This window comes from Scyliorhinus torazame, chromosome 10, assembly GCF_047496885.1.
Source record: "Scyliorhinus torazame isolate Kashiwa2021f chromosome 10, sScyTor2.1, whole genome shotgun sequence".
Taxonomy (NCBI): Eukaryota; Metazoa; Chordata; class Chondrichthyes; order Carcharhiniformes; family Scyliorhinidae; genus Scyliorhinus; species Scyliorhinus torazame.
The window spans coordinates 180,395,151-180,539,329 of record NC_092716.1 but is presented as its reverse complement, the minus strand read 5'-3'; the positions used below and the strand labels follow the sequence as shown (position 1 = coordinate 180,539,329).

Sequence of the window (144,179 nt, the reverse complement as noted above, 5' to 3'; positions counted from 1 at the left end):
GAGCCAGGGACAGTGGACGTGTCCCTGAGCTCCCACATCGCACACGAGGAGCATGACATGGGTCTGAGATCTCCTGCCATGTCTTAAACCTTCGGTTAACTTGTGTGTGTCTTTCATCACAATAAATTCACCGTTTGAAGAGTTTGGATCACCTCTAAATGTTTCTGCCATTGTAGTGAGCACCTGCTCAGAATCGTCATAGCTTATTTTGTCATTCTGTTAAATGGATGGTTACTTGTTATTTCCATTTCAAAGCTTTAAAGTGCTGACAAATAAAATGTTTATGTTTAAAATGAACGAATAACATTGTTGGGTGCAGTGTAACATTGCAGAATAAAGTGGTTGGAAATGAACATTTGCAAAACGTTGCCCAATTGTAAGAATGATGAATCTGCATGTCAGATTTTATTTAGGATTTTTACGCCCAAGGTATCATTTGACAGTTTTAGTTGCCTTATAAAAAAGTAACTGAGCTAAAAACAAAATCCATCCATAACTTTCAGCATAGAACCAAGAGCAGGGCTCGGTCCTGGAAGTGTTTGGCAGGACAGACAGGCAGCAGCTGTAGTTGTCCCTGTTATGGGTATTCCTAACATGTAAAGATAACTTGAAGGTCTCACAGACGAGAAGCCATCCATAACTTAGCCATCAGTAGAAGCTAAGTGGAGCATTGGTTAAACATTACCTAAGTCTTAGTTTATCTTAAAAGTAAGACTCTATTTATTGCACCATTAATAACTAATTTTGAGAGTACAAGTGCATAATAAAGAAGAATATGATAACTAACATAATCATCACAAACAAAAAATTAATTTGGTGTCAGAATTACAATAACTCAGCAGCAGTGAGGCCCAATCTAACATCAGTTCAGAATTACAATATCACAACCTCAGTTCAGCTCAACTTACAATAGGATAACAGGAATGTGGAACTTGAAGAGTGCAACACCTGCTTGGCAAACAGTGAAGAAACAAGTAGCCTTCACAACATTTTTGTTTAAACTATTATCATGGACAATGATATATCTCCTACACTATTGATCTGTAAAATTCGCAAATGCATCTTTGCCTCTTGAATTGTTCGATGTAAGTCGACTCAATTAACAAAACTCAACCACAGCCCAGTCATTGGCAAAAAACCTATTAGAAAATTGGTTAAGCAGTATTTTACTCATAGTTGTGATTTAGATTTCAAAAACCGAACAGAATACCATTGATGATTCTTGTACAAACTGTCAGTAACCTCATTGAATGCAATCGATTTTGGGTAGTCTTTTTATCAGAGAAGCTATTAAAAAGCAGCACTCTTTTAAAGCAGCAAATTCAATGTTGCACTATGAGCCGCACTGTGGACTAGTAAACTATTACTGATGATCAATACTTTAACAATGTGCATATTAGATTTCCAATTATTCAGACGCTTTCCAGGGTGAAACATCGTCAATTGTATTATTTGATCAGGTCTTCATTTGATTTCTGAGCTTGTCCTTCCACCTAAATACCACAGAATTATCCACTTTTTTAGACTTCCCTCTGTCAATGACTTTCCCACCTAAGTAAGATCTGCCTTATAACCCTTAGAATACAGTATTCACACTAACTTGGTCACTCCTCAAATGGTCACAATGCTGGTTCCCAGTTAATCTCAGTTATTATCATTGTGAAAATAACTATCTCTGACATTGTGATGGGTTTGGAAACTGTTGTCTTTCCATCGGGAATGAGTAAGGTGTGTGTTTTTTTTTATAAATACTTTATTGAAAATTTTTGGTCAACCAACACAGTACATTGTGCATCCTTTACACAATATTATAACAACACAAATAGCAATGACCTATTTTATAAACAAAAAATGAATAAATAATAAATAACAAAAGTGAAAACTAACCCTAATTGGCAACTGCCTTATCACAAGTAACACTCTCCAAAAATATAATTTAACAGACCAATATATAATTATCTGTAGCAACGACCTATACATATTATACAGTATATATTAACAACCCTGAGAGTCCTTCTGGTTCCTCCTCCCCCCCCCCCTCCCCCCCCCCCCTCCCCAGATCCTGGGCTGCTGCTGCTGCCTTCTTTTTTCCATTCCATCTATCTTTCTGCGAGGTATTCGACGAACGGTTGCCACCGCCTGGTGAACCCTTGAGCCGACCCCCTTAGGACGAACTTAATCCGCTTTAGCTTTTTAAACCCCGCCATGTCATTTATCCAGGTCTCCACCCCCGGGGGCTTGGCTTCTTTCCACATTAGCAATATCCTGCGCCGGGCTACTAGGGACGCAAAGGCCAAAACATCGGCCTCGCTCGCCTCCTGCACTCCCGGCTCTTGTGCAACCCCAAATATAGCCAACCCCCAGATTGGTTCGACCTGGACCCCCACTACTTTTGAAAGCACCTTTGTCACCCCCATCCAAAACCCCTGTAGTGCCGGGCATGACCAAAACATATGGGTATGATTCGCTGGGCTTCTCGAGCACCTCGCACACCTATCCTCCACCCCAAAAAATTTACTGAGCCGTGCTCCAGTCATATGCGCCCTGTGTAATAACTTAAACTGAATCAGGCTTAGCCTGGCACACGAGGACGACGAGTTTACCCTGCTTAGGGCATCTGCCCACAGCCCCTCCTCGATCTCCTCCCCCAGCTCTTCTTCCCATTTCCCTTTTAGTTCATCTACCATAGTCTCCCCTTCGTCCCTCATTTCCCTATATATATCTGACACCTTACCATCCCCCACCCATGTCTTTGAGATCACTCTGTCCTGCACCTCTTGTGTCGGGAGCTGCGGGAATTCCCTTACCTGTTGCCTCGCAAAAGCCCTCAGTTGCATATACCTGAACGCATTCCCTTGGGGCAACCCATATTTCTCGGTCAGCGCTCCCAGACTCGCGAACTTCCCATCCACAAACAGATCTTTCAGTTGCGTTATTCCTGCTCTTTGCCACATTCCATATCCCCCATCCATCCCCCCCGGGGCAAACCTATGGTTGTTTCTTATCGGGGACCCCCCCCCCAAGGCTCCAGTCTTTCCCCTATGCCATCTCCACTGTCCCCAAATCTTCAGTGTAGCCACCACCACCGGGCTTGTGGTGTAGTTCCTCGGTGAGAACGGCAATGGGGCTGTCACCATAGCCTGTAGGCTAGTCCCCCTACAGGACGCCCTCTCTAATCTCTTCCACGCCGCTCCCTCCTCCTCTCCCATCCACTTACTCACCATTGAAATATTAGCGGCCCAATAATACTCACTTAGGCTCGGTAGTGCCAGCCCCCCCCTATCCCTGCTACGCTGTAAGAATCCCTTCCTCACTCTCGGGGTCTTCCCGGCCCACACAAAACCCATGATGCTCTTTTCAATCCTTTTAAAAAAAGCCTTCGTGATCACCACCGGGAGGCACTGAAACACAAAGAGGAATCTCGGGAGGACCACCATCTTAACCGCCTGCACCCTCCCTGCCAGTGACAGGGATACCATATCCCATCTCTTGAAATCCTCCACCATTTGTTCCACCAACCGCGTTAAATTTAACCTATGCAATGTGCCCCAATTCTTAGCTATCTGGATCCCCAGGTAACGAAAGTCCCTTGTTACCTTCCTCAACGGTAGGTCCTCTATTTCTCTACTCTGCTCCCCTGGATGCACCACAAACAACTCACTTTTCCCCATGTTCAATTTATACCCTGAAAAATCCCCAAACTCCCCAAGTATCCGCATTATTTCTGGCATCCCCTCCGCCGGGTCCGCCACGTATAGTAGCAAATCGTCTGCATACAAAGATACCCGGTGCTCTTCTCCTCCCCTAAGTACTCCCCTCCACTTCTTGGAACCCCTCAACGCTATCGCCAGGGGCTCAATCGCCAGTGCAAACAATAATGGGGACAGAGGGCATCCCTGCCTTGTCCCTCTATGGAGCCGAAAATATGCAGATCCCCGTCCATTCGTGACCACGCTCGCCATTGGGGCCCTATACAACAGCTGCACCCATCTAACATACCCCTCTCCAAAACCAAATCTCCTCAACACCTCCCACAAATAATCCCACTCCACTCTATCAAATGCTTTCTCGGCATCCATTGCCACTACTATCTCCGTTTCCCCCTCTGGTGGGGCCATCATCATTACCCCTAACAGCCTCCGTATATTCGTGTTCAGCTGTCTCCCCTTCACAAACCCAGTTTGGTCCTCGTGGACCACCCCCGGGACACATTCCTCTATTCTCATTGCCATTACCTTGGCCAGGATCTTGGCATCTACATTTAGGAGGGAAATAGGTCTATAGGACCCGCGGGTCCTTTTCCTTCTTTAAGAGAAGCGATATCGTTGCTTCAGACATAGTCGGGGGCAGTTGTCCCCTTTCCTTTGCCTCATTAAAGGTCCTCGCCAATACCGGGGCGAGCAAGTCCACATATTTTCTATAGAATTCGACTGGGAATCCATCCGGTCCCGGGGCCTTTCCCTGCCTGCATGCTCCTAATTCCTTTCACCACTTCTTCTACCTCGATCTGTGCTCCCAGTCCCACCCTTTCCTGCTCTTCCACCTTGGGAAATTCCAGCCGATCCAAGAAGCCCATCATTCTCTCCCTCCCATCCGGGGGTTGAGCTTCATATAATTTTTTATAAAATGTCTTGAACACTCCATTCACTCTCTCCGCTCCCCGCTCCATCTCTCCTTCCTCATCCCTCACTCCCCCTATTTCCCTCGCTGCTCCCCTTTTCCTCAATTGGTGTGCCAGCAACCTGCTCGCCTTCTCCCCATATTCGTACTGTACACCCTGTGCCTTCCTCCATTGTGCCTCTGCAGTGCCCGTAGTCAGCAAGTCAAATTCTACATGTAGCCTTTGCCTTTCCCTGTACAGTCCCTCCTCCGGTACTTCCGCATATTGTCTGTCCACCCTCAAAAGTTCTTGCAGCAACCGCTCCCGTTCCTTACTCTCCTGCTTCCCTTTATGTGCCCTTATTGATATCAGCTCCCCTCTAACCACCGCCTTCAACGCCTCCCAGACCACTCCCACCTGGACCTCCCCATTATCATTGAGTTCCAAATACTTTTCAATGCACCCCCTCACCCTTAGACACACCCCCTCATCTGCCATTAGTCCCATGTCCATTCTCCAGGGTGGGCGCCCTCCTGTTTCCTCCCCTATCTCCAAGTCTACCCAGTGTGGAGCGTGATCCGAAATGGCTATAGCCGTATACTCCGTTCCCCTCACCTTCGGGATCAATGCCCTTCCCAGCACAAAAAAGTCTATTCGCGAGTAGACTTTATGGACATAGGAGAAAAACGAGAACTCCTTACTCCTAGGTCTGCTAAATCTCCACGGGTCTACACCTCCCATCTGCTCCATAAAATCTTTAAGTACCTTGGCTGCTGCCGGCCTCCTTCCAGTCCTGGACTTCGACCTATCCAGCCCTGGTTCCAACACCGTATTAAAATCTCCCCCCATTATCAGCTTTCCCATCTCTAGGTCCGGAATGCGTCCTAGCATCCGCCTCATAAAATTGGCATCATCCCAGTTCGGGGCATATACGTTTACCAAAACCACCGTCTCCCCCTGTAGTTTGCCACTCACTATCACGTATCTGCCTCCGTTATCCGCCACTATAGTCTTTGCCTCGAACATTACCCGCTTCCCCACTAATATAGCCACCCCCCTGTTTTTTGCATCTTGCCCCGAATGGAACACCTGCCCCACCCATCCTTTGCGTAGCCTAACCTGGTCTATCAGTTTCAGGTGCGTTTCCTGTAACATAACCACATCTGCCTTAAGTTTCTTAAGGTGTGCGAGTACCCGTGTCCTCTTTATCGGCCCGTTCAGCCCTCTCACGTTCCACGTGATCAGCCGGGTTGGGGGGCTTCCTACCCCCCCCCCTTGTCGATTAGCCATCACCTTTTTCCAGCTCCTCACCCGGTTCCCACGCAGCTGTATCTCCCCCAGGCGGTGCCCCCCCGCCCATCCCCTCCCATATCAGCTCCCCCCTCTCCCCAGCAGCAGCAACCCAGTAATTCCCCCCTCCCACCCCCCCCCCCCGCTAGATCCCCCGCTAGCGTAATTACTCCCCCCATGTTGCTCCCAGAAGTCAGCAAACTCTGGCCGACCTAGGCTTCCCCCCGTGACCTCGGCTCGCACCGTGCGACGCCCCCTCCTTCCTGCTTCTCTATTCCCGCCATGATTATCATAGCGCGGGAACCAAGCCCGCGCTTCTCCCTTGGCCCCGCCCCCAATGGCCAACGCCCCATCTCCTCCACCTCCCCTCCTCCCCCATCACCACCTGTGGGAGAGAGAAAAGTTACCACATCGCAGGATTAGTACATAAAACTCCTCTTTCCCCCCTTTTTAACCCCCCTCTTTGCCCCCCACATTCGCCCCACCACTTTGTTCAAACGTTCTTTTTAATAACCCGCTCATTCCAGTTTTTCTTCCACAATAAAAGTCCACGCTTCATCCGCCGTCTCAAAGTAGTGGTGCCTCCCTCGATATGTGACCCACATTCTTGCCGGTTGCAGCATTCCAAATTGTATCTTCTTTTTATGAAGCACCGCCTTGGCCCGATTAAAGCTCGCCCTCCTTCTCGCCACCTCCGCACTCCAGTCTTGATAAACGCGGATCACCGCGTTCTCCCATTTACTGCTCCGAGTTTTCTTTGCCCATCTAAGGACCATTTCTCTATCCTTAAAACGGAGGAATCTCACCACTATGGCTCTGGGAATTTCTCCTGCTCTCGGCCCTCGCGCCATCACTCGGTATGCTCCCTCCACCTCCAACGGACCCGCCAGGGCCTCCGCTCCCATTAACGAGTGCAGCATCGTGCTCACATATGCCCCGACGTCCGCTCCCTCCACACCTTCAGGAAGACCAAGAATCCTCAGGTTGTTCCTCCTTGCGTTGTTCTCCAGTGCCTCCAACCTTTCCACACATCGTTTCTGATGTGCTTCATGCGTCTCCGTCTTCACCACCAGGCCCTGTATGTCGTCCTCATTCTCGGCTGCCTTTGCCTTCACGACCCGAAGCTCCCGCTCCTGGGTTTTTTGTTCCTCCTTTAGCCCTTCAATCGCCTGTAATATCGGGGCCAACAGCTCTTTCTTCATTTCCTTTTTGAGCTCTTCCACACAGCATTTCAAGAACTCTTGTTGTTCAGGGCCCCATGTTAAACTGCCACCTTCCGACGCCATCTTGGTTTTTGCTTGCCTTCCTTGCCGCTGTTCTAAAGGATCCACTGCAATCCGGCCACTTTCTCCTCCTTTTTTCATCCGTGTCCAGGGGGGATTCCCTTCTGGTTTACCGCACAGTGTTTTTAGCCGTCAAAATTGCCGTTGGGGCTCCTATCAAGAGCCCAAAAGTCCGTTTCACCGGGAGCTGCCGAATCGTGCGACTCAGCTGGTCATCGCCGCACCCGGAAGTCGTAAGGTGTGTGTTAAAGTGTACACATCACCTGCTGAGATAGTTCTATTAAGAGATTATTTGATAAATCACCTAAGCCTCTTGCACTTGTTACAAACTGGAATAACACAAGGAATCTCCTCTTATTAGGAACAGAAATTTCTCTTGAACATTCACAACCAAGTTCATGAGAAACACGTTAATAAACTTTCTCTCTCAAATTTTCCAACATTCCTCCTGTAATAAATATGTTACTAGGCTTCTGGTGAAAGGTGTTTGTTCCTGCACTACTTTGTATTGCTTGCTGTAAATCTGTCGCCCTCTGTGCCAACATTGTAAATAATGAATATTTCCTTCATACTTACTTCTGGCTATGTTGTCACCAAGGGTCACTTTATGTAATGGGCATATATCACTTATATAGTTTACAGCTTTGAAAAATGGGAACCTATACTTGTTCCTGCCTCATCACTTTGAGTTTCTTTCTCCTTTTAACTGGCGTTCTGGATTTATTTTTCCTCTCAGATTCGGTGGGTGTAATTTAACCACCGCATTGCATCCGGTGCGGATGCACCAGTTAAATAGCAGGAAAGGCCAAAATCGAGATTCGCGCTAGGCACGAATCAGTTTACTATCTAACCGGCCCGCTCCCGATGTCGAGTTCCGGATCACACCCAAATATGGTGAGCATATCATTAACCCCCCTTGCATTAATTTCCATCTCATTAGAGAGATTGAAGTCAAATGTAATGGCCTCCTGGGAATAAACCGGTTCCCCAGCGAGAAATCACGCTGGCGTCGTTTCGTACTCCTTAAAAATGTGAAGTTGGCTCAAAGGCTGCTGAGGGGAACTGAGGAGGTGGGTAGCCATTTCCATTTTCTGGCATAAAGCTCAAGGACACTGGAGCTGCTGCCCCAGTGCTTGGGGGTGGGGGGTCGTTGGGGTGGGTGAATCCCTCAGGGGGTTGGGCTTGGGCGAGTGGTAGAAACGTTCCAGATCAGGGGTCGCTCCTGGGCCGGGGAGGGGGGGCGAGGGGGGGGGCTTCTCGTCTGTGAAATCGTCAAGTCATCTTTACATGTTAGGAATACCCATAACAGGGACAACTACCACTGCTGCATGTCTGTCCTGCCAAACACTTCAAGGACCGAGCCCTGCTCTTGGTTCTATGCTGAACGTCACTGTAACTCCCTTTGACTGTGAGAAGCCTCTAGCTTCACAGTTGAAGGCTATTGCTAATGAGGAATTGGCCTTGATTGTTGTGAGAGCACTTCACAGCTCTCAAGTGGATTCTTGTGGGTACATGTGCCATGTCTCAGACGATGATTATTGCATCGTATTTCAATCAAAACTTTGATGCCTGAACAGTTGCTTGAACTCTAGAAGCGTCAACACCACAGAAGCAGCGGTCAACAATCAAACACTCAAGAGTTGGGCATTTGAGCACAGTCACTCTAATGTTCCCAGCGGGGGTTTGGGGTCCAGGGGCTTCTGCTGTGACCAGGTGTGAGTGTGCAGAGCGAGGTTTTCCAGTACTACTGGCTCGGTGGATGACACTCTGAGAGAAGGTGAGACACAAAAGGGTGGGAAGGCTTGGGGGATTTGAGGGTCCAGCTATGGAAGCCTAACTTATTGTCGGTCTCTCTCCTTCCCCAATTCCTTACACATATACAGAAAATAGCTGGTTATGTTGGTCCCGCACAGGCTGCCCTCGTGGTGCTCGTGGCAGCACAGGTGGTCAGCCCAGACAGCCCGTAGGAGATGGTAGCAGTGTCACGCAGGCTGGAGGGGCATCCCATGTACAAGGGGCCACCGCACACCCTGAAGACCCGGTTTCCCATCAAGCCGAGGAGGAACCCTGAGGGGGACATCATCAATGGCCCAAGGTGTACAGGCATTGTTGGTCATTTGAGGAGATGATGGACAGCATGTGCCGCAGGAGACTGCATCTCAACAAAGAGACAATGTGGCACCCCATGGAGGAGGTCGTGGTCCTCTCCCGGTGGTCGTGAAGGTCACCGCATCCCTGAACATCTATGCAACTGGCTCAGGGACTTATGTGGCATTTCCAAAGCTACAGCCCACAAATCCATCTGTGTGGTCATGGGTGCCCTGTATGCCTGGATATCAGACTATAGTAACTTTCAGCTGGACCAGGCCTCCGTGATACCAGGGCTGCAAGTCTCCACCATCGCCGGGATGTTGCAGGTCCAGAGGGCAATAGGTGGCATGCTGTGTTTCCATGTGTGCATCAGGGCATCTGGGACTGCCCTTCATTAACAGGAAGGGGTTCCACCTCTCTGAATGTTCAACTCGTGTATGACCACCACCTCCGGATCATGCACATATGTGTACAATTCTCAGATAGCGTACATGACAACCACATCCTGGGACTCGGTGATCCCCGGCATCTTCAAGGACAACCTCACGATGACGGCTTGGTTCTTAGGGGATAACGGGTACCCTCTGAGGTTCTGGCTGATGATGCCAGTGCGGAGGCCAGAGACTGAGGCGGAGTACCTGATATAATGAGGTCCATGTTGCCATCCGTGCTATCATTGGGCTGTGCTTCAGACTGCTCAAAATGCAGTTCAGATGCCTGGAACATAAGAACATAAGAACTAGGAGCAGGAGTAGGCCATCTGGCCCCTCGAGCCTGCTCCACCATTCAATGAGATCATGGCTGATCTTTTGTGGACTCAGCTCCACTTTCCGGCCCAAACACCATAACCCTTAATCCCTTTATTCTTCAAAAAGCTATCTATCTTTATCTTAAAAACGTTTAATGAAGGAGCCTCAACTGCTTCACTGGGCAAGGAATTACATAGATTCACAACCCTTTGGGTGAAGAAGTTCCTCCTAAACTCAGTCCTAAATCTACTTCCCCTTATTTTGAGGCTATGCCCCCTAGTTCTGCTTTCACCCGCCAGTTGGAACAACCTGCCCGCATCTATCCTATCGATTCCCTTCATAATTTTATATGTTTCTATAAGATCCCCCCTCATCCTTCTAAATTCCAACGAGTACGGTCCCAGTCTGCTCAACCTCTCCTCGTAATCCAACCCCTTCAGCTCTGGGATTAACCTAGTGAATCTCCTCTGCACATCCTCCAGTGCCAGTACGTCCTTTCTCAAGTAAGGAGACCAAAACTGAACACAATACTCCAGGTGTGGCCTCACTAACAGCTTATACAATTGCAGCATAACCTCCCTAGTCTTAAACTCCATCCCTCTAGCAATGAAGGACAAAATTCCATTTGCCTTCTTAATCACCTGTTGCACCTGTAAACCAACTTTTTGCGACTCATGGACTAGCACACCCAGGTCTCTCTGTACAGCAGCATGTTTTAATATTTTATCATTTAAATAATAATCCCTTTTGCTGTTATTCCTACCAAAATGGATAGCCTCACATTTGTAAACACGCTGATGGTGCATTGCAGTACACCCTCCAGAAGGCCTCCCACTTTGTGGTGGTCTTCTGTGCCCTCCACAACCAGGTACAGCAGCGGGGTGACATGCTGGGGGAGGAGGAGGAGGAGATGGACCAAAAGGGCACAGGGAGGAGCTGCAGAAGGTGCTGGAGGATGGGGAACAGGAGGTGGCAAGGGTCCGGCATGCCTGAGAGACCAGGGAGACCTTTAGCCTTGCCCAATTCTCATAGGAGGAGGCTTTGTCCGTCAGCTCACCTCCTTGCCTTCAGTCCTCCCCAATCCCCCACCCCTCCAGTCCCCCCCAATCCTCCCCTTCCCCCCTACTACTCTGTTCCACCCTCCAAGAGTCTGTTCAACATCACCCCAGCGCGCTTACATCCATCCTCTGAACGGGGTCCGCATCGGGGACGTTTGATCTTGGACCACTGTGCTCGGGGGTAGGGGGTGTGGGTGTGGTGGGAAACAGGGGGTGAGCATGCAGAAAGTCCCATTGTGAAGTTTGACGTGACAGGGGCTTCACATGTATCAGGTGCAATATGTTTTAATAGTGAATACTTAACATTTCTATTCCCCCTAGGTACAGATAATCCCCCCCCCTCCCCCCCCCCCCCCACCCCCCCCCCCCCGCTCCTTCCATGCTCAATCAGTGCCCCTCTCTCTTCCTGATCTTTTCTCGTCTACTGCTACGTCTAGCTGTGTCCACACATGCACATCAGAGGTGCTGCTTTCCGGGCCCTGTGACCTTTGATAGCCTTGGAGGACATCCTCTGGAGGGTCTGGAGCCGGAGTGCCCCGGCCAACTTACCAGTGTCACTGGCTCGCCTTGCCACACTGTTCTGGCCGCTCCCCTTGATATGCGCCAGTGTCAGGAGGGAGGTGATTCAGATGAACTGGAGACCGCCATCGTCTCCTTAGTGGCAAGCCCTGTGTTGGCCTCCAGCGCTTCCTCTTCCCTGATGGTTCCCGTAGGGTCCTTGGGTTCTCCATGGGATGGAGGGGCAGCTGGAGTGAGCTCCACAGGCCTCTGAGTCATCTGGCTCTGCCAGTCCTGGCTGCTCCCCATTGTCTTCACCATGATATTGACGCCGTCAGCGATGCTCCTCAGTGACTGAGCCATGCTCTGCAGTGCCTTGGCAATGTTCACCTGCATCTGGGCCATGTCGCTCATCAACTGGAACATGATGTCGAGACCCTCCGACATGGTCGTCACTGACTGAGCCATGCCTAGGGCACCGCTACTCCAGGCTTTCAACTGCAGCCGCCACCCCAGCAGTGTTGGCCTTGGTGCCACGCATTGTCAGCATAATTTCCTGCGGCCATATCCTTTGGGATTCCTCCAATGAGCTATGCACTCGCTCCAATGTCACTGGTACACCCTCCTGAATCTCACGGCTAAGTCCTATCATGTGCCTCAGCTCTGGGATCAATTTGTCCAGAGGCTCTGCATCTGACTGGGAATCAGCTGAGTCTGGAATCCAGCAGACATCCGACTGCTGATTCCCTTGGATGTTCCTGCCTCCAGCTGATATGCATCAGCAACTGTGTGGTGCTGACCAGATTGTGCCCCAAAAGTCTGTCCATTCATGTTTCCCCCTGAGGTGTGTGTCTCTGTACTGGTGGAAGGTGGGAGTGATAGCTGGGACGCCTCGATGATGGCCTCCTCGGAACTTTCCTCTGAGGTGGTCTTTTGGATGGCGGGGGTGGGGCAACAACTCCAGGTGACCTGGCCCCATCAGATGGAGATCCTGCAAGACAATGGGCATGTGGTCAGTGAGAGGAAAGATCATTTTGTCTGACATATTCAACTCACTTGTGACAGGCATCTGGGTGAAGGGGCAGTGGATCTTCACCTCTGCGGCACAGGCCACCTCGCTGTCGGTGACTGCTCTCTCCTCGGGCAACCCCGCAATCACCAGGGCCTGTTTCTCATCAAGGATGAGGGCTCGAATCCCTGGTACTCCCCCCCCCCCCTCACCACCACCGTGGCCCTGTCCCAATTATTATGGGCTATCTTCTCTGTCGGGACAAAGAGAGAGCATTGTGAGCCGCATGTTTGATGGTCGAGGGGTCCATAGCAGGTGGCATATGTGGGCACCACACCACACAGGGGTTGTGCTGGTGGGTGCCAGTGGGCCTGAAGAGCCAGCACAAAGATAAGTGGCAGATGGAATACAATGTGGAAAAGTGTGAGGTCGGAAGAATAGGGGCATAGATTATTTTCTAAATGGGAAAAGGCTTTGGAAATCAGGAGCACAACATGACTTAGGAGTCCTAGAACAGGGTCCTCTTAAGGTTAACATGCAGGTTTAATTGGCAGTTAGGAAAGCAAATACAATGTTAGCAACCATGTCCTCAGGGCTAGAATACAAGAGCAGGGATGTACTGTTGAGACTGTATAAGGCTCTGGTCTGACCCCATCTGGAATATTGTGAGCAGTTTTGGATCCCGTATCTAAGGAAGGATGTGCTGGCCTTGGAGAGCATCCAGAGGAGGTTCACAAGAATGATCCATGGAATGAAGAACTTCCTTTATGAGCAGCGGTTGAGGACTCTGGGTCTGTACTCGTTGGATGAGGGGGGATCTCATTGAAACTTACAGAATACTGCGAAGCCTGGATAGAGTGGATGTGGAGAGAATGTTTCCACTAGTAGAAGAAACTAGAACCCGAGGGCGCAGCTTCAGACTGAAGGGACGATCCTTTAAAACAGAGATGAGGAGGAATTTCTTCAGCCAGATGATGGTGAATCTGTGGAACTCTTTGTCGCAAGGAGGATATGCAAACCAAGTCACTGAGTGTCTTTAAGACAGAGATAGATAGGTTATTGATTAATAAGGGGATCAAGGGTTATGAAGAGAAGGCTGGGGATGAGAAACATATCAGCGATGATTGAATGGTAGAGTTGACGTGATGGGCCGAATGGCCTAATTCTGCTCCTATGTCTTATGGTCCTCCTACCCCCTCTCATCCACTGCGTCGCGAAGCATGGCCAGGTTGGCATCCCCAAACGAGGAGCAGGTTTGTGCGCTGCCATACTTGTATGCTGACTGGGAGTGTGTGGTGAGGGAGCGTTTAAAAGCAGCTCCCCCTTATTCACAGTAAGGCGTGAGTCTGGCGAATTAGACGACGAGACAACCAGTAACGGCGAGAAGCTTGTGAGGGCTTTGCAGGCCATGATCTTGCCAACATGGGTGTCAACACTTCCGGTTGCGGCTATGCGGAGCTAAGTCGCACATTCGGCAGCTCCCGCTAAAAACGGACTTTTGGGCTCTTTTCAGGGCCCCCAACGGCACTTTTTCGAAGTTTCCCGGTGTGGGAAGGGGATTGCAATAGTTCCCCGACAGTGTATGGCTTGGACCAGGAGCGGGGCGACTAAAAAGGTGGTGGTGAACCCAAAGAAGGTGTGAGGGAAGAAGAGCAAAATGGCAGCGGGCGGGGACCAGGCAGCGTGGATGCAGTGGGCGCAGGAGCAGCAGGAGGTTATCCAGCGCTGCTTCAGGGAGATTAAAGCGGAACTGCTGGAGCTGATGAAGGCTTCTATAGACAAGCTGCTGGAGACTCAGACGGCCCAGGGGGTGGCGATCCGCGAGGTCCGACAAAAGGTCTCCGACAACGAGGACAAAATCTTAGGCCTTGCGGTAAAGGTGGAGGCGCACGAGGCGCTCCACAAGAAATGGCAGGAACGGTTCGAGGAGATGGAGAATCGGTCGAGGCGGAGGAATTTGCGGATTCTGGGCCTCCCGGAGGGGCTGGAGGGGCCGGACGTGGGGGCCTATGTGGTCACCATGTTGAACCCGCTGATGGGAGCGGGGTCCTTCCAGGGGCCCCTGGAGCAGGAAGGGGCCCATAGAGTGCCGGCGAGGAGGCCCAAGGCTAACGAGCCGCCGCGGGCGGTGCTGGTGCGGTTTCATCGGTTTGCTGATCGGGAGTGCGTGCTCAGGTGGGCCAAGAAAGAGAGGAGCAGCAGGTGGGAGAACGCGGAGGTTTGGATATACCAGGACTGGAGTGCGGAGGTGGCGAAGAAGAGGGCCGGATACAATCGGGCGAAGGCGGTGCTGCACAGGAAGGGGATGAAGTTTGGCATGCTGCAGCCGGCACGACTGTGGGTCACCTACAAGGACCGGCACCATTATTTCGAGTCTCCGGAGGAGGCGTGGGCCTTTGTTCAGGCCGAGAAACTGGACACAAACTTGAGGGTCAGGATGGGTGGTTGGGGATTGTTGTTGGGGTGTTACACTTTGAGGGGGGTTCTTTCCCCTTATTTCTGTTTGGTTCGATGAGGGTGGTTAGGGTGGGTTGGGCACTGTTTTGGTTGGGTCTGTCGGGAGGGCTCTTGGAGGGGGGTAAGTAAATGGAGTAGAGGTGGATGGCCGGTAGGGGGGATGGGGCCCCGCGGGGGAGGGGGAGGCCCGAGTCGGGGGTGAGGGGACTGGGCCTGGAAAAGGAACGGCAACAGGGGTGGCGGGGCCGGGCAGGTGGAAAGCGCGGGCTTTTTCCCGTGCTGAAGGCTGGAGGGGACGGGGCTGGCGCGGGGAAGCGAGCGTTGTTTCCCGCGCTTGGGATGGAAGGGGGAGGCGGAGAGGTTGTGGATGGGTAATGGAGGAGGAGGATATGTCCCACAATGGGAGGAGTCGAAGGAGAGGCGGGAGTAGCCGGGGTCAGCAGGAGTCAGCTGACTTGTGGGAGTGCAATGGGGGGAGTAAAGCAGCTAGGAGGGATCCAAGCTGGGAGAGAGTGGGGGGTGGGGGGGTGGAACCAGGTTGCTGCTGCTGTGGTCAAGGGGGAGCTGGAGCGAGTAGAGGGGGTTGGGACGGGGGTCTGCCGCCATGGGGAACGGGCCGGGTGTGGGGTGTGGGCACATGGCTGGCCAAGGAGGGGTTATGGCTAGTCGGCGGGGGAGGGGGGCGGGTGGCCCCCAGATCCGGCTGATAACCTGGAATGTAAGGGGACTGAACAGGCCGATCAACCGGGCCCGGGTGTTCGCGCACCTGAAGGGGCTGAAGGCGGATGTGGTCATGCTCCAGGAGACACACCTGAAGGTGGCAGACCAGGTGAGACTGAGGAAGGGGTGGGTAGGTCAGGTGTTTCACTCAGGGTTGGATGCCAAAAATCAGGGGGTGGTGCTCTTGGTGGGAAAGAGGGCGTCGTTCGAGGCGTCGAGCATTGTGACAGACAATGGCGGCAGGTACGTAATGGTAAGTGGTAAGCTGCAAGGGGAGAAGGTGGTGCTGGTCAATGTGTACGCCCCGAACTGGGACGATACGGGTTTTATGTGGCGCATGTTGGGTCAGATCCCGGACTTGGAAGTGGGGGGCCTGATAATGGGGGGAGACTTTAACACGGTGTTGGATCCGGCACTGGATCGCTCCAGGTCGAGGACGGGTAGGAAGCCGGCGGCGGCTAAGGTGCTGAGGGGATTTATGGACCAGATGGGAGGGGTGGACCCTTGGAGATTTGCAAGGCCAGGGGCTAGGGAATTTTCATTCTTCTCACATGTCCATAAGGCTTATTCTCGAATCGACCTTTTCATTTTGAGTAGGGCGCTGATAGCGAGAGTAGAGGATACCGAGTACTCGGCGATAGCCATTTCGGATCACGCCCCACATTGGGTAGACCTAGAGCTGGGGGAGGAGAGGGACCAGCGCCCGTTGTGGCGTTTGGAGGTGGGGCTGTTGGCGGACGAGGAGGTGAGTGAGCGGGTCCAAGAAAGCATAGAGAGATACCTGGAGATAACGGGGTGGTCCGAGTGGGGATGGTATGGGAGGCGCTGAAAGTGGTAGTTAGGGGAGAGCTGGTTTCCATTAGGGCCCACAAGGAGAGGAGAGAGCAGAGGGAGAGGGAGAGGCTGGTGGGGGAGATGGTGAGGGTAGACAGGAGGTATGCGGAGGTGCCGGAGGAGGGACTGCTGAGGAAGAGGCGTAGCCTCCAGGCCGAATTCGACCTGTTGACCACCAGGAAGGTGGAGGTGCAGTGGAGGAAGGCCCAGGGGGCAGTCTACGAGTATGGGGAAAAGGCAAGCCGGATGCTGGCGCATCAGCTTCGGAAGCGGGACACAGCTAGGGAGACCGGGGGAGTTAAGGACAGGGAGGGAGGGAGTGTGGTACGGAGCAGGGTTGACATCAATGAGGACTTCAGGGACTTTTACGAGGAATTGTACCGATCCGATCCCCCATGGGAGGAGGGAGGGATGGGCCGCTTTCTGGACCAAGTGAGGTTTCCGAAGGTGGAGAAGGGACTGGTAGCGGGATTGGGGTCCCCGATTGGGCTGGAGGTGCTGGTCAAAGTGATAGGGAGCATGTAGGCGGGGAAGGCACCGGGGCCGGACAGTTTCCTGGTTGAATTCTACAAGAAATATATGGACCTGTTGGGCCCGTTGCTAGTTAGGACCTTCAATGAGGCAAGGGAGGGCGGGCTTTGCCCTCGACGAGGTCCCGGGCACTGATCTCCTTGATCCTGAAGCGGGACAAGGATACCCTGCAGTGTGGGTCTTACAGGCCGATTTCGCTGTTAAATGTAGATGCCAAGGTGCTGGCGAAGGTCTTAGCCACGAGAATTGAGGATTGTGTGCCACAGGTGATCCACGAAGACCAGACGGGATTCGTGAAGGGGAGGCAGTTGAACGCGAATGAGCGGAGGCTCCTGAACGTGAGGGAGGGAGAGGCGGAGATAGTGGTGGTGATGGACGCTGAGAAGGCCTTCGATAGGGTAGAGTGGGGGTACTTGTGGGAGGTGCTGAAGAGGTTTGGGTTTGGGGAGGGGTTTGTTAGGTGGGTTAGGTTGTTGTACAAGGTCCCGATAGCGAGTGTGGCCACGAGCAAGAGGAGGTCTGAGTACTTTTGGTTGCATCGAGGGACGAGGCAGGGGTGTCCCCTGTCCCCCCTGCTCTTCACACTGGCGATTGAACCCCTGGCTATGGCATTGAGGGAGTCGAGGAACTGGAGGGGGTTGGTGCGGGGCGGGGAGGAGCATAGGGTGTTGCTCTATGCGGACGACTTGCTGCTGTATGTGGCGGACCCAGTGGGGGGAATGCCGGAGGTAATGAGGATCCTCAGGGAGTTTGGAGATTTCTCAGGGTACAAGCTCAACATGGGGAAGAGCGAGTTGTTTGTGGTTCACCCAGGGGACCAGGAGAGGGGGATTGGTGAGCTCCCGCTAAAAAGGGCGGAGAGGAGCTTCAGGTACTTGGGGGTCCAGGTGGCCAGGAGCTGGGGAGCCCTGCATCGACTTAATTTCACAAGGCTAGTGGAGCAAATGGAGGAGGAGTTCAAGAGGTGGGACACGCTGCCGCTGTCCCTGGCGGGTAGGGTACAGTCAGTCAAGATGACAGTGCTCCCAAGGTTTTTGTTCCTGTTCCAGTGCCTCCCCATTTTTATCCCGAGGGCCTTCTTTGGGTGGGTCAACAGGAGCATAACGGGGTTTGTGTGGGCGCGAGGGACTCCGAGGGTGAGAAGGGTGTTCCTGGAGCGGAGTAGGGATGGGGGGGGCTGGCGCTGCCCAACTTCTGTGGGTACTACTGGGCCGCCAATGCGGCAATGGTGCGCAAGTGGGTGATGGGGGGGAGGGGGCTGCATGGAAGAGGCTGGAGACGGCGTCTTGTGAGGGTACAAGTCTGGAGGCACTGGCAACGGCGCCGCTGCCGCTCCCTCCAAGGAGGTATACCACAAGCACAGTGGTGGTGGCTACCCTCAAAATCTGGGGGCAGTGGAGGCGGCACAGGGGGGAAGTTGGGGCCTCGGTGTGGACCCCAATACGGGGGAACCACCAGTTTGTCCCTGGGAGAATAGATGGAGGGTTTTCGGGGTGGCACAGGGCAGGGATAAGAAGGTTGGGGACCTGTTTGTGGACGGGAAGTTTGCGACCCTGGGTGAGCTGGAGAAGTATGGGCTCCCCACGGGGAACACCTTCAGATATTTACAGGTGAGGGCGTTTGCCATGCGGCAAGTGGTGGAATTCCCACGGCTGCTGCCACGCACAGTACAGGATAGGGTGCTCTCGGGGGGGTGGGTTGGAGTGGGGAAGATCTTGGAAACTTACCAGGTGATGCAGGAGGAGGAGGAGGCCTCGGTGTTGGAGTTGAAAGGTAAGTGGGAGGAGGAGTTGGGAGAGGAGATCGAAGAGGGGACGTGGGCAGATGCCCTAGGGAGAGTGAACTCTTCTCTTCGTGTGCAAGGCTCAGCCTCATACAGTTTAAGGTGCTGCACAGGGCACACATGACCGGGACAAGGATGAGCCGGTTCTTTGGGGGTGAGGACAGGTGTGTTAGGTGCTCAGGGAGCCCAGCAAATCACACCCATATGTTCTGCCCAGCCCAGCGCTGGAGGAATTTTGGAAGGGCGTAGCAAGGACAGTGTCGAGGGTGGTAGGATCCAGGATCAAACCGGGCTGGGAGCTCGCAATATTTGGGTTGCAGGGAAGCCGGAGGCAGGAGGCGAAAGAGGCCGGTATTCTGGCCTTTGCGTCCCTGGTAGCCTGGCGAAGGATTCTCCTTCAGTGGAGGGATGCGAGGCCCCCAAGCGTGGAATCCTGGATCAACGATATGGCGGGGTTTATTAAATTGGAGAGGGTGAAGTTCGCCTTGAGGGGATCGGTAAAGGGGTTCTTTAGGCGGTGACAACCGTTCTTGGACTTCCTGGCAGAATGGTAGACAATGGTCAGCAGCAGCAGCAACCCGGGCGGCCGGGCGGGGGGGGGGGGGGGGGGGGGGGGCGTCAATTTTATTTTTGTTTATTTTACCCTGGGGGATCTGAGGGGGTGTATATATTTGCTATGTTTGCTTTGTGTTAAACTCGGGGTGTTAATTTATTATTTATGTATGGGGGGGGGAGGGGGGCATGGGGGTTGTTTTAATTTGTTCTGTATTTAATTTTATTGGGTTTCTTTTCCATTCTGCTGTTGATATTTTGGGAGAACCCTAATAAAAATTATTTTAAAAAAAAAACATGGGTGTCAAGAAACACGCCGCCAATCGCTCCCAAAATGACACTTAGAAATATTTCCGTTAAATTGCACCCTCTATCTTTTTACTTAATCTTCGCCTTTGATCAAATTTCCTCCCAGATTACCTACTTTGTTTGTATTTTTGTTCTAACTTTGGCCTTTGTCTATTCACATTCTGTCTTCCTATTTTAGCTTGATTTCCCTTTTACTGATCCTGTTACCTTATGTCAATCTGCTTTACAATTTGCTAATTACTCTTTAAGATATCGTTTCTGTTCCTTCTAGCTAACCCGTTTTAAAGATGTAATAATAAGAATCTTTATTAGTGTCACAGGTAGGATTACATTAACAATGCAATGAAGTTATTGTGAAAATCCCCTAGTCGTCACACTCTGGCACCTGTTCGGGTACACTGAGGGAGAATTCGAGAATATCCAATTCACCTAACAGCACGTCTTTCGGGGCTTGTGGGAGAAAACCGAATCACACGGAGGAAAGCCACATAGACACGGGGAATTTGAAGAGTGACGGGGGAACTGATGCCAGGAGAGAGGTGATAACGTACCCCTGCAGCACATTGGATTGGATTGGATTGGATTTGTTTATTGTCACGTGTACTGAGGTACAGTGAAAAGTATTTTTCTGCGAGAAGCTCAACAGATCATTAAGTACATGGGAAGAAAAGGGAATAAAAGAAAATACATAATAGGTCAACACAACATATACAATGTAACTACAAAAGCACTGGCATCGGATGAAGCATACAGGGCGTAGTGTTAATGAAATCAGTCCATAAGAGGGCCATTTAGGAGTCTGGTGACAGTGGGGAAGAAGCTGTTTTTGAGTCTGTTCGTGTGTGTTCTCAGACTTCTGTATCTCCTGCCCGATGGAAGAAGTTGGAAGAGTGAGTAAGCCGGGTGGGAGGGATCTTTGATTATACTGATCGCTTTCCCCAGGCAGCGGAGGTGTAGATGGAGTCAATGGATGGGAGGCAGGTTTGTGTGATGGACTGGGCGGTGGTTACGACTCTCTGAAGTTTCTTGCGGTCCTGGGCCGAGCAGTTGCCATACCAGGATGTGATGCAGCCTGATAGAATGCTTTCTATGGTGCATCTGTAAAAGTTGGTAAGAGTCAATGTGGACATGCCGAATTTCCTTAGTTTCCTGTGCTTTCTTGGTGGTATATTGACCTAGATTTTACAGATTAGTGACAAACAGTGCACATCCTGAGTTCCCACCTGAATTCCCAATTGACACAAAACTTTTTGTTGTGAGTGCAAATTCATAAAATCTACCGATTGTATCATCTCTTGTTACCGGTAGCACAGTGGTTAGCACCGTTGCTTCACAATGCCAGGGACCCAGGTTCAATTCCTGGCTTGGGTCACTGTCTGTGCGGAGTCTGCGTGGGTTCCCCCGTGTGAATGCCGCAGATTCCCAGGGTGCATTTTTGTATCACTTACCTTTCCAGGCTGCTCTCCAGTTGTCCCCCGCTCCTCTCCACTCCCAGTGTGTTGGCATCACAAGACCACAAGCAGGATCAGCAATACCACCTGGGAGACAGTGGAGTGGCAGTGGCTGTCAGTGCAGGATGCGTGATCAGGAGGACCGCCTTCCAATGTAAGAAGACGACCAACGACCTCCAGTATCTCTGGCAGCAGCGCACCCCTCCCTGATGAACTCAATGCATTCTATGCTCGGTTCGAGCAGGTAACCAACAATCCGCTGGCGAGTGCCCCAGCAGCCCATAATTCACCCATACCCACCATCACAGCTTCCAAAGTCAGATTGGCCTTCCCGAAAGTGAACCCTCGGAAGGCGACGGGCCCAGACGGGATCCCTGGTCGTGGACTCAGAGCCTGCGCGGACCAGCTGGCAGAGGTATTCACGGACATCTTTAACCTGTCCCTACTCCACTCCGAGGTCCCCACCTGCTTCAAGAAGACCACCATCATACCGGTACCAAAGAAGAACTAGGCAACGTGCCTCAATGACTACCGACCAGTGGCCCTGACTTCAGTCGTAATGAAGTGGTTCGAGAGGTTGATCATGAAGCGCATCACCTCCATACTCCCAGAACGCCTTGATCCACTGCAATTCGCATACCGCTGCAACCGGTCCACATCAGACACCATTTCCCTGGCCCTACACTCATCCCTAGAGCATCTCGAAAACAAGGACTCCTACATTAGACTCCTCTTTATTGACTACAGCTCCGCCTTCAACACCATAATCCCAGCCAAGCTCATATCAAAGCTCCAAAACCTAGGACTTGGCTCCCCACTCTGCAACTGGATCCTCGATTTTCTGACCAACAGACCACAATCAGTAAGAATGAACAACAACACCTCCTCCACAATAGTCCTCAACACCGGCGCCCCACAAGGCTGCGTACTTAGCCCCCTACTCTACTCCCTGTACACACACGACTGCGTGGCAAAACTTGGTTCCAACTCCATCTACAAGTTTGCTGACGATACGACCATAGTGGGCCGGATCTCGAATAACGATGAGTCCGAATACAGGAGGGAGATAGAGAACCTAGTGGAGTGGTGTAGCGACAACAATCTCTCCCTCAATGCCAGCAAAACTAAAGAGCTGGTAATTGACTTCAGGAAGCAAATTACTGTAACACCCCTGGCATCCTTTCAATTGTTCATTTCAGAATTTTTTGACAGCCTCTTGATGTGCATTTGTGAATTGTTAATGACCTATATTCCACGACCCATTAACCTATTCTTTCACATGTGTCTGCCAGAATTGAGGAAACATGCAGCAACTTAAAGTTCAGGAAGTAAGACAATAATTAAAGAATAATTACATCAAGATTCCCAGCAGTGGCCTATGAGGCATGTGATAATAATATCAACATTTATATTACAATACTTTCTCAGCACAATCCATGACTTTGTAAATTTTAAAGTTGTAATCAAGGTCGCTCTTACCATGAAGCTTTCTCTCCATGACAGGTACAATTTAATGGGACAAAAACAGTCACATTTTGGGTATGTTCAAGGCCATAAGACCATAAGACATAGGAGTGGAAGTAAGGACATTTGGCCCATCGAGTCCACTCCACCATTCAATCACGGCTGATTTCTACTCCATTTACCCGCTCTCTCTCCATAGCCCTTAATTCCTCGAGAAATCAAGAATTTATCAACTTCTGTCTTAAAGACACTCAACGTCCCGGCCTCCACCGCCCTTTGTGGCAATGAATTCCACAGACCCACCACTCTCTGGCTGAAGAAATTTCTCCTCATCTCTGTTCTAAAGTGACTCCCTTTTATTCTAAGGCTGTGCCCCCGGGTCCTAGTCTCCCCCGCTAATGGAAACAACTTCCCTACGTCCACCCTATCTAAGCCATTCATTATCTTGTAAGTTTCTATTAGATCTCCCCTCAACCTCCTAAACTCCAATGAATATAATCCCAGGATCCTCAGACGTTCATCGTATGTTAGGCCTACCATTCCTGGGATCATCCGTGTGAATCTCTGCTGGACCCGCTCCAGTGCCAGTATGTCCTTCCTGAGGTGTGGGGCCAAAAATAGCTCACAGTATTCTAAATGGGGCCTAACTAATGCTTTATAAAGCTTCAGAAGTACATCCCTGCTTTTATATTCCAAGCCTCTTGAGATAAATGACAACATTGCATTTGCTTTCTTAATTACGGACTCAACCTGCAAGTTTACCTTTAGAGAATCCTGGACTAGGACTCCCAAGTCCCTTTGCACTTCAGCATTATGAATTTTGTCATCGTTTAGAAAATAGTCCATGCCTCTATTCTTTTTTCCAAAGTGCAAGACCTCGCACTTGCCCACGTTGAATTTCATCAGCCATTTCTTGGACCACTCTCCTAAACTGTCTAAATCTTTCTGCAGCCTCCCCACCTCCTCCATAGTACCTGCCCCTCCACCTATCTTTGTATCATCGGCAAACTTAGCCAGAATGCCCCCAGTCCCGTCATCTAGATCGTTAATATATAAAGAGAACAGCTATGGCCCCAACACTGAACCCTGCGGGACACCACTCGTCACCGGTTGCCATTCCGAAAAAGAACCTTTTATCCCAACTCTCTGCCTTCTGCCTGACAGCCAATCGTCAATCCATGTTAGTACCTTGCCTCGAATACCATGGGCTCTTATTTTACTCAGCAGTCTCCCGTGAGGCACCTTATCAAAGGCCTTTTGGAAGTCAAGATAGATAACATCCATTGGCTCTCCTTGGTCTAACCTATTTGTTATCTCTTCAAAGAACTCTAACAGGTTTGTCAGGCATGACCTCCCCTTACTAAATCCACGCTGACTTGTCCTAATCCGACCCTGCACTTCCAAGAATTTAGAAATCTCATCCTTAACAATGGATTCTAGAATCTTGCCAACAACCGAGGTTAGGCTAATTGGCCTATAATTTTCCATCTTTTTCCTTGTTCCCTTCTTGAACAGGGGGGTTACAACAGCGATTTTCCAATCCTCTGGGACTTTCCCTGACTCCAGTGACTTTTGAAAGATCATAACTAATGCCTCCACTATTTCTTCAGCTAGCTCCTTTAGAACTCTAGGATGTAGCCCATCTGGGCCCGGAGATTTATCAATTTTTAGACCTCTTAGTTTCTCTAGCACTTTCTCCTTTGTGATGGCTACCATATTCAACTCTGCCCCTGACTCTCTGGAATTGTTGGGATATTACTCATGTCTTCTACTGTGAAGACTGACGCAAAGTACTTATTTAGTTCCTCAGCTATTTCCTGGTCTCCCATCACTAGATTACCAGCGTCATTTTGGAGCGGCCCAATGTCTACTTTCGCCTCCCATTTGTTTTTAATGTATTTAAAGAAACTTTTACTATAATTCCTAATGTTACTGGCTAGCCTACCTTTATAATTGATCCTCTCTTTCTTTATTTCTCTCTTTGTTATCCGCTGTTTGTTTTTGTCGCCTTCCCAATCTTCTGACTTCCCACTACTCTTTGCCACATTATAGGCTTTCTCTTTTGCTTTGATGCATTCCCTAACTTCCTTTGGCAGCCATGGCTGCCTAAACCCCCCTCTGATAACCTTTCTTTTCTTTGGGATGAACCTCTGTACTGTGTCCTCAATTACTCCCAGAAACTCCTGCCATTGCTGTTCTACTGTCTTTGCCACTAAGCTCTGCTCCCAGTCGATTTTCGTCAGTTCCTCCCTCCCTCATGCCCCTGTAGTTACCTTTATTTAACTGAAACACGTTTACATCTGATTCTACCTTCTTTCTTTCAAATTGGAGATTGAATTCTACCATATTATGATCACTGCCTCCTAAGTGTTCCCTTACTTTAAGATCTTTAATCAAGTCTGGCTCATTACATAACACTAAGTCCAGAATGGCCTGTTCCCTCGTGGGCTCCATCACAAGCTGTTCCAAAAAGCCCTCCTGTAAACATTCAATGAATTCCCTTTCCTTGGGTCCACTGGCAGCATTATTTACCCAGTCCACCTGCATATTGAAGTCCCCCATGATCACTGTGACCTTGCCTTTCTGACATGCACTTTCTATTTCGTGGTGCATTTTGTGCCCCCGGTCCTGACCACTGTTAGGAGGCCTGTACATAACTCCCATTATGTTTTGTTTGCCTTTGTGGTTCCTCAACTCTACCCACACAGACTCCACATGATCTGACCCTATGTCGTTTAGTGCTATTGATTTAATTTCATTCCTAATTAACAAGGCTACCCCGCCCCCTCTGCCCACCTCTCTGTCTTTTCGATAGGTTGTGAATCCCTGGATGTTTAAATGCCAATCCTGAACACCCTGCAACCGCGTCTCTGTGATGCCTATCACATCATACCTGCCAGTCACAATCTGGGCCACAAGCTCATCTACCTTGTTCCGTACACTGCGCGCATTTAAATATAGCACCTTTAATTCTCTATTGACCGTCCCTTTTTGTTTTCTTAGTGTGGTGGACCTTGGTTTACTGAGCCTTTCCATACACTGTGTCATATTTTGTGGGATGGGGACTATCGTAACCTCTCCTGAGTTTTGTCTTTTCGTGCTTTTTTGTATTCCTAAGCAGCTACGCTTCCCACTGATTACTTCACCTCTTGGTTCCCTGACTTTCCCTTCCCCCCCAATCTCTAGTTTAAAGTCCTATTGACCACCCTATTTACTCTTTTCGCCAGAACACTGGTCCCAGCTCGGTTCAGGTGGAGACCATCCCAACGGTATAGGTCCCCCCTGTCCCAAAACTGATGCCAGTGTCCCATGAAAAGGAACCCCTCTTTACCACACCACTCTTTCAGCCACGTGTTAACTTCCCTTATTCTTGCCTCCCTATGCCAATTTGCACGTGGCCCGGGCAGTAATCCGGAGATTATGACCCTTGAGGACCTGTTTTTTAATTTGAATCCTAGCTCTTTATAATCTCTAAACAGGTCCTCTTTTCTAGACTTGCCTATGTTGTTGGTACCAACATGGACCACAACAACTGGATCCTCCCCCTCCCTCTCCAGTATCTTTTCAAGCCGGTCAGAGATGTCCCGCACCCTAGCACCGGGCAGGCAACATACCATGCGGGACTCTTTATCCTGCTCACAAAGGATACTATCTCTCCCCCTGATAATAGAATCCCCCACAACTACAACTTGCCTATTTACTCCCTCCCCTTGAATGGCCTGCTGAACCATGGTGCCTTGGTCAGCTGACTCATCCTTCCTGCAGCCCTGTTCGCCATCCACACAGGGAGCAAGTGCCTCATACCTGTTGGAAGGGTCAAGGGCTGAGGCTCCTGAGTTCCTGACTGCTGGTTCCCTTTACCTGCCTGACTTGCAGTCACACCCTGCTGTCCCTGGCCACTGGCAGGATTTAAACTACTTACTCTGACAGGTGTGACTGCCTCCTGAAACACAGTGTCCAGGTAAGTCTCCGCCTCCCGGATGTGCCTCAGTGTTTGAAGCTCAGACTCCAGCTCATCAAATCTGAGCCGGAGCTCTTCGAGCAGCCAACACTTACTGCAGATGTGGTCGCTGCAGCTCGCAATGGGGTCTGCCAGCTCTCACATCAAGCAGCTCAAGCACATCACCTGATCAGCCATCACTCATTAATTAATTAGTTTAATTTAAGTTTACGAGTTTAGCGGTGTTTTTTTTAAATTTGGGGCAGATTTGCTATCAACCAATCAGATCACAGCTTCCCTCTGACGTCACTTTTGGGGAAAAAAACAAACAAACTGGAAAACGAAGTTACCGTTAGGTTTTTATACTCACAGAGACTGCGCCTCCTCCTCTGAACGGCTCCTGAAATTAGGCCCAAAGAAAGAGAGAGAACAAAACAGTCGGGAAAAAGCACCTTGTCCCACTCTTCACCGAATTACCTCACCGCACCAGATTACCAAATTTTCACTCTGTCTGTGTCTCACTCACTCAGGCTGTGTCTCCTTGACCTGCGCAATGCTTACTAAGTGCGCTTTCTGTCTGTCTTTTATACAGACTTTAGGATGACTCACACTAAAACTTCAAAGAGAAGAAGACAATGTGTACCGTTGTGCCCCTTAACAGGCCTCAGGTGACTGCCAGATAACTGCCTCTCAGCAATTAGGGTGGGGGCAGCTTCAGCCAATCAGACACTAATCTACACTGCACTTTTAACTGAAAAACAGCACAATTAGATTAACCACTTACCTTTCCTGGTTACCTCACTGCACCAAATTACCAAATTCTCACTCTGCCTGTGTCTCACTCGCTCAGGCTGTGTCTCCCTGACCAGCGCAATGCAGCGGGGTGTTTCTCAGCGCCTGCAGCGTCAAGAAACATGGCGCTATTTAACAGGACTTTTCTGCTTTTTTGGCCTCAATGAGGAACGTCCCACTGAGGTCAGACTTCCATCTTTTCCTCAACTCGCCAGTGCAGGAAGAGGTCTCGTGGATAGGGCGCTATTTTTAAATGCCGTCCCGATCTTTCGATCCCCCCTGAGCCATCGCACCCGGTCTCTGGATCCCCCCACAGTACACAACTTGCACTTTAGGGGTGATGCACGATCAATGACCACTAAAGCGAGGTTGTAGTCCAATTGAAGGCTTTAATAAGCTAGATGTTTCCCCCAGCATCTCAGGTACAGAAAGAAGGCTGCTGGGGCGCCACGGGCTCTTATACCCCGCCTTGCAGGGCGTAGCTACCATACAACTTGACCAATAGGAAACATACAATATCTACCAATGGTGTTCCAGCATTACCAGTTACCATAATACCTCTACACAAGGGGTTCCTCGAGCCCCGCATCACCCCACCTCTTAAAGGTAAGACACCCCTGGACTTGACCCCTGGCACCGGCACCTTGACAGCTGGGCACCTTGGAACTGCCATTCTGACACCTCCTCTGCCAGCCTGAGAGTGCCACCCCGGTACCCTGGCAGTGTCACCCTGGCAGGGTGCCAGTAGAAGTATCAAGGTAGGACAGCATGTGGCACAGTGGTTAGCATTGCTGCCTACGGCACTGAGGATCCAGATTCGAATCACGGTCCTGGGTCACTGTCCATGTGGAATTTGCACATTCTCTCCATGTCTGCGTGGGTTTCGCCCCCACAACCCAAAGATGTGCAGGGTAGGTGGATTGGCCACGCTAAATTGACCCTTTGGAAAGAAAAATGGGAAAAAACATCATTGGGTACTCTTTATAAAAATAAGAAGTGCCGAGGTGCCAGGCCAGCAGTGCCAGTGGAGTGCCAGGGTACCACCCTGCCCAGAGTCAAACCAGCCGGGGGTCTCTAATGGCCTGAGAGACTCCCAGATGTCATTACATCTGGCCCATTTTTGTGTGGACCAGTGCTAGACAGTGCTCTGGCAAAGTCACTCAGGTGAGGCTGTTGGACCGGGATTCTCCCTTCTGGGGACTAAGACCCCACGCCAGCGGGAAAACTGGCGCCAATCACTCCGGTGTCAACAGCCCCCGAAAGTGGGGAATTCTCCGCATTTTTGAGGGCTACGTGGACGCCGGAGGGGTTGGCGCCACTCCAGCCAGCGGCAAAGGAATGGTGCGAGTTCGCGCATGCGCCGAAGGGCAGGCGTGATCTTGCGCATGCGCGGAACGGATGACGAGGTTCCGCGCAAACGCAGAGCACCGGCGTATTTTGCCGCATGTGCGAGTGGTACTCTTCTCCGCACCAGCCATGGCAGAGCCCTACAGGTGCCCCCACGGAACAAGCCCGTCCACAAATCAGTGGGTGGGCCCCGATCGCGAACTAGACCACCATGGGGGCCCCACCCGGGGTCGGATTCTCCCGCGCCCCCCCCCCCCCTGAAGGCCGCCCCCCCCCCCCCCAACTTACATGCCAGGTCCCGCCGGTACGTGAGTTGAGTAATTCACACTGGCGGGACTGGCCAAAAATGGGCGGCCGCTCGGCCCATCGGGGCCCGGAGGATTGCAGGAGGAGCCGCTGTCAACAGCCCCTGACCGGCGTGGCGGGAATCCCGCCCCCGCCCGAAAAACAGCGCCGGAGAATACAGCAGCCGGCGGCGGATCGGGGTTCGCGCCGACCCCCGGGGATTCTACGACCCGGCGGGGTGTCGGAGAATCCAGCCCATGGTTTCTGGGCATCGGGAGATCGCAAGGCATTTTGAGCGTCGCAAATCTTGCAAAAAGGCCTCTCGCGAAATTCAACGGCCTGATCGCTTCCCCAAGATAGGCACGACGAGGCTGTTAAATGGCACCCAAAGAGCCTCCAAGAAGCAGCACCTTGAATGCGGTGGTCTACATTATTTCCCTTTCTCTCTCCGCTTTTCTGATTTGCACTTTGAATTTCTGATTTTCTCTCTTTTTTGTTCACCGTCTTTTGCCGTTCCAGGTTCACTCTCCTGTTTTTCCTTTGGTTTCCTTCTTTTTTTCCCAGAGTCATGTGGCACGATTCTCGGTTTCTGAGAATAAGAATTGATACCAACGCAGGATTCGTGGACGTTCACGACAGCAAAACTGGCGCTGAACCTGGGTCGTTTAAGCAGCTGTTAAGGGGCTAGCACTGGCGTCACGTGGAACACAATCAATTCCAATGAAAAATGGTGCGGGATTCGTCGGGTCCATGATTGACACTCGGGAGGCTGACAAGCTGCAGACGCACATACACACTGCACTCCTCACACACACCATCCCAGCCAACAAGATGGCACTGGTTGTGCTGGAACGGGCCCATACAGCTGATGTGCCAACTGGGGCAGAGGGCCTGTTGCCCTATGTTCACAGTGGCTGTTAGCAACGTGCGCAGCTGCATGGCTGCCTTGCCGGCTGCGGCAATGGTGTTCCGTGCCCATCCACCCCGACCCATCAGCCCACCCCCTGGTCAACCCCCCGCTACTCTCCCCAGCCCTGGCAGAAGCCCCCCCAGCCAACGGCACAACTGTCAGCAAACTATGGCTGTGTTGGACACTTTCTGTACCCTCACTCTCTCCCTCAGCATCCAAGACGCCGATTTCACGAATTTTAAAAGTACAAGTGAACAGCGCCATTGGGAACTTGGCCACCGGAGGCGGAGCATCGCGGAGGCCCCAGAGAATACCGGGTCAGGCTCACTAATAACATGCGAACGGTGTTTACTATATGTGCGTTCTGGACCTTACTGTCACCACTGTCGAGGGGACAGACAATTGCGATTTGGCGTCAAATCACCGCCAGTCGCGATTTTGGCATCAGAACCTATTCTCCATCCAATCACGATTTCAGCATCAGCCAACGGAGAATTTCTCTCCTTTGCTTATTCTCTCTATCCTTTATGTGGTTTTGTCCCCCACTCCCTCCTCGATTTGTACTTTTGAGTTTCTCTGTCCCATCGTTCTTTTTCTTCGCCTCGCCAATTCTAATAATAATAATAATCTTTATTGTCACAAGTTTCTTACATTAACACTGCAATGAAGTTACTGCGAAAAGCCCCTAGTCGCCACACTCCGGCCTGTTCGGGTACACTGAGGGAGAATGCAGAATGTCCAAATTACCTAACAGCATGTCTTTTGGGACTTGTGGGAGGAAACTGGAGCACCCGGAGGAAACCCACGCAGACACAGGGGGTTGGATTCTCCGCCCCGCCACGTTTCTGTCTCACCACGCCGGCGGGATGCTCCGTTACGCCGGCTGGTCAATGGGATTTCCCATTGTGGGGCAGCCCCACGCCATCAGGAAACCCCCGGGCTGTCAGCAAAACGGAGAATCCCGCCGGCGGAGAATCTAGCTCATGGAGTGCATGCAGACTCCGCATAGACAGTGACCCAAGCCAGGAATCGAACAGGGACCATGGCACTGTGAAGCAACAGTGCTAACCACTGTACTACCGTGCCGCCGGGAGTTACCTGTCCTCTTCTTCTGTTTGAATTCTATAGAATTTTAGAGGGTAGCTAGTTCTGGCACAGAGGTCTCCAGCACTATATTCAGAATGTTATCATCATAAGCTCCACTCAGAGAAGAAGCTGTCACTTACTTCCTTCCATGCTCTTAGGCACCTCTTAATGTTGAGTGGATTACCAGGACAGTATTAATTATGATAGTGGTCCTCAAGAAAAGATGAGTCAAACCATCAACTCATCACTTTTAGCTCAAGATGTTGGGAAAAACTTCAGCCATGTCTCTTGCATTGACATGCTGGCTTCACCATAGTTGCAAAAAGGACTGTTCCTTGAGCCTCTCATTCCTATTAATATCCTAGTTGCTCATTGTCATGTTGGGTGTGAAGCATTCGAGAAATTTGTTCTGATCCCTAGGCCATGGGATTGCAAAGAATGCTACTTTTGGGTGCTTAGCTCACAGGTAACCCTGAATTGCAGTTACCCCGAGTTACTGTCACATCCTAAGTTATGTCTGTCATTGTGGGGAATTCAGTGGTGGCATGCAGAGAGCAGTCGCACACGAGGTGTCTCCCGCCAGACTACCTTAATTGTGGCCCTATTCGCCTGGTTTTCGGGGGTGATTTGGGGAGGAACTTTGTTAGTTTGATGGTGTAAGAGTCTCACGTAAAAGGAATGCCCAGTAAGTATAAAACCAGGCAGCAGAAAAGTAAAGAATCGTCGTTGGACTCAGGAGCTTCGAAAACAACATCTGCTGAGAAAATTGCGGTGGCTCCTGCTGTGTCTTTGGCCACTCCACTAACTGCTGAGGTGCTTACAGGCATATTGGCAGTGGAACTTAAGAAATTGCGGCAGGCTGTCTCTGAAAACTCCAACAGAGCAATCGAAGGGGGCCTGGCAAAAACAGATTTGACAGGAAAGGTGCAAGGCTCGGTGCTAAAGGATGTGGATGCAGCCCTTTAAAGGCAGAGTGATCAGATCCCTCTCTGGAAGTGGAGATGGCACGGATGGCTGGTGTCAACAAGGTGTTAAGGGCCAAGGTCAACGATCTGGTGAATCGCTCCAGAAGGTAGAATTTGAGAATTGTTTGGCTGCCAGAGAGTCTGGAAGGTCCGAACCCAACAAAATGTTTGCCGCAGCTGTTTGTGAAGATGGTGGGGGAGGGTGGAATGGCTTCGCCTCCCGAATTGGATCGAGCCCACAGGTCACTCAGGCAGAAGCCCCGTTCTGGTGAACCACCGCGGGCAATCATCGTGTCTTTTCACAGTTACCAAGAAAAGAATCTTGCGGAAGGACCATCGGGACTATAAATGGGAGGGCCACGTCGAATGAGGAACGGTTGAGCTCTCCGAGTCTGTACTCGTTGGAGTTTAGAAGGATGAGGGGGGATCTTATTGAAACTTACAGGATACTGCGTGGCCTGGATAGAGTGGATGTGGAGAGGATGTTTTCACTTGTCGGAAAAACTAAAAGCAGAGGACACAATCTCAGACTAAAGGGACGATCCTTTATAACAGAGATAAGGAGGAATTTCTTCAGCCAGAGGGTGGTGAATCTGTGGAACACTTTGCCACAGAAGGTTGTGGAGGCCAAATCACTGAGTGTCTTTAAGACAGGGATAGATAGGTTTTTGATTAATAAGGGGATAAGGGGTTATGGGGAAAAGGCAGAAGAATCGGATGAGAAAAACATCAGCCATGATTGAATGGCGGAGCAGACTCGATGGGCCAAGTGGCCTAACTCTGCTCCGATGTCTTTTGGTTTAATTATTAAGCTCTGCTAGGATGTGGGAGCGTAACTGGCTAAGAGGCGTGCAACATTCAACAAGGCCAAGGCCGTGGTGTGCAGGAACAACATTCAATTTGCTGTGGTGTACCCGGCGCGTCTCCAAATAACTTAAGAATTGAAAGATTACTATTTTGAAACAGAAGCAGAAGATTGAACTGGGGTCGAGCTAACGATGAACTGTGTTTGTTGTGAGATGTCTGTTTGGGGGTGGACAGATGATATTTAGGATATGTTGGGGTGCCAGCTGGGATTTGGAGTTTGCACTTGTATTTTAAGTACGGGGTTAAGGATCTGGATTTCATTTGGGTGTGGATGGAGGCGAGCAATTGTAGAGGTACTAGTTTGAGGGCCTTGGTTACAGCTTTGCTTCTGTTTCCCCCGCAAAGTTTATGTGAAGCCCGATGGCCACTCTGAGGATATGGAGACAGTTCAGGCAAAATTTTAAGTTGGGTGCCATGTCAATGTTAGCCCCAATCTGCAGAAATCATCGCTTTGGCCTGGCGGTCTTGGATTCGTCATTTGGGTTATGGGGGAGGGAGGGGTTGGAGCGGTTTGGGGACCTGTTTATAGAGAGGAAGTTCACCGGTATTGAAGATTGGTTGGGTAAATTCCAGCTTTCAAAGCCTAATCTATTTAGGTTTTTTCAGGTGCGAGACTTTTTGTGGACCAATCAGAAAATACTTAAGGGATACTTTCAATTATTCCTGCTGGGCGGTGTCTATAGTCAGTTGGTAGGAAAACACAGGTAGTTAATTTCTTACCAAGTCATCCAGTGGGAATACAATCAACGTCTTGGTTGCCATAAGAATTGAGGTGGTTCATCTGGACAAATGCGATCATGGTCAGACTTGGCTGCAACAGATTAGTGAGGTCAAAGATCAGTTAGGTTCCTGCCACATATTGGTTACCTCACCACCTGACCCAGGCCCAGGTTGGCAGTGATGTCCTTCAGGAACCATCCAACAAGTCAATAGTGGTACAACTGAGCCATTCTCAGTGAGAAACACTGAAGTCACTCAGTCAGAATACAGCCTGTCCTCCTGCTTTTCTCATGCTGCTTATTATGAAAAAGTTACTGACTTACCTGTTAATTTTGGACAATAACTGATAATCTCATTTGACTTAAGTATTAGGTCCATCTGATTCTTCCCTCACATAAAATTTTCTAATAACTGTTTACAACTGGCCACTGGCCACATCAGAAGCCATTAAAAGTCATCCCTGTAGTGTAGGATTGGAGATACGTATAGGCCAGATGAGCGAGGGATGGCACCAAAAGTCAATGGACATGCTGCTGAAATGTGACATTGACAGTAAAGATGTGAGTTTTATCCAGTGCCCATATTGGGAGCAATTAGTGAGCATCGGGCTGGAAGATGAACAATCAGACACATTTCAAGTGAAGAGAGAACTACGACAAAGCTGTGTGCTGTCACCAAAATTATTCAATCTGTACACAGAGCAAATATTCAGAGAATTAGTTGTATTTCCAGGGTCAAAATTAAGGCAAAAGCAAAACTAACTTGTGGTGCATTGATGACATGACACTATTTGCAGAATCAGAAGAGGGCATATAACATATCATAGATCAAGTAAAACTAGAAGTTTAGAATATGGAATGTATATGAACATCAAAAGAAATGGTAGTTAGAAAGAATACATTGTAAGAAACTGGTGTGAAGATTGAAGTGGATGGTGTCACATTGAAACAAGTAGCTAAGTTTGTTTATTTAAGACAAATCATAACAAAAGATGGCAGCATGGTAGCACAGTGGTTAGCACTGTTGCTTCACAGCTCCAGGGTCTCAGGTTCGATTCCCGGCTTGGGTCACTGTCTCTGCGGAGTCTGCACGTTCTCCCCGTGTCCGCGTGGGTTTCCTCCGGGTGCTCCGGTTTCCTTCCACAGTCCAAAATGTGTAAGTTAGGTGGATTGGCCATGCTAAATTGCCCTTAGTGTCCAAAAAGGTTAGGTGGGGTTGCTGGGTTACGGGGGTGGAGGTGTGGGCTTAAATAGGGTGCTCTTTCCAAGGGCCTGTGCAGACTCGATGGGCCAAATGGCCTCCTTTTGCACTGTAAATTCTATGATTCTATGGCAGTTGTGGTGTCACAATTTGAAGAAAGGTAGATGCAAGCAATTTTGTGAAGATGAAGGATATGTTAACAAGCTTGTACCAAGGGAAATCTCATAAAATGTTACATTCTATCCACTTTCCTGTGTGTCTCAGAAACCTTGACAATAAATAAAGATCTATGGAAGAAAATAGAGGCTTTTGAAATGTGGATGCACATACGTGTGCTACTATAAGACCAATGAAGAGGTGCTTGAAATTGGAAGAATGAAAAGAATTCTAAAAAGTGACATCCAATAAAGAAAATGCCAGCATTCCACCCATTTGATCAGGGCCGAATAGTTACAGGGATCTCTTTGAGATGGCAAAGTGGAGCACAGCAGAAAGAGACGTCAACGTATGCATAGTTGGGTAATGGATATCAGAGTGGTTGCAAACGAGCTACAGAGGATGTGAGGATGGTGCAAGACAGACAAGTGTGGCATACCATTCCAGCAAATCTCCTGGTGGGAATAGCTACAGGCAGTAACAGCTGGAGATTCAGAATTATTTTTTCTGGTGGTAGCCCACAAATTACACGATTATACCAAATCTTTGAGATAATGTGTGTCACATTGTTGGATTTTTTGGGGGGCCACTAACCAATGGTAAATTTCTAAAATAACGCACATTTGCAAAAGATACTCATCATTGATGAGTTTGTCTCGTACCTCTGGAAACACAGGAGCAGGCTGAAAACTACAACTCCCATGGCACAGGCACACAACATTTGTCAATGGATGCAGAATCATTTCAGCTCCCTTAGCCCAGGATAAATGTTCAGCCCCAGGGCTAAAGCGGAACTCTCGCCCAGGATGAAATACAACCCCATGTAGGGAACATCTAATTTAAATGGCTAACTTTTTATCGGATGTTTTCAGTATTTTGCCGGATTCATTTTGTGGTAGTTTCTGATCCGGCACTACAAGCACCGGAAAACACCGCACTAAACTTGCCCACAACAGGACTCTTTACTCTCATTAAATCACAGCCATTATAGCTGGTCTAATTCAAATATGACTCTGCTAACTTAGTTATTGTCATTTTTCGGCTTATATCCAATGAAATGACAATGTCACTGTTGTGCTAACTGTTTATTTTTTCACATGTAGGTCTTAAGCAGAGGAATCCCCCAGCTGTTGCTCCTACTTAGTTACCTGAGCTCCATTTCTACCTCGGCCGACACACCTGACGAAGTACCAGGTAAATGTTTCTGCAATCCATGCATTTAGTGTACAGCAAACAATATTTACCAACTGACGCGCGATCAATTACAATCAAAGATGAAGTAGTAACATAACTGAAGGCTTTCATCGACTAGAACTGTTCCCCAGCAGCTTCGGTACAGAAATGAGGGCTGCTGGGACGGCACCGGTTCTTATACCTCGCCTGTCAGGGTGGAGCTACGTACCAACAGCCAATGGTAAACTCCGAGGTTTAACCAATGGTCTTCAGCCTCTCGGGTACTGTAATACTGTAATACCTGATAATACCACATTCACCCCCTGTTAAAAAAGAGTCCGGCGGGGGTGGTGGCCAGTGGTTACAATTTCATCTAACATGGTATGATCAGATATGATTTCAGAGTTGTCGAGAACATTTACAAGCGTGGATGATATCTACATTCAGTGTTCGTTTACAGTTGCAGTTACAGTGAAGCAATCAGTCGGTCGGGTGGCCTGGTCGTCCTCCTGGATCGTCTGGGCTTCGGTGGTGATTCTGGTGGGGGTCCGACTTGTGCGCCTGCACGTGCTTCCGAAGCAGGATGGGTCCGGGTGTTGCTAGCCAGGTTGGGAGCGAGGTCCCGGAGGAGGACTTCCTGGGGAAGACAAGGAGACGTTCATGAGGTGTCTGGTTGGTAGTTGTACAGAGCAGAGACCGGATGGCGTGTAGGGCCTCCGGGAGGACTTCTTGCCAGCAGGTGACTGGGAGATTCCTGGATCGTAGGGCCAGTAGAGCGGTCTTCCAAACCGTTCCGTTCTCCCTCTCTACCTGCCCATTTCCCCAGGGGTTGTAACTGGTCGTCCTGCTTGAGGCAAATCCCCTGTTGAGCAGGAATTGACGCAGTTCATCGCTCATAAAGGAGGACCCCCTATCACTGTGTACGTACGCGGGGAAACCGAACAGTGTAAAGATACCCTGGAGGACCTTGATGACGGGGGTTGTGGTCATGTCGGGGCAGGGGATAGCGAATGGTAACCGGGAGTACTCGTCAATCACGTTCAGGAAATACGTGTTGCGGTCGGCGGAGGGGAGAAGACCTTTGAAGTCCATGCTGAGGCGTTTAAAGGGACGGGAAGCCTTTATCAGTGCGCCCTCTCTGGCCGGTAGAAGTGCGGTTTGCACTCCGCGCAGATTTGGCAGTCCCTGGTGACTGTCCTGACCTCCTCGATGGAGTAGGGCAGGTTGCGGATCTTAATGAAGTGGAAAAAACGAGTGACTCCCGGGTGGCAGAGGTCCTCGTGGAGGGCTCAGAGGCGGTCCACTTGTGCAGTGGCACATGTGCCGCGGGACAGGGCATCAGGAGGCTCATTTAGCTTTCCAGGACGGTACAAGATCTCGTAGTTGTAGGTGGAGAGTTCTATCCTCCACCTCAAGATCTTGTTTTTTATCTTGCCCCGCTGTGCATTATCGAACATGAAGGCCACCGACCGTTGGTCAGTGAGGAGAGTGAATCTCCTGCCGGCCAGGTAATGCCTTCAATGTCGCACAGCTTCTACTATGGTTTGTGCCTCTTTTTCAACCGAGGAATGGCGAATTTCGGAAGCATGGTGGGTACGGGAGAAGAAGGCCGCGGGTCTGCCCGCTTGGTTGAGGGTAGCGGCCAGAGCTACGTCGGACGCATCGCTCTCGATCTTGACGGGGAGGGACTCGTCGATGGCGTGCACCGTGGCCTTTGCAATGTCTGCCTTGATGCGGCTGAAGGCCTGGCGAGCCTCCGTCGACAGGGGGAAGGTTGTGGACTGGATTACGGGTCGGGCTTTGTCTGCGTAGTTAGGGACCCACTGGGCGTAATAACTGAAAAACCCAAGGCAGCGCTTCAGGGCCTTGGAGCAGTGAGGGATGGGGAATTCCATAAGGGGGCGCATGCGTTCAGGGTCGGGCCTATAACTCCATTTCGCACCACGTAGCCGAGGTTGGCTAGGCGGTCGGTGCTAAATACGCATTTATCCTTATTATACGTTAAGTTAAGGATTTTCACATTCTGGAAACATTTTCGGAGGTTGGTGTCGTGGTCCTGCTGGTCATGGCCGCAGATGGTGACGTTATCAAGATACGGGAATGTTGCGCATAAGCCGTACCGGTCAACCATTCGGTCCATCTCTCGCTGGAAGACCGAGACCCCATTAGTGACACCAAAGGGAACCCTTAATAATTGATAGAGCCGCCCATCTGCTTCGAAGGCAGTGTATTTGCGGTCACTAGTACGGAGGGGTACCTGATGGTAGGCAGACTTGAGATCCACCGTGGAGAAGACCTTGTATTGCGCGATCCTGTTTACCAGGTCGGATATGCGGGGTAGAGTGTATGCGTCCAGCTGTGTAAACCTGTTGATGGTCTGACTGTAGCCAATGACCATCCTATGCTTCTCCCCGGTCTTTACCACCACTACTTGAGCTCTCCAGGGACTGTTGCTAGCTTCGATGACCCCTTCCCTCAGTAGCCTTTGGACCTCTGACCTGATGAAGGTCCGATCTTGGGCACTGTACCGTCTGCTCCTGGTGGCGACGGGTTTGCAATCCGGGGTGAGGTTCGCAAACAGGGAAGGCGGGTCGACCTTATGGGTCGCGAGGCCGCAGGCAGTAAGGGCCGCCGAATTTAAATGTCAGGCTTTGCAAGTTACATTGGAAGTCCAACCCCAGGAGTGTAGCCGCGCAGAGGTGCAGCAGAACATAAAGGCGGAACTTGTTGAAATTCCTGCCTTGGACAGTGAGGTTTGCTCGGCAGAACCCCTTTATCTCCACCGAGTGTGACCCGGAGGCCAGGAAGATTCTTTGGTTTACAGGGTGGGTAACAAGTGAACAGCGCCTTACCGTGTCGGGGTGTATAAAGCTTTCCGTGCTCCCAGAGTCGATCAGGCAAGACGTCTCATGGCCGTTGATGAAGACCGTCGTCGTTGCTGTTGCGAGTGTCCGAGGTCGATTTTGGTCCAGAGTCACCGAGGCCAGATGAAGCAATTGCAGGTTTTGATTGGGCAGCGTGTAGTCGGCCGTGCTGGGGGCCTGGGGCCCCATCCAAGATGGCGTCTCCCATGGGTCGCCCATGGTGGTCGGGGATGGACAAAATGGCGGCGGGGATGGACAAAATGGCGGCCAGCACTCACCGCCACCCCCCTATCCTCGGGCCACCTGCGACCCACAGGCGCGGCCATCTTGCCCCTCGGATACCACGCTGGACGAAGGGAAGGTTGCCGCGGTGGTCCGGAGTCGCTGGAGACCGCGGCCACGGATCGTGCCTGGCAGACCCCCACAAAATGACCCTTCTTGCCGCACCCTTTGCAGGTGGAGGTGCGGGCCGGGCAGCGCTGGTGGGGATGCTTCGCCTGCCCGCAGATGAAACAGTGGGGCCCGACGGAGTTAGCGGGCCGTCTTACAGCGCAGGCCTGCGGGGATACGGGGGAGGTCTGTGGGGCTGCCGCTGCGGGATGCCACGCAGCCCAGGGGGCAGCCCAATGGTCTTCAGCCTCTCGGGTACTGTAATACTGTAATACCTGATAATACCACACCAACCCACCGAGTTTTCACACAAGGAGTGCCTCGGAGATAGAGGGCAGCATTTACCAGCTGTTCATGCCAGCAGGAAATTCTAGTCCCACGCCGGGGCACGGGCTTCCGGGCGACATGAGGTACAGTCAATGGTAAATCGCGTTGACAGTGGTAGGACCAGTGGTTCCCACTGGCTGGCCGCCTTCGCCGTCGGAAAACATGCGGCGGGGCGGTTGGTAAATCCCGCCCAGAGTTCTAACATCAGCAATTTGATGCACGGGAATTCAATGGCGCGGGCGGGGGGGGTCAGTCTAAGAGGGGAATTGTCGGACTGGGTCGCAGCAGGCGGAGGTGTGAGGGGGGAAGTGGAAGGGAGTGGGAAGTCGGATAGGGAGTCGGGAGAGGGGGTCAGGTTGGGGGTGGGGTGGTTGTTCCCCTGGGATTGTGATTGTGTGTGGTGTCTGGTGCAAGGCTGGGTCTTGGTGCTTAAATAGTTACTCTGGAGTTAGAAGTTTATTTTTCCTTCTAACTCTTTCAGAGTAACTATTAGAGTAAAGCTTAAAGAACCATCGAAAGTTAGCAAATTAATTGCTTCTGTCCAATGGTTCCCAGCCCAGCACAATCGTCCAGAGGAATTTAGTTCTTCTGGGTAATTGCCAGGTAAACCCTTACTTGGGAACCTCCGAGAGGGATTCCCCAGCGCATCATAGGGGTACCTCCTAAATGTGGCACTGGGGACCCGGAAGTTATGGGCCAATCAATCTATAGGAGACTCACGACCTGTCCAATAATAACATTTTCCTCGATTTTAGAGCAGGATTTGCTCTGCTTCAATTTGGATGTGTGCAGATTTGGAAGGGTTCAATGATCACAGCTGGTCGGTGATGGAAACTAGTGTGCTAGTGAAATGTAATGTAAAGGGAGCAATTAAACTAGTGAATCTAACTAGGCTGAAGTAGAATTGATATTAAAGGAAAGCAGGAACAAGTCTGCAGCCCAGTGAAAGGGCAACTTAGCAGCTGGCTCCCTGTCTGTTGGAACTGACATTACACAAGGCGCTCACAGAATAACTCTTACAGCACCATTTCCATAGGTCATAAGGCCGCACATTTCACAAAGACATTCAGACAGTCTTAGGCTGCGGCTGGTTGTTATTATCAGCGGACAAGCCAGTCCAATGTTACAAAAAGCTACAGGTCTCCTTGCAGTAGATGGACCACGCTTATCTGAGTCCTGGTTAATTCATTGACGTAATGAAGACATTTCCCCACAGTCACTATCATGTGGGTGTTCCAGGACGTGCAATTTTGCTTGCCACCACTTTGTTGGGCGTGCCATCCGTTATTACTGAGGCATGGCTTCTTTCTTAAGTATTCTTAGAACATTGCATCATTAATCTATCAAAACCTCTTGTAATCATAGAATCCCTCCAATGCAGATGGAGGCCATTCGGCCCATTGAGTCTGTACCGGCCCTTGAACAGAGCATACTACTGTAGCCCACGCCTCCAACCTATCCCGTAACCCAGTAACCCCAGCTAACCTTTTGCACACGAAGGGCCAATTTAGCATGGCCAATACACCTAACCTGCACACCTTTGCATGTGAAAGGAAATCGGAGCACCCGGAGGAAATCCATGCAACCACGAGAGAAAGTGCAAACTCCACACAGTCACCCGGGTCCCTGGAGCTGTGAGGCAGCAATGCTCACCACTGTGCCACCATGCCGCCCAAATGTTCAACACTTTTTAAAAAGTCTTTTCTTAACATTGTGTGCTCTAAGGAGAACAGATCCAGCTTCTCTCGTTCTTCTATACAGAATTGAAGTCTGTCAATCCTGGCGCCATTCTTGTAAATCTTCCCTGCTCCTTCTCCAAGGCCTTAACATCCTTCCTAAAGTGTGGTGCCAGAATTAAACACCATCCTCCAACTGGGGCCTAACCAGTGCTTGATAACATTTTAGCAGAACATTCTTGATTTTGTACTGCGTGCCTCTTTTGTAAAGCCTCAGATGCCACGTGTTTTTAAACAGCTTCATCAACTTCTCCTGGCATCTTTGAAGACTTATTGGCAGGCATCTATGTCTCTGCACCCCCTATAAAATTACAAATAGTTTTTTAGCTTCTCCTTATTTTTCCTTCCAAGATACACCACTTCTTTTCGTCTGCCTTAATTTTTATCTACCTATCATGTGTCTGCCTACTTCACCAGTCTGTCTAATTTCTCCTGAAATTTGCTACTATCCTCCTCATTGTTTACTACACTTCCCAGCTTTGTGGCATTGGAAAACTTTGAAAAAAGGTCACGAATGCTGTAGTCCAGGTCATTAACATTATATTAAGAGCAGGGGTCCTAATACTGACCCCTAGGGGACGCCAGAGTATATTTCCATCCAGTTGAAAAAACAACTACCTCTACCCTCTGCTTTTTGACTGTTCATTTTGTATCCACATTACCATTGTCTCTATCCCTTGAGCTCCAATTTTACAAACAAGGGCTGGATTCTCCCAAAATGGGGCTATGTCCCCACGCCAACGTAAAAACGCAGGCATTGCACTCCCGAGTTTCCTGAAAAAAAACCCCGATTCACTTACCTCCAGGAAGGTAGCAGGGACCCGGAGTGCTTCACGCAACTTTGGCTGTGGATACAGGCCCCGCACTTCCAGTTCTGAGTCTGCACATGTGAATGGCGGCGGCCTCCGGCAGCCTCGCCGAGCGCCATGGCGGAGTCGGACCGTGGACCCACACAAAGAAACTAGGCTCCCCGATCGGCCGCACGCCCGAGGATCCGTCCAGCCCAATCTCTCCCGGCAGCCCATAAGGCCGCGGCCGCGGCCGCCCCCCCCCCCCCCCCCCACCCCCCCCCGCGCCACCACCAGGGCAGCCACAGACTGAGCCCGCAGCTGCCATGCGAGAGTCCCGACCGGCCGTACCATGTTAGTTCCACGCCGTCGGGAGCGGAGTATCGCTGTGGGGGGAACCTCTGGCAATGGCCCCATAGCCGCGCGGATATTCGGGGCCCGGATAATCACCGGAGCGGCGGAGGGCCTGATTTTGGGGCGGAGCTGCAGAGAATCCAGCCCCAAGTCTTTTATGTGACACTTTTGTCAAACACCTTTTGAACGTTCATGTACTACCTCTCTGTTATTTCATCAATGGTCAAAATCAAATTTATCAGACGTTACTTATGTTTAACGAATTAAAATTCCATGTTTTTCCAAGTGACAATTATTTTGTTTCCTAAATCAGGGGCGGGATTCTCTGACCCCACGCCGGGTCGGAGAATCGCCGGGAGCTGGCGTGAATCCCGCCCCCGAAGTCTCCGTCACCAGAGATTCGGCGGGGGCGGGAATCGCACCGCGCGGTCGGCGGGGACCGGAATCGCACCGCGCCGGTCGGCGGGCCCACCCCGCCGATTCTCCGGCCCACGATGGGCCGAAGTCCCGCTGCTGGAATGCCTGTCCCACCAGCGTGGATTAAACCACCATTTGAACGGCGGGACAAGGCGGCGCGGGCACGCTCCGGGGTCCTGGGGGGGGCGTGGGGCGATCTGGCCCGGGGGGGTGCCCCCACGGTGGCCTGGCCCGCGATTGGGGCCCACCGATTTCCAGCCATTTAAATTGAAACACTTCCTCTTTAGCTCTTTTTTTCCGAGAAAAATTCTTTCCATACTTAACAACAATAACAATAACAATCTTTATTATTGTCACAAGTATGCTTACATTAACACCGCAATGAATGTACTGTGAAAAGCCCCCATTACACAGAGGGAGAATTCAGAATGTCCAAATTACCAAACAGCACATCTTTCGGGACTTGTGGGAGGGAACCGGAGCACCCGGAGAAAACCTACGCAACACAGGGAGGACGTGCAGATTTCGCACAGACAGTGACCCAAGCCCGGAATCGGACCTGGGACCCGGGCACTGAGAATCAACAGTGCTAACCACTGTGCTACTGTGCCACCCTGCAATTGTTCCAGCAATCTGTACAACAATGCTCGAGTATGAAAACAAAGCTGAATCCATTCCGTCTTCATCAGAGATAGGAGTGAGATCCAAGGGTCAGTGAACAGTTTGGGATAGTTGGTGACTTCTTTTGATTCAGAAAGCAGAACCTTTAATTACACACTTAGCTATTCAGCTACTTCAGTGCAGATACTGTGGTTTTCCGGGTTTTAAACCTCCGCTACTGCTGGCTTTGCCAGCTGAACCATCGGAAACACGAGACTCCAAACAATTTCAATTCAGTATCTTTGACATGGGAACAAAGGGCAAGTTTTCTGGTCGGCGGGCGAGGAGCCATTGGACAGAAGCAATGTAAAACAGAGGGGAAGGGCAGCATGGTGGTACAGTGGTTAGCACTGCTGCCTCACAGCGTCAGGGTCCTAGGTTCAGTTCTGGGCTTGGTTGACTGGAGTCTCCCCCGTGTCTGCGCGAGTTTATTCCAGGTGCTCCGGCTTTCTCCACATGCATGTGTCTTCACTGTGCATTGGCCATACTAAAATTGCCCCTTAGTGTCTGAAGATGCGCAGGTTAGGTGGGGTTATGGGGATTGGGCGGGGAAGTGGGCCTAGGTACGGTGCTCTTTCAGAAAACCGGTGCAGACTCAATGGGCTGAATGGCCTCCTTCTGCACTGTAGGGATTCTATGATTCATCTATGATTAGATCAGATTTTCATTAAAGATCCCATTTCAAGATGAAGATGAACTAAAATGTCTCAGGGAAACTTAACAGAATTGGAACATTTGGAACTAAATAGATATTATTCCTATTTAACCTACGACCTCCATTATATTTCTACTTTTAAATCCATTGCTTCAATCTGTAAACCATGTGATTTTTCTTTGGATCTTACAGGATGTCTATCTCAGCAAGTGAATGAGTTTATGAATGAGACATTGAGGGAAGCATTTGATCTTGTCAGTTGTTCCTTCAGATCTGCAGCGAGGTAAGATTCAAACATGTTAAGAAAAGAACAAAGCGGGGTCTGTTAAATGTGGAAAACAAGTTACATGCTAAGGCCCATTGTACATAACTCTTTTAAGGTGAAAAGACTCGGCAACAAGTTGAAATAAGCCTGGATGCGCTGAGTAGATGACACTGAATTTTAAATTAATTGTAGAAGAATGTGTCGGAATGTTGAGTTCAGCACAGTAAAGATACATGCAGTGGGAACAATGTAATGAACAGAATATTGTGAGCTTATCAAGAACCAGACAGGAACTATACCATAGAACGATAGCTGGGCCAGCAAATTGGCAATTTCATTCAGAAATATCTCAGAAGTAGTTGGTGTAAGAAAAGAAATGTCATCATGCAAGACTTGAGGTTAAGGCATGTTATTAACACAGTACAGAAGAAGCCTTACCCTGCATTTAAATGTTGACTGACTCAGGAATAATTTTGTCTCCGTGACAGAGAACACAGAACATCTAAGGCCACAGAACATCACGCCATAATCTAACTGATACTTTAACACAATCTTGCATTTATGTAGCACCTTTAAATTAGTAAAAAATATCCCATGAAACTTAGTGCTCAGTCCTTCACAGGGAGAGCACTGTATTGTTAAAGGCGTCACTCTCTGAACTAGACACTTAGCTGAGGCTATCTACCTGTTCATTTCAAGTAGTTATCCTGGTTAATACACTTCGCTCTGCCTTCAACAGATTAACTGGTCTTTCATTTCATGGTCATTGTGGGATCTTGCCGACCTCTGTCTACATAAACATGAAGGACTGCACTTCAATGTTAATTACCATTGTTTTGTTACCTGTGTGGTAGGTAACATGTGCTACTCAATCGTTGGCTAATGATGAGGTATCCTGAATCTTGATGAAGAAGATACGAACTCGTCCAGTAGTAACAAAAGGTTTATAGAGTAACTACAACAATAATTGCATGAGTTCTTTACTTTAACTTTGATACGAGTGATAAGGTTAACAAGATCTAACTACGGTAACTATACGTAACTCCACAAGCCATCTGAGCTAGCCTGCTATTGCCCTGGTCACAGTGCACCCAAGAGAGATAGAGAGACTCAATGTGGTTGCCTTTTATACCCCTGCTGGTCCGGCCCTTTAGAGATCATGTGGTGCTACTGATTACACATTAACCCCTTGTGTACATGCACATATAGAGATCACTACAACCATGTGAAGTGATTTGGGATACATCAGAGATGTGACATTGTACTATATGAGAGCAAGTCATTTTCCTATCTAGCCGGTGTTGTACCTGGTCTGAAAGTACTTGATGGCAGAGTGTGGTGGTAGGAAGTTTGCTATCTCATCCTGTTGCTGAACTGGAAGTGTTCAATGGAATCTGATGTTGTTCAGTAGAATCTGATGTAACCTGTGTGCTTGCTGTTAGCAAGAGTTTCCTGGTTTACTCAATTCTGAATAGTGAAATACGAACATAAGAGAAAAGGTTAATGTCAACCACCTGCAACGAAGTACAACGACTCTAGGCAGGAAATGTTTCACTGCTACCACCTGATACCATTAAATATTAGGAAATTATTTTATCATTACTATTGTTAGATCAAGCAGGATCATTTGCCTGATGATCTAGGATGCAATGTAATTAATTGGGAATAAAGTTCCATTGCGAGTGTGTTTAGCCTCATGTTTCCCAATGCTTGCAGTGTCGAGAAACACAATACCAAGGCAGCACATAGCCCTATTTTCTGCACTGAGGGACTCTGCCTGAGTACCATCCTTCCCAAACGGCATGCATCTGGGGGCCTCTAAACCCCTGGGAGATGCCCATGTCTGGTCCACAGTTGTGAAGACCAGTATTGAACAGCGCTCACCCGAAGTGTCCGAGGGAGGCAGAGGGGATAGATCCCAACCCCTTGGGTACCTTGGGAAACTGCATATTAGAGCAAGACTAGCTGCCTCACTCTAATATGCAGATTTGCTAAAAGGTGATCCTGCCCACAATGGGCAGGATTCACATCGCATACATCGCGTTAGATCTGATGAGGCATTGCGAGCCGGGTAGATCCTGGGAGCGGGGTCTCTCGGCTTCTATCGGACACTTCGCACCATGGAACGTTGCTTGTTGGGCGCAGCGTGGCCATTCAATCGTGTCCATAATCTTAGATCACACAATCACGCCTTTAATATAATAAAGAAATCAAGACCAAATGGTCCTCGAAGAATTTTCCAGATAGATTTACCTGTTTTTTAAATTCTTTCGCAGGATGTGGGCTTTGCTGGTGAGGCCAGAATTTGTTACCCATCCCTAATTGCCCTTGTGAAATTGATGATGAACTGACTTCTTGAACCTTTGCAATCCATGAGGTGTAGGTATACCCACAGTGCTGTTAGGGAGGGAGTTGCAGGATTTAGGACGAGAGGCAGTGAAGGAATAGCAATATATTTTTAAGTCAGGATGGTGTGTGGTTTGGAGGGGAACTTGCATTCCTATGTGTCTGCTGCCCTTCTTGGTGGCAGAGGTTGTGAGTTTGGAAGGTGCTGTCGTGGGAGGCTTGGTGAGTTAGTGATATGCATCTTGTGGATGGTACACACTGCTGCCATTGTGCATTTGTGGTGGAGGGAGGGAATGTTTAAGATAATGGATAGGGTGCCAGCCAAGTCGGCTGCTTTGTCCTGGGTGGTGTTGAGCTTCTTGAGTGTTATTGGAGCTGCACTTATCCAGACAAATGGTGTTACTTAAGGTGATGCCTCCAACTGATTGGCTGGACAAAGGCATCAGAAAATGAACAAAGCCTCCCAGGTGGAATGTGTACCCCTATGGCCAAACTGCATCACACCATAGATGAGGCATTTTCTTCTCTGCAACTGATTCAGTTGAATTCCTTCAAATAAGGGGCTATCCCTTTGACAATAGTAAAGCTCATACAACTAGATTTATGCCTTCTATTTGACCATGTTCTACACTTTCGCTGGGAAGGCAGGGGAAGGCTTCTCGTCAAAGACTTACACTGCCAAGGATAAACTAGCCACTGCTCTAAGATGTGCTCTTTGATTCCCAGGTATAAAGCAACACGGTCCAAAAATATTACAGCCGAAGGCCTGCTCTGTTTCTTCAAGCGTGCTGCAGCTGAGACCAATAAAGCAGTGAAATCAGCTGAGCTGATGGAAAACACCATAGAAATGATACGGCAGATGGCTTATACCAATGCAACAGGTAAACAACAGCAACTTTCAGGTAACATTTTCTAAAAGTGTTCCAGGGCATTTTGCAAATTAGTAATAAATTTCAAGTGGGAGACAGAAGTAGAGGAAGGACCACGGAGCAGACAATAAAATTGGTATAGTTCGTGGCACATTCTGAAAACAATGTCCTCAGTCTTATTGTTGCGACTGAAAGTGCGCGATTTTCCCACCTCGTTGCGCCTGGCGCCAATCCTGGGTGCATAGCAGGAGAGGCAAAAAAACGGATTTTGTGCGGGCGACGGGCTTGATGAACTTGACCCGCTAAGCTCGCATGATCTGGATCCAGTTAAGTATATTTAAAAGAGTCATTAGGTGCATTTAAATATGCGCAACCAGACTGAGGTCACAGTGTCCCAGCCAGGTCACCTGGGCGGTATAGCGGGGAGGGAGGGGGGGGGGGGGTGGGCGGGGGTTGGTCACACGGACCTTTAGCGATGGGGGGGGGGGGGGGTTGCCCCTCCGGGGTTGTGGGATATTGCCCATGTCTGCGGGGGGGGGGGTGGGGGGCGGTTCTGATGTCCGTGGTTGGGTGTGTGGGGGGCCCTCATCCCCACTTTCAGATCTGGGCACCTTTTAAAATTGACACACTGATCTCTGAGGCGCCGGTCTTATTTTTTAAATGTTTTTATTCTCCATTTTCACATTTTCCTTTAACATTTACACTCCACCCACAAACAGTAAACGATAACAAATACTAAATCAATCCCCTTAACAATACCAGCAATACCATCCTCCCACCACCTCACTCCCGTTCACTGGCCGGCTTAAACTGGCCAGTGTGGAGGACCCCGCCCGAGCCCCTTCCCCCCTTGCCCGGCCCTAGGACAGCCCAGAAATCCCCTTTTAGCACACAAACTCCGCATATCCACCTACACCCCAAAGAGCCCTCATTTCGTGTGAAAGTCCCGTCACTTCCCTTGTCCAAATATAAACAACATTGACTCCTTTAGCCCATCCACAGTCATGAGGTTACATCGGCACATGGCCATTTCTCAATTTCTCAGTTCTGCCACAGTCCTTCTGCCTTCGCAAACTCCTCCGTTGCTTCCGCCGTTCCAAAATAAAAGTCCTTGCGTTTGTAAGTCACCCTCAGCTTCGCTGGATATACAATGATGCACTGCACCTTGCTAATGTACAGTGCCCTCTTCACCCGGTTGAAGGCAGCCCACCTCCTCGCCAGCTCCACCGTAAAGTCCTGGTATACACGTATACCAGCTCCAGCCCACTGCACCACCTGCTTCTGCTTGGCCCAGCACAGGACCTTCTCCTTCACACTGTACCTACGGAAGCACAGAGTCACTACCCTTGGTGGCTCACTCGCCTTTGGTACAGGCCTCCACGACCAATGAGCCCGATCCAGTTCATATCGGGAGGGATCCTCCCCCTCTCCCAATAGTTTCGCCAGCATCGCGGCAAAATACTCAGTCGGCCTCGGTCCTTCAACTCCTTCGGGCAGCCCCACAATCGTCAAATTCTGTCGCCTGGATCTGTTTTCCAGGTCTTCCATTTTTCCTCACAGATCCTTGTTAATCTCCATCACCTTCCGCATCTCCTTCCCCATCGAGGCAAGTTGATCACCGTGCTGCAATAATGTCTCCTCCACTTCCTTTAGCGCCTCCCCTTGCTCTTGCACGTCCACCACTGCGCTCGCCACTGCCGTTGTCACCGGGGTAATCGCCTCCTCCACCAGCACACTCAAAACCTCTCTCATCTCCTTCCTCATTGTCTCCATGTATTTTGTAAACCGCCTTTCGAATTCCGCAGCCATCACCTTAGTTATTTCTTCAGCCATAAGCAATGTGGCCTACCCTGGTGCTCCAGCCTCCATTTTCCTTAGTGACCCCGCGGTGACTTTTCCACTCCCCGACGTACCTTCAGCTGTTTTTTTTACGGCCGTTTTTTTGCTCACCCACGACATTTTTCTTTACTGTGCCTTCACTGTGCCTCCTCTGTGCCTTCTCCCTGCTTTTGCCGCCTCTGTGGACCCTGGAACCGGGCTGAAAGCCCCCGAAAATGCCGTTCCCGAACGGGAGCCCTCCATTGTGCGGCTTCCTCCCGCCCGCCGTCACCGGAAGTCCCCTGAGGCGCCGGTCTTGCTGGTGACTTTATAGAACATAGAACATAGAACATAGAACAATACAGCGCAGTACAGGCCCTTCGGCCCACGATGTTGCACCGAAACAAAAGCCATCTAACCTACACTATACCATTATCATCCATATGTTTATCCAATAAACTTTTAAATGCCCTCAATGTTGGCGAGTTCACTACTGTAGCAGGTAGGGCATTCCACGGCCTCACTACTCTTTGCGTAAAGAACCTACCCCTGACCTCTGTCCTATATCTATTACCCCTCAGTTTAAGGCTATGTCCCCTCGTGCTAGCCATTTCCATCCGCGGGAGAAGGCTCTCACTGTCCACCCTATCTAACCCTCTGATCATTTTGTATGCCTCTATTAAGTCTCCTCTTAACCTTCTTCTCTCTAACGAAAACAACCTCAAGTCCATCAGCCTTTCCTCATAAGATTTTCCCTCCATACCAGGCAACATCCTGGTAAATCTCCTCTGCACCCGTTCCAAAGCCTCCACGTCCTTCCTATAATGCGGTGACCAGAACTGTACGCAATACTCCAAATGCGGCCGTACCAGAGTTCTGTACAGCTGCAACATGACCTCCTGACTCCGGAATTCAATCCCTCTACCAATAAAGGCCAACACTCCATAGGCCTTCTTCACCACCCTATCAACCTGGGTGGCAACTTTCAGGGATCTATGTACATGGACACCTAGATCCCTCTGCTCATCCACACTTTCAAGAACTTTTCCATTAGCCAAATATTCCACATTCCTGTTTTTCCTTCCAAAGTGAATCACCTCACACTTCTCTACATTAAACTCCATTTGCCACCTCTCAGCCCAGCACTGCAGCTTATCTATATCCCTCTGTAACCTGCTACTTCCTTCCACACTATCGACAACACCACCGACTTTAGTATCGTCTGCAAATTTACTCACCCACCCTTCTGCGCCTTCCTCTAGGTCATTGATAAAAATGACAAACAGCAACGGCCCCAGAACAGATCCTTGTGGTACTCCACTTGTGACAGAACTCCATTCTGAACATTTCCCATCAACCACCACCCTCTGTCTTCTTTCAGCTAGCCAATTTCTGATCCACATCTCTAAATCACCCTCAATCCCCAGCCTCCGTATTTTCTGTAATAGCCTACCGTGGGGAACCTTATCAAACGCTTTGCTGAAATCCATATACACCACATTAACTGCTCTACCCTCGTCTACCTGTTCAGTCACCTTCTCAAAGAACTCGATAAGGTTTGTGAGGCATGACCTACCCTTCACAAAGCCATGCTGACTATCCCTGATCATATTATTCCTATCTAGATGATTATAAATCTTGTCTCTTATAATCCCCTCCAAGACTTTACCCACTACAGACGTGAGGCTCACCGGTCTATAGTTGCCGGGGTTGTCTCTGCTCCCCTTTTTGAACAAAGGGACCACATTTGCTATCCTCCAGTCCTCTGGCACTATTCCTGTATCCAATGATGCCATAAAAATCAAAGCCAATGGTCCAGCAATCTCTTCCCTGGCCTCCCAGAGAATCCTAGGATAAATCCCATCAGGTCCCGGGGACTTATCTATTTTCAGCCTGTCCAGAATTGCCAACACCTCTTCCCTACGTACCTCAATGCCATCTAATCTATTTACCTGGAGCTCAGCATTCTCCTCCACAACATTATCTTTTTCCTGAGTGAATACTGACGAAAAATATTCATTTAGTATCTCGCCTATCTCTTCAGACTCTACACACAACTTCCCATCCCTGTCCTTGACTGGTCCTACTCTGTCCCTAGTCATTCGCTTATTCCTGACATACCTATAGAAAGCTTTTGGGTTTTCCTTGATCCTTCCTGCCAAATACTTCTCATGTCCCCTCCTTGCTCGTCTTAGCTCTCTCTTTAGATCCTTCCTCGCTACCTTGTAACTATCCATCGCCCCAACTGAAACTTCACACCTCATCTTCACATAGGCCTCCTTCTTCCTCTTAACAAGAGATTCCACTTCTTTGGTAAACCACGGTTCCCTCGCTCGGCACCTTCCTCCCCGCCTGACCGGTACATACTTATCAAGAACACGCAGTAGCTGATCCTTGAACAAGCTCCACTTATCCAGTGTGTCCAACACTTGCAGCCTACATCTCCACCTTATCCCCCCCAAGTCACGTCTAATGGCATCATAATTGCCCTTCCCCCAGCTATAACTCTTGCCCTGCGGTGTATACTTATCCCTTTCCATCCTTAACGTAAACGTCACCGAATTGTGGTCACTGTCCCCAAAGTGCTCACCTACCTCCAAATCCAACACCTGGCCTGGTTCATTACCCAAAACCAAATCCAATGTGGCCTCGCCTCTTGTTGGCCTGTCAACAAACTGTGTCAGGAAACCCTCCTGCACACACTGTACAAAAAACGACCCATCTAATGTACTCGAACTATATCTTTTCCAGTCAATATTTGGAAAGTTAAAGTCTCCCATAATAACTACCCTATTACTTTCGCTCTTATCCAGGATCATCCTCGCCATCCTTTCCTCTACATCCCTAGAACTATTTGGAGGCCTATAGAAAACTCCCAACAGGGTGACCTCTCCTTTCCTGTTTCTAACCTCAGCCCATACTACCTCGGAAGATGAGTCCCCATCTAGCATCCTCTCCGCCACCGTAATACTGCTCTTGACTAGCAGCGCCACACCTCCCCCTCTTTTGCCTCCTTCTCTGAGCTTACTAAAACACCTAAACCCCGGAACCTGCAACATCCATTCCTGTCCCTGCTCTATCCATGTCTCCGAAATGGCCACAACATCGAAGTCCCAGGTACCAACCCATGCTGCCAGTTCCCCTACCTTATTTCGTATACTCCTGGCATTGAAGTAGACACACTTCAAACCACCTACCTGAACACTGGCCCCCTCCTGCGACGTCAAATCTGAGCTCCTGACCTCTATACTCTCATTCTCCCTTACCCTAAAACTACAATCCAGGTTCCCATGCCCCTGCTGCATTAGTTTAAACCCCCCCAAAGAGCACTAACAAATCTCCCCCCCAGGATATTTGTGCCCCAACTGTGTGGGATGTTCCAGTGAGAAAATCCCCAAGCTCCAAAAAAATGACTAAGTGTGGGTGAATACAGGTCGAGATTCTGCTCAGACACCTGGCAAGAATCACCCTGCGAAATCTACCCAAAATGACACGATGGACGCGATTCTCCAGCCTCGTTATGTTCTCGCTCGAGCGAAACGAGGCCAGTGACTAGGGGGAGAGGCCAAAAACGAGAACCGCACCGGCCTGTTCCCGAAGGCGAAATCAGGATCTCGCCGTAGCGTGGCGAGAAACCAATTAACTGCTTAAACTCTATTTCTATAAAATTAACGGGAGCCACCCCATCTCCGACGGCCTCCTGTTAATCAGCGGCCTCCCCAGAAAGTGGTCATGATGGCGCCGATTAGTACTCCCATTTAAAAACGTGAACCTGGCGGAAGTACTCCTGTGAGATGGACCTCTATGGGAGGGTAGGGGGAGGCGCTGGGGGTGCAACCGAGGTGGGCAACCACATGCAGCACCACCATGCCAACACCTGGATCGGTGTATCCGTTCCAAGGGTAACTCTTGTGCCTGCCCGTCTGCCCCACCGACCACCCATAACCCCCATCGGCTGCCGAGGCCTCTGGCCGTGCGGCTGAAGGCTATTGCTAATAGGGAATTGGCAATTATGGTTAAGTGAGCACCTCACACAACCCAAGTTGATACCCATGGGTGGGCGGGCCATGTAGCATGTGGGAGTCATTGCCTAGCATACCAATCAGACCGTGATGCCTGGACACTGCCTGAAAACTGCAGGAGGCAACACCACACACGCAGCAGCCAACATCCAAACACCCAAGGGATGGGACACAGCTTCGTGGACATGTCCATGGCCGGAGGGTGGGTGAGTGCTATGGGGAGAAGACCATCACCCGGTCCAGGTGACATTATGAGCGGGTGTGTGGCGTACAGGGTCTGCGATCCGGTGAGGGGAGCCTGCTGTGTCCGGAAGTGCATGGGCAGGGCGCTCCAGGGAGGGGGGATCAATGGGGGATTGGAGTGTCCCGGGTGGGAGCCACCGCTGTTTGTCAGTCTATACCCTCTCTCACTATTGAATGCTGTGGTAGGGATTTTGGACCCAGCAGAACAGGCCCTAGTGGTGCTGCTGCTTCATAATGAGGCCAGACGCCGGAGACGGCAGCAGCAGCAGCAGCATTTGCAGGTGCTCGAGGCGGCGGCCCATGTGCCGGACCCCGCCCCACACCCTGAGGACTCAGCCGCCCATCAGGCCAGGGAGGGACCCAGAGGGGAGTCCCGTGACGGCCCAAGGTGTAGAGCCGTCGCTGGTCATTTGAACAGCAGGAGGCACCGCCTCAGCAAGGCAGCACCTGGGTCTCGTCCTCGTGGAATTGGCACCACATGGAGGAGGAGGAGGACACCTGTTCCCGGTGGACGTCAAGGTTACCGCAGCCCTGAGCTTTTACTCCTCGGGATATTTCCAGGGCTCGAGCGGGGGCCTGTGTGGCATCTCGCAGGCCACAGCCCACAGGTGCATCCGACAGGCCATGGAATCCCTGTTTGTCCGGGTGGGAAACTATATCATCTTTGACATGGACCAAGCCCAGCAAGATGCCTGGCAGCAGGGTTCTCCAGCATTGCCGGGATGCCCCAGGTCAGGCGTAATAGATAGCACACATGTTGCCCTGCGCTCACCGCGCCATCCGGGAGTACCCTATTTAACAGCAAGGAATTCCACTCCCAAAACATACAGCTCATGTGCGACCACCACATGAAGATCATGCACGTGTGTGCCCGCTTCCCGGGGAGTATCCATGACAGCTACATCCTGGGGCAGTCGGTCATCCCTTGTCTCTTTGAGGAGCATCCTAGGATGGGTGGCTGGCTCTTGGGGGAAGCGGGCACGCACGTCCCATGGCCCTCAATGCCCCTGGCAGCCATCCTCAGGGGGCTCTGGTGCACTTGTCGGTGGCACATGCACAGCCATGCCGGCCTGTTCTAGGTGCTTACTGTGAGATGCGGCCTCAGCAGAGGGGTGGAACCCGGGAGAGCTGGTGGCCACCATTTCCACTGGTCCAGGTTGCCACCTAGCACTCCCTCCTTCCGATCGCTGCCATTAGGGCCCTGGGGTTCAACTTGGGACAGAGGGGTAGATGGTTCAAGCCCCAGCATCCCCTCCATCATCTGACTCTGCCAGCCCTGGCGGCTCCCCAATGTCCATGGTGTCGCCACCCTCGGCGATGATCGTCAGCGACTGAAACATGCTCTGCAGCGCCTCGGCAATGCTCACCTGTAACTGGGACAAGCTCCACAGCACCTCGGCCATTCCCATCTGTGAGCGGTGTGGTGCGTCCCAGATTGTGCCCATGAGCCTGACCATTAACACTTCCCACAAGGTGCGTGTATCTGCATTTGTGGAGTGTGGGGATGACAGCTGGGAAGCCTTGATCGTGTCTTCCTCGGAAGTCCCCTCCGAGGTGGTCTCCTGGCAGCCATGAGAGGGGTCCGCCTGGGGTGGGCCAGCGCCTTCATCTGGTTAACCTGTGGGAGAATGGACATGTGGTCAAGGGAGAGATGGATCAGTCAGAAGGCAATAACAATTCATATTTGACAGCTTCTCTGGTGGAGCCTGAAGGTTCCTCACCTCTGCGGCTCCCCTGTCCCGGCCACCCAAGTCACCTCCAGGGCCCGTTCATCGAAGGAGGTGGCGATGCTTATGTCTGGCACCCCACCGTCAGTCTGGGCCCACTCCTGATGATTGCGGGAGAGCTCTTCCTGAGGAGACACAGAGAGGGCATCGTGAGCCACATGCGTGGTTCACAGTGGTGAGGGGGGGGGTGTGAAGGAAGGGTTGGGGTTTGAAGGGAGAGGGGGTGAAGGGAGGGTTGGGGGGCCTGAAGGGAGAGGTGGGTGGAGGGAGGGTGGGGGTTGCATGGTGAGTTGGGGGATGGATGCTTGCGTGGGGGCAGAAAGGTCCCAGGGAAGGGAGGGGAAACATTGGTGTCTGCTCACTCGTGCTTCCCGGTATAGGTTGTTGACCTTTTTCCTGCACTGGAGGTCAGACCTCCTGGTCACACTCCCTGAGCTCACAGCCGCCGCTACTTCAACCCAGGCAGCACTGGCTGCCCTGTGGCTGACCCTCCAGGACCTTGGGAGGAACAGGACATCCTATTAACCTTTACAATCTGCACCCAGCCTGCTAATGGTAAGGGGAGGCTATCCCATCTCAACAAATCTGTCCTGACCTTGTCCAGCAGGCTGGTAAAATTCAATTTACGGAGCCACCTGCACCCCAGGTACCTGAAGTGAGCAGTCGACACATGAAACGGCAACCCCCTCAAGCCAGCTCCCACCCCTGGTGAAGAAACCAAAAACACTCGCTCTTCTCTAAATTCAATTTGTATCCCGAAAAGGCCCCAAATTACCTGAGCAGCCCCATTGTTTCATCCACCCTGCGGCCCAGGTTAGAAATATACAACAAAAGGTCATCATCATACAGGACATTTAATGCTCCCCACCTCCCCCCATCCCCTCCACTCATCCGAACACCTCAGCGTAATGGCCAAAGTCTCTATTGTGAACACAAACAAGAGGGGGGATGTGGCACACCCCTACCTCGTTCCTCTATGCAGCTGAAAATATTACGAATTCACCTCATTCGTACATACACTCGCCTTCCGTTCCTTATATACAATTTGACCCATGCCACAAACTTAAACCTAATCCCAAACAGCTCCAACACCACAAACAAATAATTCCACTCTACTCCATTAAACGCCTTCTCCGCATCAAGTGCCACCACCACTTCCGGCTCACCCCTTCTGATGGGGAGAGCACAGCATTTCAAAAGCGCCGCACATTCAAGGACAACTGCCTAGCCTTCACAAAACCTGTCTGATCCTCTGCAATCACCTGTGGAAGACACTCCTCTAACTTAAGCGGCAACACTTTGGCAAGACACTTGGCATTGACATGTAACAGGAATATTGGCCGATACGGCCCACAATTCACCCAGTCCTTATCCTTTCTTAACAACAGCGAAATAGATGCCTGTCCCATCGTCTCTGGGAGCACCCCCTTAACCACCATGTCATGTCCTCAAATATTTCTACCAACAGCGGTGCCAGCCTATCCAAACATTTTTATATAATTCCACCGGGATCCCATTAGGTCCAGGTGCCTTGCCCGTTTGCATCTTCCCTATCTGAACTTCCTCAATTTCCACTAGCTCCTCCAACCCAACCCTCTCCTCCTTCCTACTTTAGGACACTCCAGCTCCTCCAAGAACTCCCTCACATCCGACTCATCCATGGAGTTTCCGACCTATATAACCTCTTATAAAACTCCTCCAATGCCCTGTTCACCTGTTCCAGCGCCACCACCAACCCCATTGCCCCATCCCGGTACTGAACAATCTCTCACGAAGCCACCTGCTGATGTAGTTGACCTGCCAACAAGTGACTGGCCCTCTCCCCGTATTTGTACACCACACACGTCGCCCCCTCAACTGACGTAACGCTCTTAAAGACAAAAGGTCAAACAGCGCCTGCAGTTCCTTTCTACTGACCAAAAGCTTCAGAGTGGGATCTTCCCATCAGCTTCCAAGATTTAATCTACCAGTAGCTACCACTCCAGTCTTGCCTCCCGATCCACCTGCACCTTATATTTGATGATCTTATACCTTACCACCACCTTCAGAGCCTCCCAAACCACCAACAGTGAGACCTCCCCATTCCTACTGAACCCCACATAACCATCAATCACCCTTCCCACCCTCACACAAAGACTTGGATCCACCGGCAACCGCACATCCAACCTCAATGCCAGCCTCAGTGTAGGCCTCCTCTCCAGGGCCACATCCACCAAATGCGGAGCATGATCCAAAATGTGAATTGCCGAGTAGTCCGGTTTTCTCACCCAGGGCTACGACAAGCTCCTCATAATAAAGATGTCAATCCTTGAGAACACATTATGCACTGGCAAAAGAAGGAATACTCCCTACCCCCTGGATGTAAGAACCGCCATGGGTTCATTCCCCCATCCCCCCAACATCCTCCCGCCCACCACCACCATCACCGAAGGGTTCAATGAACACGGCTTCCATCTTCGGATGCGGCACCATATTTAAATCCCCCCCCTAAAATTAATTGTTGTGTGTCCAGGCCTGATAGGCAGCCAACATCCTCTTCATAAACCCTACATCATCCCACTTTGAGGCATACACGCCAACCAAGACCACCAACCTCCCAAAGCATCCGTTCCTGTAATGTATCTGGTCCCCTGATCTGCCACCACCTTCTCCATCTGAAACCTAGCTCTCTTATCGACTAGTACCGCTATACTCCTGGCCCAGCTATCAAAGCCCAAGTGGAATACCTGATTCACAGCATCCCACCATCCCCAAAACACCCCTTCCGACCACAACAAAAGAAAACAAAGTCGAAACTCAGTTCAATCCCAGTCCTTCAGCCCGCACGAGCACCTCCGCCTCCTCCACCGTCTCAAAGTAATAGTTCTTGGAATTATGCGTAACTCTCAATTTTGTTGGGTAGACCACCCTTAACTGCACATTACTCTTATAAAGCGCCGCCTTCGCCCTGTTAAAGGCACCCGACGTCTTGCCAACTCCACCATCCTGGTATATATGAATATCACTGCCTTCCGGCCTTACCTCTTGGTTCTGCTTGGTCCATCTCAGCACTTTCTCCTTCATCTGATAGCTGTGAATACAAACTATCACAGCTCTCGGTGGCCCATTCACCTTTGGCTTCAGCCGGAGCGACCGGTGAACCCTGACCAGTTCAAAGAGGGAGGTGTTCTCTTCCTCCCCCAATCACTTGCCGAACATCTCCGAAAAGTACTCTGTCGGCCTCTGGCCCTCCACCCTCTCAGGCAGCCCCACAATCCGCAAATTCTGCCAACCTGACCACTTTGGCTCTCAGCCCTTTGTTACTTCCCTCCACCTTTCTCAGTTCCTCTCCCATCAAGGTGAGCTGGTAGCTGTGCCGCGACAATGCCCGCTCCACCCCCTTCGACACCTCTCCTTGCTTTCGCACTGCCGTCGACGTCTTTCCAAGAGTCTCCTTTATCGGGGCCAGCATATTGTTCAGCAGCTGCTTGAGCGTTCCCATCATCTCCTTTCCATGCCGCTCAAAATGCTTGGCAAACTGCTGCTCAAACTCCATCGCCATCACCTCGGCCAGTGTGTCCACCATAATGAGTGCAGCCCCACCCGGCGAGCTTGCTCCTGCCATCTTTCCTTCCACAGAATTCTGCACCGATACCCAAGCTCGCAAGCGGATTAGTGCTTGTTCCTTTTTGTGCCGTATTCTTCTGTTGGGTTTTCAACTAAAACTGGGTAAAAAGGGTCAAAAAACAAAAGCTCTAACGGGTGCCACCCAATGTCGACCTCCACCTACATGTTGCCGCAGAAAGCCGGCTTGGTACTTTATTGTTAAATTTGTTTTTTGCTTTCCCAGGAGATTATGTAGTTGCTAGAGGGTGAGCACCTTTGGGGGTCATAAAGCTGAGTTGTTCTGTGAGACTGGGTCAATGGGCCACCAGTTTCCATCATTTTCGTACAAGCGTCATGAGACATTTCTTAAAGACAATTAAGGACAATCAGCAAATGCTGATCTGGTCAGGAACACTGACACCCCAGAAAGGAATTTAAAGAACTTCTTCATAGATGTATCGCTCTTTCACTTTTACACACACCCTTGTACCGTGTACTTTATTCAACAGAAGGTGAGAACAGAGTAAAATCTCCAGTGAATGAGCAATTTTTTTCATTCAATCATGGGAAGTGACCACTACCGGCAAGGCCAGGATTTATTGCCAATTCCAATTACTCTTTACAAAGGGGTGATGAGCCACCTTATTGAACTGCTGCAGCCCATGTGATGTCTGTAATCTCTAGGTGCTGTTAGGGAGGGAGCTTCAGGATTTTGACCCAGTGATGATGGAGGAACGGTGATATATTTCCAAGCCAGTTTGGTTCACGGCTTGGAAGGGAACTTCCAGATGGTGGAGTTTAGGGGATTTGGAAAATGTTCTTTCTAACTGTTGGTACACAATCTCTGTGGTGATACACCACTGTACTTCCCTAGCATTGTACATAGTTATATAATAGTTGTGTGTAACGTGGCCCTTTAATCCTGTGTATTGTACTGTGTATTGTACTGTAGCTCTGTAGAGGTTCGGTCACCTGTATGTAACCTGACCTGGCCACGCAGAGCTCCGCCTTAGCCACTCCCCCGGGAGTTAAGTATAAGACCCAACTTCTGAGACCTGACCCATTTTGTCTGGGGTCGTCTGTGTCGGGTAAGCTTCCTATGTAGTGTATTAAAGCCTTGGTTAAAGTCTCACATGTCTTTGTGGTTCTTGACTCTTAGTGCATCAATCTCCGAAGGAAAAATCCTGCAATTGTTTGAAACGTATGTTCTTCTACTCTGATCTCAATACAGATCCAAGTTAACTATTCTAATGTTTCCATGAATAACGGAAGTTAAGGCACAAAGGCTAAAGTGTCTCAGCTTCAACCATATTTCTGTACCGGGTTATCTGATCTAAACTCGGGTATTAGTTGAAATGCAATATTTTAAAATGGGGGAAAATCAGCCAGGATCCCAACTCCTGAACCTGCTGGAAAATGCACACGTGGTTATCAGTTGAGGGCAGGAATACAGCTCGGCTCCGATCCCCTGAATGGTGGGAAAACTTCATAAAACCCCCCTGACATGATCCACACCTGAAGAATGATCATTCTGGTGAAGTTTTCATTCTGAATCAGTGCCTTTAAGACATACAAGGGGGGGAATTAAACACATAGGGCAGTTTGCCTGATTGAGATCATAGCTTACAGCCTCTAATTGAGATGGTGTTTTGTTCCTCAGATCTGCTCAGCGCACACAATCTTAAGGCATTGGCTAAGGCGACAGGTTGCACTGCTCAGATGCGGCCAGTAACTTGCTCCAATTCCTGCCTACTGAACAAATATCGGAACATCACCGGTATCTGCAACAACAGGTACTGCACCAGCAGAAAGAACAATTTGGTCAATGGTGTTGTCAGACTTATCTGTTGCCAGGATAGTCCCTCAGTCAAGTGGCACAATTGGCAGCTTATTTTTAAGTTGATGAACTCAGGTGAAAGTCAATGACACAGGATACAAAGAACAAAAGAACAAAGATCAAAGTAAAGTACAGCAGCAACAGGAACAGGACCAGGAACAGGCCGGTCTCACCTAAAATCTTCAATGTTCGGGGTCCGTATCCCTCTATTCCCATCCTATTCAAGTATTTGTCAAGACGTCCCTTAAATGTCACTTTTGTACCTGATTCCACCACCTCCACTGGCAGCGAGTTCCAAGCCCTCACTACCCTCTGTGCAAATGATTTCCCTCGCACATCTCCTCTAAACTTTGCCCCTCACACCTTAAACCTATGTCCCCTAATAATTGGCTCTTCCACCCTGGGAAAAAGCTGCTGATTATCCACTCTGTCCATGCCCCTCGTAATCTTGTAGACTTCTATCAGGTCGCCCCTCAACCTACGTTGTTCCAGTGAGAACAAACCGAGTTTATCCAACCTCTCCTCAGAGCTAATGCCCTCCATACCAGGCAAACCTCTTCTGTACCCTCTCCAAAGCCTCCACATCCTTCTGGTAATGTGGCGACCAGGATTGAACATTATATTTCAAGTGTGGCCTAACTGAAGTTCTGTACAGCTGCAGCATGACTTGGCATGTATGCCTTATGCCTTCTTATCTACCATATGCCGTATGCCTTCTTATCTACCTTCTCCACCTGCGCAGCCACTTACAGTGACCTGTGACCTGTACACCCAGATCCCTCTGCCTGTCAATACTCTTAAGGGTTCTGCCATTTATTGTATATTTCCCACCTGTATTAGGCCTTCCAAAATGCAGTACCTCATATTTGTCCGGTTTAATCTCCATCTGCCATCTCTCTGCTCAAGTCTCCAAACGATCTGTATCCTGCTCTATCATCTGACAGTCCTCATCACTATCTGCAATTCCACCAACCTTTGTGTCGTCTGCAAACTTGCTAATCAGACCAGTTACATTTTCCTCCAAATCATTTATATATACTACAAACAGCAAAGGTGCCAGCACTTATCCCTGCAGACACTAGTCATAGCCCTCCAATCAGAAAAGCACCATTTCACTGCTACCCTCTGTCTTCTACAACTGGGCCAGTTCTGTATCCATCTTGCCAGCTCACTCTGATTCCGTGTGACTTCACCTTATGTACCAGTCTTCCATGAGGGACCTTGTCAAAGGCCTTACTGAAGTCCATGTAGGCAACATCCACTGCCCTGCCTTCATCAATCATCTTCGTCACTTCCTCTCAAAACTCAATCAAGTTAGTGAGACACGATCTCTCTATCACAAAACCATGCTGCCTATTGCTAATATGCCCATTGCCTTCCAAATGGGAGTAAACCCTGTCTCAAAGAATCCTCTCCAATAATTTCCCTATCACTGATGTAAGGCTCATCGGCCTGTAATTTCCTGGATTATCCTTGCTACCCTTCTTAAACAAAGGGACAACATTAGCTATTCTCCAGTCCTCTGAGACCTCACCTGAAGCCAGTGTGAATACAAATATTTCTGTCAAGGCTCCCTCCCATGTCTCCCTCAGTATTCTGGGGTAGATCCCATCAGGCCCTGGGGGCTTATCTACCGTAATGTTTTTCAAGACGCCCAACACCTCATCCCTTTTGATCTCAATGTGACCTAGACTATCTACACACTCTTCCCCAGACTCATCATCCACCAAGTCCTTCTCTTTGGTGAATACTGATGAAAAATACTCATTTGAAAAGAGGATGAGAAATGAAGAGATAATGATGAGTGATACCAAGCTTAGATTTCAAGAGCCTGAAAGGAGATGAGAAATCTCACAAGGGGGAAGGCAACTGTCTGGTTACCGCAGCAGAAAGCATGGAATCCTTCCCTGATTTATTTTAAGAAGGAAAACCATCACTAATCTTGATTCCAAAGAAGGGTTTCAGGTAAACTAAAGCATTGGGCTGAGGGAGCAATGTATCGACAGAGGTTTCACCTTTTTGCTGAGGTGTTAAACTGAGGTTCTCTGTCAACATAAAAAAACGCCCATGGGCACTTTTCCAAGAAGAATAAGTTCTCCCAATATCCTGGGCACCATTCAGCCCTTAACCAGTACCGAGGCAAATTTATTGGTTATTCTTCTCACTGATGTTTGTGGCACCTGTGTACACTGAGTGACTTCTTCTTCTCAGTTTTCTTGAAGAAGATCTTGGGCAGTCTACCCAGCACAGAAATTGAAATTTCCGAGAGGGACAATGAATCATAGTGCCCATATTACTTGAACAAGGAACAACTTTCAGGTGGATAGCTCTCAGTGGATCAGGGCTAGCCTCTGCCTCTGTTGATCCTCTGAGAAGACCTCCAGCAGCACAGTCTCCTGAATACTTTCTTCACCACAATTCGCAGCACCCAGTGTATTGGGTGTGCAGGTGTTCACTGATTTTCTGACACATGCTCACAGCCAGTTGTTTTTGAAAACTCACCACTATTCTTAGAAGTCCCCCTATACCAAAAAGGGCCGACATTCTAAATGGTGATCAGGGATTCTCACTCCCCGACTCTGATGCAAGCTTCAGTGGGTGCTATTCAGGTCAAACTATATTTTCAAGTTATCCCCCGGTATAACCCATACCTTCACCGAAGATTTCATCTACTTACCACTTAGTAGCATCGATCCTGGGTCCCGCATTGCTAAGTAAATAAAGTAGACTAATAACCACTGTTTCAGGTTAAAACTTTTAAGTTATTTTATTATTATATATATTTTTTTCTTTTTAAAAGATGCAATCACTGTCTTTACAGAAAAGTAAAAAGATCTTGCTTCTGGATCCTTCTGGTTGGTTAAAGGGACCTTCAGGCCCAACTTGACAATCAATCTTCTTTAAAGTCTGGTCTTCCTTAGATGTATTGAGCTATTTTAGCTCGGCTGCTTTGCCCTGTCTCTTTCCCATGACCGAGCTGACTGTAATGTGTCTCTGCTTCTCCCCTCTCTCCCTCTGAGTTCTGCTTCTGGTAGTTCCTGCCCTGGTCTCTTGGTTTATATTCGCTTTCAAACAATTAAGTTTTTATGATGTTATTGTAAAGTAACTCTTATTTTCTTTGATTGTAAAAAGAATCTTTGATCTAAACCTTTTAATCCAACTAAGTATTCATTTTGACATGACTTCACCTCATTGACCTGATTACATTGTTTCCTTTGTGATGTTCAAAATGCTTTGACTTCAAGAGGTGTTACTTTTAATTCCTGTCATTTCTATCATTTTATTTTCCAATTGTGTCCTCAGTTCATAATTTTGACTTTGATTTTGGCTTTAAATTATGTTTCTCGTAGACTGATAAACCTGGCATTAGCAAATTTTCACACCTAGAATTATCACCAAATTCAACTGAACCTCATCCATTCTTTACCAGATCTTTACTAAGATAGTTACTTTCAATGAAGGTGTGAGTCATTGTTTTTGGCTTCATTCAAAATCCTGTTTGTCTTGTTTGCTAAACCTGATGAACAAGGCTATCTGCATTTTACAATCCTTCCCTGGCAGCTGCTGTTAACCCTTTGTGGGATCTTTCCCTGTATCCTCTCATGTTTCTCTCAGACCAGATATTGCCAGACTTCCATGTTTCAAATGACACATCTTTCCATATTTTCAATAACACAGTGGAAGCTTGCAGAGTCCGGCTGTGGTGTGGAGATCTGTTCTTGACCTGGAGCATGTCTTATTGACCTCACCAGATGTGATTAATGTGAAAGCATAGCTTCCGCCATGCTGGGATTTCACAATATCTCTTATAATGTGCTGGTTAATAAGTATAAGTATGTCCCCACCAATAGATGTTCTCCCTTTTACTTTGCAAATGTAGCTTGTTCCCTGAGAGCTTTGGGGACAACCTGCATTACATTTCTTCAAATATCTGTTCACCACAACTAAATAACCATTCATTGTATTTTTTTTGACTCTAGGCAGAAACCCTGGTTGGGGGCATCAAACACGCCATTTGCTCGATGGATAGATGCAGAATACGAAGATGGGTACTCAATTCCAAGAGGATGGAACGAAAGCAAGGAGTATAATGGGTTCCCCTTACCACCGGTATGTAGTGGGGCATGCTGAGGTGAGGTGGGTATATAGAGATGATCATGCTATCATGAAAACAAAAGAATTTATGATTGTATTGGTTTTTTCCAGGTTAGGAAAGTGTCGACTGAAATCCTGCACACCCGCAATGAGAACATTTCTCTCGACAGCATGTATGCCCACATTCTGGTGGAATGGGGGCAGTGGATTGACCACGATATCGACCTGGCACCACAAACTGCCAGTTCCTCTTCCTTTAACGACAGCAGTGACTGTTCATTATCATGTCACAACAGAGGCCCGTGCTTCCCAATAAAGGCAAGTATCTGTCCTGAATCATCCATGTATGCTTTGATGCGATATTTGAACTTTTGCTTACAGTCTGATTAAATCTGAATATTTCAGATCCCCGATGATGACCCCCGTGCAGGTAAAGGCAAGATGTGCATGCCATTCTTCCGTTCTGCACCAACATGTGGAATCTCCACAGAGACTCTCCAACCCAGACAACAAATGAATAGCATCACTTCCTTTGTGGATGCCAGCATGGTTTACGGGAGCACAGGCTCCCTAGCACGGAAACTGAGGAACCTAACCAATGATCTCGGGTATCTGGCCATTAACCAGGAGTACTCTGATGATGGCCTAGCCTACCTACCCTTCATGAGCAAGAAACTTCAAAACCCTTGTGCGCTGACCAGAAACCAATCGCTGACCGCAAACACGTCAGACATTCCATGTTTTCTGGCAGGTAAATCCACAACAAGGCACAGGTGCCACAAATTTATCATTGTAATGTGAAAGAGAAAGGTACTGAGATTAGAGATAGGTCACGGGGGGTAGTATTTTGCAACCTAGAGGACCTGAGTCTCCTACATTACTAATACAAATTATTCAATGTTTATTTAAGAAAGAAAATAGAGGTTTTATTAAGCAGGAATTCAGCATATAAATGTGTATAAAACAGGGTAGCAAAGTCTCCTGTAACCATAAAATGTTATGCCCAATGATTTCTGCAGAAGTATTTTCATGATTCTTTGCCCTATTCGTACCCTTGATTCCTGAATTCCCAACAGCTCTCGATGTTCCGTTTCAAGTTTCTTCCAAAATTGTTTCTTTCTGTTATCTCATGCCAATCTTCTTAAAAGTTCCTTAAAAAGATACCTTTAAGGAACAACTCTTTGCCCTTCTTTATTGTGCAGTGTAACTTCTCGTCTTTCTTCTGAACAACATAATCTACTTTCAAAGTTTTTTCTTGATCATTAACCGTCCATGCGGCTCTTCTGTCTCATCCTTTTGGATTCAAGAACTTTGTTTTATGCCATCCTCCGGATTCCTTCAGGTTTTTGTCCCATGGACTTTCAGTCCAATGATTCATAGGTATCTCGTCCCTTAACAGTATCGTCTTCCCATGCGTTTATAGATCTGTGAAGTGTCATGTGTAAGGAGTTACAGCTCCTCATTTTGAATTCAGTGCTGATTTGGTACCTACACTTTGAAAATATATTTAAATATGTTGTGTCATGGTTGTTGATTGTGGATCTATCTGTTAATCTCTGGTGTTTTTTGCCTAATTGTCATTACAAAATTGCATTTTCACTTTCTTCCTTTAATACTTACCTGGGTAGAATTGCCATTGCATCAAACTGGTGTTCTGGCTGTAGTCGCTAGTTTGATGGAGATCCCACTCTCTTCCGCCTCGAGGGTAAGATTTTGATAGACTGCTATAGGATTAAACTGACGCTGGAATGCTATTTCCTGATCACAGGAGTACTGATCATGGCCTCCTAACTTCAACATATGTTGGTTACCCCTTACTTCCCAATGTTTTTGACAATCAAGCAGCACCTTTCTGAGCCATTTCCAGTGTCCCCTGCATGGCCACCAGACTTCCACACTATAGAGTACCCCTTGGTCTTGATACTGTGACCTCCTCACTAGTGACAGGTTCCCAGTGACTATTAAATATTGTCCTTAGATCCACTTCCAACTAATGCTCCATCAAGCTGCACTTGTCCCAAGTTACTCTTACACTCTGACCTCTAACAAACTACTCAAAGGTTTGATTCTGCCATTACTCACGTACACATTTTATTTACGATTGTATAGTTCCACCTTTAGAATGTTTCTTGATTTAAACCACAGACCATCAGTCCAGTGAATAAGACAATAACCTAATGGATTAGTAGCTGATAGGAATGAGTAGAAGTGAGCCTTAGAGCTCCAAACACCTTTGTTCATTTCCCAGTCTGTGCCACGTTGTCTGATCAGATTTGGAGTGTCTGTTGTGGTGCTACAATCAGCTTCACTGCCTAACAGCATTGAGGAAACAAAAAATCAGCCCTGTGCTTATCAGTGATCTCCATTGCGAAATTCTTCCACTGCGTTGACTTCCCAGTGAAAGTTCACTGAAAGTGTGGTGAACGTATTATAGTAACCATTCACCACTGTACTACATTGTATCACCCTGTTGCCCATGTTCGTGCCCTTGTGGGCTCCACCCCTGGCTCCGCCCCCTTGAGGGGAGGTATAAAGAGCAGCTGCCCTGTAGGGGGCTCTCATAGCAGAGCAGTCGCAGGCAGGCACTGTTCTAGTTGATTAAAGCCTCTGTTCACTTCTATTCTCTGTTTCAAGTGAATTGATGGTCTCATCAATTTAATCAACTACAACACCGCAATGGAATCAGCCCTCAAACCTGACCGACTGGAACTCGACCTGCAGGCCGCGGAAGCCAAAGGCTTACCTCGCCGCCTCCTCCTCGCCCTCCGTCACTGATGATCAGAAGCTGAGCCTCCTCCACGCCCAGGTGAGCCATCGAATCTTCGTACAACTCGCGGAAGTGACCACATATGCAGACGCCCTCGCGATGCTGAAGCGCCTATACGTGAGGCCGGTGAACGAAGTGTACGCACGGCATCTCCTCACCACTCGCCGCCAACGCCCTGGGGAATCGCTGGAGGAGTACCTACACGACGTCAAAGTCCTCGCGCGAAGCTGCAACTACAAGGCCGTCACGGCCTCCCAACACATGGAACTCGCCGTCCGGGATGCCTACGTGGCTGGAGTCCGGTCCAACTAAGTCAGACAGTGCCTGCTCGAGAAGGGCGCCCTCAACCTAGAAGAGACAGTAAAACTAACCACCTCCCTAGAAGTAGCGTTCCAAAGCCTCAACGCTTTCCCGTCCGATCACGCGACCCCTCGTGGACCCACGACCAGAGAGTAGCCCAGGCCTGTGCTGCGTGGCTACCCGCCCAACCTGGGGGGCTACCCTGCTATTTCTGCGGCCAGCACCCCAGGCAACGCTGCCTGGCTCGGAACGCGAACTGCAGCGACTACGGCAAGAAAGGACACTTTGGGTCCAAGTCCTCCAAATCGCAGGCCAGACTCTTGGACTCACAGGCCCGCAGACCCCGCAGTGTGGCTGCGTGCCTGCCGGCTCCGCCCCCTCCGGACGCATCATCTGCCTCGTGTTGTCCGTGGGGGCAGCCATCTTCAACTCCGCACAACACGTGTGACTCACGGGGGCCGCCATCTTGGATGCCATCTTCTTTGCCGCCCAACACGTGCGACCAACAGGGGCCGCCACCTTGGCCGCCATCTGCAACGCCGCCCGACACGTGCAACCGACAGGGGCAGCCATCTTGGGACCACCCCACCATCTCTGACCATGCCAGCTACCCGCAACTCGGCGTGGTCACCCTCAACCAGTCATGCCCAAAGCACCTCCGGAACTCCATGATGACTGTCCGGGTCAATGGACATGAAACACCTTGCCTGTTTGACTCCGGGAGCATGGAGAGCTTCATTCACCCAGACACAGTAAGGCGCTGTTCGCTCCAAATCTCCCCCGCACTTCAAACAATCTCCCTCGCTTCCAGATCGCACTCAGTGCAGATCCGGGGGTACACCAAAGCGGACCTCGCAATACAAGGCGTAGCATATGCAAACGTTAAGCTATACGTATTCCCCGATCTCTGTGCTCCTCTTCTGTTGGGACTGGACTTCCAGTGCAACCTCAGGAGCCTGACCCTGAAGTTCGGCGGGCCTCTACCCCCTCTCACCGTATGTAGCCTCGCGACCCTGAAGGTCAATCCTCCCCGCTCTTCGCAAATCTCACCGCCGACTGTAAACCAGTCGCCACCAGAAGCAGGCGGTACAGCATCCAGGACAGGACTTTTATCAGGTCCGAGGTACAGCGGCTATTGCGGGAAGGGATCATCGAGGCCAGTAATAGCCCCTGGAGAACTCAGGTGGTAGTTGTCAGGACCAGGGAAAAGAACCGGATGGTTGCAGACTACAGCCAAACCATAAACCGGTACACGCACCTCGATGCGTACCCCCTCCCCCGGATAGCGGACATGGTTAATCAGATCGCACAGCGTGTTCCAGAGTAAAGAGCAGCTGCCCTGTAGGCGGCTCTCATAGCAGAGCAGTCGCAGGCAGGCATTGCTCTCGTTGATTAAAGCCTCTGTTCACTTCTATTCTCTGTCTCGAGTGAATTGGTGGTCGCATCAGAAAGGTCTCCCAACACTTCCGGTTTGCATTTTCACACTCACATCGGGTGCGCAGAGCCGGAGAATTCCCAGCTCCATGAACTCAAGAGTGATCAACTCAAAAGTTGAAAGAGTGGTCTGAAAGTTCAGATTTGGGTCTCCAGCACTATTTTCACAAAGACAGAGAGCCTCTGCTTTGCGTGAAAATTCAGGCCTTGCTCTCTATGCACAAGAAAGGCACCAGAGTGCTCCTATATGCCAGCAAAGCAGCAATGTCTTCTGGAAACAGGAAGAGAAGATTAGCATACAAAGAATGGGAGATGCTGAAATCGCAGTTCACAGCGCAACACCATCGAATGAGGCATGACTCAATGGTAGAGACCAGCAGTTCCATCAGGTTAGGCCTGAACAGTCTGGAGTTGGAACCAACTCTTTGTAAGTTAAAAAAAAAATTGAGAGTCCCCAATTATCTTTTTTCCCAATTAAGGGGCAATTTAGCATGGCCAATCCACCTAACCTGCACATTCTTTTGGGTTGTGTGGGTAAGATCCACACAAACACGGGGAGAATGTGCAAACCCGACGCAGACAGTGACCTGGAGCCAGGACTGAAGCCGGGTCCTCAGTGCCCTGGGCAGCAGTGCCAACCACTGCGCCACCATGCCGCCCTAACTCTTTGTAAATTTACCAACTTCTACGAACACCCCACTGTGAGAATTTAATGTTCCTGCTGGAGATAATAGCAGAGTGTTAACCAAAGTGACCTTCAGCCCATAGATCTGAAAAAAAACCCCAAACAATTTATACCTATAAATAATGCAAAATGTTATACACTCATATTTCAGTGACCTTGAAGGCCAGTTTTTTGCAGCAGGCCCATTCAAATTTGACAGCAATAGAATTGGCATTCTGCAGCAAGACTGCCCCTTTTCTGTAGTACTCGAGAATTTTAACGCTATCTAAATTTTCTTTGTATACTTCTGTTATGCAGGAGATTCCCGAACAAACGAACATTTAGGGTTGCAGATACTGCACATAATCTTCTTACGAGAGCACAATCGAATAGCATCGGAACTGCATCAGCTGAATCCGCACTGGAGTGGAGAGACCCTGTACCAGGAAGCACGGAAAATCATTGGAGCCTACCAGCAGGTAAGGAAGAGGACTGCTATTGGCAAGATAGGGATCCCTGTACAGTTCAAGAGATTTCTTTACCCCTTTACTCAGATACTTGTCGACTGTGTAGCAATTCTGCTTGAGATTGGGGCTACATGACTTTCTTCAATGCTTGCGTCTAAGCTGCTCTTTAGCCAGCTGTCAGAGATATCCGAGAGGTGCCTCAGTGAAGTTTCTTTCTCCAATGATGAATATAATATACTTGTAGATAATGATCACGACAAGACTGCATTGTAAATTAGCTTTCGAATTGACTAACCACAGTTTCTGTACTAATGAATGGAGCTACATCCATCAATTTATAAAAATTGTGCAAAGTTACCTAATATGAAATAACATCAGTTCCATTTACTTAACAGCCAGCATGACATCTTGCATAGAAGCATAACTGCCAGCACTCTGGTTTTGTGATGGGGCAGGATGTGTACACTACAAGAGACAGTGGTTGCTTTCTGCCGCCAAAATAAAAGATACAGGAAAAACCTAGCAGGTCTGGCAGCATCTATAGGGAGAGAAAACCGAGATAATGTTTCGAGTCCATTTGACTTTTCATCAGAATTAGAGGGAGAGGGGAAGTGTGTTAGATATTAAACTGTAGTCGTGAGAGATTACAACAAAATGTAGCAACCTCAAGAACACAAGGCAGATGGCCTGGTGTGGGAGGGGAGCGGACGGAGTAGGTTTTTGCATTGAGGCAACACATGTTCGGCACTTTTTTTAAAAAGGATGAATGATGGAGGAGAAAGGTCACGGTCTAAAAGTTAAATTTTCTGTGAGCCTGGGTGGAGTTTCAGGCAGATGTCAAATGGAGCCATGACAGGAGCTGTTCCTGATAAATATGTAGCATTTGTGACCTCCTGGACGTGGGACATCCCGGCGATGGCAGAGAAACTTGCTGCCCAGGCAGCTTGTTGGGTTTGGTTCATGTCAAAGTTGATGTAGTTCTCTGCCCGGGCATACAGGGCATCCATAACCTATTGAATGCATCTGTGGGCTGTAGCCTGCAAGATTCCGCACAGGTCCCCGCTCGAGTCCTAGAATGATCCCAAGGCATAAAAGTTCAGGGCTGCAGTGACGGCCACCGGGAGTGAGTGTCCTCCCTCTCCAAGTGGCACCAAGTCCACGAGGACATGGCACAGATGTCGCATCTCTCCTTGTTGAGGTGGAGCCTCCTGCGGCACTCGCTGTCCGTCATCTGTTCAAACGACTATGACACCTGTACACCCTGGGCTGTTATGTGACTCACCCTCTGGGTCCCTCCCTAGACTGGTGGGCGGCCAGGGCCTCAGGGTGTGGGGCGGGGGCCGGCATATGGGCCACCACCTCAAGCATCTGCAGCTCTGCTGCTGCCGCCGTCTCCAGGTTCTGGTCGCCCGGCCTAGCAGCAGCACCACTAGGGCAACATCTGCGTTCAATATCCTTGCCAGAGCGTTCAATATCTGTAAGGGAGTCAGAGAGGGTGTTAGACGTTTTTATATATCTTTGATTTATTCAGGCCAGGCTTGCGATGGAAGGCTCTCTACTTGCCTCGATGAGTGCAGCTCCAGCAACATAAGAGGCTTGACACCATCCTGGAACAAAGCACACCCAGCCACCGCCTTAAAAATTCACTCCCTCTACCACCGATGTATAGTGGCAGCAATGTGTACCATAGAAACTAGGAGCAGGAGGAGGCCATTCGGCCCTTTGAGCCTGCTCCGCCATTCGTTATGATCGTGGCTGATCATCCAACTCAATGGCCTGGTCCCACCTCCCTCCACCATGACCTTTGATCCCCTTCGCCACAAGTGCGATATCTAACTGCTTCTTCATAAAATGCAGAGCAAGATTTTCCATTTCTGAGACTAATGTTAGGCCGACGCAAAATTCGTGGACTTTCACGACAACAAAGCCGGCACCGAACCTGGATCGATTCAGCAACTGAGGAGGAGCTAGCACCGACATCACGTGGAACACAATCGATTCCAATGTAAAATGGTGCCGGATTCGCCGGGTCCGTGATTGACCCTCGGGAGGCTGACAAGCTGCAGCCACATAGACACCTTACACTCCCTACACACAGTTATCACAGCCAAAAGGATGGCACTGGTTGCACTGGAGCGTGCCCATACAGCTGATGGGTTGGCTGGGGCCAGAGGGCACTTAGCGGGGTGGCCTTGGGGGCCATCTATACGACCCATGTTCACAGTGGGCTGTTAGCAGAGTGTGCAGCTGCATGGCTGCCTTGCCGGCTGCAGTAATGGTGTTCCGTACCCGTCCACCCCTGCCTCACAGCCCACCTCCTGGCCACCCTCCGCTACTTCTCCCAAACCTGGCAGAAGCCGCCCCCCCCCCCCCCCCCACCCCCCCCTTGCCGGCCTGCGGCACAACTGACAGCAAATTATACCGATGTTGGACACTTTCCGTACACCCCCCCCTCTCTCTCTCTCTCTCCCTCAGCAGCCAACATGCCTGTTTCTCGATTTTTAAAAGCACAAGTGAACCATGCAGTCAGGAACTCTGCCCATCGGAGATGGGGCATAGCAGAGGCCAGGTGAATACCAGGTCAGGCCCACTAATGATATTCAAACGGTGCTTACTGTACATGCGTTCCGGAACGCATTAATGCCTCTGTCGCGGTTGCGTCAAATCGCCGCCCACGACGATTTTAGCGTTGGAACCTATTCTCTGCCCAATCGCATTTCGCGATTTCAGCATCAGCCAACGGAGAATCCCGTCCACAACTTTTTGCCCTCAACTATTTTCTATGGTAATCAGGCCGGCATGAATGGAATGATGTGCTACTGAATACTTTGTACGAGAAATTTGCTATCTGCTCAGAAAATCCTTGATGTGTTGGGTACTCTGGATCTGTGGAGACTGCGTTTACCTTAGCAGTAACATAGACAGGCTACCAACACTTGTAATAGTACAACTCTATTTTATTTAACTAAGAGCTGTTAAACACACTTGCACTGTGGGTCGACATTATGTTAGATTGACTAAAGATCTATGCCTAACCTGACCAGCCTATACTGCTAGCACATGGTGGATGTTTGTGCTACTGACTGCGGGCTCTGTCTGCCTCAGAGGCTGCATCCCGAATCAGCGGGAAAACTAGTGCCCTCTGTCTTTATAGTGACCGTGCCTTAATTGGTGATAGGCTGCTGTGTTGTGTGTGTTGATTGGTCTTGCAGTGTGTCAGTCAGTGTGTGTCTCTGCACCATCATATACTGATGTGTATATTATGACATCCTCGCTTTTCTAAAAAAAATGTGTGTTCGTGGCAATAAATAATGTAGTATGCGAATTTTCCTAATTATGTGTGGCACATGCGAGCATATTTACAGGACTATGTACAGAAACTCTAAGATATTTACATTGGAAGGTGTCGAGTGCAGATGGACAGTATGTAACACAAAAAAAACTAGAACAACAGTATGTACAAACCAGTGAGTTAATCAAACAGGGTAACGAAACAATCAGTTCATGAGTTCAAAGAGTCCATGAATTCAGGCAGTTCATAAATTCAGTCTCTGAGGTGGGGACGAATTCTGGTTGACCGCCTCAAGGGTGGGTCAGGAGCCGCCTGTTCTGGAATGGGTTGGACTGTGTCAGACTCAGAGGGTGGCAGAGCGAAAGGGAGATCTGCAAAGTCCGTGACGGGTTCGTCATGACGGCGAGGCAGGACCTGATGATCTGGTGGCGAGCGAGGAAGGAGTCATAGTCCCCACCTATTTCGGAGAAGAAGAGAGCGGTCTTGTAGACGAACCAAAAATGACCTGGGGGCCACTTGTCTGAGCACCACAGCGGTGGCGGACCAACCACCATCGGGAAGTTGGACACGGACCTCGTCATCAGGAGGCAGAGCAGGGAGATCCGTGGCGCCGGTGTTGTGTGCCGATTTGTGTTGGGCCCGAGACAACTGCATTCAACGAAGGACTGGAAGGTTGTCCAAGTCCGGGACATGAATGGTCGGCACCGTTGTCTGCAGCGTGCGATTCATCAACAATTGAGCCGGTGACAGGCCGGTGGACAATGGAGCTGATCTGTAAGCAAGCAGGGCGAGGTAAAAATCGGATCCTGCATCGGCCGCCTTGCACAGGAGTCGTTTGACAATGTGCACCCCCTTTTCAGCTTTGCCATTGGATTGGGGGTGATGGGGACTGGACGTGACATGTGTGAAGTTGTATCGTTTGGCAAAATTGGACCACTCCTGACTGGCAAAACACGGGCCCATGTCGGACATGTCCGTGAGCGGGATGCCATGGCGAGCGAAGGTTTCCTTGCACGCACGGATGACCGCAGTTGAGGTGAGGTCGTGTAGCCTAACTACCTGCGGGTAGTTTAGGAAATAGTCCACTATGAGGACGTAGTCCCGGCCAAGTGCATGGAACAGGTCGATGCCCAGTTTGGTCCAGGGGGACATGACCAACTCATGGGGTTGCAAGGTCTCCCTTGGCTGAGCAGGCTGGAAACGCTGGCATGTTGGGCAGTTAAGAACGCGTTGGCAATGTCCTCGTTGATTCCAGGCCAGTACACTGCCTCACAGGCCTGTCGGCGGCATTTCTCCACTCCCACAGGTGGCCCTCATGAAGCTGCTCAAGGATGAGGTTCCGCATACTGTGCGGGATGACGATCCTGTCCAGCTTTAGTAAAATTCCATCTACTACCTCCAGGTCATCTTTAATGTTATAGAATTGAGGGCATTGGCCCTTTAGCCACCCGTCTGTCAGGTGGCGCATGACACGTTGGAGCAGGGGATCGTTGGCCGTCTCACGCCGAATCTGGATGAGTCGTTCGTCCATGGCAGGCAGATTGGATGCGGCGAATGCCACCTGAGCATCAATTTGGCACACGAAGCCCGCTGGGTCGCAGGGTGTGGTGACAGATCGGGAGAGTGTATCGGCGACGATGGGCTCCTTACCCGGGGTGTAGACGAGTTTGAAGTCGTACCGACTGAGTTTAACGAGAATGCACTGCAGGCGTGGCGTCATGTCGTTAAGGTCTTTTTGAATGATATTGACCAGTGGCCTGTGGTCTGTCTTGACTGTGAACTTTGGGAGTCCATAGACACAGTCATGGAATTTGACGACTCCGGTAAGAAGGCCCAGGCACTCTTTTTCAATTTGTGCATAGCGCTGTTCAGTGGGCGTCATTGCACGTGACGCATATGCGACAGGAGCCCATGAGGAGGCGTTGTCACATTGAAGGAGCACTGCTCCAATGCCGGACTGACTGGAATCCGTGGAGATCTTTGTTTCTTTGGCTGGATCGAAAAATGCCAACACCGGGGCCTTGGTCAGCTTCGCCCTGAGTTCCTGCCATTCTTGTTCGTGGGCGGGGAGCGATTGGAACTCGGTTGTCTTCTTAACCAGGTTCCTGAAAGCCGTGGTGTGGGAGGCGAGGTTAGGGATGAATTTCCCCAGGAAATTGACCATGCCCAGGAAGCGGAGGACAGCCTTCTTGGCCTCCAGTGTCTTCATGGCCTTAATGGCAGATACCTTGTCAGTATCCGGCTGCACGCCAAACTGTGAAATTTGGTCTCCGAGGAATTTAGCTTCTGTTTGACCAAAGGAGCATTTGGCCCTGTTGAGGTGGAGGCCATGCTCATGGATTCGTCGGAAGACGCGTTGGAGGCGATCAATGTGCTCCTGCGGGGTGGTAGACCAGACGATGATGTCGTCCACATATACACGAACCCCTTCGATACCTTCCATCACCTGCTCCATTATTCTGTGGAACACTTCCGATGCAGAGATGATGCCAAATGGCATCCGGTTGTAGCAATACCGGCCAAATGGGGTGTTAAAGGTGCAGAACGTCCGACTGGATGCGTCTCAGCAGGTTTGGCAGCATCTGTAGGGAGAGAAAGAGTGAACATTTCGCGTCCGTTAACTCTTTGTCAAAGACTCGGACAGCAACATTTCAGAACCAAGTAAACTATTTAGTTATTACAAAATTTGTTTTTTTTACCTATCATCAAAGAGTACAGCAAGTAAAAAATATTTGTTTCAAGATTCTTCAATTACCCTGCATCTATACACACATCCATACGTCCAATGAAGCCATGAGAGAAGCAGTTCCTGATAAATTCTCAGCCTCGGTTCCTTAAACTAAGATTGTACAGAATATTTTCATCTGAAAATCATAAAGTCATGGATTTCTTCACAGTTAACCAAAAAATGTTCAAAACCAATAAGCCACACCATAAAAAAGCAAAGGAAATTCCAGGAATATTTGCTCTCTTTAGTACAGCATTATACGGGGTTAAGATCTCTGATGCACACCTTTGCACAGACTTTTCTCCTATGACATATTGCAAAATGCTTCATTCAAAACCCGCCCAAAGTTTATTTTTATATATCTTTGATTTATTCATCTACAAGATACAGGTCAGGCTTACAACATAGAATTTACAGTGCAGAATGAGACCATTCGGCCCATCGAGCCTGCACCGGCCCTTGGAGAGGGCACCCCACTTAAGCCTACAATTCCGCCCCATACCCGTAACTCAGCAACCCCACCCAACCCCTTTGGACACGAAGGGCAATTTAGCATAGCCAATCCATCTAACCTGCGGGTCTTTGGACTGTGGGAGGAAACTGGAGCTCCCGGAGGAAACCCACGCACACACGGGGAGAACGTGCAGACTCCGCACAGACAGTGACCCAGCGGGGAATCGAACCTGGGACCCTGGAGCTTGCGATGGAATGCTCTCCACTTGCCTCGATGAGTGCAGCTCCAGCAACGTAAGAGGCTTGACACCATCCTGGAACAAAACATACCCATCTACCACCTTAAAAATTCACTCCCTCCACTACTGATGTACAGTGGCAGCAATGTGTACCATAGAAACTAGGAGCAGGAGGAAGCCATTTGGCCCTTCGAGCCTGCTACGCCATTCGTTATGATCGTGGCTGATCATCCAACTCAATAGCCTGATCCTGCCACTCATGTCCTTTGATCCTCTTCACCCCAAGTGCTATATCCAGCTGCTTCTTGAAAACATACAGGGTTGTATTCTCCATCCTCCGTTTCAGCGGCAGTGCACTCACACCAGCGAATTTCCTGAAGGAGTGGGCGCGCACAATGGGAAACTCCATTGGCGGGCTGGCAGGACGGAGTGTCCCGTTGCCGGCGAGAACACGGCACGCCAGAAAATAGGTGCGGCGGGACAGAGAATCCCACTCACAATCTTTTGCCCTCTACTGTTTTCTGTGGTATCGAAGTCCACAGGATGACATGAATGGAATGACGTGCTACTTAACACCTTGTACTGAACGTTTGCTGTCTTCTCAGAAACTCCTCTCATCTACTTCAAAATAGAAAGACTCGGACAACAACATTTCATTCAGTCTATAATCAAGTAAGCTATTTTGTTATTACAAAACATGGGCGTCATTCTCCGACCCCCTGCCGGGTTGGAGAATCGCCAGGGGCTGCCGTGAATCCCGCCCCCGCCGGTTGCCGAAGTCTCCGGTACCGGATATTCGGCAGGGGCGGGAATCGGGCCGCGCCAGTTGGCGGGCCCCCCTGCTGGATTCTCCGGCCCGGATGGGCCGAAGTCCCGCCGATAAATTGCCTGTCCCGCCGGCGTGGATTAAACCACCTTTTGAACGGCAGGACAAGGCGGCGTGGGCGGGCTCCGGGGTCCTGGGCGTGGGCGTGGGCGGGGCGATCTGGCCCCGGGGGGTGCCCCCACGGTGGCCTGGCCCGCGATCGTGGCCCACCGATCCGCGGGCGGGCCTTTGCCGTGGGGGCACTCTTTCCCTTCCGCCTCCGCCACGGTCTCCACCATGGCGGAGGCGGAAGAGACTCCCTCCACCACGCATGCGTGGGAAACTGTCAGCGGCCGCTGACGCTCCTGCGCATGCGCCGCCCGGGGATGTCATTTCCGCGCCAGCTGGAGGGGCAACAAAGGTCGTTTCCGCCAGCTGGCGGGGCGGTAAGTCTTCCGGCATCGGCCTAGCCCCTCAATGTTGGGGCTCGGCCCCCAAAGATGCGGAGCATTTCGCACCTTTTGGGCAGTGTGATGCCCGTCTGATTGGCGCCATTTTGGGCACCAGTCGGCGGACATCGCGCCGTTTCGGGAGAATTTCGCCCCTGGTTTTTGTTACCTGACAGCAAAGAATACAGCAAATAAAAAATAATTGTTTCAAGATTATGCAATTAGCCTGTGAAACACACACTCAAGTTTCACCTCCAGACCCACATAAGGAGTCACCAACCTTCGGGTGCCTCTTCTAATCTTCATGGCATCTTTCAAGTCCACTTTGCTTCAAGTCTGCTCCCTTTGCAGCTCTTTCTTTAAACTTGGAGCTCTCTTTAACTTTACTTCTGGAAGTCCTAGGACCTTTCTCCTGTCCCCGTAGCTGTGTCTGACTCAGTGGGCCTCCGTAATGGTCCCCCTGCTCAGGTTACCTGAACTGTAGTTTGCGTCACTTGGCCGAGGTTTGGTCCTTTGAGGCTTTTTCTGCTGCAGAAGCGTGCAGGGCTGTTCCCAAGCTGAAGGAACAAAAGAAGACAGATTGTTTGTGTGCCGGCCAGTTCCCATCTGGTGCATGTGCAAAAGACCCAAGTGAGGCTGCTATTATTTACAATTTACATGGATGATTTGGAGTTGGAGACCAAGTGTAATGTGTCAAAGTTTGCAGATTACACTAAAATGAGTGGTAGAGCCAAGTGTTCAGAGGATACTGAAAGTCTGCAGAGGGATACATAGAACATAGAACATAGAAAATACAGCACAGAACAGGCCCTTCGGCCCACGATGTTGTGCCGAACCTTTGTCCGAGATTAATCATAGATTATCATTGAATCTACAGTGCAGAAGGAGGCCATTCGGCCCCCTGAGTCTGCACCAGCTCTTGGAAAGAGCACCCTACCCAAACTCAACACTTCCACCCAACACCAAGGGCAATTTGGACATTAAGGGCAATTTATCATTGGCCAATTCACCTAACCCGCACATCTTTGGACTGTGGGAGGAAACCGGAGCACCCGGAGGAAACCCACACAGACACGGGGAGGACGTGCAGACTCCGCACAGACAATGACCCAAGCCGGAATCGAACCTGGGACCATGGATCTGTGAAGCAATTGTGCTATCCACAATGCTACCGTGCTGCCCTTAAGAACAAATAAATCTACACTATATCATTTTCCCGTAATCCATGTACCTATCCAACAGCTGCTTGAAGGTCACTAATGTTTCCGACTCAACTACTTCCACAGGCAGTGCATTCCATGCCCCCACTACTCTCTGGGTAAAGAACCTACCTCTGATATCCCTCCTATATCTTCCACCTTTCACCTTAAATTTATGTCCCCTTGTAATGGTGTGTTCCACCTGGGGAAAAAGTCTCTGACTGTCTACTCTATCTATTCCCCTGATCATCTTATAAACCTCTATCAAGTCGCCCCTCATCCTTCTCCGCTCTAATGAGAAAAGGCCTAGCACCCTCAACCTTTCCTCGTAAGACCTACTCTCCATTCCAGGCAACATCCTGGTAAATCTTCTTTGCACCTTTTCCAGAGCTTCCACATCCTTCCTAAAATGAGGCGACCAGAACTGTACACAGTACTCCAAATGTGGCCTTACCAAAGTTTTGTACAGCTGCATCATCACCTCACGGCTCTTAAATTCAATCCCTCTGTTAATGAACGCGAGCACACCATAGGCCTTCTTCACAGCTCTATCCACTTGAGTGGCAACTTTCAAAGATGTATGAACATAGACCCCAAGGTCTCTCTGCTCCTCCACAATGCCAAGAACTCTACCGTTAACCCTGTATTCCGCATTCATATTTGTCCTTCCAAAATGGACAACCTCACACTTTTCAGGGTTAAACTCCATCTGCCACTTCTCAGCCCAGCTCTGCATCCTATCTATGTCTCTTTGCAGCCGACAAAAGCCCTCCTTACTATCCACAACTCCACCAATCTTCGTATCATCTGCAAATTTACTGACCCACCCTTCAACTCCCTCATCCAAGTCATTAATGAAAATCACAAACAGCAGAGGACCCAGAACTGATCCCTGCGGTACACCACTGGTAACTGGGATCCAGGCTGAATATTTGCCATCCACCACCACTCTCTGACTTCTATCGGTTAGCCAGTTCGTTATCCAACTGGCCAAATTTCCCACTATCCCATGCCTCCTTACTTTGTGCAGAAGCCTACCATGGGGAACTTTATCAAATGCCTTACTAAAATCCATGTACACTACATCCACTGCTTTACCTTCGTCCACATGCTTGGTCACCTCCTCAAAGAATTCAATAAGATTTGTAAGGCAAGACCTACCCCTCACAAATCCGTGCTGACTATCCCTAATCAAGCAGTGTCTATCCAGATGCTCAGAAATCCTATCCTTCAGTACCCTTTCCATTACTTTGCCCACCACCGAAGTAAGACTAACTGGCCTGTAATTCCCAGGGTTATCCCTAGTTCCTTTTTTGAACAGGGGCACGACATTTGCCACTCTCCAATCCCCTGGTACCACCCCTGTTGACAGTGAGGACGAAAAGATAATTGCCAACGGCTCTGCAATTTCATCTCTTGCTTCCCATAGAATCCTTGGATATATCCCGTCAGGCCCGGGGGACTTGTCTATCCTCAAGTTTTTCAAAACGCCCAACACATCTTCCTTCCTGACAAGTATTTCCTCGAGCTTACCAATCTGTTTCACACTGTCCTCTCCAACAATATCGCCCCTCTCATTTGTAAATACAGAAGAAAAGTACTCATTCAAGACCTCGCCTATCTCTTCAGACTCAATACACAATCTCCCGCGACTGTCCTTGATCGGACCTACCCTCGCTCTAGTCATTCTCATATTTCTCACATATGTGTAAAAGGCCTTGGGGTTTTCCTTGATCCTACCCGCCAAAGATTGTTCATGCCCTCTCTTAGCTCTTTTTTTTTTTAGCTGCTGTGTGGACTAACTAGATCTCCGCCCTCCGACTCTGCTCCCAGTCAGCTACACTTCCTGTAAACTCCTGGCTCTCTTCGCACTCTTTGCGGAAATGTCGGAAACAAAATGAAAGGAGCACCTTACTCCCTCCGCACCTAACTCCCTCGGTCACCAAACTCTCACTATCGCACTCAAAAAGCACCAAATTCAGCACTCTCTCGGTCACCAAACTCTCACTATCGCACTCAAAAAGCACCAAATTCAGCACTCTCTCGGTCACCAAACTCTCACTATCGCACTCAAAAAGCACCAAATTCAGCACTCTCTCGGTCACCAAACTCTCACTATCGCACTCAAAAAGCACCAAATTCAGCACTCAGTGCAAACAGGTTTGGTCCTTTGAGGTTTGGTCCTTTGAGGCTTTTTCTGCTGCAGAAGCGTGCAGGGCTGTTCCCCAGCTGAAGGAACAAAAGAAGACAGATTGTTTGTGTGCCGGCCAGTTCCCATCTGGTGCATGTGCAAAATAGTTTAAGTGAGTGGGCAAGGGTCTGGCAGATGGAGTACAATGTTGATCAATATGAGGTCATCCATTTTGGAAGGGATAACTGCAAAATGGACTATTATTGAAATGGCAAAGAAATTGCAGCATGCTGTGGTGCAGAGGGACCTGGGTGTCCTTGTGCATGAATCACAAAAAGTTGGTTTGCAGGTGCAGCAGGTAATTAAGAAGGCAATGGAATATTGTCCTTCATTGCTAGAGAGATGGTGTTTAAAACCAGGGAGGTTATGTTGCAGCTGTATAGGGTGCTGATGAGGCCACACCTGGAGTACTGTGAACAGTTTTGGTCTCTTTACTTGAGAAAGGATGTACTGGCACTGGAGGATTGGGCTAAAGTCATTGGAATTTAGAATAATGAGGGGGGATTTGATAGAAACATAAAATAATGAAGGGAATAGATAAGATAGAAGCAGTTTGTTTCCACTGGCGGGTGAAACTAGAACTGTTGTGTTAGGTACACTGGTATAACACTGGCTGCAACTCGATGCAGCATAGATAAAAAAAGATACTCCAGACCTTGAAGTTAGTTCAATCAGGTTTAAGCAGTTTAAACATCGCCTGCCTCTTGCAGGGCAGTGTCCCTCTAAGTGGGCGTTGCCGCAGTTCGGGCACGTCATGACGTCGGCGTCGTGACGCGGTGTACGTCGTCGCACGTGCACAGTGCGGTCGGCAGACGTCTGCACCTGCGCAGTGTGGGTGTCGGCCACTTCATTATCCCGTTCGCATCGCGCAAACGTGGGGCTCCAGGAAAAGCGTGCGAGATGGCCACTGTCTTCAATGCTGAGGCGCTGCATCCGGGAGATGGCCTACACACTCACTGCCTCGTGGGAGGCAAGTTTCTCATTTTCAGCCAATTTGTATTGGGAATACCGATTTTTTGCGTGCTCATGCACTGTACATGTTTCAATCAAACTGGCAGGGTATATGCTTGATTTTCAGTAGCTGCTCTCTCAGAGGATCAGAGTGAACTCCAAACACGATTTGGTCTCTGATCACGGAATCAGCAATGTCACCAAAGTTGCAGGACAGCGCTAGCAGGCGGAGGTTAGTTAAGAAGGCATTGAAAGATTCATCTTTACGTTGAAGCCATTGTTTGAATATACAGCGCTTGAAGATTTCATTGGTGTCCACTTCACAGTGACTATCGAACTTGTCCAGGATGGTCTGAAACTTTGTCTTGTCCTGGCCTTCGGTGAAGTTAAATGAGTTGAAGAGATCGATGGCTTGATCACCTGCTGTCGAGAGGAGAAGCGCGATCTTTCTTGCATCAGACGCACCCTCGAGGTCTGAAGCTGCGATGTACAGCAGAAACGTTTGCTTGAATATCCGCCAGTTGGCGCTGAGATTGCTAGAGGTCCCTGAGCTGGTGAGGAGCCTGAATCTTCTCCATGGTGCCGGGATACATTTGCTGGTCGTCACGGAACAGACTGAGGTTAGCCACCTTAAATTAGTAGTCTCCTTGTATCATGTTGTGTTAGTTACACTCATATAATACTGGCTGCAACTGGATGCAGCATAGATCAAAAAGATACTCCAGACCTTGAAGTTAGTACAATCAGGTTTATTGAACTAATAGCACAGTTAGCACAGTTCTCTGTGAGTTCTACTCTCTGCCAACTTAAGTGTGGTCACTCTGTCTGACTGACCACGTGGTGGGGGGGGTGAGATTGTAACAACACCCTTGACTGACTCTCTAGATGTTCATCAGTGGAAAGAGGCGGAATGTGAGTGCCTCGTGTTTTTTATAGTCAGATCCCACCCCTGAGTGTCCTGCCTGTTTATTGGTCATGTCCTGTTCTCTGTGTCCATTAGCTGCTTGTCTGAATATCATTATGTGTGTGTCCGCATATCATGAAATCTCCCCTTTTTTTTATGTTTGGATGACATATGTGAACGTATTTACAAGAATAGGCCAATATTAACATATATATATGCAGTGGATGTGGACGTATGTACATGTGAAAACAGCTGTCTAATGCTAGAACACAGAACATAGCAAACAGAACAAATGTTCATAAGTCCAGTCTCTGTGGCTTGCTTCTGATCCTGGTCGACCGCTGGAGAGGTGGTGGTGGGGACGACAGCGCCTTGATGGACGGGATTGAAGCCTGACTGGTGGCCTCGTGAGTTGAGGTATCAGGAGGTGGCAAAACAATGGGTGGAAACGGAGAAGAATGTGGTTGTGGGCAGGCAAATGTGCGCAGTGCCCGTCTGTTTCGTCACACAACAGAACCATCAGCCAGACGCACAACATACGAGCGGGGGGTAGCCTGTCGAACAACAACAGCTGGAGCTGACCAGCCTCCATCAGGGATCTTGACCCGAACAGTGTCGGACGGGGATAACACAGGCAAATCGGTGGCATGAGCATCATAGCCCTGTTTTTGCTGGTTACGGAGCTGCTGCACCTTCTGCAGCACCGGGTGGTGATCCAGGTTGGGCACGTGTATGGCTGGAAGTGTCGTTCGCATGTCCCTGTTCATCAGGAGTTGAGCCGGCGACATGCCAGTGGACAGTGGGGTCGCCCTGTACGCAAGCAGCGCAAGGTGAATGTCAGACGCAGAATCCGTGGCCTTGCAGATGAGCTGCTTCACTATCTGCACCCCTTTCTCAACTTTTCCGTTTGCGGATAGTGTGGGCTGGAAGTGACGTGTTTGAACTGATGCGACTGGGCAAACAGAGACCATTCATGGCTGCTGAAGCATGGGCCATTGTCACTCATGACAGTGAGTGGGATACCATGCCTGGAGAACGTCTCCTTACAGGCCTTGATGACGGTCCGAGATTTGGGGTCTGAGAGCTTCACGACTTCAGGGTAATTGGAGAAATAGTCAATAATCAACACGTAGTCACGACCATTTGCATGAAAGAGGTCGGTGCCAACCTTGGACCACGGAGAGGTTTCGATTTCATGCTGCTGAAGTGTCTCCTCACTCTGCGCTGGCTGGAAGCGTTGACAGGTCACACAGTTAAGGACCATGTTCACGATGTCCTGGCTGATCCCGGGCCAGTAGACAGCCTGCCTGGCTCTGCGTCTGCACTTTTCCACACCCAGATGGCCCTCATGGATTTGGCGGAGCACCAAGCTCTGGAGACTGAGTGGAATGACAATCCGGTCCAGTTTGAGGAAGCTGCCATCAACCACTGTCAGGTTGTCCTTTACATTGAAAAATTGAGGGCACTGCCCTTTTTACCAGCCATTGGCAAGGTGTTGCACAACACGCTGAAAGAGGGGGTCTTTGGCTGGCTCCTCATGGATACGAATTACCTTCTCATCAGATGCCGGGAGGGTGCTAGCACACAGCTGCACCTGTGACTCAACCTGTGACTTAATTTGCCGGATGACGTTCAGTGCTTCACTAGGCACGGTGATGGAGCGGAACAGTGTATCGGCAATGATGAGCTCCTTGCCAGGCGTGTAGACCAGGTCAAAGTCGTACCTTCTGAGTTTGAGGAGGATGCGCTGCATCCTCTGTGAGTTCAACTCTCTGCTAACTTAAGTGTGGTTACTCTGTCTGACTGAACCAGCTAGCTCTTAGCCAAGTGGAGGGGGTGTGAAATTGAAACAACACCCTTGACTCACCTCGAGACATCCTTCAGTGGAAAGAGGCGGAGTGTGAGTGCCTCATGTCTTTTCTCGTCAGATCCCACCCCGAAGTGTCCTGCCTGCTTATTGGTCATGTCCTGTTCTCTGTGTCCATTAGCTGCTTGTCTGTATATCATTATGTGTGTGTCCGCATATCATGACAAGAACTAAGGGGCATAGCCTCAAATTAAGGGGGAGCAGATTTAGGACATGAGTTGAGGAGGAACTTCTTCACCCAAAAGGTTGTAAATCTGAGGAATTCCCTGCCTAGTGAAGCGGTTGAGGCTAAGCGGGTGGGTACGTGGAGCTGAGTCCACAAAAATATCAACCATGATCTTATTGAATGGCAGAGGAGACTCGAGGGGCCAGATGGACTACTCCTGCTCCTAGTTCTTATCTTCTTATAGGAGGCCGCACAATGTATGAGCCAGAGTCACCATGCCTGGGACGCTCTATTCGCCTCCAGGTTTACCGCCTTGGGTGCCTGAACAGCAGCACAGACATCCCATCCCACCCCCTTTGCAAACCCCTCTGTGATTCCTACCAGCCTCACTGTGGGGTCGGGCCCTGCGGTGGTAGTAACAGCGGGTCTGGTCCATAGGAGGGAGGATGATGGAACCTGCTCTGCGATGAGCTCTGGTGCTCCGCACCATTTTACACCGCCTGACTCCTGCCCACGGTTGTACTTTCCACTGTCCACCTCGATGATCCCTGCATGCGAGCTGGCCATTCCATTACAAGGTCCCACCGAACCTTTGGGTTGGGGGGGGGTCGTGTGAGGAAGGATGGGTCAGCCAGCATAGCCCAGCCCATCCCTCACACTCTTCTGACAGAGCACCAAGGTGTTTAATGTGGAACGATGAAAAGATACTTCCAGATTTGTGCCCTAGTCCCTATCGCTAAACTGTGTGCTGCATTTGTGCCAACTTACCTGGTGTCTACCTTTCTGATGTTACCTGCCATAACACATCTGGATGAATCCCCAGACAGAACATCAGGAGTGGAGGCAGCCTGCTGCAGTTCCCGCCCTGTGACCTGGGTCTCCTATGGTGACTGTCTTCTGGCGCGACCGGGCCTGGATGAGCCCGACTGCTTTTCTTGTTTCCCAGGTGGCGTGGTGCCAGCCTGTTCTGCCCATCAGATGCGCCAAAGACAGGAGGGGGGGGGGGGGGGGGAGTCCAAAGCGCTGGGGTGTCAGGCACCATACCTGCGTGTGCCACTGGCATGGACCCCATCTCCTCCTCCTCCCCGTAAGTGGCCGATGGCCCCCGGGCATCACCTTGGATGGGGGTGAGACCGGAGCCAACGCTTGAGGCTCTCCCACCACCTGGCGCTGCCAGTCCTGGAAGCAGGCTCCTGTGTCTACCAGGGTATCAATGCTCACAGCCAAGGAGCAGAGGGAGTGGACCACGACCAGGGGCTGGTTTAGCACGGGGCTAAATTGCTGGCTTTTGAAGCAGACCAAGGCAGGCCAGCAGCATGGTTCAATTCCCGTACCAGCCTCCCCGAGCAGGCGCCGGAATGTGGCGACTAGGGGCTTTTCACAGTAACTTCATTTGAAGCCTACTTGTGACAATAAGCGATTTTCATTTTTCATTTCACATTGGCATTTGGCTGTGCCACCACCCTCTGGATCGGTGCCACATCGGCCAGTGACTGCACCACTTCCCTTTGTGACAGGCTCAGTGTGGCCAGCGCCCGGGCAATGCCACTGCCACCCTGAGCCATGATCCACTGTGACTGGACCACACTCTGGAGCACCGCTGCAATGTCCAGGTGGCCCTGGCACATGGCTGCCTGTGAGAGGGAAGCCCTGTCCTGGGCCTCGGCCACCGCCCGCACAGAGTGCCCCACGTCTTGCACATCAAGACCCATGGCCGATAACCTCACCCCCAAGGCCTCCACTGCGGACGCCACCTGTGCGGTGTTGACCTGGTTGGCACACATGACCGGCACCGTCTCCTGCTCCTGCAGGCTGTTGGGCTCCTCCAACTGCACCTGCGGGCACTGGTGAGTTGCTGCCACACCCTCATATAGTCTCCGGCTCTGTGACTGCATCTCCAGCATCGATGGGACCGCCTTTTCCAGAAACCCGACATCCATCTGGACGGCAGCTAGCTCGTGGGGTCGGGCCGCCCTCTGACTGTCTGCCCACTTGGGGGTTCCGTTCTCTACCTGATGTGCAGCAGACAGTATGTGGTGTGCACCAGATAGTGTCCCAGGAGCCTCTTCACTATAATGCCCAACCGAGGTGAGTGTCTCTGGGATGGTGGAGAGTGTTGGAGACAGCTGTGACGGGAAGTCAGTGTCATCCCCAGACTGGTGCTCCAGGATGTCATGGGCGGACGTGCGAGAGCTCCCATTACTTCCTCTCTGCTATCCACTTAGGGTTGTGGTTGGGGCAGGGGGCACCAAAGGGCCCGCCTATCGCCAGATGATCCTGCAACACATAAGACATGACGCATGATTGAATCACGGTTTGGGTTGTGGGTATGGGGATGGTGGGGGTGGGTGGGTGTGGAGGTGGTTGGGGGTGAAGGTGTGTGGATGGGTGTGGGGGTGGAGGAGGTGTGTGGGGATGGATGGGGGTGTGGTGGTGGAAAGTGGTGGGGTGGTGGTAGAAGGAGGGGGGTGGTAGTGGAAGGTGGGGGGGGTTTGGGGGGGGTGGTAGTGGAAGGTGGGGGGTGGTAGTGGAAGGTGGGGGATGGGTGTGGGGGGTGGTAGTAGAAGGTGGGGGGTGGGCGTGGGGGGGGTGGTAGTGGAAGGTGGGGGGTGGGTATGGGGGGTGGTAGTGGAATGTGGGGGGCTGGGTGGGGGGTGGTAGTGGAAGATGGGGGGTGGGGGTGGGGGGGTGGTAGTGGAAGGTGGGGGATGGGTGTGGGGGTGGTAGTGGAAGGTGGGGGATGGGGGTGGGGGGTGGTAGTGGAAGGTGGGGGCTGGGGTGGGGGGGTGGTAATGGAAGGTGGGGGATGGGTGTGGGGGGGGTAGTGGAAGGTGGGGGGTGGGGTTGGGGGGTGATAGTGGAAGGTGGGAGGTGGGTGTGGGCGGGTGGTAGTGGCATGTGGGGGGTTGGTTGGGTGTGGGGGGTGGTAGTGGAATGTGGGGGGCTGGGTGGGTGTGGGGGGGTGGTAGTGGAATGTGGGGGGCTGGGTGGGTGTGGGGGGTAGTAGTGGAATGTGGGGGCTGGGTGGGTGTGGGGGGGGTGGTAGTGGAAGGTGGGGGGGTGGAAGCAGAGCAAGTACAAAGTCTGGGACAGCACAAATAAAGTTGGAGGAGTAAAGAACTAAGTGTATAAGTGGAGATACAAATGCTTATTAAAGGGGGTATGAATTAGTGCAAAGAAAGAGTGATGCCAACTAAAATGCACGGCTAGATTAATGCGGTTGAGAAGCCATTTTGCTTTCAGCTTTTAAGTTTTGAGCCGGTGAATGGTGTGAGGAGAAGGCGATGTAACTAGAGCTTCCCTTCCTCTCCATACAGATTATAAACTGTAAAGAGTATATACCTAAAGTCCTTGGACCAGATGCCACGATGCAGCACATGCCTCCCTACAAGGGTTATAATGAGACAATTGATCCTCGGATTTCTAATGTATTTGCCACTGCAGTGTTTCGTTTTGGGCACGTTACTATTCAACCAATAGTATACCGACTAGATGAGAATTACAGAGAGAACCCTGCATACCCAAGTCTCTTTCTGCACCAGTCATTCTTCTCTCCCTGGAGAATTATAGAAGAAGGTAAGAAGAGAATGTTGACTATTCGAGATATGCAACACAACAAATTCATCCAGGATTGGGCCAATACACTGAGAGCAAAATCCATTCATGTTAGTTTTTAATCATATCCCCCTCTTCTTGTCATTTGGTTCCACGATGCGGCCTGCTTTGTAACTCTTTATTCAAACTCATAGCATCCTTTATCTGTAAATCTGGACAGCGAATGCCAGCTGGCCAGGTGCAAACATCTTCCCATCCAGAGTTCAAACTTAAAGAGCTGGATTTTGCTTTGGGGTTGGGACCCTGACATCAGGTCATATTCCAGATCCTGACCCCATGTTGTACCAGCCTCAACCACCTGACATGATTTCTGTAGGGACGATCAATAATCAGACATGCAGGGAGCATGTTTGCTGTTTAATTAAGAACGAAGGGCGATTGGGTTCCAAGGCTGAAGGCCCCACCAACAAGGACACACTGGCAGCCCAGGGTAGCCAACCATCTTGGAGTTTCCAGGATTGTCCCAGAATTTGGCTTCACGTCCCCTGTCATGGGGCTTCCTGGGATGTCATTTGCCCCTGATCCCTCTGCGCAAGGGCTGAACAGACTGTTCAAGATCTCCTCTTGCCGCTGCTTGAGCATCTTTGGTGTCTGCACATGTGTACGGTGCGCATGCACAGACACTTGGCCATGACGGAGCAGCGGCCTGGTCGGAACTCTCCTCCCTAATTCAGCTCCATGATGCAAGTTGGGAATTCCCCATGCATGTAAGAACAAGAGAGGACACCTCACAATGGAGGCACCTTCTGAAGGGAAGATAAAAAAATCTTAAATTTAAAATAGCCACAGCTACGTGGAATGGAGCTCCTAACGCCTCTCACAAAGCCTGTCGCTGAGGGGCTGTTTCCATCCCATGTCCGTATTGGATCTCTTCTGCTGAGTGATTTTAATAGACCATTTAATTGCCCAAATAGACTACATGCCACACTACCTGTGGGTGGGTAGTCATCAACTCCTCACCCTGCCTGAAACAAAAACAGCCCACAGGCCAGTATGGCATTCTCCAAAACAAATTTGGGGCCTTCCTTTTGTCCCCCAAGACGTTGAAGCCAATTATAACACCCAATATGGTTAAAATGCCTGATCCGAATAGAACCTACAGCTTTCCTCATCTGTTGTTTAAAATGGACCTATCTGCTGCTGCTGGTTTCCACCCAGTTGTAAAGTTAAAATGTTCCCCTCTGTTTCAGTAGCAGGCGCATTGTCCCACACGCTAACCCATGATATTGTGCTGTATTGCAGGAGGAGCTGACCCTCTCATCCGAGGAATTATACTGAACCCTGCCAAGCTTCAAACACAAACACAGATGATGCCTGATGAGCTAACGGAAAAGTTGTTTCAGCCTAAGGCATCTGTAGCATTAGATCTGGCATCACTAAACCTCCAGCGAGGGAGGGATCACGGGCTACCAAGTGCGTATACCTTCATTTTGGCCCTTTTTGCCCGGTTTGCAGGGGTGATTTGGGGAGGAACTTTGTTCGTTTGATCGGATAATAGTCCCACGAAAAAGGAATGCCCAATAAGTACAAAACCAGGCAGCAGAAAAGTAATGATTCGTCGTTGGACTCGGGATCTTCGAAAACATCATCTGCTGAGAAAATGGCGGCGGCTTGTGTTGTGTCTTTGGCCACTCCACTAACTGCTGAGATGCTCACAGACATCTTGGTGGGGAAGCTCAAATAAGGCCAGGCTGTCTCTGAAGACCTCGACAGAGCAATCCAAGGGGCCCCGGCCCCTTTTCGTGCAGTCCTGGAAAAATTGATTTTTTAAAAATATGTTTTCTTCAGGAATTTCATAAAAACAAACTGAAGCAGAAGCAGAATTACACAATATTATAAATAACCAACACCCACTCTCCCCCTCCCCTGCTCCCTACCTCGCCCGCTTCTCCCATCCTGCTTCATCCATTTTGACCCCCTTAACCCCTCCTTCCCCCCCCCCCCCCAACTTCACTCCCCCCCCCCCATCTTTTGCTGACTCCTCAATCCTCCTCAATGAATTTGATGAATGGCTTTCACCTCCGAGCAAACCATCAACCGACCCCTTCAGGACGAGCGTGACCTTCTCCAGCCTCAGCAATTCCGCCAGGTCACTCACCCACACCCTTGCTCTCGGCGGCTCCGAGTCCCTCCATCCGAGTCACGGGAAGGGGGGGGGAAGTAGGGGTTATGGGGGTTAAAATGGGACTATCAAGGAGGCAAAGGCCATGTCAAAAGCCTCTCTCGCCCCGTGGAGTCCCGGGTCTACCGACACTCCGAATATCACTACCTCTGGACTTGGGGCCACCTTCACTCCCAGCACCTTGGACATTACGTCCGCAAACCCCTGTTAGAACCCCTTTAGCTTCGGACATGCCCAGAACATGTGGACGTGATTCGCGGGCCTCCCCGCACACCGCCTACACCTATCCTCCACCCCCTCAAAAAACCTATCATCTGCGCCACCGTCATATGTGCTCGATGAATTACATTAAACTGGATGAGACTTAGCCTCGCGCACGACGAGGACACATTCAGCCCACGACCCAGCATCCACCTCCCCTCACAGCTCCTCCTTACGCCTTATATCCCCCCCTGGGACTCCCTCCCAATCTATCACCTCCTTGTAGACCTCAGACACCTTCCCCTCCCCTGCCTACTCCTTCGTCAGCACCTTCCCTTGGAACCCCAAGGACAGTGACCCAGGAAAAGACGGCCCTCAAAAAATCGCGAACCTGCAGGTACCTGAAACCATTTCTACTGGACAGCTCATACTCTTCCTCTGGGTCCCAGCTCATACTCTTCCTCTGGGTCCTCCAATTATACGATACTGCATACTATAAACAGATCCCCTAATTGCTCAATCGCTGCCGGCCGCCACCCGCGAAACCGCGCATCCAGCCCTCCAGTGCAAGCCTATGATTCTCACAGATCGGTGCCCACACCGGGTGATGCACTATCAATTACCACAAAGCCGAGAGTAGTGGAATAATCGAGGTTTTATTGAGCAAAGATGTTGTGCCTCCTGTAGCTGGAACCAGAATGGCTGCAGCACCGGTGGGCACACACATTTATACGCCACCTACTGGGCGGAGCCAGCAGGCAGGGATTTACCCTTGTACCTCGAATATACGGGCAATGCCATAATACATATAATATGCCACTAGTGGTGACTACCACACCGAGGCACCCTGCAGTCCCAAATGCTGCCTCCACTGCCCCCACACCCTCAAGGCCGACACCACCACTGGGCTCACAGAGTGCCTGGCCGGCGAGAACGGCAGAGGCACAGTTAAAAACGTCCTTCAGTTCGTTTCCCTACAAGAAGCCGCCTCCATCCGCCCTCATACCACCCCCTCCCCCACTACCCATTTCCTAACCATGGAGATGTTCACCGCCCAGTAGTAGTTCATTATATTCGGCAATGCCAGCCCACCACCCCCCCAAACCCCTCCTTGCCCCCACTCCCAAAAAGCCCACTTGACCTGTGGGGTCTTCCACACCCACACAAACCCAGAGAACAGTGCGCTAACCTTTTGAAAGAACGACTTTGGGACAAAGATCGGGAGGTTCTGAAATACAAACAGGAACCTTGGCAGCACCGTCATCTTTACCGTCTGCACCTGTCCCACCAGTGACAGCAGCAGCACATCCCACCTCTTAAAATCCCCTTCACCTGCTCCACCAACTGAGTCAAATTCAACTTTGCAACTGCGCCCAACCCCGCGTCACCTGGATGCCCAAGTACCTGAAACCTGCCCCACTACCTTAATCGGCAGCTCCCCTAACCTCCTCTCCTGCCCTCTGGTCTCAATCGGGAACACCTCACTCTTTCCCATGTTGAATTTGAACATGGAGAACTGGCCAAAGTCCTTCAAGATCCCCATAATGCCCCTAATGCCATCCAGTGTGTCCGAAATGTATAACAACAGGTCATCCGTGTACATCCCTGTGCTCGACGCCCCCCACCTGCGCACGATCCTTTCCAATCCCTCAATGCTCGAAGCACCATTGCCAGTGGCTCTATTGCTAAGGCAAAGAGGAACGGGAGAGCGTGCATCCCTGCTTTGTCCCCCGATGCAGCCCAAAGTATCCTGAACTCACCCTGTTCGCCCGCACACTTGCGATCGGTGCCTTGTACAGTAACCGGACCCAGTCCACAAACCCCTGCCCGAACCCAAACCGCCCAGCACCTCCCACAGATATACCCACTCCACCCGGTCAAAAGCATTCTCCACCTCCACCTCCTGCCCCTCCGAAGGCATCAGAATCACATTAAGCAGCCTCCTCACATTCGCCGACAGCTGTCTCCCAATCACAACCCTGTTTGGTCCTTGCCATCACGCCCGGGACGCAGCCCTCAATTCACAAAGCCAACACCTTCGCCAGCAATTTGGCGTCTACATTCAATAATGATATCTGACAGTATGATCCACACTGCTCAGGATCCTTGTCATTTTTCAATATGATGTGGAGATGCCGGCGCTGGACTGGGGTGAGCACAGTACGAAGTCTTACAACACCAGGTTAAAGTCCAACAGGTTTGTTTCGATGTCACTAGCTTTCGGAGCGCTGCTCCTTCCTCAGGTGAATGAAGAGGATGAAGAATGAGAATGATTTGATTTTTCAATATCAAAGAGATGGATTCCTGCGGCAGTGTAGGGTGGTGTTCCCCCCTCTCCCTAGCCTTGTTGTATGCCCTTACCAGCACTGGCCCCAGGTCTCCTCCAAACCTTTTATAAAACTCCACCGGGAATCCAACCAGGCCCAGGGCTTTCCCTGCCTGCATTGCTCCATCACCTCCCTCAACCGAATAGGGGCCCCCGAACTGCACCAATTCCTCGTCCACCCCTGGGAAAGTCCAGCCCATCCAGGAATCACCGTATTCCTTCCCCCCTAGGCGGGGGCTCCGATTTATATGATCCCCTGTAAAAGCCTCAAACGCCCCATTCACCCCAACCGCGTCCAACATCACCCTTCCCATCTGGTCCTTTACTCTGCCATTCTCCCGCGCTACCTCCTGCTTCCTCAGCTAGTGGGCCAGCATCCTGCTCACCTTCTCCCCGTACTCATATAGTGCCCCTCTGGCCCTCCATTGCTGCCCCACCATCTTCTCCGTGGACACTAATCCGAACTCCATCTGGAGCCTCTGCCTCTCCTTAAACAGCCCTGCCTCTGGTGCCTCCGAATACCTGTCCACCCTCAGGATCTCCTCTACCAGCCTGCCCATTCCGCCTTCTCCCTATGCGTCCAAATTGAAATAAACTCCTCCCAAACCATCGCCTTGAGTGCCTTCCAAAGCGTGGCGGCCGTGATCTCCCCCGTATCGTTGAGTTCCACATACCCCCAAATTGCAGGCCTCACCCACTCGCACATCTCCTCATCTGCCAACAACCTTACATCCAGCCACCACGTTGGGGGCTGGGCAACCCCCCCTTCCCCGGTCCACTCGCAAATCCACCCAGTGCCAGTGGATACTCCAGGAATGGGTGCACATGTGAAAAATATGAAAATTCCTTCGCCCTCAGCCTCCCAAACCTCCACGTGTCCACCTCCCGTCCTATATGCTCCATAAACCCCTTCAGCTCCTTCACCACTGCCAAAACCTTCCCCGACCTCGGGCTCGACCAGTCCAAGCTTGGCTCTATAACCATTATCCAAAATCCACTCCCAAGATCAACCAGTGCGAGTCCAGGTCAGGAATCTTCCCCAGCACCCGCCTCATGAAATCTACATCTCCTCCAGCTTCTCACTCACCATCACGAACCTCCCTCCCGAATCTATCACAATGCTCCCCGCCTCGAACTCCACCCGCTTATTCACAAGCACCGCCACCCCGCCTCATCTTCCTATCCAGTCCTGAATGGAACACCCGTCCCACCCATCATAGAATTTACAGTGCAGAAGGAGGCCATTCGGCCCATCGAGTCTGCACCGGCTCTTGGAAAGAGCACCCTACCCAAGGTGGATAGGGTCCTTTTGCTGGCTGAGTTGGGGAAGGGGAGGATATCAGATATTTATGGTCGGATTTTGTCAGTGGAGCTAGCTCTGCTGGTTGAGGTAAAATGGAAATGGGAGAGGGAGCTGGTCCTGTTTTTAATGGAGGGGTGTGGAGTGAGGCTCTTCATATGGGCAACTCCACATTCTCATGTGCTAGGCTCAGCTGATTCAGTTCAGGGTGGTGCATAGGGCACATCTGACCAGGATCTGGATAAATGTTTTTTTTTCTTCAAAGTATTCTTTCTTTGGCTTTTAGACATCCTTTCATAACCAACATTCAATTGGGAGAGGTTTCCAATCAAATTCTCTCCAAAATGTGGGGGAAAAAGGACAAAAGCCGAGGACCCTGGCAGGAGTGACCGAATGTGCGACCTCCTCCTACATGTCTCCACCGGAAGTCGTGACCAACATTTCTAAAAGGAAAACACAGCTAAAGTAATTGTCACGATCCCTTCCTTTCAATCACATAAATGCTGGAAACAAATATAGCTGACATTGAGTTCTGATTTATTTATTTATCTTCAAAGGTGGCAGTTTTTTGCCGTTCCTCTCCACAAATTCTGCCACCCCAGACAACTGTCTAGTTCACTGAATTGGGACAATGCAACTAACAGCCAAACAACCCTTATTCAGCATCCCAACACCTATGGCTATGTACAAATGTGTCTTTCCATTAATGTCATGCAAATTATAGATATCCACAGTGGTTTTTGAAGCTACGCATATGACTGCAACTTATTTTCAAAGAGTGGTTTGGATGTCCTTTTTTTTGTGTAGGTTACAATGCCTGGAGACAGTTCTGCGGACTGCAGGAAGCCAGGAATATCTCTGAATTAATGCAAATATTTAACAATACGGACTTGGTCGCAAAGCTCATGTCGGTGTACAAGACCCCGGAGAACATAGATGTGTGGATTGGTGCAATAGCAGAGCCATTCCTGCCCGGAGCTCGGGTTGGTGAACTCCTGGCCTGCGTTCTTGGGAAGCAATTCCAGGTTGTGAGGGATGGAGACAGGTGTGTATGGAAATTCCTAGCCCTTGGCCATGAAAGTACTGCACACACATTTTTATACATTTTGTGTTTAATTTGTTTTCCTTTGACCCTAGCAAAGTCAAACTAAGCTACTGTTCCTGGTGCTTGCTATAGGGGAAAGACCGCAATTCCCTAAATCCAAATAGCAAGAATACATCTACTCTGTTGGGATATGGAATTATGGCAGAAAGGGCAAAATTCATAGTTTACAAGTTACTTGGCAAGACCCATAGTTTAAAGATCCTCAGATGTGTGTTAGAGTATTTCACAAATTTAACAAGCTGAAGCTCTGTGCAGCACATCTGTACATCGGACAAGAATCCGCTGTCCAATAGAGCATTGCTTTTCATACTGAACAGAAGTGGACTGGAAGAATCTCACTTTCAGTGACAAACACATCTGGGGTGGTCAAGCTCCCTGGACTTGGGTCATTGGAGTGATTTCCTGTACATATTGTGCATTGAAGTCAGAAATAGGAAAGGAGCAGTCATCTTGTTAGGCGTTTTCTATAGGCCCCCCAATAGTAGCAGAGATGCACGGTAGCACAAGTGATTAGCACTGTGGCTTCACAGCGCCAGGGTCCCAGGTTCGATTCCCCGCTGGGTCACTGTCTGTGCGGAGTTTGCACGTTCTCCCCGTGTCCGCGTGGGTTTCCTCCGGGTGCTCCGGTTTCCTCCCACAGTCCAAAGACGTGCAGGTTAGGTGGATTGACCATGCTAAATTACCCGTAGTGTCCATAAGGGTTGGGAGGGGTTATTGGGTTGCGGGGATGGGGTGGAAGTGAGGGATTAATGTGGGTCGGTGCAGACTCGATGGGCCGAATGGCCTCCTTCTGCACTGTATGTTCTATGTCTATGTGGAGGAACAGATTGGGAAACAGATTTTGGAAAGGTGCAGAAGTCACAGGGTAGTAGTCATGGGTGACTTTAACTTCCCAAATATTGAGTGGAAACTCTTTAGATCAAATAGTTTGGATGGGGTGGTGTTTGTGCAGTGTGTCCAGGAAACTTTTCTAACACAGTATGTAGATTGTCCGACCAGAGGAGGGGCAATATTGGATTTAGTACTTGGTAATGAACCAGGGCAAGTGATAGATTTGTTAGTGGGGGAGCATTTTGGAGATAGTGACCACAATTCTGTGACTTTCACTTTAGTAATGGAGAGGGATAGGTGCGTGCAACAGGGCAAGGTTTACAATTGGGGGAAGGGTAAATACAATGTTGTCAGACAAGAATTGAAGTGCATAAGTTGAGAACATAGGCTGTCAGGGAAGGACACAAGTGAAATGTGGAACTTGTTCAAGGAACAAGTACTACGTGTCCTTGATATGTATGTCCCTGTCAGGCAGGGAAGAGATGGTCGAGTGAGGGAACCATGGTTGACAAGAGAGGTTGAATGTCTTGTTAAGAGGAAAAAGGAGACTTATGTAAGGCTGAGGAAACAAGGTTCAGACAGGGCATTGGAGGGATACAAGATAGCCAGGAGGGAACTGAAGAAAGGGATTAGGAGAGCTAAGAGAGGGCATGAACAATCTTTGGCGGGTAGGATCAAGGAAAACCCCAAGGCCTTTTACACATATGTGAGAAATATGAGAATGACTAGAGCGAGGGTAGGTCCGATCAAGGACAGTAGCGGGAGATTGTGTATTGAGTCTGAAGAGATAGGAGAGGTCTTGAACGAGTACTTTTCTTCTGTATTTACAAATGAGAGGGGCGATATTGTTGGAGAGGACAGTGTGAAACAGACTGGTAAGCTCGAGGAAATACTTGTTAGGAAGGAAGATGTGTTGGGCATTTTGAAAAACTTGAGGATAGACAAGTCCCCCGGGCCTGACGGGATATATCCAAGGATTCTATGGGAAGCAAGAGATGAAATTGCAGAGCCGTTGGCAATGATCTTTTTGTCCTCACTGTCAACAGGGGTGGTACCAGGGGATTGGAGAGTGGCAAATGTCGTGCCCCTGGTCAAAAAAGGGACTAGGGCTAAACCTGGGAATTACAGGCCAGTTAGTCTTACTTCGGTGGTAGGCAAAGTAATGGAAAGGGTACTGAAGGATAGGATTTCTGAGCATCTGGAAAGACACTGCTTGATTAGGGATAGTCAGCACGGATTTGTGAGGGGTAGGTCTTGCCTTACAAATCTTATTGAATTCTTTGAGGAGGTGACCAAGCATGTGGATGAAGGTAAAGCAGTGGATGTAGTGTACATGGATTTTAGTAAGGCATTTGATAAGGTTCCCCATGGTAGGCTTCTGCAGAAAGTAAGGAGGCATGGGATAGTGGGAAATTTGGCCAGTTGGATAACGAACTGGCTAACCGATAGAAGTCAGAGAGTGGTGGTGGATGGCAAATATTCAGCCTGGATCCCAGTTACCAGTGGCGTACCGCAGGGATCAGTTCTGGGTCCTCTGCTGTTTGTGATTTTCATTAATGACTTGGATGAGGGAGTTGAAGGGTGGGTCAGTAAATTTGCAGACGATACGAAGATTGGTGGAGTTGTGGATAGTAAGGAGGGCTGTTGTCGGCTGCAAAGAGACATAGATAGGATGCAGAGCTGGGCTGAGAAGTGGCAGATGGAGTTTAACCCTGAAAAGTGTGAGGTTGTCCATTTTGGAAGGACAAATATGAATGCGGAATACAGGGTTAACGGTAGAGTTCTTGGCAATGTGGAGGAGCAGAGAGATCTCGGGGTCTATGTTCATACATCTTTGAAAGTTGCCACTCAAGTGGATAGAGCTGTGAAGAAGGCCTATGGTGTGCTCGCGTTCATTAACAGAGGGATTGAATTTAAGAGCCGTGAGGTGATGATGCAGCTGTACAAAACTTTGGTAAGGCCACATTTGGAGTACTGTGTACAGTTCTGGTCATCTCATTTTAGGAAGGATGTGGAAGCTTTGGAAAAGGTGCAAAGAAGATTTACCAGGATGTTACCTGGAATGGAGAGTAGGTCTTACGAGGAAAGGTTGAGGGTGCTAGGCCTTTTCTCATTAGAACGGAGAAGGATGAGGGGCGACTTGATAGAGGTTTATAAGATGATCAGGGGAATAGATAAAGTAGACAGTCAGAGACTTATTCCCCGGGTGGAACAAACCATTACAAGGGGACATAAATTTAAGGTGAAAGGTGGAAGATATAGGAGGGATATCAGAGGTAGGTTCTTTACCCAGAGAGTAGTGGGGGCATGGAATGCACTGCCTCTGGAAGTAGTTGAGTCGGAAACATTAGGGACCTTATTGGATAGGTACATGGATTACGGTAAAATGGTATAGTGTAGATTTATTTGTTCTTAAGGGCAGCACGGTAGCATTGTGGATAGCACAATTGCTTCACAGCTCCAGGGTCCCAGGTTCGATTCCGGCTTGGGTCACTGTCTGTGCGGAGTCTGCACGTCCTCCCCGTGTCTGCGTGGGTTTCCTCCGGGTGCTCCGGTTTCCTCCCACAGTCCAAAGATGTGCAGGGTAGGTGGATTGGCCATGATAAATTGCCCTTAGTGTCCAAATTGCCCTTGGTGTTGGGTGGAGGTGTTGAGTTTGGGTGGGGTGCTCTTTCCAAGAGCCGGTGCAGACTCAGGGGGCCGAATGGCCTCCTTCTGCACTGTAAATTCAATGATAATCTATGATTAATCTAGGACAAAGGTTCGTCACAACATCGTGGGCCGAAGGGCCTGTTCTGTGCTGTATTTTCTATGTTCTATGTTCTATATTCTCTATATGTTTAACAGGAGCTTACATTAACATTGCAATGAAGTTACTGTGAAAAGCCCCAGTCGCCACACTCCGGCGCCTGTTCGGGTACACTGAGGGAGAATTCAGAATGTCCAATTTACCTAACAGCATGTGTTTCAGGACTTGTGAGAGTAAACGAACATCCGGAGGAAACCCACGCAGACACTGAGAACGTGTAGATTCCGCACAGACAGTGACCCAAGCCAGAATCAAACCTGGAACCCTGGCGATGTGAAACAATAGTGCTAACCACTGTGCTACCGTGCCTATGAGCAGTTTTGGGCTCTGTATCCAAGGAAGGATATGCTGGCCTAGGAAAGGGTCCAGAGGAGGTTCACAAGAATTACCCCTGGAATGGAAAGCTTGTCATATGAGGAGCAGTTGAGGATTCTGGGTCTGTACTTGTTGGAGTTTAAAAGGATGAGGGGGAATCTTATTGAAACTTACAGGATACTGTGAGACCTGGATAGAGTGGACGTGGAGAGAATGTTTCCGCTTGTAGGAAAAACTATAACCCGAGGGCACAGTCTCAGACTAAAGGGACTATCCTTTAAAACTGAGATGAGGAGGAATTTCTTCAGCCAGAGAGTGGTGAATCTGTGGATTTCTTTGCTATAGATGGCTGTGGAGGTCAAATCACTGAGTGTCTTTAAGGCAGAAATAGATAGGTTCTTGATTAATAAGGGGATCAAGGGTTATGTAGGCAGTAGAATGGGGATAAGAAAAATTTCAACCATGATTGAATGGCAGAGCAGACTCGATGGGCCAAATGGCCTAATTCTGCTCCTATGTCATATGGTCTTATGGTCTTAACACCAGTGCCCCATCTAATCCTCCAGGTCCAATTAGTAATGAACCAAGTTCACTGATAGTCATCATTGGCGCTCTGAAATACCATGGATCCGCTTATGTGCTTCCAATTTACCTGGAGCCTCATGATGTGCAGATACAACGACCTCCTGATATTCTCCAGTTTCCCTCACTAATACTGGATGCCAACATTGCAGTAGTAGATGTTCCAATTCCCTCGCAGAACCCATCACTTGTGAGGCACCCATGTCCCATGTCAACCTCTACCCATCCCATCTGGAGGCTGTGTGCACCGTTATGTGCAGAGGTGATCCCCCACCATGACAATTCTGCACCTCCTCCATACCTATCTACAAGTTGCAGATGTTCCCAGTCACCATTACCATTCCCTCTGCAGCCCAGTACAGAGCCCGCTATGCCCAGGGACATCGATTATAGGACACCCCTGCACACCAAGCTGTGCTTTTCTCCTGCAGAGCACAGAAACCTTGCTCCTCCCTGCAACTGGGGTAGACTATGCTTCCAATGATTACACCTTCTGCATGCCTACTGCTATTTTGTGCTGTCTCCTATAGAGTCAGAGTCGTACAGTGCAGAAACAACCCTTTGGCCCAATAAGTCTGCACCGAGAATAACTACCCCTAATCTCGTGCTAATCCCAGTCACCATGAACAGCACGGTGGCACAGTGGTTAGCATTGCTGCCTCATGGCACTGAGGTCCCAGGTTCAATCCCGGCTCTGGGTCACCGTATGGAGTTTGCACATTCTCCCTGTGTTTGCGTGGGTTTCGCCCCCACAACACAAAGATGTTGCACATGTTTTTAAGATAAAGATAGATAGTTTTTTGAAGAATAAAGGGATTAAGGGTTATGGTGTTCAGGCCGGAAAGTAGAACTGAGTCCACAAAAGATCAGCCATGATCTCATTGAATGGTGGAGCAGGCTCGAGGGGCCAGATGGCCTACTCCCGCTCCTAGTTCTTATGTTCTTATGTGCAGGTTAGGTGGATTGGCCACATTAAATTGCCCCTTAATTGGAAAAAATTAATTGGGTACTCTAAAAATTTATGAAAGAAAGAATCCCACTTCCCAGCACTTGTCCCATATCCTTGAATATGATGGCAATTCAAGTGCTCATCCAAATACTTTTTAAAAGTTGCGTGGTTTCCAGCTTCCACTACCTTCCGAGGCAGTGCATCCTATTCCAGATTCTCACCCCACTGAGTGGATTTTTTTTTTTCAAATCCCCTCTGGAATCTCCTGCCCCTCACACTAAATACATGCCCCCATGTGATTGACCCATAAACCAAGGGAAACAGGTGTTTATCCTATCCAAAGCCCTCAGAATTTCATAGAATTTGCAGTGCAGAAGGAGGCCATTCGGCCCATCGAGTCTGCACTGGCTCTTGGAAAGAGCACCCTACCCAAGGTCCACACCGCCACGCTATCCCCATAACCCAGTAACCCCACCCAACACTAAGGGCAATTTTGGACACTAAGGGCAATTTATCATGGCCAATCCACCTAACCTGCACATCTTTGGACTGTGGGAGGAAACCAGAGCGCCCGGAGGAAACCCACGCACACACGGGGAGGATGTGCAGACTCCGCACAGACAGTGACCCAAGCCGGAATCGAACCTGGGACCCTGGAGCGGTGAAGCAATTGTGCTATCCACAATGCTACCGTGCTGCCCCTTAATCTTAAACACTTCAATCATATCCGCTCTCAGCCTTCCTTGCTCTAAAGAAAACAATCCAGGACTATCCAGTCTCTCCTTATACCTCAGATGCTCCATCCCAGGCAACAACATCCTAGTGAATCATTTTGTACCCCCTCCAATGTAATAACCTCCTTCCTATAGTGAGGTGACCATAACTGCACACAGTACTCCAGCTGCGGCCTAACCAATGTTCTGTACAGTTCCTTGCTCTTATATTATGTGCTGTAACTGAGGCAAGTGTCCATTATGCCTTCTTAACGACCCTATTCACCTGCTCTGACACCTTCAGGGATCTGTGAACAAGGACCCCAAGACCCATCTGTTCCTCTGAGCTTCTTTGTCCTGATTCTTCTTCCAAAGTACATCACCTCTTACTTATCAGGGTTAAATATCATCTGCCACTGCTCTGCCCATCTGACCAACCCAAATATGGCCGGGATTCTCCGAAATCCCGGCCAAGTGTTGACGCTGGATTGGTGTACGCTGGCGTCAACGGGCCTCCTGGCCCAGCAGTTTTTAGGGGGCGTAAACACCGGAGTAGTGTACGCTGGCATCAATGGGTCTCCTGGTTTTTAGGGGGCTAGCACGGCGCCAGAGTGTTGCGCGCTGCTCTACGCCGAAAGGTGGCCCTGCAAGGCCAGCGCATGTGCACAACGGCCGTCTCCACGCTGGCGCATGTGTGTGATTGCCGTCTCCACGCAAGCGCGGAGCAACATGTTGGGGACATAACAGCTGGCCCGCGCTGAAGGAGGTAGGCCCCCTCCAGATCACAGCCGCCTGCCGATCGGAAGCCCCCGATCGCGGGCCTGGACCCCGTGGGGGGCCGCCCGGAGTCAGATCCCCCCCGCCCCCCCCCCCCCCTCAACCAGGACGTCCACAGCAGCTGCGGGTCCAAGCTCCCGCCAGGTGGAACCAGATTTGAACCACGCCAGCGGGACTCGACGGAACCCGGCCCGTTGCCCAAGGAGAATCGCCGCGGGGACCTATTTCAGAGGCCCCCGACCAGTGCCGCGGCGACCACGCAGGCACCTTTGGCCGGAGAATCGGCGGCCCGGCGTCAGAGCGGCAGGAATTTCCCGCGCCCCTGCCGATTCTCCCACGTGTCACGAGCTTGGGGAATCCCAGCTATATCTTCCTGTAACGTACGACCATCTTCCTTGCTGTCAACCATCCTACCAATCTTGGCGTAGTCTGCAAACTTACTTATTATTCCCCCCACGTTCTCGTCTATATCATTTAGATATATAACAAACAGTAAGGAATCCAGCACCGATCCATGTGGTATGCCGCTGGACACCGGTGTCCAGTTACTCAAACAGCCTTCTATCATTACCCTTTGTGTCATATTACGAAGCTAGTTTCGGATTCATCTCGACAAGTTTCCTTGAATTCCATGTGCTTCAACCTTCTAAATCAGTCTCCCATGTGGGGCCTTGTCAAAGGCTTTGCTAAAATCCATATAAACTACATCAACTGCATTTCCTTCACCCATACACTTGGTCACTTTATCAAAAAATTCTATCAAATTTGTTTGGCATGATCTCCCTCTGACAAAGCCAAGCTGACTATCCCTAATTCAAGCAGAAATTAATTCTCTTCTTCAGAATTTTCTTCAATAATTTTCCCACCACGGTCTCTGACTTCAGACTGTGAAGCCCTTGTAGTCCCAAGACTGCCCGTATCCGTGGCTCCTTTTCATTTCGCAGGAGGAATCTTTGCACACTCACCATTGTTGCTCCCCCATGAAAACCTGCCCCTGAAAACCCACCACCAAACACTTTAAAGAGCACACAAAACTCCTTCCAGTTCATTGTCCTTCATAAATTCCATATCCTCCTCTGGCGTGTCGAAATAAAACTCTTGCTTCTGGAAAGTCACCCACAGGCGGGCCGGGATACAGTACTCCAAACTTCACCCCCTTTTTGAAGAGGGCAGCCTTGATCCAGTTAAACCCGGCCATCCTCTTCGGCAGTTCCGCACTAAGGTCCTAGTACACCCACAGCTCGCTCCCTTCCCTGGTACATTTCCTGGTCTGCCTCGCACATCGAAGGATCTCCTTCTTGTCCAGAAAGTGGTGCAACCACACCACCATTAGCCTTGGGGCTCGCCTGCCTGCAGCATCCTCCTCAGCACCCTTTGCGCCCGGTCCACCTCCAGGGGCAGGTCAAATGCCCCCTCCCCATCAACTTCTCCAACACCTTTGCCACATACACCGTGGCCTCCGCAACTTTAATGCCTTCAGGCATCGCAACAATCCTTAGGTCTTGCCTTCTGGAGCGATTCTCCAAATCCTCCACCTTCTCCCTCAGCTTTTTCTGGCTGTCTCGTATCACCCCATCTCAGCCACTAATGAGGCCGACTGCTCCTCATGCTCCCCCACTGCCTCCTCCACTTTCGGCACTGGGACTCCAGCCTCTGCTTAACTCACTCCATCCCAGATCTCAGCGGCTCCACCACCTTGGCCAGGTCCTCCAGGGCCTCTTTCGTCTGCTGCTGAAACCTATCATTGAGGAACTCCACCATCTGCTCTGTCAACCACTGGGCGGGCAGCCCAGCCCTCTTGCCCTCTGCCATCTTTCCCTGTGGCACCTGACGAAAACTCTCCTGCCCCAACAGCACTTTCTTTCTTGTGGTGCTCCTCGTCCGCTGCTCCATGCACCATCCACACCAGAGGAGTATTACTTTTCCCAGACACTCCTGTACCCTTTGCCCTCAAATACTTTGCCCTTTGGGCAGGGAAAAGACCAATGCTTTGCATTGTTTGTCATCCTCGTCCATCTCCTTGTCCCTCTGCCTGCTATCATGCCCCCTCCCCCCCACCCCACCCTTGCCCGTCCTCCTTCCCTATTGACCCCCTTGTCTTTGTCAGTGCCATCCTCAACTCGTACCCACCCTCGATCGGTCAGTCGGGCAATGAGATCCCTGCACTCCCCAAGCCCAGCCGCAGTACTGATCAGAGTCAATAAAAGGAGAGGGTCCATGACTTCCACAGCACAGTTCTATCCATAAAGACCAGTTCAGGATGGAGCTGGAAGGAGCAAACCCATCTGCCCTAGCAGAGTAGCATTCAGCGCAGCAGGAGCGCAACAACACTATAGCAAGTTACCTGCGATTACCTGCAAATTACCTGCAAGGACTCGCATTCAAAGTATCGTCTTGCATCTTTGACTCTGTCTATATATATGTTTCTGGAACCCACCTCTTCATTCACCTGAGGAAGCAGCAGTGCTCCAAAAACTAGTGATTCGAAACAAACCTGTTGGATTTTAACCTGGTGTTGTAAGACTTCTTACTGTGCTATAGCAGGTAGACTATGCATGTTGCACTCACCTGGAAGCCTCGCATGCACACTTTTTCAAACGGGTTTGAGGTTGCTGCAATTTCCCACTGGCATGACACGAGATTGGAAGATGTGGGGAGATTCCAACGAGTCTCCCCCCCCCCCCCCCTGTCACCACAGGACCCATGGCAACCTCTCCATCCCCCTCCTGTTTTGTTTCTCCCACACGGACACAAGGGACTCCTGGCATTCCCTTCCTCTACATTCATTCCCTCCCCTCCCATCTCTCTGTTTTGTTTCTATCCCGTCCCCTCCTTTATTTTCCTTTGTTACTGGTTGAAGCGTGTGCTTTTCTGGAAAAAAAAATTCTTACCACTAATTTTTCATTACCATGCTGGTTTCTTGCCTGATTTTTTTTTGAAGGGGGTGTTTGTCAGTTGTGGGTGGGTTGCAGTTTGCTACGAGGTTTTGGTCGTTTTTATTTTACTTTTTGGGTTTCTTCTGACTTGGTTTTTTTGGGGGGGGGGCTGCAGTTATCAGTCGTGTGGGTCTCGTTTGCTACCAGGTTCAGTCAGTGTTTTTTTTTTACATTCCCTTTTGAGTTTACTTTTTGTAATGAGAAGGTTGTATTGCTCCTGCCTGTGCTTCGTTATGTATTTTTTATTGGTAATCCTCTTGTTTCGCCGAAGACTTTCCGATATTCGCCTGGAGTGTTTCCGAGTTAAGTTTTCCTTTTTGACTTGGGCTCTGACCGAGGAAAAGCCAGTTGCTGTGTCCGGCTTCAGGCTATGGGCAACTTCCGTGGTGTTGTTGCAGTCTTCATAACTTGGCCGAAGCACTTCGTCAGACGGTTCAAGATAAGATTCAAGATCTTGTAACAAAATGTACTGTCCTGATAATTGTAGCCTGAAGTTCAGCAGTAAATGGGTTATGTGTAACCTCAACTGTAACCGTTCTTAAAATAACTTTTTTCTTCTGACGAATGTGGTGCTACCTCAAGTATCCAGCTACACTTGTTACACTTGAGGTTTCCTATATGATGTCGAGGTTAATGTGCTCTGTTGGATCGTCCATGAGCAAGGGTTTAGATTTCAAACTAAGTGTTACATTTCTTCGAGATGAGGGGCAAGAATTGTTTTGAAAACCAAGTAAGCTGCCCTTTTAAGCGGGTGTATGCAGCTGCCGTTTTGTAGACTATGGCAAGTGAATTGTACAATGATGTTTTGGAAACCTGTTTGAACTGTCTTTAGATACAAGGGTAGTATTCCATGTATGTAAGTAAAATGACTTTTCTGGTCTGCTACTAGCCTTGGGTGGGTGAGAAGATTTTAGTCCATTCAGAATAAAGATTACCTATTTACTTTTTGGGAAAAAAAGAGATTCCAACGAGCAGCTGTGTATTGAGCCTTAATGAGATGTAAATGACATTCCAGGCAGCGGGAAAACCAAGGGGAATTGCAACACATCTTTGTGTCCGCTGCGGGGGCGGGGGGGTGCAGGATTATTCCACCATCTATTTATCTCACCACAGATGCTGCATGACCTGCTGAGTCTTGCCAGCATGTTCTGTTTTATTTCAGATTTCACAATTTTCAGTTAGCACCTTATCCAAGTTCTGGACCTGACCCTGCTGCATGTTTCACACTAGGTTCTGGTGGGAAAATAAAGGTGTGTTTACCGACCAGCAGAAAGAAACGCTAGGAAAGGCCACCCTGTCCAGAATCATATGCGACAACACCAGGATTCAGAGAATACCCGTGGATGTGTTCTCACATAATGAGTATCCCAACGACTTTGTAGACTGTACGAGTTCTGCCATCCCTTCACTCAATCTGTCTGCCTGGAAGGAGAACATCACAGGTCAGTAGCTGCTACTTGCTCATTCTAAATCCAGACCAAGGGTGGTATTTAGGTGAGGCACAAAGGTGGGAGTGGGGTGGGAGGAACAGGGGAAGGGGGAAGACGAGGGACAAGAGGAGGGAGATGGGATCAGGGCAGTACCGTGGTTGGATAGAGAAGGCATAGAACAAAATAGGTTGGAATAGCGGCAGGAGTCAGGAGAGTGGTAGGTAGGGCACTTATTGGGATGAAGGAGAATAGAGCGCGAGATCGGGACAAGGCAGATGTGGATGATGGGATTAGTACTGATGTCTTCTTTCCTGCTGGGGAAAATCGCCGGGGGCCGGCGTGTATCCCGCCCCCGCCGTGTCCCGAATTCTCCGCCACCGGAGATTCGGCGGGGGCGGGAATCGCGCCCCGCCGGTCGGCGGGCCCACCCCCGGCGATTCTCCGGTCCGCGTGGGCTGAAGTCCCGCCGCTGTCAACCCACGCCAGCCGGCGTGGATTGAACCACCTTTCGAACGGCGGGACAAGGCAGTGCGGGCGGGATCAGGGCAGTACCGTGGTTGGATAGAGAAGGCATAGAACAAAATAGGTTGGAATAGCGGCAGGAGTCAGGAGAGTGGTAGGTAGGGCACTTATTGGGATGAAGGAGAATAGAGCGCGAGATCGGGACAAGGCAGATGTGGATGATGGGATTAGTACTGATGTCTTCTTTCCTGCTGGGGAAAATCCATACAACAGCCTGCTCTAACCTCTGTGACCGGTACATTCACATCAGGAAGCCAAGAGAAGTACATCCCTCCTGTATAAACTCACTCAACTCATATACCCCTGATCAATGTTCCCACAGCCTGATACACAGGTCTTGTCCACGATACCCTCCAATCTGATATAACCCTATACAATAGACCCACCCCACAAAATAAAGCCCCCACTTGATATACTGTGGCCCAACATATACACTGCACAATATACACCTTCACCCAATATACTCAGGCCCAACACACTCTATTCCCAATGTACACCCTCATCCAATGTACACCCCATGCCAGATGAACACCCAGCTTGGAGTCTCCGTTGCAAGTCCACCCCGCTACCGCTGCTAGCAAGGACGTAGAATTTGGTGTTCAGCCCTTAGGTAGCCCCTGTGGATTGAGGATGACTCAAACCACTCCTGTTCAATGAGCTCGGAGATGGATAATAAATCCAATGCATAAACTGGAGATTGCTACATGCGAGGCAGGTGATGCTTGAAGGCTTGAGTCGATGGCACTTCTCTCACACCTCAGCTTTGTCTCTGCACATCCTTGAATCAGTCTCTCGATGTGTTTGGTGCTTTCCCATTTTCAACCTTCTCCATTTTGGTCATACACAAGACAGGGACTCCATGGCCTCATCAGGGATGCTTTGAGGTCATCCTGCTCCTGGGAGTCTCCTGCTGCAACTCTGCTGTGGGTAGAGCAGTTGCTTCAAGATTCAGGGGCGCGATTCTACGACCCCCCCACCAGGTCGGAGAATCGCCGGGGGCCGGCGTGTATCCCGCCCCCGCCGTGTCCCGAATTCTCCGCCACCGGAGATTCGGCGGGGGCGGGAATCGCGCCCCGCCGGTCGGCGGGCCCACCCCCGGCGATTCTCCGGTCCGCGTGGGCTGAAGTCCCGCCGCTGTCAACCCACGCCAGCCGGCGTGGATTGAACCACCTTTCGAACGGCGGGACAAGGCAGTGCGGGCGGGCTCCGGGGTCCTGGGGGGGGGGGGGGGGGAGCGGGGCGATCTGGCCCCGGGGGGTGCCCCCACGGTGGCCTGGCCCGCGATCAGTGCCCACCAATCCGCGGGCGTGCCTGTGCCGTGGGGGCACTCTTTTCCTTCCGCCTTCGCCTTAGTCTTCACTATAGCAGAGGCGGAAGAGACCCCCTCCACTGCGCTGACGCTCCCGCGCATGCGTCATCCGGCGAAGTCACTTCCGCGCCAGCTGGCGGGGCGGAAATCAGTCTGGCTCGGACCTAGCCCCTCAAGGTGAGGGTTCGGCCCCTCAAGATGCGGAGAATTCTGCACCTTTGGGGCGGCATGATGCCGGACTGATTTGCGCCGTTTTTGGCGTTGGTCGGCGGACATCGCGCCGATTGCGGAGAATCCCGCCCCAGGTGTCAAACATATGAAGAACATGTCCCACCCAGTGGAGCTGGTTTGAGCGATTAAACTCTCAATAGTAAGTTTTAAAAACAATTTCAAATGATGGGCCAATTTAGCGTGGTCAATCCACCTACCCTGCAAATCTTTGGGTTGTAGGGGTAAGACCCACGCAGACACATGGAGAATGTGCAAACTCCACACGGACAATGATCCAGGGCCAGGATTGAACCTGAGTCCTCAGCGCCATGAGGCAGCAGTGCTAACCACTGAACCATCGAGCTGCCAATGCTAAGTAAGTTGACTTGGGGGAGGATGGTGTTATGGACCGCCTTTCCTGCCACCAGATTTCAAGGGTCTTGTGAAGGCATTGCTGGTGATACTTCTCCAGTGCTTTGCAAGTGCCTACTATAGCTGGTCTATGAAGCATATCGGAGCATGGAAATCACTGCTGCCTGATAAACCATGGGCGAGATTCTCCGACCCCCCGCCGGGTCGGAGAATCGCCGGGGGCTGGCGTGAATCCCGCCCCCGCCGGTTGGCGAAGTCTCCGGCACCGGATATTTGGTGGGGGCAGTAATCACGCCGGTTGGGAGGCCCCCCCGCTCGATTCACCGGCCCGGATGGGCCGAAGTCCCGCCGCTAAAATGCCTGTCCCGCCGGCTTAAATTAAACCACCTACCTTACCGGCGGGACAAGGCGGTGCGGGCGGGCTCCGGGGTCCTGGGGGGGGGCGCGGGGTGATCTGGCCCCGGGGGGTGCCCCCACGGTGGCCTGGCCCACGATCGGGGCCCACCGATCTGCGGGCGGGCCTGTGCCGTGGGGGCACTCTTTCCCTTCCGCCTCCGCCACGGTCTCCACCATGGCGGAGGCAGAAGAGACTCCTTCCACTGCGCATGCGTGGGAAACTGTCAGCGGCCGCTGACGCTCCCGCGCATGCGCCGCCCCGAGATGTCATTTCCGCGCCAGCTGGCGGGACACCAAAGGCCTTTTCCACCAGCTGGCGGGGCGGAAATTCGTCCGGCGCCGACCTAGCCCCTTATGGTTGGGGCTTGGCCCCCAAAGATGCGGAGCATTCCGCACCTTTGGGGCGGCGCGATGCCCGTCTGATTTGCGCCGTTTTGGGCGCCAGTCGGCGGACATCGTGCCGTTTCCGGAGAATTTCGCCCCATGATCCTAATCTCGGATTTGAGATCCTGGTCCTCAAATATTCTTTTTCTCAAAGTACACCATACCTGATGTACATCCTCATCCGATGTATATAGCCTGTGTCCGATGTACACCCATGCCTAATATACAATATTAGGTCTGTAATATCGGCAGTGTGTACGATGCTCAGTGCATGCAATTCCGCCCATTTTTGAAATGCTGTCATGGTCAAATATCTTGACACTTGCTAGTTCCATGAAGTTTTCATGCTACTCCAATACCTCACTCAGGTGTGAGGATATTTCACCTGAATGATACACTGCAGAATTCAGTTCTCTCCTCAACCAAGATTCACATGTGCACTATCCAGGAGACATACAGCCATTTTCCTCCCACCCTGCCCCCCTCACGGTGCCAAAGACAGCCAAAGGGCCTCCTCCTGTCTGAAATCAGGACCTTCCCAGGGTGCATTATTTTGTGTCACATTGGCTGACCAAGAAAAATGGGGTTGTTTTGTTGCAATTATTCAAACTTGACAAGAATCAGCTGGCACAAAGAGAAGAGCTGAGCTGGGAGAACAGCTTGAATTCTGAGAGATGAATTCTGACACTTGCTGATACCAAAGTTACAGAAGGTGTGACATCCATTGTGAATAAAAACATGAGGCATTTAAACAGCTGATCCCCTAGAGAACTGATTCACCAGGGCAGTCAGATGCCAAAGAAATGATTGGTAGAAATCCTAGCAATGTTAGCCCTGTGGTATTCTGTTGACTCAAAAGGATGTTAGCTTTCCAGGAGTTTGTTAAAATTTTATCTTCCTGTTTCCCACAGTAATTCCTTGTGGAGAGGTTCCCAAAGTGGAAAGGGCATACTTCTTCTTTTGCAACACATCCATCCATTTTGAATGTCACGCTGGATTTAAACTTGTTGGAACTTCATCTCTAACCTGTGACCCCTTGACTGGAGCATGGAGTTCTGCAGCACCAACATGCCAAGGTACCTCAGAGTTCACCATCCTAACTCTCCTCGGTCTGAGCATTGACGCAGCACAATCATAAAGCATACCCACAAATGATTTGTGGGAACACCAGATAGACTAACTGCCCACTTTCTGAATTCTAGAATTACTCTCCTCCCACTCAGATTCACCCTGAATGCATTAGTGTTTCAGATTGTGTAATATTGCACTTTCAGAGACTTCATTAATGAACAACAAAGGATTTATTTGCAAGGATCTGCAAAAGCAGCAACACATCTGCAGCCAGTTCTGAAATGCCTCTCCCTAAAATAACTCCTCTCCCTGGGGTGATTCGCTGCTCTGAGTCCTGATTGGTCACACAGGTCAAGTGACCCGTATGCTGCTGTGTTGTCCTTAAAGGGACAATCACCGCAGATTCACAACCTAGTTAAGGGGGGCAGTCCATCAGGCTCCTGTAAACAGTGATCATCTGTCATTTGAATTATGTTTATTTTTGGGGGGGCGTTCTCTCAAACTCAAATGAAGAATCAGTGCTCATAGTATAAAGCATCACGAAGGTCGAAAAAAGTAGGGGGCAAATCTGGAACCAGTGGTTAGGTAAGGCAAGCTTGTTCTTTTTACGAAAACCTCTAGATTTTAGAAGGAAGTCAAGACAAGAGGTAATAAGAAATTCTGACATCCCGAGTACGAATGAGTTTAATGTACAAAATGGTGCAATTAGTGTCATTTCAACATTGGGGGCAGTGGGAGGAGGAAATGTGTAGAATGGGAGGCAGATTAGAAGGAGTAAGAGAGGAAAGTTCACATTGCTGACAACCACAATATAACTAAAAAAGAAATAAGAAACATGGCAATGATAGAGTTTGTCGTGTAAAGGTTAAAGATTGACTAATGTTAGGCCTTTGTCCTTTTGGTGTGGAGTCTAAGAGAGACCCCCAGATATAGGAGCAGCAGACAAGTATAGGACCGATTTGGACTTTACAAAGACTTAAGAGATGATGGAGGAGAAGGAAATGTGAGCAGAAAAGAGAAAGCAAATCTTCTGAGACAGTGATGCCAATTGGAGGAGAGGTGAAAACACTGAGCCAAACAGTAGTTACCTGGTTCATAGCACACTCATGCCAGAGCACAGCAAATACTTAAATACAAAGTGGTATATTCACCAGGCAATGCAGTGCGATCAATGGAAGTGACTATGTCTAGATTTACAGTCATCCTGTAACATAATTCTTACAGAGGATATTTCCACCACCCACGGTGAGCAATGTAAGTATTCAGAAATGGAGCACGAGAGTCAGTGTCAAATATACCCAGGTTAACCAGAGCATGGGTTAAGCACGCAATAAAATCATTAAGAAAATTGGAGCAGGAACCGGCCATTCGGTCCCTCGAGCCTGCTCCGCTATTTTATAAGGCCATAGCTGATCTGATTCTGGCCTTCACTCCATATACCTGCCTGTTTCGCCTTAACGCTTGACTCACTTTTAGGTCAACTCAATCTTGAATATATTCAATGACTCAGCCTCCACTTCTCTCAGGAGAAGAAAATCCCAAAGATGAGTGATCTTCTGAGAGAAGAGATTCCTCTTCATCTCGGTCTTAAATGGGAGATTCCTTGGGGAGGGATTCTCTGTTTGAAATGACTACGGGTGACGTCTCCGTTGTTGGGATTCTCCATTGCGCTCGGCAGCCCGGGGGTTTCCCGACGGCATGGGGCCGCCCACAATGGGAAACCGCACTGGCCAGCTGGTGAGACGGAGAATCCCGGGGGGGGCGCCGCAACAGAAATCTGATACGGCAGGACGGAGAATCCCGCCCTTCATCAGTGCTGAGGCCGGGACAGAACCGCGGGACCTCTACGATGACTATGGGGGTGCGACTGCCGAAGCAATTCAGGGCATGCAAATGGGCCAGCCCGTGCGCCGCTTGGAACTAGTGCAATTCCAACAGATGCCAGCATCGGATTCACGGCGGTCGGGTTTGCCACTGGAGAGCCCAATGAGCTGGAGCAGTATATAAACACTTGACTCCCCACACACTCTCATTCCAGCCAAGAGGATGCCACTCTGGAGAGCGGCCCTGAGATTATCAGATGCAGAGCTGGAGTCATTTCTGGATGCCGTGGAGGAGAGGCGAGACACCCTGTTCCCTGGGGTGGGGCACAGGTTGCTTCCTGCCGACGTTAACTGGGCCTGAGCACGTGGCCGGGGCCGTGAGCACCGTGGGCTCCATGGCCAGGACCGTGCAGCAGTGCCAGTACAAGCTGCATGACCTTCTCATGCGACCAGGGTGAGGCACCACCACCACCGTGCCCCTGGCACCACCCCTGACCCGCATGTCCCTCCCCATCCCAATGAGGCCCCCAACAGTCAGACCGGCAGGTAGCGCGGGCCCAAAATGGGAAACCCCCTGGCCAGACGTGCTGAGCCACCACCTCCGTGCCCCTGGAACCACCCGTCCCACATGCCCCCCACCCTACACCGTACATTTCCCCCCCAGGGTAACAGCACCTCACCCGCCTGCAGCTCCCTCACACTGCACCACATGCCAACACCAATACCGCCCACCATTTCCGGGTGCCCTGCACACACAGGGCACCAGTAGCAGACCCCCTGTGCCCATGTGCTGCCTGCGTCCGAGTGTCTCACACTATCTGTCCCTCCAGGAGAAGGCGGCCCACAACCGCAGGGAGCAGGAAAGGACCAGAGGGGGCCAGCTGGACCTGCGGCACCTCACCATAGCAGAGCAGAGAATGTCGGACCTGGTTGGCGGAGTGGGAGAGTGGGCAGTCCTCGAGCCGGAGGTTGGAATGGCACAACCAACTAGCCCCAATGCATTGTGACATCCCTATGGCACCCCGCCCCCTCCACAGCACACCTACAATCTAACCATGCGTCTTGTCTTTTGTCTTGCAGGGTTACCTCCCGACGAGGCAGGTCGGGCTAGTACCCCAAGCCTCCAGTCGCAACCATGCAACCCACCAGACGACGGAGTGGGACTATCCAGGGCCCCCCACCACAACCCAGCAACATCACAAGGACATGTCCAGGGCCGACACCGACTTCTCGTCACAGCTGTCACTAACACCCTACACCATCCCAGAGACACTCACCTCGGTTGGACATGTTATTGAAGATGCTTATAGGACACTCTGCTGCGCATCACACACATGCAGTACAGCAGGTGAACCCCCGAGGGGCGGATGGTCACAGGGCGGCCCGACCCCAGGGAGTAGCTGCCGTCCAGATGGGTCTCACGTTTCAGGAAAGGTTGTCCCATCAATATTGGAGAGGCAGGCGCAGAGCTGGGGGCTACATGAGGGGGTGTCAGACCGGCAGGCAGTAGGAGGTGAGGGACCGAGTTGTTAGAGATGGACAGGGGCCTGGACCTCCAGGGCAGTCGGACATTACCCCTGGAGCCTTCCTCGGAGGCGGCAGTGCAGGGGGCCAGATATGAGGGGGCGACATGTGGTAGATCATACCCGGTGCGTGACCCACCACCGCACACCGCCCTGATATCCAATCTCTTCCCCCCCCCACCCCCACACAGGATCCTGCCCTACCCCCGCCACTCCAGGGGTTCGATTGGGCCGTGAGATGGAATGGCCAGCATGCATGCAGGGATCATCTGGGCAGACGGTGGAATGTGCTACCGGGGGCAGGAGTCAGACTTTGTCAAACGATGTGAAGCACCAGAGCTCCTTGGAGTGGGTGTTCATCATTCTCCATCCATGGACCTGACCCATTGATACTGCCAACCTAGGGCTAGCACCCTGTCTTAATGCAAGTGGGAAGCATGGGGGGAGAGGGTGTGTGAGAAAGTGGGGGGAGTGGTTTGCAGTGAGGGTGGACATGGCAGGAATGGCTGGCGATGGTGGGGTGGAGAGCAGTGTATGGGGTAGGACGAGACGTCTGGCATGCTGGTGGCCAGGCTGCCGAGCCGGTGAACCTGGAGGCTATTAGATTGTCCCGTGCGCAGCAGCCCTGGCACACACATTTTGTAAAGAACACAGCAGGCCACCACGATGTGGGAGACCATTCTATGTCTGCATTGGAGGTCCCCTCCTGAGCGGCCCAGGGACCTGCACCTTGAGCATGCCGATGCACCACTTGAGATAGTCCTGGTTGCTGCATGGGAGTCGTTGTAACGGGTGTCCGCATCAGTCTGAGGCCTCCAGATAGGCGTCATCAACCGCAACTGCAGAGGATAACCCCTGTCACCCAGGAGTCAATCCCTCACCCGAAGGAACTACTCAAAGGTGTCAGGAACCGTCGAGTAAGCCATGATGGAGGCATCGTGCATGCTGCCTGGGTATCGGGCGCAGATGTTCATGATGTGCAGCTGGTGGTCACATGCCAACTACACAATGAGGGAGCAGAATCCCTTTTGGTTTGTGAAGACCACCCCTCAGCAGCGGTGCTCGTAGGGTCCATGTGTCCCATCAAGCATCCCCTGGACCCTGGGGCATCCCAGCGATGATGCCGAATCCTCACTGCCCGGGAAACCTGGTGGGTTCGGTCCATATTCATGTTGATGTATTGTGCCGCCCATGCATAGAGGGCCTCTAACCCCATCACCCGTCCCTGCCGGCAGAGGTATCAGTGGTTGGCGCTACCCATGTCAGCAATACCCTCTGCAGCCCCTGTCCTGTGCCCTCCTGTGGGTTCTACTGTGAGTGGCCCCCCTTGGGTGGGCCATGTGATATCCTACCAGCAGGGCGGCACCAAGTTGTGCAGGGGGGCGCAGTGCGCCACCTACCGGCACCATGCTTGGTGGCACGCTTGCAGGCAGGACCCATGTGTGGGGTTTGGCCGGGGGGTGGGCACTTGTTGGGACCGTAGCTGCGGTGTGCTGTGGGTCCTTCGTGCGACGCACCGGTTGTGCCTACTTGTCTGGGGGCAGGATGGATGTGGCAGAGGCGCAGCGGGCAGGCAGGACTTGGTGACAGCCACTGGTCCTGTGGGTTGGCATAGCTGAATGTGTCACTGGTGGGACGTTTGCCCTGCGAGGGGTAGAGTGCCGATGCCTACGATGTGTGCGTCCGCTGGTCGAGGCGCGCTACATGACTCCCCTGCTGCTCCTGCAGTGGGGCAATGTCTCTGATGGGTGCACTTGGATGTGCCAACACCTGGTGGACCACAGGCTGCACTGGACCATGCCCATCCCATTGATGGGTCGTGTGGGCCTCAGAGTTCCTGAAGGGGTGGCCAGAGGGCGGGGAGGCACGCATATGGCCGGTGGCGATCTGTGCGTCCACGGGCCACATTGGGGAGTCAGTGGGGTGCGCAGCCAATTGGCTACCTTGCAGACCTCAGCAATGGTGGTCCGTGTCCCAGGGGCCACCTAAACTCCACGGCCCATTCCCTGGTCGCCTCCCCTGCTACACCCTGGCCCTGGCAGGCCCCCCTAGACAGCGGCACGACTGCCAGTCGTTGTTGCGATTTTGGGGACATGACCTATATCCTTTCTTTCCCTCAGCGCCTGTTTCTCAATTGTAAATACCACAAATGAACCACGCCAACGCCAAATCCGCCTTGCGGAGGCGGAGAATCACGGGAGACCGGAGACCAGCAGATCGGGCTCATTAATAGGATGTTAATACATGCTACTGTACATTTTGCATGCCCGTGCCGGCGCGTGGCATGGACCACATCACGCTGCAATCAAGGGGCCAGAGCATGGCACTCCGTTCGGTGCCCATGGCGACATCAATTTTCAGCTGACAGGCGATTCTTCGCCCAATCGTGATTCTGGCGTCGGCCGACAGAGAATCCCCACCCCTTATTTTTTAAACTGTGGCCTCTAATTCTAGGCTGCCCTAAAAAAAACCTCTACACAGTCCAGCAACTAGTTTTTAAACAGTGCGACAATGGCTGACTATATAATTAATGAAGAAGTTACTTAAAGTATCAAAAATTTAGCTGAATCAGAATGGAAACTGAATCATCACAAATGTACATTAAAGATTGGATTTAAGCACCTTCTCTACTACAACTGTTAGATGCTGAGCATTAACTGCTCAATTATCGGGTTCCAACTCAAGTGTTCCTTCAGTACCATCAGTGGACACCCTGTAGACTGCTGCAACACCACTGTTAGGGGCTGAGTTTCCCCTACAATATCACTCAGTTACTGGCTCACAAATTTTCACTATAACAGATCTGTTTTTTTAAATATTTCATACAGATAATCTTTCAAAGGATCCAAAAATTATCATCATAATAGTTGTTGTCGTCTGCGGCAGTATTTTCTGCATCATTCTTGCAGTTGTCGGTTTCCAAAGGTAAGACTTTATTGGCTAATTGCTGTTTAACCATTAGCATTTAATATTGTCAGGTGGGCATGTATACACACACACACATACACACACAAAATGGTTAGGATTTTAAATGTTGTAGTTACTTACACCCTCCCCAAATTTGCAGATCTTACACCACCTCTCCTAAAAGATCAATTATGATGAGGTCTGAATTAACTTTTACTGTTGTCCTCCAATACTTTGCCCATCCTACATAACTTGCAAACAAATGTGTCCACAGGCTATTTACTCAGGTCAGTAAAGCCAACGGCAATCCTTTCCTCAGAAGACATTCACTCACATCCAGCACCTATTGTTAAATGGTTAGCAGAAGAGGGAAATCTTGGGTGATTTTCTTTTATTCCACTACTGGCCTGGAGAGGATGAGGCTAATTCTTGATGTTTTGTGAACTGTGAGGGGGTAGCCCCCTTCTGTGCGGTATGAATAATTTTATATTGATCACTAATGACATGGCATCTGAGGAACCTCCAAGTGCTACGAACACTCAACACTCATTACTGTCTATCAAGCCGCATTACACACCCCTCACTTTGCCTTGCAAAAATTTGTTATGGAAGTAGCTCTTCAGCATTCAAGAAACATACATTTGGCTTGCAGATTGTCTTCTAAATATCAGAGTTTTACCAGTTCACTGAAAAATTAAGGCCACAAAATTTGACTCCTTTACACCCAGACTTTTGACACGACAATTGGCTGTAATGGCTCCAAAATAGTATCTCCGGCAGGGCCGGCCCACACAGGGAACGCCTGGAAGTAAACAGAATAATCAGAACCAGGGGCGAAATTCTCCGGTATCGGCGCGCTGTCCGCCGACTGGCGCCCAAAACGGCGCAAATCAGTCGGGCATCGCGCCGCCCCAAAGGTGCGGAATGCTCCGCACCTTGGGGGGCCGAGCACCAACCTTAAGGGGCTAGGCCCGCGCCGGACGAATTTCCGCCCTTCCAGCTGGCGGGAAAGGCCTTTGGTGCCCTGCCAGCTGGCGCGGAAATGACATCTCCTGGTGGCGCATGCGCGGGAATGCCGCCAGCGGCCGCTAACGCTCCCAGTGGGCCAGTGGGCCCCCCCCCCCCCCCCCCAGGACCCCGGAGCCCGCCCGCGCCGCCTTGTCCCGCCGGTAAGGTAGGTGGTTTAATCTACGCCGGCGGTACAGGCATTTTAGCGGCGGGACTTCGGCCCATCCGGGCCGGATAATCGCGGGGGGGGCCCCGCCAACCGGCGCGGCGCGATTCCCGCCCCTGCCGAATCTCCGTTGCCGGAGAATTCGGCAACCGGCGGGGGCGGGATTCACGCCAGCCCCCCGCGATTCTCCGACCCGGCGGGGGGTCGGAGAATCTCGCCCGTGATGTCAATCAGCACATAATGTTGATTTGATGCCAGTGGTGCCATTTTGGAGCTCAACTATCCTCTCTCCAGCAAACATCCTCGCTTAAAGACACACAAGCGAACAGAAAGACACACAAGTATTCAGCAACAGAAACGACCGCCCACCAATGCTATTTAAGGGGATGGGGATGGTCAGTTACTGGTAGATTTTCTGCTGGCTGTTGCCGCCATTGTAAATGTGTTTTTCCCCCAGAGTTGTTAAAGTCTGTAGGGGATGGTGTGGCAGGTGCTGAAGCACTTTGTCCTGACATTAAGGATTCTGTACAAACCACTTGCTCCCAAATATCTGGCTGCATCACAGCCTGGTATGGCAACTGTTCGGCCCAGGATTGGATTGGATTGGATTGGATTTGTTTATTGTCACGTGTGCCGCGGTACAGTGAAAAGTATTTTTCTGCGAGCTGCTCAACAGATCATTAAGTACATGGGAAGAAAAGGGGAGAAAAGAAAATACATAATGGGGCAACACAAGGTATACAATGTAACTACATAAGCACCGGCATCGGATGAAGCATACAGGGGGCAGTGGTAATGAGGTCAGTCCATAAGAGGGTGATTTAGGAGTCTGGTAGCAGCGGGGATGAAGCTGCTTTTGAGTCTGTTCGTGCGTGTTCTCAGATTTCTGTATCTCCTGCCCGATGGAAGAAGTTGGAAGAGTGAGTAAGCCGGGTGGGAGGGGTCTTTGATTATGCAGCCCGCTTTTCCCAGGCAGCGGGAGGTGTAGATGGAGTCAATGGATGGGAGGCAGGTTCATGTGATGGACTGGGCTGTGTTCACTGATGTGTTGGGTGTTTTGGATCACATACAGGTGACCAACACTTGAAATAGTGCAACACTATTTTATTGAATCATTAACTGTTTAAACATACTTAGACTGTGGGTTAATACGATACTAGCTTTAACTAAAGACCTCTGCCTTGTCCTAACCAGAATTTGAATCTGCTAACTATCTCCACCTCGGCCCCGTTGATGCTGACAGGGGTGTGTACAGTATTTTGCTTTCTGAAGTCAATTACCAGCTCTTTAGTTTTGCTGGCATTGAGGGAGAGATTGTTGTCGCTGCACCACTCCACTAGGTTCTCGATCTCCCTCCTGTATTCTGACTCGTTGTTATTCGAGATCCGGCCCACTATCGTCAGCAAACTTGTAGATTGAGTTGGAACCAGATTTTGCAACGCAGTCGTGTGTGTACATGGAGTAGAGTAGGGGGCTAAGACCGCAAGAAACTTCAGAGAATCGTGAACACAGCCCAGTCCATCACATGAACCTGCCTCCCATCCATTGACTCCATCTTCACCACTCCATCTACATCTGCCGCTGCCTGGGGAAAGCAGGCAGCATAATCAAAAACTCCTCCCACCCGGCTTACTCACTCTTCCAACTTCTTCCATCGGGCAGGAGATACAGAAGTCTGAGAACACGCACGAACAGACTCAAAAACAGCTTCTTCCCCACTGTCACCAGACTCCTAAACAACCCTCTTATGGGCTGACCTCATTAACACTACACCCTGTATGCTTCATCCGATGAAATGAAAATGAAATGAAAATCGCTAATTGTCACAAGTAGGCTTCAAATGAAGTTACTGTGAAAAGCCCCTAGTCGCCACATTCCGGCGCTGTTCGGGGAGGCTGTTACGGGAATTGAACCGTGCTGCTGGCCTGCCTTGGTCTGCTTTCAAAGTCAGCGATTTAGCCCTGTGCTAAACAGCCCCTGCCAGTGCTTACGTAGTTACATTGTGTACCTTGTGTTGCCCTATTATGTATTTTCTTTTATGTATTTTCTTTTATTTCCTTTTCTTTTCATGTACTTAATGATCTGTTGAGATGCTCACAGAAAAATACTTTTCACTGTACCTCGGTACACGTGACAATAAACAAATCCAATCCAATCTGATTGCAGTTGTAGGCATTCCCGTTGGACAGCAGCAGGGGGGAGAGAAAGAGCAGTAGTCCGTATCTAGCCAAGATGTTCAGGGGGCAGTTCTACCTGATCCTCAACAAGGAACAATGGCGCGATTCTCCCAAAAGGAAACACAGTTCCCTAGTAAGCGCATTTAGCCACGTGTTTCCCGGAACTCGCAGTGTAGAGAAACACATGGCTAATCAACGTGACTCAAGTTGAATTTATCCATTTTTAATTGGCATCCCGATCTCGGAGACCCCCGAAACAAATCCCGACCTCCCCTCCCCCCAGCCCAAATGCAGCATAGGAGGGTCCCCGGCCCCTCTTCTCCCCTGCCCCCCCCCCCCCCGACAACCACACCAGGCAACCACAGCCTGATCGTGTGCGCACATATGAAAAGCCAGCTGGCAGTGCCAACTGGGCACCTTGGCAGTGCCAGGCTGGCACCCAGGTGGCACTGCCAGGGTGCCAAACTGGCACTACCAGGGTGCCCAGGGCACCACCCTGCTGTAGCTGGGGGCCTCAAATCCCTTTGGAGACCCCCCGAGTGCCGTTCCATCTGGTCCCCGTTTGTGGGGACCAGTAGCAAACAGCACTCACCCAAGGTCTCCCAGGCGAAGACTTTGAATCCCAAAGCCTCAGGTCCCTCGGGAATTTGCACATTAGTGTGAGGCTTACAGCCTCGCTCTAATATGCAGATTCATCAAAAAGTGATCCCATCCATTGTAGGCAGGATTCATATCGCAACGTCTCGCGAGATCATGTTGAATCTTGCGAGGCGCTGTGAGCCGGATAGATCCCAGGAGCAGGGTCTCCCAGCTTTCAATAGACATGCTGCACCATGGGGAGCTGTTTTTCGAATGCAGCATGGTTATTGAATCGTGCCCAGTCATGCTTCAATAAAGAGGGCCTCATTGAAATCTTCCACTTGCTAACTGCATTCTCAGAGCAGGGCAAGGATGGCATTGCCGGTTATTGCAAAACGACCGTAGCCAAGAACATTCATGCTAATGGTTCCTTTGAAATCGCTCCCAGTTTTCTATCCATTGTTGCATAACAAAGGTCACTGACTCTCAGTAAAGCTGACTACATATCATGCTCTCTTACCAGAGAGCAGCAGGTAGAGCGAGCTTGCGACTTTTACGAAGATTGCTAGTTTTTCCCCCGGTGCAGGGCGTCTTTGACCCAATACTTATTGACCTCAGGACACTACAGGTCAACTCTGAAATATGCCGTAACTGAAAATGATTCCACCCCTTAAATGTCCAACTGGTATGTGACCATAAGCAACATCATCATTCAACTCCACAGCCAGTATCCTGACACAGTCATGATGTCTTCCTTCTGTGGCACTCCAACTCTTTCCATCTGGGGTATTTGAGCGACCACAAAGGAGGGTGGCTTCTGGGTGACAAGAGCTATCTGCTGATCACAGAGCTCATGGCTTTAATGTGCAACCTATACAAATACAAGCAGCATGCATCAAAAATGGCGCCACACAAAATGTGATGGGGCATACCACTGGCCTGCTGAAACAACGCTTCCACTGCCTGGATCACACTGGGGTTGGCTCTCAATTGTCAGCAGAACAGGTTTCATTCTGCACAGCCATGATGAAGGCACTGCCATTTCCACCAAGTATGCAGCAACCTGCTGAAGAGCAGGAGGAAGTTAAGAGGCCATTAATACAGCCCCTTCGTGGCTGGGCCTACGATGGATGGCTGCTTTGACTGCAATTACCAGGAAAGACAACCCCAATTTGATCCCCATTCACCAACAATCCCACACCTTACCTACCTTCTGTCGTGAATCATCAGTGTCCACTTGCCACAATGCTAAAATAAAAACCAACACAAAGTAAACATTCCAAATCAGCTTTATAAATTAAGCATTGCCATATTGAATGCAGATAGCAACTAATCACTCTTCTGTATTAACTCCCTTAGTACCTGTCTTCTATGTGCCTGGTGCTCCCTGAATGGCTGCAGCATGGAGATGGTAATGAGACAAAAGGTGGCATAGAGAAATGTAAATGGGAAAAGCAGAAACATTGGACGTGTTTCTCTGTTCCCCCAGCCGCGTGTTTCTCGACGGTGCACCATTCGCTGGCGACAGGAATCTACTTCCGCCACTTGGAACTGGCCAAAACTGGACGGCCGCTAGGCCCATTGGGGCCCGCTGGGGGGGGGGGGGGGGGGGGCGCTGTCAACGGCCCCCGACCGGCGTGGTGGAAATACTGCCCACGCCCGAAAAACGGCGCCGGAGCATAGGGCAGCCAGCGTCGGGGCGGGATTTGAGAATCCCGGCCCCGATGACTGGAGAATTCCGGCCATTGTCTTTTTTTTTTGACTAGCAGTCTCATCCCTTATGTTGTTTAATCTCTCCTGCTTTACCTCTCCTCCTTCACTGCCTCGTGTACAGGATTAAAACCCATTAATTTGCTAATTTCTTTTAGTTCTGGTAGAAGGTCATTGACCAGAAATGTTTACACTGTTTCTCACTCCACAGATGCTGCCAGTTCTGCCGAGATTTCCAGCATTTTCTGTTTTATTTTGGATTTGCAGCATGCACAATAGTTTGCTTTTATTATAATATTACCTGTTTTTTGTAACTAGATATCGGAACAGACATCAGGATGGGAGTAACAAAGCGATCAAATGTGGATTGTGCATCAAATGCTTCTCATCTAAAAATGATACCATGGGAGGTGACAGCACTGCACAGACCACGAATGTTCATTCACCATCCTCATAACTCAACAGCTCCATTTTCTTTCATCACTTTAAAAAAAAAGCCTCAAGGCTTCCTATCCTGCAAAAGATGCCTGTTCATTCAAGGTGTACAGCTTTATCCTGATCTCCATGATATTCCCCCATTCTGAAACCGGTCAACCATGGAGTCACATATCCCGTGGATCTATTTCACCCTCACCTTTTACTGTAACCTCTTCCACTTCTTCACTTAATCTGTGATATCTCTTGAAGATGAAAAGGGTTCAGGGTGGGTGGGGGGGGGGGAGGGGGGGGGAACAGTAGGGCCTTTGTTTGCCTTGTTGCTGCTTGCTGGTTTATTTGGGTGTGGTGTTGGTGGGAGGCAGGGGGTGGGGAGGGTTCTCTGATGGTGACTACAACTTTTTCTTTGTTCTGTTCTGATGGGGGTTTGGTGGCCACCTTGGGTGAACCTGGTGTTGGCACTCTCTGGCATTGCTGGGTTATCTCACATGATGGGAATGGCTGACACAGGGGGGGAGGGGGAGGTAGATGTCCCTCTCATCAGCTGATCACTTGGAATGTGAGGGGATTGAATGGCCCAGTAAAAAGATCCAGGGTATTTGCGCTGCTTAAGAGTTTGAATGCTGATGTAGTGTTTTTGCCGAAGACCCATTTACGGATCAAGAACCAAACAAGGTTACGGAAGGGCTGGGCGGGGCAGGTATTCCATGCGGGATTTGACGGTTAGGCCCGGGGGGCTGTGGTTTTGATTAATCAAAGGGTATCTTTCTCAGCAGTTAAAATATTGGCAGACCCAAACGGGAGGTATGTGATAGTTAGCGGGTCATTGGCAGGGATTCCAGTGGTCCTAGTTAATTTGTGTGCACCGAACTGGGACCAAGCTTTTGCCAACAATTTGCTGGCTTCCATTCTCAATCTGAATTTGCACCAGTTTATTCTGGGGGGGGGGGGGGGGGGGTGGGGGGGGGGGGACATTAATTCTGTATTGGACCTTCAGGTGAATAGATCGAGACTTAAGTCTTTGAGTCCTTTGGGATGGCAAAGGCACCATGTGGGAGTGGGCAGAACCATTACAATTTTAACCACCGAGTGAGAAGGATTTTTCCTTTTTCTCTCAGGTACATCGGGTCTACTCTCGGATTGATTTTTTTGTGGTGGGTAAATCTCTCCTTTCTGGGGTAAAGAAGGCGGAATACTCAGCAATAGTTATTGCGGATCATGCTCCACATTTTGTGGATTTGGTGTTGGAGCTAGGCCCCTCTCAGTGCCCCCCCATAGAGACTGCCTAGGTGTTGGTGGTGGGCGAGGGATTCTGTGAGATGGTATCCTCTGCCATTGGGGGGTACATTAAAGTTTAATAGAAGTGAGTCAATCTCTCTTTTCAAATTGTGAGAGGCCCTGAAGGGGGTCATTAGTGGGGGGAGATAATTTCCTATAAGGCACATAAGAAAAACAGTGAAAGGGTGGAGAGGCAGAGGTTGGCGGATTCCATCCTTGAGGTGGGCCACCAGTACTTGCTTGTCCTGACATCAGAGTTGTTAGCGAGTAGGGAGAAGTTGCAGGTGGAGTTTGAGTTGCAACTCGAGAGGGATACTTTATTAATATGGGGAGAAGGTCAGTCGGCTGTTAGCGCACTAGCTGAGGTAGCAGCCTGCCTCCCGGGGATGAAATGAATGAATGAAAATCGCTTATTGTCACAAGTAGGCTTCAAATGAAGTTACTGTGAAAAGCCCCTAGTCGCCACATGCCGGCGCCTGTTCGGGGAGGCTGTTACGGGAATTGAACCGTGCTGCTGGCCTGCGAGATAGTGCAGGTGAGGAATTTGCGAGGCAGGTTGGTCTCTGTCCCAGGGAAGGTCATTGAGGCTTTCGTGGCATTTTACCGCAGACTTTATAAATCGGATACCCCGGAGGAGAGGTGGCCCATGATGGAATGTTTGGATGGCTTGTCTATCCCAGTTCTGGAGTGGGAGAGAAGAGAGGAGCTGGAGTCCCTGTTGAGCCCGTAAGAGATCATGAAATGTATGGGTTTAATGCAGCCGGGTAAAGCTCTGGGCCCGGCTGGATTCACAATTGAATCTTACAATAAACTTGTGGGTCAGCTGATCCCATTGTTGTTAGATAGGTTTAATAATTCCATGTCCCAGGGGATATTGCTAGTTATTCTGGTGCAGGCATCGATCTCTTTGATTTTGAAGAAGGGTAAGGATCAGACAGGGGTTGGGTCGTATCTCCCCATTTTGTTACTGAATAACAATGCTAATTATTTCAATTGACGCTGAAAAAGTGTTTGATAGGGTAGAGTGGGGGTACCTATCCGAGATCCTTGGAAGGTTTGGTTTCAGGATCAAGATAATATCTTGAATCCGTCTTCAAGACACGGCCCCCAACGCAAGTGTTCATATAAGCTCGGGATATTTCCAGTTGAATAGGAGTTTGAGGCAGGGTTGCCCATTGTCCCCGCTATTTGCCTTGGCAGTTTAGCCTCTGGCAATAGCATTTAGGTCATCGGTGGGGAGGAGGGGTATAGAGAGGGGAGAGAGGGAGCATGGTGAGGGACCTTGTATGCTGATGACTGCTGTTGTATATAACTGATCCACTCTCCAATGCAGAGGAGATAATAAAGCTACTTAGAAGTTTGGTTCCTTCTCGGGGTACAAGTTGAATCTGGACTAAAACGAATACTTTCCGGTGAATTCTTCGGGGAGTGGAGCCAATTTGAGGGTGTTGCCTTTTTGCTTGTTCAGGCCTAGCTTTCGTTTTCTGAGAATCCAGGTGGTCCATGACTGGGCCTTGCTGCATAGACTTAATTTACAAGCCTTTTGTTTGTTTATATTCAAGGTATTTTCATATAAACAAACAAAAAGCAGAAGAAAAATCATACATTATAAATAACCAACACCCACTCCCTCCCCCGCTCCCCAATATCGCCCCTCTCCATCTTACCTTCCCCATTTTAACCCCCTTTCAACCCCCCCCCCTCCTCTTTGTTGACCCCTCAATAAAGAAGTCAATAAACGGTTTCCACCTCCGAGCGAACCCATCAACCGACCCCCTCAGGACAAACTTGGCCTTCTCCAGCCTCAGGAATTCCAGCAGGTCGCTCACCCACATCCCCGCTTTCGGAGGCTCAGAGTCCATCCATCCGAGCAGGATCTGTCTAAGGGCTATCAGCAAGGCAAAGGCCAGTACATTGGCCTCTCTCACCCCTTGCACTCCCAGGTCTTCCGACACCTCAAGTATCGCTACCGCTGGACTCAGGGCCACCTTCATCCCCAGCACCTCGTACATTACATCCGCAAACCCCTGCTAGAACCTATTCAGCTTTACCCAAAACATGTGGCCGTGATTCACGGGCACCCCGCACACCGCCCACACCTGTCCTCTACCCCCTCAAAAACCTACTCATCCATGTTACCATCATATGCGTTCCATGAATTACTTTAAACTGAATGAGGCCTAGCTAAATGAGGTCTCATTCACCCTCCAAAGGGCCTCTGTCCTGGTCACCTAACTCTTCCTCCCACTGACGCTTTATATCCCCCACCAGGGTCCTTCCAGTCCATCGACTCCTTGTGGACGTCGGACAAATTCCTCTCCCTTATCTTCTCCTTCGACAGCACCTTGTCCTGCAACCCCAGGGACTGCAGCCCAGGAAAGGACGGCACCTCACTCCTCTCAAAATCCTGGACCTGCAGGCACCTAAAACCCCTAGACAACTCATACTCTTCTTTCAGATCCTCCTACTTCACGAATCTGCCCCCTCTAAACAGATTGCTGAATCACTCAATCCCTGCCTGCCGCCATCCAAGAAACCTCGCATCCAGCCCCCTGGTGCAAACCTATGGTTGTCACAGATCGGTGCCCACACCGAGGCACCATCCAGTCCCAAACGCTGTCTCCACTGCCCCCACACTCTTAAGGCCAACACCACCACTAGGCTCGTGGAGTGTTTGGCCGGCGAGAACAGCAGAGGTGCTGACAGCAAAGCCCTCAAGCTCATTCCCCTACACGATGCCACCTCCCTCCATCCCACGCCGGCCCCTTCCCCACTACCCATTTCCTGACCATGGCGATGTTCGCCGCCCAGTAAGGGTTCATCATGTTCAGTAACGCCACCCACTCCCCCCCTCGCCCCCACTCCAGAAAAGCCCTCCTGACCCAGGGGGGATCTTCCCTGCCCACACAAACCCAGAGATCAAATCATTGACCTTTTTAAAAGAACGCCTTTGGGGCGAAGATTGGGAGGTTCTAAAACACAAGCAGAAACCTTTTTTACTGTCTGCACCCGTCCTGCCAGCGACAGCGGCAGCACATCCCACCTCTTAAAGTCGCCCTTCATCTGCTCCACCAACTGAGTCAAGTTCAGCTTGTGAAGCTGCGCCCAACCCTGTGTCACCTGAATGCCCATATATCTAAAACCTTCCCAGACTATCTTGAACGGCAGCTCCCCCAATCTCCTCTCCTGCCCTCTTGTCTCAGATTCTTTCCTATATTCAACCTGTATCCAGAGAACTGGCCAAATTCCTCCGAAATTCCCATAACACCCCCAATACCACCCAGTGTGTCCGAAATGTATAATAGCAGGTCATCTGTGTAAAACGAGACCCTATGCTCGGTACCCCCCACCCCGCACAATCCCTCTTTAATCCCCCAACGCCATAAGCGCCATTGCAAGCGGCTCTATCACCAAAGCAAAGAGCACCGGAGACAATGGCCACTCCTGCCTCGTCCCCCAATGCAATCCAAAATATCCCAAACTCACTTGGTTCATCCACACACTTGCGACCTGTGCCTTGTATAGCAACCGGACCCAGTCCACCCCTGCCTGAATCCAAACCGCCCCGGCACCTCCCACAGATATTCCCTCTCCACCTGATCAAAAGCCTTCTCGGCATCCATTGCCACCACCACCTCCACCCCTTGCCCCCCCAAAGGCATCATTTGAGTAGCCTCCTCACATTCGCCAACAGCTGCCTCCCCTTCACAAAACCCATTTGATCCTCGCTTATCACTCCCAGGAAGCAGTCCTTGATTCACAAAGCCAACACCTTCACCAACAGCTTGGCGTCTACGTTCAATAACGATATTGGGTGGTACAACCCACACTGCTCTGGATCCTTGTCCTTTTTCAATATCTGGGAGATGGACGCCTGTGCAGGGGAGAGTTCCCCCCTCTCCCTAGCCTCATTATACGCCCTCACCAGCAGTGGCCCCAGGTCCCACCCAAACCTTTTATAAAACACCACTGGAAACCCGTCCAGACGCGAGGCCTTCCCTGCCTGGATCGCCCCTATGCTCTACATCACCTCCCTCAACCCCATTGGAGCCTTCAATCCCTGCACCAACTCCTCCTCTACCCTGGGAAACTCCAGCCCGCCCAGGAACCACCGCATTCTCCCCCCCCCCCAGCCGGGGGCTCCAACTCATATAATCTCCGTAAAACGCCACAAATATGCCGTTCACCCCCTCCGGATCCAACACCACCCTTTCCACCTTGTTCTTTACTCTGCCAATCTCCCTCGCCACCTCAACTGGTGGGCCAGCATCCTACTCGCCTTCTCACTGTATTCATATACTGCCCTTCTGTAACTGCCCACCGCCTTCCCCGTGGACACTAATCCAAACTCCATCTGGAGCCTCTGTCTCTCCTTTGGGGTGTCCGAATACCTCTGTCCACCCTCAGGATCTCAACCACCAGCCTTGCCATCTCCGCCCGCTCCTCCTTCGCCCTATGCGCCCAAATTGAGACAAATTCCCCCCTAACCACTGTCTTGAGCGCCTCCCACAAAGTGACGGTCATGGCCTCCCCCATATCCCCCGGATGGCAGCCCTCACCTGCTCGCACACCTCCTTATCTGCCAACACCCCCACAACCAGCCTCCACTGTGTGTGCTAACCCCCCCCCCCGGTCCATTCGCAAATCCACCCAGTGCAGTGTGTGGTTAGATACCACGATCACCGAATACCCAGAGTCAACCACTCCCACCAGTAATGCCTTATCCAGCACAGAAAAGTCAATCAGGGAGTACACCCAGTGCACATGGGAGAAGTATGAAAATTCCTTCGCCCTCGGCCTCCCAAACCTCCATAGGCTGTCTCCCCCCCACCATGTGCTCCATGAACCCTTTCAGTCCTTTGCCACTGCCGACACCTTCACCGACCTCTGGTTCAAGTGGTCCAAGTCTACCTACGTTGACACTATGACCAAGAAAGCACAACAGTGCCTATACTTTCTCAGGAAATTAAGGGAATTCGTCATGTCCACATTGACTCTTACCAACATTTATAGATGCACCATACAAAGCATCCTATCTGGCTGCATCACAGCCTGGTATGGCAATTGGTCAGCCCAAGACCACAAGAAACTACTAAGTCGTGAACACCGCCCAGTCCATCACACGAACCAGCCTCCCATCCATTGACTCTGCCTTGGGAAAGCCGGCAGCAAAATTAAAGACCCCTCCCACTCGGTTATTCACTCTTCCAACTTCTTCCATTGGGCAGGAGATACAAAAGTCTGAGAATACGCACTACAGGTTCAAAAGGCGGCATGATAGCATAGTGGTTATCACTGTTCCTTCACAGCGTCAGGGTCCCAGGTTCGATTCCCAGCTGGGTCACTGCCTGTGCGGAGTCTGCTCGTTCTCCAAGTGTCTGCGTGGGTTTCCTCCGGGTGCTCTTGTTTCCTCCCAAAAGATGTGCTGTTAGGTGAATTGGACATTCTGAATTCTCCCTCAGGTGCCGAAGTGTGGCAACTAGGGGATTTTCACAGTAACGTCATTGCAGTGTAAGCCTACTTGTGACAATAAATATTATTAAAAACAGCTTCTTCCCCGCTGTTACCAGACTCCTGAATGACCCTCTTATGGACTAATCTGATCTCAGTAGTACGACACTCCTGTATGCTTCACCCGATGTTATATCTATGTATTTACATTGTGTATTTTATGTTTGCCCGATGTTTCTTTTCATGTACAGAATGATCTGTCTGGACTGTATGCAGAACAATACTTTTCACTGTACCTACACATGACAATAAACATTTCCAATCCAGTAACATTTCCTCATTTTTACAAATTGAAAATAATTGGGTTCTTATTCAGGATCCTAACAGGACACGGTGCCTAAACCTGGATTATATACTCCAGATAAGAAAGTTAAGAGCTGATCTTATTAAGGTGTATCGAATGTAGGAATTTCAGATGTATTGTATTCTATGTATTTGGTGCAGTAAGTGTTAAAAGCCTGGGTTAGTGTGTAGACTGCTGCAGTCATGTTTTTTAAAATCCTGATTTGCAGGACAGCGAGGCCTCCGGTATCAGAGATGCAATGAAAGCATCATAGAAGTTTGGGCTAATGGACTTTTATTTATATTAAGAGGGTTCCATGCGGAATAATTAATTAGAGACAATGGGCGCGATTCAGCGAAATTCAACTAAGTCCACAGTTGGTTGTGTTTAGAAGGGATTTTATCGATGGCTGCAGCATTGAGAAACACCCGACTATCCAATGGCACTTTGCCTTTTTTCTGGCCTTGGGCCGTTTCTCTCTGCCAAGGCCGCACAGAGTGATTTGCTGTTGGTGAGCTGAAGGTCGCCATCAGGAAAGGCTGCTCACAGATCAGGGCACCACCCTGCCCTGTCCCCAACCACCCAGGAGTCTCCAATGGTCTGGGAGAACCCCCGGCACAAGTGCCGTTATGCCTGGTCCACATTTGTATGGACCAGTACTTAATGGCGCCCTGGTGAGGTCTCTCAGGTGCTGCTGTTGAGTACTGGGTGCCGGGCGAATCTAGCATTTGGGTATTTAAATAAGCCATTAGGCCCATTTAAATATTCAGATCTGGATTTTGCCCACCCCCGATTCGGGATTCTCGCGCGATCACTCATTTGCCCGGCTTGTGTTCAGTTTCGTAAAATTATGTAATTAATGGGAGGAGACAGGGGTCGAAGCCCCCAGGTGTTGCAGTTTTCAGGGCTTGAAGGCGAGGTGAGAAAGTTTCTGACAAAATGCAGCCAGCGATTCTGCATTATTCTGACAGGTTGGCAGGTTTCTTTCTTTGAAGCAGTCTCACAATCTCTCTCTTTCTCAGAGTGGAGTATTCAAGACATCTCTTTACAGTAAGTATTCCGGATTGCTAACTGTATTTAAAAGAGGATTGGTATCGGAGATGGTTTTGTTGTTTGAGTGGGAATAAAGATAGCAGTTAAGGGTTATTGGGTCACTGTATTAATTAGCATTGTTTGAGGAGTAATTGTAAGCTATTTTCTTCTGTGATGTTAAAGATATTTAATACTGTGTTGGTAAAAAAATTATTTTAACATACCACATCTTTACCTTGTGTGAAATCACTCCTGGAGCCAGGGGCGGGATTCTCCACAATCGGCGCGATGTCCGCCGACCGGCACCAAAAACGGCGCAAATCAGTCCGACATCGTGCCCCCCCGAAAGTGCGGAATCCTCCACATCTTCAGGGGCCGAGCCCTAACTTTGAGGGGCTAGGCCCACGCCAGACTGATTTCCGCCCCACCAGCTAGCGGGAAAGGCCTTTGGTACCCCGCCAGCAGGCGCAAAACTGACTTTGCCGTGCGGCGCATGCGCGGGAGCGTCAGCCACCGCTCATGGCATCCCTGCACATGCGCAGTGGAGGGCATCTCTTCCGCCTCCGCCATAGTGGAGACCATGGCGAAGGCGGAAGGAAAAGAGTGCCCCCACGGCACAAGCCCGCCCGCGGATCTGTGGGCCCCGATCGCGGGCCAGGCCACCGTGGGGGCACCCCCCGGGGCCAGATCGCTCCGTCCCCCCCCCCCAGGACCTCGGAGCTCGCCCGCACCGCCTTGTCCCGCCGGTAAGAGAGGTGGTTTGATTCTCGCCGGCGGGACAGGCATTCCAGCAGCGGGACTTCGGCCCATCGCGGGCCGGAGAATCGCCGGGGGCTGGGCCGCCAACTGGCGCGGCGCGATTCCCACCCCTGCCGAATATCCGGTGCCAGAAAATTCAGCAACCAGCAGGGGAAGGATTCACGCCAGCCCCGGCGATTCTCCGACCCGGCGGGGGGTCGGAGAATCCCGCCCCAGGTATCCTTTCCTCGCAGACTTAGAAACCTAAAATAAAATATTGGGATTTCTGCCTAGTATCCTAGCCACTAGTCCATGATCTTAATAGTTTAGAAATAATAAAAGGATCTCATGCAGTGCATAGGAAAGTATTGTCGCCCATTGGAGAATCCAGAACAAGGGGATGACATTTTAAAATTTGAGATCCATCATTCAGGAGTAAAAATCAAGACCTTTGTTCACAGAAAGTGCAGCGAGAATATGAAGTTCTCTCCTCCAAAAGGCAGTGGCCAGGGCAAGACTGATCAATTGTGTTGGACAAGAGCAAAGGATTATAGATCAGGGGCGCGATTCTCCGACCCCCCACTGGGTCGGAGAATCGCTGGGGGCCGGCGTGAATCCCGCCCCCGCCGTGTCACGAATTCTCCGCCACCGGATATTCGGCGGGGGCGGGAATCGCGCCTCGCCGGTCGGCGGGAATCCCCCGTCGATTCTCCGGTCCACAATGGGCCAAAGTCCTGCTGCTGTCAACCCATGCCAGCCAGTGTGGATTGAACCACCTTTGGGACGGCGGGACACGGCGGCCCGGGCGGGCTCCAGGGTCCTGGAGGGGTCACGGCAGCAGAATTTGCGGATTGTGGGACTGCCCGAGGGGTTGGAGGACCAGATGGTGACGGAATTCATGTCAGAGATGCTCGCCATGCTGTTGGGGGGAGGAGGAGTACGCCTCCCTTTTTGAGCCGGACAGGGTTCACCCGTCGCTCCGGCTGATGCCAAAGGTGAATGAGTCACCGAGAGCTGTGATAGTCTGTTTCCACAGCTATCAGATAAAGGAGAAAGTGCTGAGATGGGCAAAGCTGAAACACGGGGGTGAGGTGGGAAGGCAGTGGTGTAGTGGTATTGATGCTGGGCTGGTAATCTAGAGACCCAGGGTCATCCTCTGGAGACCCGGGTTTGAATCCCGCCATGGCAGATGGTGAAATTTGAATTCAATAATAAAAATAAAATCTAAAATTAAAAGTCTATTGGTAATGAAACCATTGTCAATTGTTGTAAAAAAAAAAACCATCTGGTTCCCTTCAGGGAAGGACATATGTCGTCCTTACCTGGTCTGGCCTACACGTGACTCCAAATCCACACCGATGTGGTTGACTCTTAAATGCATTCGGACAATAAATGCTGGCCCAGCCAGCAACACCCACATTCCATGAATGAATTAAAAATAATATTTGTGGACTTCCGGGTGCGACTATGCAGAGCTAGGTCGCATGTTCGGTAGCTCCCGCTTGGAACAGACTTTTGGGCTCTTTACAGGGCCCCCACGGCATTTGTTTGACATTTCCCGGTGTGTGAAGAAGACTGCAGCATTCCCCTGACAGTGTCCCCCAGGAATGGCATGTCTCTTGGTTACCAGACCCGGCAGAAACAGTAAAAGATTTGGCTTTAACTGCAGGATAAACAAAGCCTCTTCCAGCATGCAGGCAGGGGAAGGGCAAGCTTAGAGGCTGCAAGCTGACTTGAGGGCCTTTATTGAAGGTGAATTCCAGCAGCAGAGGGAACAACTGTGAAAAGATCTACCAAGGAACAAGCGGGGACGAGGCTTCCGGTGGCGGCCATGGAGGCGTAGGTCGCGCATTTGGCAGCTCCCGTCTGGAACGGACTCTCAGACCTTTTTCAGGAGTTTCCACAGGCTTTTTGGGGCAGATTGGTGAAGCGAACACTGCCAAAAGGATTCCCTCTCGAGACTTCCGGTTGCGGCTATGCGGAGCTAAGTCGTACATTCGGTGGCTCCCGCAAAAACGGACTTTTGGGCTCTTTTCAGGGCCCCCAAGGGCACTTTTTCAACGTTTCCCGGTGTGGGAAGGAGTTAATAATAGCTCCCCGTCAGTATATGGCTTTAACTAGGAGCGGGGCGACAAAAAAGGTGGTGGCGGACCAGAAGAAGGGAGGGAAGAAGGACAAAATGGCGGCACGCGGAGACCAGGCAGCGTGGAGGCAGTGGGCGGAGGAGCAACAGGAGGATATCTAGCGCTGCCTCAGAGAGATTAAAACGGACCTGCTCAAGCCGATGAAGGCTTCTATTGATAAGCTGCTGGAGACACAGACGGCCCAGGGGTGGCGATCCGAGAGGCTCGACAAAAGATCTCTGACAATGAGGACGAGATCTTAGTCCTGGCGGTAAAGGTGGAGGCGCACGAGGCGCTCTACAAGAAATGGCAGCAGCAGTTCGAGGAGATGGAGAATCGGTCGAGGCGGAAGAATCTGCGGATTCTGGGCCTCCCGGAGGGGCTGGAGGGGCCGGACGTGGGGGCCTATGTGGTCACCATGTTGAACTCGCTGATGGGAGCAGGGTCCTTCCAGGGCCCCTGGAGCTGGAAGGGGCCCATCGAGTGTTGGCGAGGAGGCCCAAGGCTAACGAGCATCCGCGGGCGGTTCTGGTGCGGTTCCATCGGTTCGTCGATCGGGAGTGTGTGCTCAGGTGGGCCAAGAAGGAGAGGAGCAGCAGGTGGGAGAATGCGGAGGTTCGGATATACCAGGACTGGAGTGCGGAAGTGGCGAAGAGGAGGGCTGGGTACAATCGAGCGAAGGCGGTGCTGCACAGGAAGGGGGTGAAGTCTGGCATGTTGCAGCCGGCGCGACTGTGGGTTACCTACAAGGACTGGCACCATTATTTTGAGTCTCCGGAGGAGGCGTGGGCCTTTGTTCAGGCCGAGAAGCTGGACACAGACTGAGGGTCGGGATGGGCGATTGGGGACTGCGGTGGATATGTTATGCCTATTTTTGGTTCGGGGGGGGGAGCCTTTGCATTGTTTTGGGTTTCTTTTTCTCTGTGTTTTTCTCTTTCGGGTTGGGGAGGGTGGATGGGGCGGGTTGGGCACTGTTTTGGTTGGTGGCGGGGCCTGGTAGATGGAGAGAGCGGGATTTTTTCCCGCGCCGAAGACTGGGGGGGCGGGGCCGGGAAGCGAGGATTTCCCGCGCTTAGAATGGAGGGGGGAGGAGGAGAGCCTGTGGATGGGGAGGGGGAGAGGAGGGTGTGCCACACAATGGGAGGAGTCGAGGGGGAGGCGGGAGTGGCCGGGGTCAGCGGGAGTCAGCTGACTTGCGGAAGTGCAATGGGGGGAGTAAACCAGCTAGGATGGGTCCTAGCCTGGGGGGGGGGGATCGAGTTGCTGCTGCTAAGGTCAAGGAGGAGCTGGAGCGAGTGGGGGGGGGTTGAGACGGGGGTATGCCGCTGTGGGGAACGGGCCGGGTGCGGGGTGCGGGCGCGTGGCTGGCCGAGGAGGGGTCATGGCTAGTCGGCGGGGGAGGGGGCCGGGTAGCCCCCCAATCCGGCTGATAACCTGGAATGTAAGGGGACTGAATGGGCCGGTTAAGCGGGCCCGCATGTTCGCGCACCTGAAGGGGCTCAAGGCGGATGTGGTTATGCTCCAGGAGACACACCTGAAGGTGGCAGACCAGGTAAGACTGAGGAAAGGGTGGGTAGGTCAGGTGTTTCACTCGGGGCTAGATGCCAAAAATCGAGGGGTGGCGATCTTGGTGGGAAAGAAGGTGTCATTCGAGGCGTCGAGCATTGTGGCAGATAATGGCGGTAGGTACATAATGGTAAGTGGTAAGTTGCAGGGAGAGAGGGTGGTACTGGTCAATGTGTATGCTCCGAACTGGGACGATGCGGGTTTTATGCGGCGTATGTTGGGTCGGATCCCAGACTTGGAAGTGGGGGGCTTGATAATGGGGGGAGACTTTAACACGGTGTTGGATCCGGCACTGGATCGCTCCAGGTCTTGGACGGGTCGGAAGCCGGCGGAGGCTAGAGTGTTGAGTGGATTTATGGACCAAATGGGAGGGGTGGACCCTTGGAGATTTGCAAGGCCGGGGGATAGGGAATTTTCATTCTTCTCACATGTCCATAAGGCTTATTCTCGAATCGACTTTTTCATTTTGAGTAGGGCGCTGATAGTGAGAGCAGAGGATACCGAGTATTCGGCAATAGCCATTTCGGACCACGCCCCGCATTGGGTGGACTTGGAGCTGGGGGAGGAGAGGGACCAGCGCCCGCTGTGGCACTTGGAGGTGGGGCTGTTGACGGACAAGGAGGTGAGCGAGCGGGCCCGAGGAAGTATAGAGAGGTACTTGGAGACCAACGACAATGCGGAGGTCTGAATGGGGATGGTATGGGAGGCATTGAAGGCGGTGGTGAGGGGAGAGCTGATCTCCATTAGGGCCCACAAGGAGCGGAGGGAGCGGGGGGAGAGGGAGAGGCTGGTGAGGGAGATGGTGAGGGTAGACAGGAGGTATGCGGAAGAGACTGAGAAAGGATTGTTGAGGAAGAGGCGCAGCATCCAGGCCGAATTCGACCTGGTGACCACCAGGAAGGCGGAGGTGCAGTGGAGGAAGGCCCAGGGGGCAGTCTACGAGTATGGGGAAAAGGCAAGCCGGATGCTGGCGCATCAGCTTCGGAAGCGGGACGCAGCTAGGGAGATCGGGGGAGTTAAGGACAGGGGCGGGAGCGTGGTGCGGAGTGGGGTTGGCATCAATGGGGTCTTCAGGGACTTCTATGAGGAATTGTACCGATCCGAGCCCCCACGGGAGGAGGGAGGGATGGGCCGTTTCTTGGACCAATTGAGGTTTCCAAAGGTGGAAGAGGGACTGGTGGTGGGACTGGGGGCCCCGATTGGGCTGGAGGAGCTGATCAAAGGGATAGGAAGTATGCAGGCGGGGAAGGCACCGGGGCCGGACTGTTTTCCGGTCGAGTTCTATAAAAAATATATGGACCTGTTGGGCCAGCTGTTAGTTAGGACCTTTAATGAGGCATGGGAGTGGGGGGGGGGGGGGGGGGGGGGGGGGGGGCTTAACCATCGACGATGTCCTGGGCACTGATCTCCTTGATCCTGAAGCGGGACAAGGATCCCCTGCAATGTGGGTCTTACAGACTGATTTCCTTGCTAAATGTAGATGCCAAGGTGCTGGCGAAGGTCTTAGCCACGAGGATTGAGGATTGTGTGCCGCAGATCATCCATGAAGACCAGACGGGATTTGTGAAGGGGAGACAGTTGAACGCGAATGTGCGGAGGCTTTTGAACGTTATCATGATGCTGGCGAGGGAGGGGGAGGCGGAGATAGTGGTGGCGATGGACGCTGAGAAAGCCTTCGATAGGGTAGAGTGGGGGTACCTGTGGGAGGTGCTGAAGAGGTTTGGGTTTGGGGAGGGGTTTGTCAGGTGGGTTAGGCTGTTGTGTGAGGTCCCGATGGCGAGTGTGGCCACAAATAGGAGGAGGTCCGAGTACCTTCGGTTGCACCGAGTGATGAGACAGGGGTGTCCCCTGTCTCCCCTGCTCTTCGCACTGGCGATTGAACCCCGGGCTATGGCACTGAGAGAGTCGAGGAACTGGAGGGGGTTGGTGCAGGGTGGGGAGCAGCATAGGGTGTCGCTTTATGCGGACGACCTGCTGCTGTATGTGGCGGACCCAGTGGGAGGAATGCCAGAGGTAATGAGGATCCTTAGGGAATTCGGGGACTTTTCGGGGTACAAGGTCAATATGGGGAAGAGCGAGCTGTTCGTAGTTCAGCTAGGGGACCAGGAGAGGGGGATTGGCGAGATCCCACTAAAAAGGGCGGAGAGGACTTTCAGATGTTTGGGGGTCCAGGTGGCCAGGAGCTGGGGGGCCCTGCATAGGCTTAACTTTACAAGGCTGGTGGAGCAAATGGAGGAGGAGTTCAAGAGGTGGGACGCGTTGCCGCTGTCCTTGGCGGGTAGGGTGCAGTCAATCAAAATGACGGTGCTCCCAAGGTTTTTGTTCCTGTTCCAGTGCCTTCCCGTGTTTATCCCGAAGGCTTTTTTCAGGCGGGTTAACAGGATAATAATGAGGTTTGTGTGGGCGCAAGGCACTCCGAGGGTGAGAAGGGTGTTCCTGGAGCGGAGTAGAGATAGGGGGGGGCTGGCGCTGCCTAACCTCTGTGGGTACTACTGGGCCGCCAATGCGACGATGGTGCGCAAGTGGGTGATGGAGGGGGAGGGGGCTGCATGGAAGAGGCTGGAGACGGCGTCCTGTGTGGGTACGGGTCTGGGGGCGCTGGCAACGGCGCCGCTGCCGCTCCCTCCAAGGAGGTATACCACGAGCCCGGTGGTGGTGGCGGCCCTCAAAATTTGGGGGCAGTGGAGGCGGCATAGGGGGGACGTTGGGGCCTCGGCGTGGACCCCATTATGGGGGAACCACCGGTTTGCCCCAGGAAGAACAGGTATAGGGTTTTCGGGGTGGCACAGGGCAGCGATACGAAAGTTGGGGGACCTGTTTGTGGACGGGAAGTTTGCGAGCTTCGGTGAGCTGGAGGGGAAGTACGGGCTCCCCCCCGGGGAACACCTTCAGGTACTTACAGGCAAGGGCGTTTGCCAGACGGCAGGTGGTGAAATTCCCGCGGCTACTGCCACACACAGTACAGGATAGGGTGCTCTCGGGGGGGTGGGTGTGAGTGGGGAAGATCTCGGAAACTTACCAGATGATGCAGGAGGAGGAGGAGGAGGCCTCGGTGGTGGAGTTGAAAGGTAAGTGGGATGAGGAGTTGGGAGAGGAGATCGAAGAGGGGACGTGGGCAGATGCCCTAGGGAGGGTGAACTCTTCCTCTTCGTGCGTGAGGCTCAGCCTCATACAGTTTAAGGTGCTGCACAGGGCACACATGACCGGGACAAGGATGAGCCGGTTCTTTGGGGGTGAGGACAGGTGTGTTAGGTGCTCAAGGAGCCCAGCAAATCACATCCATATGTTCTGGGCATGCCCAGCGCTGGAGGAATTTTGGAAGGGCATAGCGAGGACGGTGTCGAGGGTGGTAGGATCCAGGGTCAGACCGGGCTGGGGGCTCGCAATATTTGGGGTGGCAGAGGAGCCGGGAGTGCAGGAGGCGAAAGAGGCCACAATTCTGGCCTTTGCGTCCCTGGTAGCATGGCGAAGGATTCTCCTTCAGTGGAAAGATGCGAGGCCCCCAAGCGTGGAATCCTGGATCAGCGATATGGCAGGGTTCATTAAATTCGAGAGGGTGAAATTCGCCTTGAGAGGGTCGGTACAAGGGTTCTTTAGGCGGTGGCAACCGTTCTTAGACTTTCTGGCAGAACGATAGACATTGGTCAATGGCAGCAGCAGCTCTGGGGGGGGGTTTACTTTATTTTTGTTTATGTTATTTACACTGGAGAGTCTGAGGGGGTGTATACACCTGTTGTGTTAAGTCGGGGTGTTAATGTTAATTTATTATTTATGTAAAGCGGGGAGGGGTTTGGGGGGTTGCTTTTTTAGATTGTGTTTTGTACTTAACCCTGTTGGGTTCTTTTTTCTTTCTCATTTTGTTATTGATATTTTATGAAAACCTTTAATAAAAATTTTTTTTTTTTTAATTAAAAAAAATATTTGTACTGAAGGAGGCCATTCGGTCCATCGAGTCTGCACCGGCTCTTGGAAAGAGCACCCTACCCAAGGTCAACACCCCCACCCTATCCCCATAACCCAGTAACCCCACCCAACACTAAGGGCAATTTTGGATACTAAGGGCAATTTATCATGGCCAATCCACCTAACCTGCACATCTTTGGACTGTGGGAGGAAACCGGAGCATCCGGAGGAAACCCATGCACACACGGGGAGGATGTGCAAACTCCGCACAGACAGTGACCCAAGCCGGAATCGAACCTGGGACCTTGGAGCTGTGAAGCAATTGTGCTATCCACAATGCTACCGTGCTGCCCAACTCCAAAAACTATTACTTTGAGGGGACGGAAGCGTTCGTGAAGGCTGAAGGACTGGGACTGAACTGGGTTTGGACTTTGTTTTCTTTCAGGATGTGGTTGGGAGAGGATGTTGGGATTGTTTCCTTTTGTTTGGGGGTTTATTATGTTGGGACGGACTTGGTGTGGGGGGGGTGGCTTTTGTGTTGGTTTTTCGATATTGGACATGTGAGAGGAGGGGGCGCTGGCAAGTGCCACTCAGCTATCAAATGCAAGCTGACACGTGAATGGGAGCGAGGTGGGTGGGGGAGTGGAGGGGAGGGTGGAGTATGCAGAGAGAAGTGGCTTTGAGAGGAAGTGGTGGCAAAGGGGTTTTCTGGTGGGAGGGTGGCGGAAGTGTAGCTGGTTGACGGTGACTAGGGGCAGGGTTGGCTCCCGTCCAGTGGGAACAGTGGTCATGCCTGACAAGAGGGGGGGAAAAGAGGGATGAGAGATCCCAGTCCGAATGTTAACATGGAACAAGCAGGGTTTGGGTGGATCAATGAAGCGAGCGAGAATCTTCTCGCATTTGACGTGCTCGAGAGCTGACGCAGTGCTGTTGCAGGAGACCCATTTGAGGGTGAAGGGCCAGGTTAGGGTTGGCGAGTCAGGTGTTGCACTCAGGCTTCAATAGCAGGGCCCGGGGAGGTTGCGATACTGATGGGTAAGAGAGTGAGGTTTCAGAGGAAGAGGGTGGTGGCAGATCAGGGGCAAGCATGTAATAGTAACGGGTGCATTGGAGAAGAGGGTGGTAGTGTTGGTGAGCATGTATGCCCTGAATTGGGATGATGTCGGGTTTATAAAGAGGCTGGTGGTTACCATACCGAATATGGATACACCTCAGTTAATTCTCTTTTTTTTAAAATTTAGAGTACCCAATTCAGTTTTTCCAATTAAAGGGCAATTTAGCGTGGCCAATCCACCAATGCTGCACATCTTTGGGTTGTGGGGATGAAACACACGCAAACACAGGGAGAATGTGCAAACTCCGCACGGACCCAGGGCCTGGATCGTACCCGGATCCTCAGCACCGTGAGGTAACAGTGCTAACCACTGCCTCACCGCTGCCCCACACATCATTTAATTCTGGGTGGGGATTTGAATCTGAAGGTGGATCAGTCTAAGCCGCTGACCACCGCGGGGTGGGGCAAGGAGATGGGGGGAGCAGGTCCGTGGTGGGTTTTACATATGGGGGAGGAGGGAGTTTACTTTCATTTCGCCAGTGCATAATGTGTACTCAAGGATCGGCTTCTCCATTATGGGGAAGTCGTTGTTGTCGGGGGTGAGGAAAGTAGAATACTCACAGATTGTTATTTAGGATCATGCTCCCCATTTGGTGGGAAAAGGGGCCGCACAGAGGCTAGTGTGAAGGTTGGAAGTGGGGCTGCTGGCAGATCTGAGTTTTTGTGTAAAGGTGGAAGAGGCGATTGATGGTTATGTGGGGTTCAATATGTCATGTGAGAGTACCTTTAAGAAATGGATGTTTAAGCAATGTACCTTTAAGGAATGGAGCTGATCACATTACTGAAGTGATGTCAGAGGTTGGGGGGAAGCAGAGCTCACTTCTGCTTTTGGTTTAAGTTTGAGAGAGCAGCTTGGCTGTGTTTGTGTATTTTACTGAGAGCAGCTGAAAAGTGCCTGGTTGGTTTTACTGAGAGCAGCTGAAAAGTGCCTGGCTGGTTTTACTGAGAGCAGCTGAAAAGTGCCTGGCTGGTTTCACTGAGAGCAGCTGAAAAGTGCCTGGCTGGTTTCACTGAGAGCAGCTGAAAAGTGCCTGGCTGGTTTGCTGAGAGCTGCTTGAAAGGAGAAAGCCAGTTTGAGAGAGCAGCTTGGGCGTGTCTGTGTGTTTCCAGTGAGCTGCAAGAAGAAAACAGAACTGGGGCGGGATTCTCCAACCCCCCCCCGCCGGGTCGGAGAATCGCCGGGGGCTGGCGTGAATCCCGCCCCTGCCGTGTCCCGAAGTCTCTGCCACCAGAGATTCAGCGGGGGCGGGAATCGCGCCACACCGGTCGGCGGGGACCGGAATCGCACCGCGCCGGTCGGCGGGCCCACCCCCGCCGATTCTCCGGCCCGCGTTGGGCCGAAGTCCCGCTGCTGGAATGCCTGTCCCGCCAGCGTGGATTAAACCACTTTTTGAATGACGGGACAAGGCGGCACGGGGGCGCGCGGGGCGATCTGGCCCTGGGGGGTGCCCCCACGGTGGCCTGGCCCGCGATCGGGGCCCACCAATCTGCGGGCAGGCCTGTGCCGTGGGGGCACTCTTTTTTTTCTTCCGCCTTCGCCATGGTCTTCACTATGGCAGAGGCGGAAGAGACCCCCTCCCCTGCGCATGAGTGGGGATGACTTCAGCAGCCACTGACACTCCCGCGCATGCGCCGACCCGCGTCTCCCGGCGAAGACCTTTCGGCGTTAAAACTGCGAAATTAGCAGCAGAAATGGCAGATGATTATGAATTAGTTCATAAATCAAAGATTTGTTTCCGACATCAGTTTCAGCCGGTGAGAGATAGAAATTGGGGACATGAGAAATACTCAAGTGGTAAAGGTAAAGGTGATCTGATGGGAGACAATAAAGAGAGTGTACTTCAGATTAAAAAAGAAATCCAGGAGGGTGGAAAAGAGATGAAAAGTTTCAAATGTTTTCACTGTAGTAAACTAGGCCATGTAAAGTCACAGTGGTGGTGGTTGAAGAAAAGCACTGGAAAGGCTGATGTGGTAAAACAGGACAAGACAGTGGAATTTGTTAGAGTGGTAATGGAAAGCGAAGGAGGTGCAAAT

At 50.7% G+C, this 144,179-nt stretch overlaps 1 protein-coding gene across 1 annotated transcript; it reads left to right on the top strand.

Moving 5' to 3' along the window:
- Positions 1 to 31,717: 31,717 nt before the first annotated feature.
- LOC140430274 (eosinophil peroxidase-like) lies at positions 31,718 to 124,806 on the top strand. The gene is made up of 16 exons (XM_072517697.1): positions 31,718 to 31,963; positions 36,051 to 36,141; positions 44,504 to 44,594; positions 47,649 to 47,824; positions 60,847 to 60,979; positions 65,004 to 65,133; positions 65,230 to 65,436; positions 65,524 to 65,869; positions 70,602 to 70,762; positions 89,312 to 89,570; positions 90,852 to 91,022; positions 96,366 to 96,603; positions 107,806 to 108,017; positions 112,110 to 112,274; positions 118,444 to 118,540; positions 124,481 to 124,806. The coding sequence occupies exons 1-16, from the start codon at positions 31,718 to 31,720 to the stop codon at positions 124,617 to 124,619; spliced, it is 2,862 nt and encodes a 953-aa protein (XP_072373798.1). The 3' UTR covers positions 124,620 to 124,806.
- Positions 124,807 to 144,179: the final 19,373 nt, after the last annotated feature.

Coding starts and splice junctions, on each gene's coding strand:
- LOC140430274 (XM_072517697.1), top strand. CDS start 31,718: ATGCCCAGTAAGTATAAAACCAGGCAGCAGAAAAGTAAAGAATCGTCG. Junction 65,870..70,601: donor CATTCCATGTTTTCTGGCAG/GTAAATCCACAA, acceptor TCTGTTATGCAG/GAGATTCCCGAACAAACGAA. Junction 118,541..124,480: donor GCAGTTGTCGGTTTCCAAAG/GTAAGACTTTAT, acceptor TTTTGTAACTAG/ATATCGGAACAGACATCAGG.